Source organism: Eucyclogobius newberryi, unplaced genomic scaffold (genome assembly GCF_026437365.1).
Source record: "Eucyclogobius newberryi isolate DKJ021-1_F unplaced genomic scaffold, fEucNew1.0.hap1 SCAF_17, whole genome shotgun sequence".
NCBI classification, from domain to species: domain Eukaryota; kingdom Metazoa; phylum Chordata; class Actinopteri; order Gobiiformes; family Gobiidae; genus Eucyclogobius; species Eucyclogobius newberryi.
Window position 1 is genome coordinate 24,123,442 of NW_027315801.1, and position 127,605 is coordinate 24,251,046.

The following is a 127,605-nucleotide window of genomic DNA, read 5'->3' on the forward strand; positions in this document are numbered from 1 at the left end:
AAGGTCATCGTTGTTGTTGTTGTTGTTGTTGTTGTTGTTGTTGTTATTGTTGTTGTTGTTGTTTTTACTCTACAGCTGTTGTATTAGCCAGGAATCCTTTGTAGAAGCAGAATGAGTAACATCATTTCGTAAGCAACATAGTAATCTGATGGACATGTGGTCACTACTACATACTAATAATGGAACTGGGCACTTCTGTCATCATGTTTTACTCCAACTCTAACTACTATGAAGACTTTAAATGTTTAGGAAACATTTTCTTGGCAAGCTTACCAATAAAAATAATAAATATATTCACAAGCGAGAATGATCGGCCACCGCCACCGCTGGTCGAGAACAAAGACGAGACCTACAGCATCGACAACAAAGCTCTGATCTGCTTCTGCACCCTCAAACTCACCACACCCATCCCATGGTTTCTGCCACCATGAGCGGAGTCACCACCTGCCGCAGGTTCCCCAGGCAGCTCCTCGCTGACCTGCGGAAACTGGCAGTCAACATGGTGCACTTCCCCCTTCTTCACTTCTTTATGCCTGGCTTTCACTCCCCTCTTAAGCAAAGAGAGCCAGCAGAACATGTCCCTCACTGTCCCAGAACAGCAGATGTTGGCTGCATGATGGCTGCATGCGACCCTCTCCACAGCCGCTACCTCACCGTGGCTGCCATCTTACAGTTTTTTTGGATTGCTTACACACTCAAATTAAAAGTAGTACACTATTAGCAAGACCTTACACTCAAGAAGCAAAACATCAGCCCATGTTTGCAAAACTACAAGCACATTGTCAACCTCACACTTGCAAAACTCCACACACAGTGATTTGCAAAACACTAAATACACTTAACATACATTACACACAAAAATCTATCATGAAGTCACTTCCTTGCAATACCAAAGCACTGACTGTCAAATGAGCACACAGTCCAACTCATTGGTTCAAAACAGTCCTCAGGTGCAAACACTCCTTTGCTTCATTGTAGACACACCAATCAGGTTCAAGCACTATCAAAAGCAGCAGGTGAGTTCATCGGTCTTCAAGTACAATGGAAAGAGAAAGAGTAAGACGACGTGGAGGACGAGGAGAACGTGGAGGAGGAGGAGGTTGTGGAGGAGGGGGAGGAAGGGGAGGAAGAGGAATCAACAGAGGAAGAGGACGAGATGGAGGTGTTCAAAGAGGACCGAATCTGACAAATGAGATCCGCCCAACCGCCATGCCCGTATGGGCCCTTCAACACAACACAGCACTCATACTTACATTCTTGGACCAATTGCACAACATAACAGCAGCCAATCAAATCAATAATTTGCAATACATTGTTGTCTGGGACAATGTGTCTTTCCACCGCTCTGGTCCATACCTGGTTTCAGCAAAATCAAAATTTCACCGTCTTATATCTTCCACCATACTCTCCATTCCTCAACCCTATAGAAGAGTTTTTCTCGGCGGTGGAAAGTATTTGATCTCCATCTCCAGGCTGAGGTGCCCCTCATCCAATCCATGGAGGAGGCACGTGACCAGATGGAGGTTGCAGCAATCCAAGGATGGATTCGTCATTCAAGACGTTTCTTTCCGAGGTGTCTTGCGAATGACAACATTGCCTGCGATGTGGATGAAATTCTCTGGCCTGATCCAGCTAGGCCAAGAGACAATGTCTAGTTTTTAATTTTTAAAAAAAAAAAAATTAATTACAATACCTAAAGTGACGTTTTGTTTGAAATAAATTAGTTTCTTCAGTCTGCAACATTGGTCTTGTGTAGTGTTTGGTGAATTTACATTTTACAGTAATAGTACTTTGTTGATAGTAGCCTTCTCTAATCATAGGGAAATAGAACTGCTAAAAGTGTTTTAGGTTTATCACAGCAGAGTGTAACTCGTGCAAACAGAGTATAGTAATGTGAAACGTGTGTGTTTCATATGGTAACAGTGTGGTTTTTAAAAAGAAGTGTATAGTTTTTCCAAGAGTGTTTAATTTTGCAAGGGATCTGTAGTGTTTTGCTACTTGGGTGTGTGGTTGTGCTAATTGTGTGTAGTGTTTTGAAAACACGGGCCCTGTTTTGAACCGTGCTGAAGCAATCCAAAAAAACTGTAAGAGGCCGCATGTCCATGAAGGAATGGGACAAGCAGACACTTCGTGGAATGGATCCCTAACAACGTGAAGACCGCTGTGGGCAACATTCATGGGCTCCACCTTCATCTGCAACAGCACTGCCATCCAGGAGCTGTTCAAGCGCACCTCCGGCGGCGAGGGCATGGGTGAGATGGAGTTCACTGAGGCAGATATGAATGACCTGGTGTCCAGTGAGTGTGAGTACCAGCAATACCAGGACGCCATGGCCGAGGAGGAGGGAGAGTTCGAGGATGAGGGAGAGGAGGATATCATTTAATCACTTTGTGATTCTCACTTGACAGTGACAAAACGTCACTTTAGGTATTGTAAGTAAAAAAAAATTAAAAAAAATTAAAAACTAGACATTGTCTCTTGGCCTAGCTGGATCAGGCCAGAGAATTTCATCCACATCGCAGGCAATGTTGTCATTCGCAAGACACCTCGGAAAGAAACGTCTTGAATTCTCTTGACAGTGAGAATCACAGATCAAAGTTCTGCCGCACAGAAGAGACAGAGTACTTAAAGAAATAGTTTGATACCTTTTGATGCCCCCCTCTTCAAATTCGAGGTTAATCGGGCTGATGCCCAAGAAGGAGTTCATAAGTAAATAAGTAAATAATTTAAAAGAAAAAAAAAAAAATCTGAGATTTTGTGATTTTCCCATTAGAGTAACAATGGAGGTTTCTGCCATCGCTATGGCTACTCTGTAAGAAATATGGCATGAGTGTGATTCATTTTTTGATTGGGATGCCAAAATAGAATTTTGTGACACTCAAGGAGGTTTAGGGAAAGGGGTTTAACAGCTGAACTGTGTTCACCATTCTGACTTTGTAGGTACAAATGGTAGAAAATTGAAACGTTAGCTTTTTCGTCCAAACACCCAAGGAGGAGTTTGTAAAAGTACGAGATTTGAAAAAAGTAATGTCATGCTTTGCAAATTTGATCCAATATGGCTGACATTTGGTTGGGCGGACGGCAGTGCCATAATAATATTTTTTACTTCTTTTGTCACTATCTACCTCTGCGCCAAATTTCATGATTCTACAATCAGCAAATTTCCCTGACTTTTTGTCAGTGTTCCCTGGGTGAGAAATAGGTTGGTTGGTCGTGAAAAAAGGAAGAAGAATATTCCAATGCAAAAACAATATTTTCCATTTTTCAAGTATCTAAACCAGTGGTCCCCAAACTACGGCCCGCGGGCCACATCCGGCCCGTTGGGCCTTTCAATCTGGCCCGCCAAGCTTGTCCAAGTAATATTTTTTTAAAAATGTTTTAATTATTTTTTTTATTTTGCTGTAGGCTTTATTAGACAGTAGATGGAAAGAGAAAGAAAGGAAGGGGAATGATGAGAGAGAAAGGAGGACATGCAGCAAATGTCGGAGTCGGGATTCAAACTCACTCATACTGTGGCTGGCCGTTCATTTTACCTTTCGCCTGTAATGCCCACATTTCCCCAAGAGATGCCACTGTTCCCTCTAAACTGCGCGCCTGCGCAGCTACGCACTGCTCACACATAGTGCACTGCGCGCACAAGAAAATCTATGGCGCGCAGAAAATAAAATTCACCACAAACGGCCACCGGGCCCAATCAAGCAGGAAGCGCAAGTGTTTGACACACTGAAGAAGACTCTTGTGGACAGTAGAAGACAGTAGATAATTAATCATTATTTAATGCATTTGGAAAACAATTTGTACATTGTGCCTTGCATTTATTGCTTTGTTACAAGTTACAGGTCAAATCTTGCGTGGAATTTATAGTTGTTCATTAGTTCACACAAACACCATATCTTCCTGGCCCGGCCCCTCGGCCAAATTTTAGAACCCAATGTGGCCCTCGAGTCAAAAAGTTTGGGGACCACTGATTTAAACCATACATTTTTGCGCTTTCCTATGTCATGGTCTAGGTCCTAAGTGCCCATCAGTTATTTTTTGAGTGGGTTCCACCTACTGTGTCGTTGGCCCTCCATACAGTAATATTTTTTGCGGTACATTGGGAAACGCATTCATGAGCAACTTGGCCTTTAGGGATGTTTGTGTCCTCACAGCCTCACACAACTATCGGTGCTCAGTTCTAATAATAAGAATAATAATAATTATATCTTCTATTTAACTATGGTTGGAATCACTTTTGGACAATGGAATACAATTTTGAAGAAGTAATTATGGGCTTCCATGCAGCGCCTGTTCTAGAGTCGGCTGGATTGCTTGTTTGTATACAGTGATGATGAGGGCTGCAGGATTGACTTATGCACATAATCTGCTGACAGTAAACAGGCCTCTGGAGCTGGGGGCATTAAGGTCACTGGCCGGAACTATGTTAAGTGAAAGTAACTGGTGTAAGATTAAATTTAAAATGACTATTGTGTGCGTGTGTGTGCGTTTGTGTGAATATGGGGCGCATTGTGGACTGCAATCTGTGGGAATTTTGAGAGTGGCTGTGTGTGTGTGATATAAGGTTAAAGTACACTTTATCGTCCCTTTAGAAAAATGTGTTCTCTGCATTTGACCCATCAAGGCAGCTGGGGAAACCTGTCTGAGCTAATGCCCCCGCCACACTCTGGAGGACCATGAGTGTTAAAACTAGAGCTGGGGCTCCCTGGGCATTGCACTGCTACACACATGTTGCCCCTGCACACATTTTCCTACAGAGACAACAACGAATGCCTTAACTGTGCCCTCTAGTGTTACTTAAGGTATCAATGTTATGTCCCAAAGGCTTTGTAAAGCTGGGAAGCGTTGTTGTGAAATGGGGAAAGAGAGGTTATACTGTATACCATATGTGTACATTAATTCCATGAGAGAGGCATGAAGACACATGTGTTACACTCAGAACAACTTCACATGAATTCACACATCTGAGCAAGAAGTTCACTCACAGTAGACACACAAATCCCAGTGATGTGGTTGTACAGTGTGCACTGTTTCTCTAAAGCCACAAGGTGGCGGTCATGTATGATACAATAGTCAGCTCAAGTTTGCTGATTTTATGTCAAATGTATTAAGACTCGTCTGTAGCTCTGAGATCCAGTTGACAATGGACAGTATTCTAGTTTCGGAAGTTTAATCTTATTTTCTGTATCTTTAATTTATGACACAATTTGGATTGATCTTGCACAATTAGCTGAAACTGAAAAAAACCTAAAAAAAAAAAAGTATTTTTAAATATCTGATGTACACATTAAATGCAATTGTGTAAAAATCATACAATTGCACATCAATAAACTTATATTCTGTCCATATGATGACGGCAAAGTGGCTACCACTTACAGTTCAGTACCACATGAGCTCTTGGCCAGGCTCAGGACCTTAAGAGACCTGCAGGGATACTTTATGGTGGTATGGCTATGAAAAACGCTTAAATGACTCCACATCAGCAGTAATAGTTGAATGAATAGTGAAAGTCTCCGCTTTGCAAACTATAATCATTACTGCTTTCACGTAATCAATTAGAAGGAGATTCATATTTATCTATTTTATTCATCTTTATGAAGGACACCCGTGTGTACATACTTTGACCATTGAATATGAATACAGTGCTTCAAGTGCTCTGGAGGAGATGATCCTTTCCTCTTAGGAAGTGGGACCCCTTAGGACCCCCTCAAAAAAGAGATGGATCATCTCAAGGGGCTATCCTTGAATAAATACATAAATAAAAGTGGTAATCATGAGTGTGTTCTGTTCAAGTGCTCTCATAGTACGGGTAGCAGCAAATTAATAAATACACAAATCTATCATTCCCATTGCACATGAAGGAAGCATTATTTACAGGTAATGGTTGTAGTCGGCACATTTTCATCATCATCACAGCAACATTCCAACTGATCAGTATTGCAGCATTCTTTTGTAGTTTCATGCAAAATGTTAAACATTAGCAACATAATCTAGTAATTATTTGACCATAATACACAAAGTCAAAAATGAATGCAACATAAATTAAAGCAAATGTGGTGAACAGCGGTATGTTACTCCAGGTAACAATAAGTTCTGTTACTGCCAAACCGGCTGCTCGCCCATAAGCCTTTGTGATTGGTACTGCCACTGCCACATACAAGTACACGGAGAGCGACACCAGGAGCACAGCATCCTGCAAGGAACTGTATCTAAAGGAGACAGTTTTGTAACAGGCAATAACATAAAGGACAACGCCACACGAAACAGCATCAACAGAAATGATAGCGCTTTCAAACATGGCTTTGATGGTAATGAGAGAATGGACCCAAATAAAGCAATAAAGGCCATAAACAGGTGTTGCACATCCATTTTAGAGCCGAAATATTGGTATTTAATGATCTGATATTGATATTATATAAACAGTATTTTGACTTTGAAACCTCTGAAAAAACAGTTTACACTTTAACCTCACATTATTTAAGTGGGTCAAATTGTAGCCATTAAGGACACAACAACGACACCAGAAGAAACACGGCGTCATTGAGCAAATATTTGACTAAACTAACGTCTCTTTCATTTGATTCATCAGCACAGGCCACATGTTTTAGTGATAGCTGACGAGCATTCTTAGAGTCGATTCTTAACTCTGCTGCTTCATCTGCCTCTGCCAAACGATCATCAAACTTGGATGTACTGGGTGATAATAAAACGTCTGAATAATTTACTTTTCATGATCAAATTTGCATGTAAAAAATCAGATGAAGTCAAGGATTGAAACACTGTGTCTTACACTGTGTCTTACAACATAAGAGTGAAGTAGCGAATGGATTTAAACAGGTTTACAAACCAGTTAGTCACAGTTATTGTTTTTTTAAATCATGTGATGTTTCTCCCTCGTTATTCAATAGAGTAAAACCACCCCATCAGCATTCCATTATCTACTATGTCTCTGATGCATTAAGACAAGTTGGAGGCTATTCTGTGTTCTTAAAGGTTAAATTAATAGATTCTGGGGAAAATACAAAATAAAAAGTGATGGGAAAAAGTAATATGGAGATTTTTTCACAAATGTTCCATTTGTCACAAAGCAATTTGGGTCCACCAACACTTTTTAAACAGTGACTTGCAAAAGTATTTGCACCAATGCAACTTTTCCTCATTTTGTCACGTCACAACACCAAATTAAATAAATCGTATTGCTATTTTTTGTGAAAGAGCAACACAAAGAATTATACATGATTTCCAGATTTTTTAAAAAGACAAAGAAAGTGCAGCGTGAAAAATGTATTCAGTCAATACATTGCAGAAGCCCCTTTTTTTTTTTTTTTTTTTTTTTGTTATTGTTGTTATTGTTGCTGTTCCTGTTTATTGTCTTTGTTGTACATTATATGTCAAATAAAATAAAACAATTTCGCCTCCTCATGACTTCTGGCAAACTGCAAACAGAACTTCTTATGGCGGTTTTTAAACAATGGCGTCCTCTTTCCACTCTTCCATAAAGGCCAGATTTGGGTAGTTGTCCTGTGAACAGAGTCCCTGTCCACCAGAGCTGTGGACCTCTGCAGCTCCTCCAGAGGGACCATGGGACTCTTGGCTCATCTCTGATCAGAGCTCTCCTTGTTCGCCCTGTGAGTTTTGGTGGACGGCCATGTCTTTGTTGGTTTCTTGTTGTGCCATACTCTTTCCATTTCTGGCTGTTGGATTGAACAGTGCTCCATGAGATGTTCAAAGTTTGGGAAATCTATTAAAAACCTAACCCTGCTTTAAAGTTCTCCACAACTGTGTCCTCGACCTGTCACAGAACAGCTGCATTTATACTGAGATTAGAGCACACACAGGAGGACTCTGATGAATCATTAGGTCAACATTCAATCTTTCTGCATTCATCAAGCAACTTCTGTCAGCAATTTGCTCAATTTTCCTTCCACTTCACAATTTTGTGCCACTTTGTGTTGCTCTTTCCAAGAAGGCCAATATAATTCATTTAAGTTTGTGGTTGTGACATGACAAAACATGGAAAAGTTCCAGGGGTACGAACACTTTTGCAAGACACTGTATAATTTGGCTATTGTCTAATCTGTCAGCCATCTGCCGCCTCTCTGACCGCCACAGTCATGACCACATTCATACATAGGGAAGGTGGGTCAACAATGGTATGGCCTTCAATTTCATTTAACGCTCTACTTGTGAGTCAGTGCCATCCAACTTTATTTTAAAAACTCTTTAAAGTGATTCGCAACACTTTTTGTCTCAAGTCCCCTCAAACTCCGAGCACCCAACATCTCATGTAGTGATTGTTTATTATGTATAAATCTGTTCACCAGTCCAGTGCCTATAGAATGTTTCCATGTGCACATAACAACGGGGGCTGCATTGGCGTGGGTCAATTCTGTCTCAATGATCTGTGGCTTCAGGTCCAGTGGAAAGGAGAGCAACTGACCCAAACATAACTGATAAACCAATCAGAGAACGTCTGGTCCATTTGTGTCTAAACAAATATGACGGCATATGAGGAAAGTGGGAAACTGAGAGGGACAGAGTCAACGAGTGAAGCACTAAACTCTTTAAATATGAAGTAAATTAAGTTATATTTTGTTCTGAATGTTACAAGAATGTTTGAGAGGAGATGTTGTCCACGTTTGAGACACGTGGCTGTTATTGGACCATCCAAAGTTCTGTGGTGTTTTTTTTTAAAGCTAACTAACTGCACATTTACGTGGGTTAATGCAGTGATTCTCGTCATATGATTTCATATGGAGAAAGTTTTAAATGTATGCAATAGTCTTAAACCAGGTTTGACACCCTTCAATTACAGTGGTAAATGTAGATTATTGTTGGAGTGATGAATATTTGTGGCTTCTTTGAATTAATATTTTATGAATAAATTACATAAATGCACAAAATCAATGAAAGATGTGTTTATTTAATTTATAGCAGGCAAACTCTTTAAGTGTGATAGGAAAGTGTTGCACAAGCCAGAGGCAAGGAAGCACTTGCTGAAGAGGAGGATCTAAAAGGTTGTCAATGAGTGTGAAGTCTAATATAATCCATAACAATCATACTCAAGAAAAAAAGAAAATCCACTTTATTTACATTTTAAAAACAGAACTGTTTCCAAAGTGCAGCACAGATCCCCCCAAAAAAGGTTTACTTACTAGTTCTAACAGAAAAAAACAGTTAAATCAAAGCAGAGCAAAATCATAAAATAAGATAAATTAAAATAAATAAAGACAAAGACTAGGACCACACATCTCACGTAACAATAATTAAAAAAATCACTTTATTTTACGCATTCTGATTCTCATGAATGCGCGTATTACGATATAGATAAGAGAAAACACTGTTAACCAAAGACTACCACTGGAAGCCAAACATGCCCCAAAAGCGGCCCCCAGTGTTACCAGCAAACCCACTTTACCCCCATAAGTCATTGTTATGAGGAGCACTGCTATTGTAAAAATGAATACTAACAGTCCTAACATATTCAGAATGTCCGTAAAGGAATAAACTTTATGTACAAAGTTTACTGTGGCAGTAACATGTGCGCCACAAATCAAAGCATCTACAAAAACTAAAGCATGTTCAAGTAGAACTTTGATGGTCTTGACATAAGGAAGTGGGGCTTTTGAAAGAATGGCTCCGATAATGGCTCCAATAATAAATGCCATCAACACGTCTTGCACACACATCTTGAAATCAAATTTGACTTGAAAAGATAACTTATTGATTCAAATAACAGTCAGAAGGAAGATGTGGATGTTCTGGCAGATGATACCAGCAGCTTCCATCCAGAGTAACATGGAGGCCAAACATCTGAAAAGCACAAAGTGCATTTGTGGTTGAGATAAAGTGATCTGAATACATAGAATATACAGAAAGTAAGTCTATAGACATAAATAAACGATCAGTTTTGCAACAAATTATTCCACCCTCATATTCAGTTCAGTGAGTAAAGGTGTAGTCTGTGTGGCAGAGCAGATGACACTAATACTTACATGGTCCAACAACACCATCCGAGTTTACCCTGTGGAGATGAGCCTAAGGCATGCAGATGAGGCTCACTGAAAAGGCAGAAACTGTTCATGTATTTACAAAGCATTTATTATTTAAAAGTTTATTGTAAAACGTTTATTTGATCAATCTAAATTAAGATCAATAATTCTATTTGAACAATACTTTTAATAACACCTAAAAAGACCCTTGGGCCGAGGCTTAGCCTGTGGGGTAGAAACAAAGGGACCGTAACCTAATATATATAATTTACAGTGGTGTACCACAAACCAAAGCAGGAAACACCACCAGGAGAGACTCCACCACAAGGGGAGACTCCACCACCAGGAGAGAATCCACCACCAGGAGAGAATCCACCACCAGGAGAGAATCCACCACCAGGAGAGAATCCACCACCAGGAGAATCCACCACCAGGAGAATCCACCACCAGGAGAATCCACCACCAGGAGAATCCACCACCAGGAGAGACTCCACCACCAGGAGAATCCACCACCAGGAGAATCCACCACCAGGAGAGACTCCACCACCAGGAGAGAATCTACCACCAGGAGAGAATCCACCACCAGGAGAATCCACCACCAGGAGAGACTCCACCACCAGGAGAATCCACCACCAGGGGAGACTCCACCACCAGGAGAGAATCCACCACCAGGAGAGACTCCACCACCAGGAGAGAATCCACCACCAGGAGAGACTCCACCACCAGGAGAGACTCCACCACCAGGAGAATCCACCACCAGGAGAGACTCCACCACCAGGAGAGACTCCACCACCAGGAGAATCCACCACCAGGAGAATCCACCACCAGGAGAGAATTTACCACCAGGAGAGAATCTACCACCAGGAGAGAATCCACCACCAGGAGAGAATGAGAGACTCCACCACCAGGAGAATCCACCACCAGGAGAATCCACCACCAGGAGAGACAATCCACCACCAGGAGAATCCACCACCAGGAGAGAATCCACCACCAGGAGAGACTCCACCACCAGGAGAATCCACCACCAGGAGAGACTCCACCACCAGGAGAATCCACCACCAGGAGAGACTCCACCACCAGGAGAATCCAACACCAAGAGAGAATCCACCACCAGGATAATCCACCACCAGGAGAGAATCCACCACCAGGAGAATCCACCACCAGGAGAGAATGAGAGAATCCACCACCAGGAGAGAATCCACCACCAGGAGAGAATCCACCACCAGGAGAGAATCCACCACCAGGAGAGTATCCACCACCAGGAGAGACTCCACCACCAGGAGAATCCAACACCAAGAGAGAATCCACCACCAGGAGAATCCACCACCAGGAGAATCCACCACCAGGAGAGACTCCACCACCAGGATAATCCACCACCAGGAGAGAATCCACCACCAGGAGAATCCACCACCAGGAGAGAATGAGAGAATCCACCACCAGGAGAGAATCCACCACCAGGAGAATCCACCACCAGGAGAGAATCCACCACCAGGAGAGAATCCACCACCAGGAGAGTATCCACCACCAGGAGAGACTCCACCACCAGGAGAATCCAACACCAAGAGAGAATCCACCACCAGGAGAATCCACCACCAGGAGAATCCACCACCAGGAGAGACTCCACCACCAGGATAATCCACCACCAGGAGAGAATCCACCACCAGGAGAATCCACCACCAGGAGAGAATGAGAGAATCCACCACCAGGAGAGAATCCACCACCAGGAGAATCCACCACCAGGAGAGAATCCACCACCAGGAGAGAATCCACCACCAGGAGAGTATCCACCACCAGGAGAGACTCCACCACCAGGAGAATCCAACACCAAGAGAGAATCCACCACCAGGAGAATCCACCACCAGGAGAATCCACCACCAGGAGAGACTCCACCACCAGGATAATCCACCACCAGGAGAGAATCCACCACCAGGAGAATCCACCACCAGGAGAGAATGAGAGAATCCACCACCAGGAGAGAATCCACCACCAGGAGAATCCACCACCAGGAGAGAATCCACCACCAGGGTGTCAGACCAGGAAGTTCAGTCCAGGATATGTATTATAATACATAATTTGAGTTCAAAACAATTAAACAAATAATGTATGAAAGGGGCTTATTTGGATTATAACCCAAGTCCATTCAAAGTTCGAGTTATAATGAGCTCCTTTGAGTTCAGGGACACAAGGTAAAATGGTTAGCAGGTGGATGAGCAGCAAAAGAACCCCAAGCCCCAAGCAGCAGCAGAGTCTAGACTGGAGATGTTCAGAGGCAGCAAAACACAGACAGGGCAACAGACAGCTGGAGGCACACTAACGTCAGCCTGCGCTGGTATGGGCAAAACGGCAGCTTCTGCACAAAGAAAGCAGGAGGAATAAAAGAAGTTAGAATATTACGGCTCGTGCAGCACGGACATACTTACACTTCAGGGCGTGACTTGGAGCTCGATGAGGGAGAGGCCAGAGCGAGCAGCTGAAGCCGGAGCCTATAGAACACACAGAAGCCTGAGCACAAGGCGAATGATCGCGAATGTTCAAACACGGGCCACTTACCACTTCCAGCAACATGTGTTTCCCCAGAGACTGTCCGTGCTGACAGATATGTTGGAAACAGATATAGATGTGAGGCCAGGTGAGGCCTCTTACCTGCCGTGACGCGCCAGTGGGCGGGCACAAAGCGAGAGGCCAATGGGAAAGTGCCAGAGGCTAGTTTATGAACGGTGATTGGCCATGAGAAGCCGGGCTCTCATATGACAAGGACGGCCCACAATGCAACGTTGCCAAACCTGTAAGGACTCTAAAGGACTATACATATATATATATATATATATATATATATATATATATATATATATATATATATATACACATATATATATATATATATATATATATATATATATATATACACACATATATATATATATATAATATAATATATATATATAATATATATATATATACATATATACATATACATATATATATATATATATATATATATATATATACATATACATATACATATACATATATATATATATATAGTATAATAATATTTCTATAACTAATCAATAAATAAAGCTATTTTTAATTGGTTGGATAAAACAAAACGCTTTGTGTTTGTCATATTTTCTCTCAGTTTCAGATCCAAACTCAGATGATTTTGGAGTTTGATCATCTTTGGTCACATTCGGTTCTGAGCTCTGTGACTGCTTTGTGTCCATACATTGTATTTTTTCCTCCTGTTGTGTCTCTTCTTTTTAGGCGTTTGGGGCTCTGGTTCTGCTGTTGGTTCCTGGGTTTTAGCAAACGCCGGAAGAGGAAATATGTGAGTTTTTAAAACAGTTGCAGAGTAGTAATAGATTTGCCCTCAAAAGTCTTGAAGTGGGATCTTCTGCCTTAGTAGCAATGTGCTTTGATGTCCTTGTTTTGGGTCTCACTGAAGGTCCACTCACCTCCACTGGCTCAGAGATGGATTTTTTTCTCAGTTGCTGGAGATAATTGAACACAAGTCTTAAAATTGAACTGTCAACTTCTCCAAAAGTTATTTCAAATTCAGGTTTGTCACCCAGCAGCTCAAAACCAAAGTATTCTTGTGCATTTATACCCTTTCTTTTAGGTTTTCCTGTTTTTTGTGGCTCAGAAGTTGGTGTTGGTTGGCCCCTGATTTCCCTGCAGAGGACCACCCTGCTCTATGGTCCTGCCCAATGAGGAGGAATGGTTCAAAGGTCTGTGGATCAGGTCCTTACCTGGCCTTGTAGGATTACGCCTGGTTTGCTTCGTGTTGGATGGATTAACAAACTTGCCTTTGACCTTGGCTATTTCTGACTTACTGAAGTCGCTCTGTTTTTCTGACACCTTGTCAGATTTAAACTCCACGTTGGAGTTACGGCCTTCAACCTCCTTACGCCTATTTGTTTGAGAATTACATCTATTGCCAAGCTACATTTACATCCCTCTGGTCAGGTTTGTGGGGAGGCCGCCTGGTAGAGTGAGTTATTTCAGCCAGAATCTAATTTCTTTTCTCTACTTTCCACAGACATAATCCCATTTCAGGTAGAGAGCCACTTTAGGAGACTGAAAAGTAGCCACAGAAAAAAAGGGCACACGCTCTAATATTCCGTAGGACCGACCGCCTTTAACTTTGACCACAGCACACATTTGCAGTGGCATAGTTTCAGTGAACTCCTGCAATATTAAAATTTTCATTTCCGTCCAGTTTTGCATTATTTTTCACCAGTTGATCTTGTGTTGATGATGTGAGAGTGACCTCTGCACAAAGCCTTCTCCAGCTCAAACACTCTCACCGGGGTTCAGATCTGTAGTACATTAGTTTCTGCTTCTCCTTAGATGTTTTCTCTGCCAATGATTTGACCCTTCTCAAACACACTGACATCTTTTCCATGACCACGGGATTTGTCTTTCCACGTGGTTGTTTCAGAAATGAGAAGCCACTCACGGGAAATTTTGGTGTTGCAACGCAAGTAGATACAGAAGTAGGAGAACAGATAACTTATAGAAAGCTTTAAAAAAAAAAACACCCTATAAGGAATAGAAAAAAAATTAAAAATAAGATAACATAAGACAAATAATAATAATTAAAGCCGCAAGCGGCAATGATCGGCCCTCGCCACGCCGCCGCCACGCCGCAAGAGGAGGGGGCGCTAACGCGCCCCAATTGTCCTTTTATTACACCTACTGCTGAATCTGTGACACTGTCACATCTTCTCCCCTTTGTTTTACCATCAAAAAGCAATTTTATTTTGAATTCTTGGCAAAATGTACGGCTTTGCCGCACAGACACCGTGACTCTTTGAATAAAAATGTGGATAACTTTTGATGGTCCACCCCTGAAGATGAATCTCACCAAATTTCAGGTTAATAGGGCTGACGCCCTGGGAGGAGTTTGTGAAAGTATAAAGTGTAAACATGTTTTTCCAATGGCAATTTCCCCATTGGAATAACATGGGAGGTTTTGGTCATCGCTACGGCAACGCCATAACAATTATGACATGGGTCTCATTGACTTTTTTGATGGGGATGCTAAAATTGAGTTGTGTGTCAAATTTCATATAATTTCGCAAAACTAAACATTTAACCTCCATATAAAATCTGTAGGGGGCGCTGTGGCGCCAAATTAATTTATTTCACTTCAAGTAGGTTTAGGGCAAAGAGTTTAACATCTGATTCTAATTTGACGCAATTCGGACTTTATCTGCGCAAACGGCAGAAATGTTAAATTTGGGAGATTTCTGAAATTCTAGCTAAAGTTTACGGCTTCGCCGCTCAGAGACCGTGACAGGTATCAATGTAATTTGAATAAATTTTGATGTCCCACTCCTCAGTAGCATTTTCACCAAATTTCAGCTTTTTAGGGCCAACGCCCTGGGAGGAGTTCGTAAAAGTACGACGTTTGGAAAAACTCTCATTTGGTTGGGCGAACGGCGTTGCCGTAATAATATTTTTTACTTCTCTTGTCACCATCTACCTCTGCGCCAAATTTCATGATTCTACGATCAGATTTTTTTGGGGTCATTTCCTATCTCTCAATGCATTTTTGGTACATTTGGGGGCGCTGACGCGCCAATTTTTTATTTTAGAAAAGGGAAATAGCCAGAATGTAGAGAGGCACGATTTTTAGAGGTGTGCAAATTTTTGTGACTTTTCGTCAATGTTCACTGGGTGAAAAATAGGGGGGTTGGTCCCGAGAAGAAGAAGAAAGAAAGAATAATATTCCGATGCGAAAACAATGTTTCCCATTTTTCAAATACCATAAACTATACATTTTCGGAAAGCGCTCGCGCTTTCCTACCTCATGGTGTGGGTCACTGACGGGTACTTTCGTTAATTTTGAGTGGGCTCCGCCCACTTTGTGTTTTTGGCCCTCTATACAGTAATAATGTTCAATTTTTGCATTACATGCTTATATGCACGGAACATGCAAGAGATGGGGAACGTATTCGTGAGCTACTTAGCGCAAATGAGTGCTTTATGTGGGGATGACGACCACGGTCGTCATCCCAATGTAAAGTGCTCGTTTAGTGCGCACTTTTGCACGGGCTTCGCCCGTTTACAATGGTAATGTTCCATTTTCCTACTACTAATTAGTATGCACGGGGCGTGCATGAGTGGAGGAGTGTTTGGAAGTGGGCGAGCGCTTCGCGCTCGATTTCGTGCGCACTATGTGCGCACTTTTGCAGCCGTGCTTCGCACGGCCTTACGGGACTAATAGGCCTCTCGCCAGCTTGTGGCGCTCGGGCCTAATAATATAATCATATCAATAATGCCTTACACTTGAAATACATTTTACAAGTTTGTCAAGCCTCTCAAAGTGCCATACTGTAGTCATTATTCATTCACTTCACACTCGGTGGTGGTAAACTTCTATTGTAGCCACAGCTGCCCTGGAGCAGACTGATAGAAGCGAGGCTAACAATCTGTGCCACTGGCCCCTCCGATCACCACCATCACACACACAGACCTGAACACAACGTCCGAGGTCCATGGTCCGTTAAGTTTTGCATAGATGACTGATATTATCACATATTAGTTCATCATTCATTTTTTCTGATGATAATAAACAGAAAAATGTCAAAGTCACAACATTTAAAGCGTTTAAAGAAGACGAAGACAAAGATTGAAATATAGTTTACCATTTAAGACCAAGGTTTGAATGGCTTTAAACAGGTTTACAAACCGTTAGCCTCGGTCATTAGTCACATGTCTCCCTGTTTTTACCTTCACTTAAGTAAAGTTTTCTATAAATAAACCAATGGCCTTGTGCGTATACATATAAGTTAAAATACCAAGATTACACAGAATTACACAGATATATACTGTCTTTACTGTTGGAGGGTTTTGTTAAGTGATTCGCTTTTGGATGAAATTGCTGTTGAGGGTTGCAATTTGAACTCTTTATAATTATTTTTAAATATATCATTTCATACTTTTTTGCACTTGTATTTTGTGACTCGTACATATGAACAAAGTGTCAAAATGTTCTTTTGCAGCAATTGTGGCCTTTCATTTTCCACTTTCCATTTGGATTAAACCTCTGTTGACACAGCGCTCGGGATTGTGTCGTCAGACCTTTTCAGTCGGGCTAATGTTGAACCAATGGAGATTTTAAGACACTGAATACTAAATGTCGAATTCATATAAAAGTGTGATTTTATATAATGTTTTTGTATTTACCCAGCAACTTCGGGTTCCACGGCTCTTTTGTCAACTTTTTTGAACATTGTTGCTACACATGGTTCAATTTTGGTGTTATTATAAGCGCAACTATTAGCAAGATTACACGGATTCCTTGGTTCCTCCGTATACATGAATAAAACCACTTCTAAAGGTTCATTTTAAAACTCTGCATTATCTGGAGCGTGTTGACAGGTGAATAACGAATCTGGCTCAACCCCATGTTTTGCAGGATATCATAACTTAGTAATATGAGTTGCCATCTGTCAGTATTAGCATTTTGAAGTTACACGGAGAAGAGTGTGAGCCAGTGAGAGTGTGTGTACAGCAGCGCCACATGTGATAACATTCCCCCATTTCTCTTGCTGGAAATATTTACGCTACATCCTCATCTGAGCGTGCAGTTCAAACAGACAGGTTGCCGTGTTTCCAGACGCACTCCGGCTCCCAGGGGGCCTTCACCTATCAAACAAAGCATTGTATGTAGGCTTCACCCCTCCCTCTTATTCTACGTGTGTTTATACCTAGAGCTGATATCCACTTTCCAGCGTTCATGTGTTGCTCCCAGGTATTTATTTTTAGCCCTGAATAAAAGAGTTTGAGGAGTTTGGTGAGATGTAAATAGTTGTGATCAGGCGCAGGTGTCTGGGGCCCGCACAGCACCGCTCAGATGATGTTTAAATATAACATGGAATGGACTTGGACATGGTTTAAGGTCAGTTTAGAGCAGGAGAAAAGAGAGAGAGAGATTATAATTTAATGTAAAACAGACTGTGACTAAAACACGCCATTTTCAGAATAAATGCACAATAAAGTACTTTTCGAGCTGTATATTCTTGACAGAGATCCTGCTTCAGATCTGGTCCATTGAGACATTGACGGGTTGGTCACTCAATACATTTCTTCATGTGGACAGTAATAGTAATCCAATATGTCTTCTATTTATTAATTACACTGATTTAATATTTGGGAATGTATTCATTTTATTATTTATTATAAAATAGAAGTTGATATGACCATAACAATTACCAATATTGATGAAATGCACATATTCTCAATGTGGTATTTTTCTGTGGTGTGGTAATTTTAAATGGTAAAAAAAAAAAAAAAAATAGACAGTATAGACTTCACCAAGAGAATGTACTTTCTTTTAGCCTTACTGGCCATTTGCCTTCCACAATTTCTTGAAAATAGCTGATAATGGTGAGTGGGAAAGTCACGGGACCTGCCGGCAACAAGGCAGCAGGAACAGGGGGATGGGAACCACTCGTTTTGGGGAGAAATCTGGAACCCATAAACTTGGGCAGCGTTTCTGTCGAAGAACGTCACAGCGTCTCGCATCTGGTTGGCCCTTTGTCGCGCCTTTGTCTCCGCCTTCCTTCTTTGATGGGACCAATGGCTTCCAGTCCGCTCTTCCTGTTGACTTAAGCTCAGCTGTGCACAGAAGTCCTCCAAACCAATCATGGCAGCACATGGGCGGGTAGTGAGGAAGTTCCGTAGTTCCCCTCCCTTTTAAAAAGTCAGATTCTAGTTTGTTGTCTCACATGCAGCTGGGCGAGTGGGGCTGGAGCGCGGTCTGGTGTGCAGATGCTGAAACAGTTCCACGTGTGGTTGAAGAAAGCTGCCACAACGAGCCAGAATCCCCTTCGCATGGGATATGATTTATCGCTGACACTTGGACAACCTTAAAGAAGACAACGGTTACAAGAGAGCACAAGTTCTGCGAGGAAAGGAAGAGAAGGAGAAGGAAAAATTTAGCTGAAACTGACGGGTGCTGAGAAGGAACATTAAGCATGCGAGAAGAGGTCAAGTGCATCGACGACCACTCGGAAGGTCAGGTGGTCTCGAGGGCAGAGATCAAGCCGAGGCAACCTTCTAACACCTGTCCGGTCGTCGTGGCAACACCAGGACTCAACGAGCGCAAGCGGATCACGGGAAGCCAAGATCATGTGACAGCCATGGCGGTATCTGGTGAGTGCAAGCCAGGGCAAGACACTGTTCAGATTTACACCCCCGGCGGACCCAAACGGATCAAGCGAAGTCCTCAGCATCGCTCGCCCTCCTCTGGACCGTCGCTCTCTCCCGTCCCCGGTCCTAGCCCCGGAGGTTTGGGATCCCTGGAGGACTCCCACACTCAAAGGGTCATCGCCAACATCCGCGAACGGCAACGGACCCAATCGTTGAACGAAGCCTTCGCCTCCCTGCGCAAAATCATCCCCACGCTGCCGTCCGACAAACTGAGCAAGATCCAGACCCTGAAGCTGGCATCGCGCTACATTGACTTTTTGTATCAAGTTCTCCAAAATGACGAGATGGACAGCAAGTTGACAGGGTGCAACTACCTCGCGCACGAAAGACTTAGCTACGCCTTTTCGGTGTGGCGGATGGAAGGTGCTTGGTCGTCTATGTCAGCTGGGAACTAAAGGTGCCCAATTTTCCGAGCCATGCTGACCGAAAAATGTGATTTGGCAGGTCAACGTTTGTAACTATCAAAACTTTTAACGCAGAAGATGTATATGTAAAAGACAGTGAAATCTAACCTTTTCCATCCTAATAGAGAACGTCGTAACCATATATTTCGATGGTACATACTGACATTACTTGATCACCATATAAGAAATCCAGATATGCACATTTTCAAAACAGAAACTTGGAAGAACCAAGCAAGACCGATCCTCTGGCAATTCCCTCATTGTTCCAACTCTTTTTTTCCAAGACGCTTTATGGATCCCCGACCACCTCTGAACTCCAAAGACTGTGGAAAAAGCATCCGTGGGCAGCAAACTTCACTCTCTTCTCCCATTTTTTTTTTTCTCGAACTGAACCAAGCCCCTTTGTTTCTTGCAGAGCCAAAAAAACTCTCCTCTGCCGAATTCTTTCCTCTCGTTCTGGCCCGAATCTGCTTGCCTTGCACGAAACGGCGATACAGCTCTGTACTCCGGCGCGCTGACGAGGAGGCGTAATGAAAACAAACGGTTACGAAAAGCCATGAATCACCGGAGTCACCATCAAAGAGGAGGCCGACGTGGCTCCCTGCTGCGCTCCCATAAACCACTGGGAGTGATGGAGGAGGTGAGAGGCGATTTATACACACACGGAAGAGCATGTGAATATTGGTGTGGGCCGGGGACGTGTTCTCGTACGGCTCAAAACGTCCAGGATCCCGAGTGATTCTTGTGCTGCAGCGAAATTGGTCTGTTGCACAACTTGGGGAGTTTTTATTAGTTTGTTGCATTCTTGGTTGAACTTGAGGAATGAAGCTGCATTAGTGTTCCAAAACTCATGCTAAGTTCAAATGCAAGTAATGTTATTGATCCCCATGGCGAAACTCGGAGCACTACTAACATTCTCCAGGTAATTTCTGGTAATTTCCCGAAACCCGGGAATTCTACACCCAGGTTTATGTTTTGTGGTTGTTCTTGCACAGTGATAAACATAATTTAACCTTGTTACAGCCAAAGACTGAGAGGGGCCCAGGGAATTGGACCTGGGAGGCCCCTGATCCGAGTGAACTTGAGGCATATATCTAAAAAAAAAACATGCATATTCAAAGTATATTCATTTGTTCCCTCAACTTATGACTTATGAATGCTTTATGTTTTTTATGTAGAGAACGACGACAAAAATCAGGCCAAACTTTGCGTTTTCAAGGAAAAAACATGGCATCCTTATTTTGTCACGTTTATCTTCAAAACACATGCTTTAGGATTGTTTAAAAAACGAATGTCCTCGTGCCACTGACACATCCATACATGTTTAGCAAAATCGTATTCATGCTATGGATGAAGTGCTGCTGTAAAACACAAGTACTTACAAGATCCCACCTGTTCACATGGTGGAACATAGCACCATCTGTTTGGACTTTTTCTATCCTTTTCCTAAAACAATTAAAGCGCAGGCGGCACACTACTTTAAAAAGATAAAAAAAAAAGTTAAATCTATCACTGATATAGAAATTAAACATGTACAAAACCATTTTTAGTGAGAGCAAAATCCAAAAGTGTTGAATGTTTAAAAAACAATCAAATCCTTAAAAGCGTGTCTGACTTTGAATCAATCCTAATCATTTACTCAAGAAACAAAAACACATAAACGCAGAAAGTCATGATTCTCCAGTGCCGCAGGACGATTTACATATTATTGTTCAAAAATACAAGTGAACTTATGGCCATTTACTGGACGCACAGTAGATTGACAGTTACCACAATTCTGGTCAAATAAAAAGTGCAGGGAAAGTGTGCAGCACCTGCCAGGTTCAGCCTTGACTTTTTGAGGTCCAGAGCGGTGGCAGCTGGCACAGGATCTGCTTCAAATCCATGGCGACCACTTTCCCTCCGCTGAAACTGAGCAGGAAACACTACAACCTATCATTAGAGTCGTGAGGAGGCGCAGCATGTTTCCAGTGTGTATGAAAGCCATCCTCTACACGGCTTCAGTAAACACAATCTTCTGTATCGGAACACCAACCGCCGACAAGCACCACACATGACATTTAGAGACTTTTTATTTGGCTGGGAATAAAAGAGAACATGCCTTTAGAATGGAATACGCCAAGGGAAGGGCAAATTTAGCAGCAAGAAGGTGGAGAATAACAGATCTGGAATGTACAGTTTGAATGATGAATTTAAAGCTTTTTATTTATTTATATTTATTCTGATGTTTTAATCACACAAAATAACATATGTAAAATTGTATTAAATTGTATTGTATTCTTTTACATCTTCATAGCAGAACTGATAATATAACACTGATTTAAAAAAAAAAAAAAAATCTCCTTTCTCTTCATTTTGATTACCGTATTTTCCGGACTATAAGTGGCACCTTTTTTCATAGTTCTGGCCGGGGTGTGACTTATACTTATATTTATACTTGTATACTTATACTCTATTATGCATTTTTTGGCTGGTGCGACTTATCGTCCGGAAACCACGGTAATTTTATTTTGGAAACTGTCAGGCATTTACAGCTATATTGGTTGTGTTTTAACATTTTAAATTATTTTTTTTAATCATTTTTTGTCAGTCACGCAAGAGATTTACTTTATTTAAATACAGTGGGCGTAAAAAACTAAAAAAATAAGCAGGAACAGAACGCTTGTGGGACAAGTTTACAGTACATCAGATGCAAGTTATCTTTATTCTGAAATTGATGAGTGAAGAAATACATGAAACTAAAATGTGATCAATTGATTGCGCCCTAAAATAGAAACAGATTACATTTATTCTCGTAATTTTTTTCTGGCTTTTGACACTAGAACTTACACTCTTCTCTTACACTGAAGTTTTCTGAAGTGTTGAATAGTCAGATAAGTTTGATAACTCAACAGAACTGAGTTATGGTGCAGAATATGTCCAGTGCTGGCATTACACTCTGATTACCTGATTGTGTCTTCAAAGTACGGAAGCCTAATTTGACTAATTCAGAAATTGGCAAATTACTTGGGGCCTTTGTACTTTGGATGTCTGTTTGCAATTATCTGTGTTTTACGCTCCATAATGGTAACACTGGAAAATGTGAAATGTTCCTTGTCAAGTGTCCCAGGCATGACCTCGTGCATGTTGAGAGATACTGAACACGCTCCAAACACTCAGACATTACACTCGTGCGTGTCATCGCTGTGAGCCCAGTCTACGAACTTAGCACTCTCTAACGCTTTTCTTCTGCCTTTTGTCTTTCCAGATGCTGAAGTTACTGCGTCCTCACAAACAAACGTGCTTCGATTCTTCTGCTGTAATGGACCGCTGCAAATGGAACTATTTATGGACTTCAAAGACCTCTGACAAATAGTTGCCCGCATGTGGAAAGACGACATGTTTGGCCCAAAACACGGCCAAACCGACATCCTGCGAGAAAATACCACGTTTTGTGGAAGACTTTCATATAAAGTTTCTTTATCACCGACGCTGACACGTTGTGTGGACTGGACTGGCCATAACTGTGGCATTGCATTCATATCACATATCAAATAAATAAATAACCTATTTTATGTAACAGTATTTGAACGTTTTCCTTGTGCTGTGTATTCTGTTCTCTTAAGGCATAAGAAATATTATCAAATCTAAATGTCAATCATGAGTGGCATGAATGTATTTATAAATCACAGACATAAAAGTTGGATGTTGCAGGATGGAGTCTGCATGAGCCGCACCAAAAGATGTTTCTCGATATGTACAAAGTGAACATTAGAAAAAATATGTTTCTTCAAAACAAATACTTTAGAATTACCCACAGAAATTATAGGCAATTATAATTAAATAAAATACCAAATTATCTGTCAGCAATTACTCAGAGTTGCCCTTGAATGAGAGGTCTGTCTCAGTGGGGGCTTACATGGTTAGACAACGGTTAATAAATAATGCCACTCTTACAAAACAGATTATTATTGTTGTAGCTAAGCCGACAATACTTGATAAGTAAAATATCGGTCTTGAATATGATTGTTGTATATTTGTGATATTCTCGCTGCTACGCAACACGCTGTGACCAAGAGCTTTTGTGTTCAATTATCAAACTGTCCTGGAATTTTGATTGTGGATCAGGGGAAGATTCAAAGCAGCCACACCCTCTTGGTCTTGTCCAACTGACTTTGGCATTTGGAAAGAGAACATGTGTCCACATGGGAAATGATGACGTATCGTAGAACAACAGAACACTATGATGGATAAGTTTGTACATACAACAGTTACTTCAATACATGTGCTTTTATCTGGTGAAAAGTCCTCAAAATGTCACCTACAAAATGAAATAAAATCCAATGAATGAATGATTTTAATTAGGATGAATTTGTTGTCATTTCTTCCTCTTTACACTGAGAGATTCCTGCACCACAGGATCAACATTATAAACTCATCTCATCCAAACACGGGCCAGGAGAAGCTGATTGCTAATTTATTGTTTGGAAAGTTACTGTGTACATTTCAAAGGTAATTCTACCAAATATAATACAATAACACAGACATCGTAGTGAAAATTGTTTTTAATAAGAGGAGACCAACAGTAAAAAATAGACAATCTCTATACAAAGTAGGAAAAGTCAAGATTACATGTAAAGAACAGTATGAAACAAAGATTCCAACGTCATGTTTAGACAGAGTTAAGTCCAGTTAGTTGCCAATACACAGTACTGAATGCATCAAGGCACACATTGTGTATTTTGGTCTTTGAGTTTCTATTTACAGTGTATTACTAACAAGGAAATGACATCAGTAATAAAAAGGAATTAAGAGTTGAGGCTGTACTGGCCCCTAAGCGTTTTAAGACAAAAAAAAACTGCAACTATAAATATAATACAGGAGGTCATTAACCAAGAAAAGGCGAACACTTGCATGTTTGTTGTATACTGCGCTCACAGATGTACGTTTACTTCATTTAAGGCTTAACACTCATGACTGTATCTTAAATGATTTAGATTGAAGGCCTAATGTAAATGTAATGTAGATTTCACTGTGTTGAGACGTTCCTGTTGTTATGTAAGACTGTGCAGCATGTGTTTAGTTCAGAGCACTCTAATTAAGCTTAAGGTTAAGTGTTATTAAGGCATTTGGTGAGGGTGGTAAACAATTCTGGATACTGCTACGGCTAAAAGTATTTCATTGAAATAGCATTTTCCCGATTCCAGTTTCCAAACCGTGCTTTTGTTGTCGTGGTTAAGGATGCGTAAGACGACTACCATTTCTTATTTCATGCAACGACTTCAGAAATACAATGCCACTTTTAGCATTTACTGAACAGTCTAGATTAGGCCTACAGCGACTGAGGAAGTTAAACACTTTCAAGGAGCAAGACATTGACATAATATGTGATTAAAAATAAGTTGCCTTTAGTTTGGATAGCAAAAGAGTAAAAGAAAGAATTATCATACAGTAAATCCACAGGTTCTGACGCAGAAGGCAGGGTGCATGCTGGTCCCTCTGCTTACAGTCGTGTGCCGTTTTGCAGGCTGTTTCTAAGGCAATTGTCTTTAAGTAAGTGCATGTAATTATTGCAGCTACATTTCGATGGTCCTCGGACGTGGCCACAGTGGAATGAACGCTCCTTTAGTCTCAGAACAAACAGTAATATACTGTACACGGGCGTCAATACTAGTGGTAAAGAAGGTCATTGTGTAGGTACAGTATGTGCTTTTAAGACACTGGCAGCAGGTAAGCTCTGCTCCGCTGCTCGCAAATCTTGCCTACTTTTTCCAGAGTAGCTTTATGAGAAATACAAGTCAAGTATTTCGGTCAGCATGTGTCCTAAGAACCAGATATAAGGCATGATCAAAGGGAGAAAACAGCCATAGAAATCTTCAAGAAACCATTAAATATGCTATACAAAGAGGAGGTTCCCCCCGGAGCTTTGGGTCTGCTGATGGTTCACATTATGGACTGAACAGTGCAAACAACAAGGACCTGAGCCCTTCCTCCGTGTTTTCTGTCTTCATCTCTCCTCTCGTCTTCTCATAGTGGTTATGCTGCTTGTAATGTCATCGAATCGACAGAGCAATGTCCGCTCTGCTTCTTATTCACAAAGTCCATTCTTCATCAAAGTGTTGCGGGAAAAAAAAACATGGAATTATTGACAGTTCATAAAGTTCTTCTGGAACCGCATGTTGGTCCTATCGTTAAGGCGTGTTATGGTGATAAAAGTCTGTACCCACCCCCCCCCAAAAAAAAAGGTTGTGCCATACCACGGTCCAATGTCAGTAAGGACAGATGTGTATTGCTCTTTGGTGAGGTTTTGTAAGGTTTCCCAGCAGACGCCTCACTGCTGGTTCCAACTAAAGGTTTATTAGCATCGAGGTGCTACTCTACACATATGCCCGCAGTTAGCAGAAGGCATGTGTTCAAAAAAGGCAGGTGGTGGGGCTCAATATGGCGCCCCCTGTGGTCTTAACAGCGCAGAAAAAAACAAAACATGTTTCCTACATAGACTCGCTGTCATCTTCCATTGGCTCATCGGAAAGGCTGTGCAAAAAGAGAAACAAGGGTGAGCTAAAGAGGCAAAGAGAAGGTCGTTTTGGAGGTTTTGACATATACTTACGTCTTATTGGACAGCACCCCCACGGACAGGGAGGCTAAGGCGTTGACCGCGTCCGTCTCTTCGCAGTCTCTTCTCTGGGCGCACAGGTACGACAGAGACACCGACCCACTGGAGGCCTTCAAGCTCTGCCAGTACTGACCTAAAATCCAGATGAACAAACCATACATCAATGGAGTCATGATGGTCGTCAGTCCGAACACGGGAGTGAATTATGTGCTTGAATTGAGTATTTTCCGGGCTATAAATCTGGAAAATCCTGACTTTTTTCATAGTTTTGGCCGTGGTGCGACTTATACTCCAGAGCGACTTATATGTGGTATTATTCATTATTTTCACACTGGCAACCGCAAGAGGACGCTCTAGGCTCTAAGTGACACAGAAGAAGAATTGGCACTTCCTCTACCTCCGGAGTTGGCAGAGTTGTTTAGAAGTGACACCGAGGAAGAAGAATTCAATGGATTTAGTGATTTAGTGATACATTTCCCCCAAAATGTGACTTATATATGTTTTTTTCTTCTCTATTATGCATTTTTCTGCGACTTATAGTCCAGAAAATACAGTCTTTACTTCAAATAAAAAAACACAAGTATTTTCTCACTTGAAATTAACACACACAAAAAGCTGCACTTGAAATAAGAGGCCAGTGGTAAATCTTGTTTTAAGATAGTAAAAATACCGTGTTTTCCGCAATTTGTCAATGAATGGTCTATTTTCGATCATTTTTCATATATAAAGCGCACCAGGATATAAGGCGCATTAAGCGAAACTAAACAGTCAGATAAATCAGTCAGTTGAACTTTATTAATGCAGTATGAGTCTTCGTAATCTTTTGGCAGTTGCTGTGAGATATGAATTAATCCATATATAAAGCACACCGGATTATAAGGCGCCCGGTCATTTTGTGAGAAAATTAAAGGCTTTTAAGTGCGTCTTATAGTCCAGAAACTACGGTAAACTAAAAATTCAGATAAATATGACTTTATTAAAGCACTTATTCACACGTGATCGTTTTTCTAGCGTACAACATTGACATATGAATAGTTACTCACTTTGTATCTGTATGACGGTTTGTAGGGAATGCACTGCGTTGGCATTTGGTTTCTGCATCAGCACTTCTTCCGACAGAGGCTCCTGAGAGATACAGATGTTCAAGCATCATTTTGGGAGTCACGTTTTAGGCGTTCTAAAACATCTGCGCTCCCTTGTGCATTTCATACATTCGTTTTGCATTTTTTCACACATATTTGTTTCAGACCATCAAACAATTATGACTAGAGTACCACAGACACATAAATAAGATCTCTTTGTGGATTAAAAAAATAATATGTCTGTTTGCCGTAACCCGACCGACAGTGTGAAACTAGCCGACTGAAATTTTTTATCAACATTGAAAAAACATCAAATTCTTTTATTTTTCAATTATTTCGGCGACTCACCGACCGGACTTCGCTAAACTACCGTGTCGAATATTTTATTCACGCTTGTTATTCTATCTTTCATTCTTATAGCAAAGATAGCGCACTGCGCAACGCATGTGCGTCTGCATAGTCAGTCCCCCACATGTGTCTGTGACGAAATAGACTGCGAGTTAATGACGACAGATTGCCTTTAACAAGTTAAAGCGATGGGAGGAGTACTTTTACGGACTACGACAGAGTCTGAGGACTACGAAACGTCTGAGGAATAAAGTCTGGCGGTAATGCAACACTCGGATGCCAACCGCCATAAAACAACAACAACAACAACAACATAGTTTGCCTCTGTCGGCGCCACTCAAGTGTCCATAGGACATGCCAGGCTCTGTCAGGGTGTTTTACGCAATGCATTCTGGGATTGACACACGCCCAGCAGCGTCATCACAACAAACATGGCGGCGCCCGTGTCCCCCGCATGTTCCCCCCGCTCGCCTTCGCTACCAAAATAAAGGATAGCGGCGTACAAAAGGTCGATTGAAATGTCTTAAAATCGTGAGATTTAGTCTCCCGATCGGGTTGATCGAGACGTTTTCCGTCATTGACTGGTGGTCACTCCGACTCAAAAAATGGCAAAATTTGGATCTTTCTTTTTGCCTTCAAAGTAAAGAAAATAAGCATTTGCCTACCGACCGAGCCACTTGAAAAATGTTGACTCAGGTTACAGCAAACAGACAATTTATTTGGGGTAGCCTAATCATAACTAATTTGCTATTTCATAAGGGGGCGCTGGGGTCAGGGACAGCAATCATCTTTTTTACATTCCCCCTTAATAAATTCACAAACTAAATATTGACATTATTTTTTACTTATGAATATGTTCTTACATACTTTGAACTTATTTCATATTCAAGTGTTTGATTGTACATTTAGAAGATGTAATAGTATAAGTTAATAAAATGTCTGTGGAGGTCAACCAGGCTATTTAAATCCACAACGGTGCAGATAACTACGCTATGCACTACATGTTATGAATCATGCACATTGAATAAGACAAGAGGCTAACCACAGCCTGTCATGAATGCGTCTTATGTATTTCTATGCACTGGGGAGTTTCCAGGCCTCTTAACAACCATGGAGCCGCTCACATAAACCCTGAACAAGAGCATTTACCCCACAGAAATATTCCTCCAGCATTTGTCCTTTTTTACCTGGAGCCCCAGCAGCGCTCCCACGCAGGCCTCCGAAGCGTCGCAGATGGCGGTAAGGTCGTGACCTCCTTCCAGGGCAAGCACCAGCCGACCCCCGGCCAGCGTCATGAGCTGCCGGGTCAGGAATCCAAAGCCTGTCGCGGAGATAAGTGTCAGCCACAGAAAAGGAGACTGCTTACCGTAAATTACATCGTACTGACTTCCAATATTCTTTCAAAACAAATCTATATTTTTAACTCAGGGGGAACCTCCCACAGCACACTACCAACTACTCATTACCGTAATTATGGGCCGTGATGCAGCAACAACTGGGCTTTGAGCTGTAATAATCTATTAATATCTCTCTGGAGAACCGCAAAGAAGACTAGAGAAGAGGGAGCGTGCGGTGAGTGAGGAGCTTACATTTGGCGGAGACTTTGTAGCCTCCCAGTGGAGCGGGGTTGCCCTCGGCGGCATCAAACCCGGACGATACCAGCACCAAGTCGGGGGAGAACTCCTGAGCGATGGGCATCACCACAGTTCTGTAATTGGAGAAAGCAGAGACGTTGAGAAAAGAGTTCCTCACAACGCAAACTAAGCTACGCTCAGGGGTCTTGACCAACAACACAACAGCTGACAAAGAGACGCCAACATGAAACGTGAAGCCCATCTTTAATCTCCAATCCTCTTTGTAAATCAGCTGAGGACAGACAGTGCATGTTAAATGTGCCTTTCCAAAACTTTCACAATAGGATAAAGTTGCTGGGGAAACCTATAAAAACACATGCCAGCTTTAATAGGTGACTCATCAAAATGATTTCCTCACTGGCAAACGATTCATTGGTGTTTTTACTGTGGAAACCTCTGAAAAAGTCAGTCTATTCGAGAGCTTTGAAAGTCAGATACTACAACTGGTATTGAAACTAGATGATAATTTAAACAAGAATTGAACACCCCCCCAAAAAAGAAAGGAAAAGATTTGACCTTCACAGAACAGAACAGTAACAAGAACTGGTATAACACTTATATTAAATAAAAAGAAAAACAACAATGACAACTTTGGACTAAATGGGACAATTATGCTGGACTACATGTTTACGATTATTTATATAGTTTCAATGCCTCTGAATGTCTCTCTGTGTTTTGTTATGTGTTCATATTGTGTTGTTATTATGCTGGACTACATGTTTACGATTATTTATATAGTTTCAATGCCTCTGAATGTCTCTCTGTGTTTTGTTATGTGTTCATATTGTGTTGTTATTATGCTGGACTACATGTTTACGATTATTTATATAGTTTCAATGCCTCTGAATGTCTCTCTGTGTTTTGTTATGTGTTCATATTGTGTTGTTATTATGCTGGACTACATGTTTACGATTATTTATATAGTTTCAATGCCTCTGAATGTCTCTCTGTGTTTTGTTATGTGTTCATATTGTGTTGTTCTGTATATTTAAAGAAAAATAAAATTACAGTCTATTATGAAAAAATGTTTGCTTTTTTGTTATTGTGGTATTGAAATTGCTATCAAGCATTGAGCTTATTCCTTAGTATCTAAATTGAGTTTGAAACGTTTGTATTGTGACCACACTATATTATTTTTGTTTCATTTTGGGGTACACTAACACACTTTGAACTGCAAATAATCAAGCCTGGACAAAGATGTGAAGAGGTAGGAAGTAGTTTAGTAATAGAAGTTTTTAATCAAATTCTACCACTACTTTCTACTACATTTCACAGAGTCGTTTGGTTACTCTTGATTGTTCCTCAACTCTGTAACTGTACTTATACTTGAGTACATACTTTTTTGCTACTCAAATCAATATTGTGCTCTTTTGGATGCAAAATGTACTACTTCGAGTCTTATTGAACGTTACTGCATCGTACAGGTAAATCACAGCTTTTAAACTGCATCAAAGTAAAGAGCTGAGAGCTTGGAATAAAAAAGTACAGTCCAACCATTTGCATGACAAGCGGATGCAAAAAGTTCTGTTTGAAAATGCACTCGCTGCCGACAAAGCCCCATTGATGAGTCTGCGGAGCGTGAGTAACACAAAGTCATATTGTTTGGTCAGCTTTCTGTTGTTTGTTGGACTGTAAACAGAACCGAGCTTTTCCTAATGCTATTGTTGTGAAGGGAATAGAACGTTGCTGTCCCGGGGCAGGGTGGGGGGGGTGGGGGGGGGGGGGGGGGGTGTTCTGCGGCGGCCCGGTTCAAAGCTTGAGTGCGCCAGTCTGTTTCCCATTAGAGGCTTGTCACTCTCCTCACGTCATTGACAACACAGAGAGAAGAGGAAAAACAGTCCATCTGGGATCCATTTACCTTCATTATTCCGCCTGGGGACTTTGGAGACCCCCCCCCGCCCAGCCCCGCACCGCCCCGCACCGCCCCCCTCCCCTCTTCTTCTTCCCCGTCCGCACATATACATAAACTCGCACACGGACGCACATATCGGAATGTGTGATGCTGTCATGGCTGCGTGCAGATGGACGCCGTGAGCTCATTGATAGAGCACGAGATATAAACACATAAACACCTTTGTGCGAGTGGACACGTCGCGAGGGGAAATGCCAAACACTGATTATGTAAACATACACAACAACAAGGCCGTGCGCCGCTCCAAATCTTCATCACTTCCAGAACTGCATAAGCATTCCAAATGAACTTAAAAGGGGCCGTTTCAGCTGTAAACTAGAAACGTTCCGATGCAACTTTCGCTAGCGTACGGTAATGAACCATACAAATATTTCAGACAATGCGCTGATGTTCTTTCACAGACTGCTTTGAATGAGGGCAACGTCGGTATTGTCGTCTAATTTACAGTTTCCTTGTCTTTCCCTTTGAACCAAAATGTATAAATTGCCCTCATGGTTGGCTATAGAAACCAGAACGCACCCCGATTAATTCCTTTAGTGACGGTAAGCTTTGTGAAAAGTGCACTGATGAAAGGGAATCAACATATTTTTCAACGTTCACGTTATTTGACCAAAACAACAACAACACACAAAGAAACAGCAACTGATCGATTTTAAATATGGGTTTCCTTCAGTATAGTGCTCAGCTTTGGGATACTGCCAGCTATTGTCCATTCAACTTTTTACATTTAAACTTTGCGCAAGAATTGGCCAGCAGCCTCACTCACAGCTGTAATTTAAATATGAATTATATGTAAGGCGTCTTGACAAAGGACACAAAACTAGTGTGCACTAATCATCAATTACTGCTGGAGTCTGTTGACGTCCAGTACGGCAAAACGTCTACGCATAATTGGGGGTTGATAAAAATCAACTTTTCACCAATGATTTCTAATTGGTCAAGTTAAAACCAGCAACCCAAGCGTCGTCTTTCATCATCTTAGCTGTTCCGAGTAGGTATATCGCACCTTCATTCCGATACGGCGCCCCGCAGTCAAGACGCAAGGAATGCACACAATAACGTCTCGTACCCGTAGACGCTTTTACATCCAACCGCAAAAAAAAAAAAAACAGGGCCCACCTCCTGCGTAGAGCCATTAAAGCCGGCCCGCTCCCCCCGGACTGAGAGACTACAGACCAACTAATGGAAAAGATGGAGGAGGCGGGCGAAGCCGAGGGGAGCCTTATTAAAGATCAAACAAAGGAGGAGCGGAAAAGGGAGAGCGCACTGGGGACTGGGGGTGATGGAAAGAAAATGAAGGGGGTGTGAGTCAGGAATAAAATAAAAAAACCTAAAAAAAACTCACAAACTTTAAAACCATAAAAGTGGAGCTATTAAAGTCTTTAATAGTTTGGTTGCAGGTGAGGGGTGTGTGTGGTATGGGGGAATTTAATGAGAGAGAAACTATTGAGGTGGTTGGCAAACTGCACTATATCGCCTTTTAAAATGAGAGTACTAACCCGATATAGAACAATCCACATTAGCCTGGAAGCGTGCACAGTTTAATGTGTTGTCCTGCTTTACAGTGACATTGGTGTGCCATTTTTGATTTTTTGCAGTTGTAAGACCAAAGAGTTTATTGTTTCATTAAGTTCCCTTATTTACGATATGTTTGTGACAGTAAATATCACGTAGGTAGTATGTTCAGTATGTTCAGTAAGTTAGTCATCTATTTTACTTAAATATACCACTAAAATATATCTCCGTGGTGTGGCTTTCCTCAAGGGACAGTTTTAGGGCCAAATAATAATCCTATAATTTATCTGGTGAATTTTTTATCGACTCAGATCTTGTTTATTTTACAGTGTCTCTGCCAAGAAATTATGGTTAGATTATGTATCTTTTACATTTAGATGCTAAATTAATACTACTACTAAAAAGACAAACATGTTTTGTTTTGTAAGTTTAATTGCCAAAGAAATAAAGAAACTACTATTTAAACCGGCTGATTAAATGCAATCTATTTCCACATCTTTAATCATTGGTTTACTGGTATCTATCTGATTGCTACATATACAAAATAATATAGTCCCTTAATGTTTTTGGATACAACTAGTCCAATACTATTGCAATCACTTTTTTCTTGGCTTGCTGCTGGTGTAATTGTAATTGCGGCCAAAGGTAGACTCATAAAGTAAACTATACTTCTATTTCCCCTTTCCATCTATAATTTCACTAATTAGTCTTCCTTCCTCTATTGGCACATTTTCCAGTGTTGTTTACATGTGGTAAACTTAGTCCATCTGGTGTTGTAAACAAAGAATTTCTTAGAACTTTAAGTCCAAATCCACAACTCTGGCAATTTGTAATAAAAACAATACAAATTACATTTTATGAGAACACAGCCTTTCCAAGTATCAATTCTGGTTTGAAAAACAGGTTCAATTGTCTTTTAATTATCAATCTGAAATGTAATCAACAATCAATGTATCCTTTAATGGTAAAAAGCACTGTGGAGCCAATATCCTTCCTGCTCTGATTGGGAAAACAAACAAGGAGGGTCTAATCATAATCGTAATTATGAGCCATAGATCAGAAACATGTGTGCCGTAATCCAAGATTGAACTGAATCAACTAATACAAACTCCACTGTTCCATTAGTAAAATGAGTAATAAGGAAATGATTACAGAACATGGACAATTTGTGTTTCACTTAAAGACATGCCCTCTCCTGCTGTGTGGTGGGGTCAAAGGTCATCCAGGCCATTTATGCGCCACAGAACACGGCACAAAAAACACCACTGGAATACGTACAATTTAAAGATTTCTACAATGCCTTCTCTGCTATAGCTCCAACGGGTTGGTAAATACATCATTTGCACATCCTAAGTGTGCGAGTGAGGAGGGGGGTTCAAAGGTGTTGTTGATGCACTTTGTGAGCTGTGCTTTCAGGAGCAGTTCTAATTAAATGCATCTACAGTGCATTTTAATGAAAGTGTTGCAACAGAAAACCTTGCTTTCTGAAGACTCTGAAATAAGGTTACATAAAAATATACTGATAATTTTGTGCCCTTTTTGATGTTGTGGATGTCTATGTTTTTTATATAGTAATTTTAAACAATATAATTTGAGGTAAATTATCAAAATCGACCGTAACATTCATAATATATTGGTAAAGCAGATAGGCCGTTCTGATTGGAAAGGACAACAATCTTTGCAACAAGTTATAGAGAAAATAACAGCTCATATAACTCTGAATTTAAAGTTGGATAATTACGGTAAATACACACTTTAATAATCAGAATAATAGTAATCACTGAAGACTCATATTGAATTAACGTTACCGTAATTCATTGTTTGTTGGTTCACATGACCTACTAAACCTTAAAAGAGTTACGATTTTGATGTATCCAGAATAAACCCAACGACTTCCTCAAAGACACCTCAAATTAATTACCTCTCATCCACAGTGGTCTGTGTTTGTACATATCATGTGTGTGTGATTATTGAGGCCGTCGTCTTTGCAACGTTTGCCCCCTTTTCCGTAACGCTCCGGTGCCCACGGTTTCCCAAAGCTTTCGGCTCACCAGACAACCAAACAACCCACACTACTGAAACTTAACTGCCGCCAACCACCCACCATTGACAATTACCGAAGCCACCAGCAGGAAGTAGCCGTCTGCGCTCTGTCAAACACACAACCTGCACACAATTTACTGTAAGGCATCACAAGTTATTGGAAGGGAGGCCAGTGCCAGACACATGCTTCCCAAATGACAGGGATTATTAATTACGCAGGAGATACGTCAACGCCGGCGTGTTTGTTGTGGTTCGGAGAGGAAACTGGGGGGAACTGACAGATTACGGTCCAAGCAGAAATCATAATAGGGATCAATATTAAGACAATAAAGGAGACATAAAAGCTCAACTAAGCCCTATTTGGCAAATGCCGCAGAAGAGTGCCGTATGAAACATTGTGCTTTGATTTGCAGTTCGTGTCGAAGGGAATCTTGCACTATCGTGTCATCTGGCGCAGGTTATGAATCTGATTTAGATTGTAATCCGGAGGTCGCAATTGTTTTCACCTGAATGCGGCGATATACTCTGCATCTCCCATGGGCGGGTCGAGTCCTCCAGTGAAGGCCACGTTGACGTTGAAACCTTGCCCGGCCCCTGATCCGACCTGAGGGAAAACACAGATTTATGGTAGGATTATTTTTTTCTTTTTCAAATTGTTCCTTAACCTTTGAGGCTACTTTCATTCAAAGGTTGTCGCTGCAAACATGCAATCATTACCGGTGCAGAATTCGGTCATATACATATTTGACGTTTAATTTTGGCAAGATTAATGCTACATTTAGCATTAATCTTGCCAAAATTGAACGTCAAATATGTCTATGTATAGTAGTATCCATAGTATATCAAGTACTGCTAGCTTAATTAATGCTAAATGCCATAGTATATTCAAGAACTGCTGGCGTGGTTTTGTTAAACACACACACAATTCTCGTGTTTTGATTTAGACTAACTTTCTTGATCCACAATGGAATTTTACATGGGCATAGTAGCTCACATACTGCAATAAATAATCAGGAAAAACAATTAAGAGATTGTGAAAATTTAAACAATTAAAGTAGCAAAAATAGCAAGTCAAATAAAGGACAGTACATGAACAATATACGTAAATGCAATAGCTATCTAAATATGCAAAGTATGTACACCAGGAGGGATAAGGAGATACAGTGCAAAGATGAAATGTTACTTTGACATGACAAGGTGATCTCAGATGTCCTGTTGTGTCCTTAAGAGAATAAAACCTTCACAGAATTCAAAACGATGCCTCATGGGTGGCTATGCGTGCAGTTATTACTCACTTCTACAGGAGAGCCACTGCCAGGGAAGAAGTTGCCATCGTCATAACGGTGGAGGGATAAGTACAGGACGTTGGGGTCATTGTAGAACACTTCCTGGGTGCCGTTGCCGTGGTGGACGTCCTAATGAGGGGATCAGCACAAACAGGTTTTACTACAGAGAAACTACTTGATGTGTTGTACCTCTATATTTATCTTTACAGCCTCGTACCCAGTCAACGATGAGAATCTTGCTGACACTAAGTTTGTGCTGGAGCTGCTTGGCTGCAATGGCCACTGAATTGAAGTAACAGAAACCCCTGAAAACCAAAAACAAAACAAATTGTTAATGCATGGAAGTGGCGGTGTTTGCAGTGTCTCTTACTGTTCCCAATGTTGCACCAAAATCAATGTTAGTATGTTTGTATTTTGCATTAGACAATAATTTTCAGGTTATTTGTGATTTTAAATTCTGACTCAGATTCACTTATATTTTAACAGGATATGCCATTTTGTAGACTAGATCCTGCTTCGCATGTACAGTCAGTCCATCACAGGCTAAATATCTACCAGTCTATAGTTTTTAATGTAAGGGAAGACAGGAAGCCTACACCAGTCATAAAACAAAGCATTTGTTTCATGTTTTTTTTGACAACATCACATTTACTTCCATGCATTTCCGACACACATCCTGCGACCACGACATGCTTGGCTTACACCATAATGTCAACCTGTAAACCAACTTTACAGGCAGCATCTCGTCCCTTTAAGGCACTGTGGAAACTGATTTAGCTGCCTCGGGCCTAATAAATGCAGCCACACACAAACACACGTACATAGGGTTGGACGGGTCTGCGTGGTGCCCCGGTGGTCTGACCACAGCAAAGCCATTCTGTACGGAAGAAGAAGAAAACGTAATTAATGAGTGTTCCACAAGACAGGAGATTGTTTACTTGGGGAAATCTGCAGCAATCTATTATTAGAGATTTCATGTATCTCTAATTGCGGTCTAATTTGGACCCTTCTAAAGTTATGACTAATATTCAATAGAAAGGAGTAGAAAGTACAATGAAAGTAAAAAGTATACACTGAAAAATTAACTTGAAAAGCATGGGGGGAAAATACAAACGTGGTCAAATCAACGGAATAAAAAAGAAAAGAAAAAAGAAATCTTGATATCAATAATTTGGACTTAATAAGCATATTTATTTGCTTCATTACATTTCCAAGATAATGTAGGTAAAATAAGAAAACCAAATTGCTGAAGGGAAACGTGACAGTTTCTTAACACTATCGCTTATTTGGCTTGAAATGAGCATTCATCTTTTGAAACAATTCAGAGACATACGGTACTAAAACAAAGCTTTGGTGTTATATTACAAGTAGTGCAAGTGTCTGAAAGAACTGTCACCTTGAGTTCCCCTTTAGCCACTCTAACAGCCAGCTCCACGACGCTGCCCGCCGCCATCCGTGACGCTGTGGATGTGTGAGCCTCATTCCAGATGGTGTCATTGTCAACCTGCAAACACACACACACAGTAAGTGACCAAGTGTATTTGACTGCCACGTAGACCTAATGGTGGCCCACATGTGGTAAATAATGTCAATAATACATGTAAACAATTTCCATTTGGCACTCTTTTGTTCTCATTAATAGTTCCAACAAAACCAATAGATCAACTTCAAACACGAACACGTCTTTGTACAGCTAAACCTTCTGCTGGTCTATTTAACATCTATTTATTTGTTTCCATTTGTAGTAAAAGAATTATAGGACAAACAGACGCGTTTCTTGGCTCTTCTGTGAGTATTGTGTTTTAGCTGTTTATATTTAAACCCCCCGGAGGCTATAAAAGAATATTTAGATCTTCAATTTGAAAAGACGTCCCAACTTCCAGCTGCGATTGGATATCCACATCATTCTTTCCTCTCTCTTCTCCTCTGTTTGTTCATAAAGCGGCATTACTGTCCATCTGGCTGACTGACAATGAAATCCAAAGCATTTCTTTTATCCTCGATCGTGCACATGCGGTTCCCATTAGTTTGACTTGTCATGGTCAGACACGGACTGTCAGGCAAAAGTTAGCAAAGCGTACGGCCAACTCTCTTTTCCTCTTTAATATCCTGCCGTCTCTTCGTCTCTTTCTCCTAATTTTTGTCCCGCTCGCTGTTCTTTTGAAATAAAATTGCCTTTCATCAACACAGTGATTGTATTGAATAGCTTTCATTAAGGGCTTTGGGGCAAAACTGCAGAGGTTTCTTACCCCTACGCCGCCACACGGTAACATCACAAACATTCGCTGGGAGAGAATGCCTGTGGAAACACAACATTAAATTAGTTAAGCATACCATAGTAACAGAACATTACATTTGGTTCTGCCGTGTCTAATTAAATAACACTGCCGTTGGCAAATTATATGTTTGCAGCAATAATGCCATACGTCAATTAAAACCTTAACCATGTCCCAAAGATATAACTATTCTTCACTAACCAGCGAGCTTACGGTTGTCCAGTTTCAGTCTGTTGAGTGGGTTGGTGCCGTATAGCAGCACATGCTTCTCTGAGTGCACAGACTGTAACTCCTCCAGTGTAGCCTTACGCCCACGAATAGTCTATTGGGACAAAACATTTATTTAATGCGTGTTATCATTTGATAAAATCTGACACACAGTGGAAAAAAAGCAGATGACTAATTTTACTCCTTTTTTATAAGAATGTGAACTAAAGCTAAAACTGTTTGGCAGCTTTTCAAACAAAATGTCATGATTCAAATAAAATATTTTTCACAAATGGAAATTATTTATTTAAATAATAAATGAAACATTTGTGATACCTCACACTGGCCCTTGAGCCCCCTCTCCTGCAGGCGGGACCAGATGCTCTGGATTCTCCCAGCATGCTCTGGGTGATTGCTGTTGTCGCCACAGGAGCATTGGTGCTTCAGCATGGGAGTCTCATACACCAGACCTGGACAGACATAGATTAAGAAAACATACATTTAGTATTGTAATCTTGCGTATAACAGGTAAAGGAACCAAATGAGGCTTTGATTTACAAAACCCATGATACAGTTCATGCCACTCTGGATGTTATTTAACCCTTGCGCAACCCTCAAAGATAGTGCGGGTTGAGCATACAACAAAACACACAAACAAACACTAAACAAACAAACAAACAAACACTTTTTCCTGTTGTGGAGGGAGTGTTCTTCGACAGACGCCTGTGGTTCATCTAAACCCGAAGATATTATATTATTCATACAAAACACAGCCATCAGGACATTGTCTAGCCAGTGTTTACATTCATACTGCATAGATGAAATCCATGCATTCCTCTACATACTTACAGTGTGGACAGAGGAGCTCACCTGTAGTAAAGCGTGTTTTGCTGCTGACCTCCTGACCAGGCAGGCTCAGGGCTTTCTCAGGCAGGGTCAGTGATGTGGAGGCTGGGGAGGACTGTGTGCGAAACAGGGGCTGATGGACAACACTGCCTCCTGCTCTTAACACAGGCACAGCCAGAGTCTCCATCTGACGGTGGAGCTGCTGCAACTGCTTCTGCTGCTCCCACAGCAACGACTACACAACACAAGACCATAGGAATTTTATTGATTCAATGTAGTTGATTCAAGGTGCAATGCAGAGAGTGGGAATTTATCTCTATGCGGCACGTAAAGGTGTTAAAACCCCTTAGGGCATCCCACGCGTGGGGCGTTGGACTTTTTCTTTATTTATTCCATTTTGTCCACCATCTTATAAAATAGAACTCTCAAGCTGCTTGATATGCTGTACATAAAATAAAGCTATATCCCACTTATTTCTAGTCAAATCAATAATTCTGGTGAGAATCAAGGTCAGTTTGTCCTCAAAACCCATAAATAAAAAATTACACTAAAACAAAATGAAAAATGAATAAGACTTTTATATGGATTCCGCCTGGTCATTTTTAGTTTATTACACATCCCTAAAAGTCATTTTTAGTGATGAATCAACCTTCAGCTTTTAAAAGAGAATCGTCAAAACTCAATGAATGCTAAAACTAGTGTCAATCAGCCGATCCCTCCAGAAACCAGATGTACTCATTTATATAGTTAACAATTTTTAAGAAAATCCTGACAGGATTTAAAATCGGAATTCCTCTGGGCAGAACATGTTTGTACTTATGATTATAATAAAACAGACAGGAAGAACTTCAGTTTTAAATGGGGCTAATTTTTTCAGCCGTTTTGGAAAAAAAAGGCCCTGAGCTTAATGGGTTTTAAGACACAAACAGAACAGAACATTTGTGAAATAAAAGCCTGCCACCAACATGATAAACATTTTCATTCTGAAAGGATAATACTGAACCTGGTTGAGAATGAGGGCATGTTGCAGGTTCAGGTTCTGCTCTTCACAGTTCTTAGAAACAGGTTCCATCTCCCTCAGTGACTCCGCCCTTGCTCTGCTCTGATAGGTGGATTCTGTTGGCGAAGACCCGCCCCCATCCTCAGAGTCCATCTCCTCAGAGGGAATCTGGTGTAGTCGAGGTTTCTCACTGGACTTTGACATGAGCTGTGAACAAGATGAACCTTTCATTAGAAAAAATCTCTCGGTCTAAATTTGGGGGATTTGAAATTGAAGTAAACCAGGTCTGAAGCTTATTCTAATATCCCTTCAGACTTAGACAGTAGTTGTAATTGTTGTGGCTATGTGTGCTAAAATGCTTTAAACTCCCTATTCTTAACCATAGGGCTGGGGCCATGAGTAACTCTTTGAGGGTCGCACAATCAGTAACATACAATACAATACGTTTATTGGGTATTAAGATTACTTTGTACAGAAAAAGTACATTAAAAAATCCCTGCTTTAAACGTATTGTTCTATGAGGTCCTTGTACCTTTCCCAGGTGCGTCTGCTGCTTGAGCCGCTCCAGCAGCTGCGTGTTGTGCTGTTGTTGCAGCAGGTGACAGTGAAGCGCTCGAGGACTCGGAGGCAGCGGTTCAGAGCGGGTTCTGCTCAGGGGTTTGTGAGGAGGAGCGCCCCCTGGAGACAGGTGGTCTAACTGAGAGGAGTACTGCAGCGGGACTGTGTCGAGCCCTGGAACTGGTAAAAACAGTTTGAGTGTGAGAAGAACAGTAATGTGTTTAAAAATTATGTCTATTTTATGATAAAGATGAAGTCTGAGGTAAGTGGGTATGCAGAGGAATAAATATTTCAGCTAGCCATAATTTATTCATAGAACCACCACTAGATGGAGCTCTAACACATCAAACTCGTCATTAGCAGAGCAGCGAACTAAAAGATAATATTATGGATCTGTCACAACACACGATCTTGATCATGATCTTGCCCACTACCATGAGCCATGACCAAACTTGAATGTGTTGGGAAAGAAATACTACAAAAACATCATACAAGGGTTAAAAAAAGAAAAAAAAAAGATCCTAAAACTAAAAATGAACATGGTGACATTTTTAACAGTTCATTTTTTCTTTTTTTTTTAAACAATTATACAATTCTAATTACCAAGCAGTTTTGTGTAATGTTGATATGCTGTTGATATGCTGAATCTTACTTGTGAGCAGTGGGGAGTGCACCAGACCAGACGACTCCAGGATGATGACAGGCAGAGGGTGAGAGTTCAACTGGCCGCTCGGGTCCTCTCTGGTCATAGGGAGGAAGACCGGAGAGCCCCCTGCAGTGAGCAGAGGCACCCTGCTCACCTTCAGAGAGGAGAATTCCCCGTCCGCCTGCTCACACACACACACAGCATTAGAACTGGTCTGCGTCCGCATATATTATGAGTATAGGAGAGGCCTGTGTTACCCGTGCGTTGGCCGGCAGTCCCAGTGTGATGGTGGGCTGAGAAGACGGGCTGTGAACCGTGAAGTTGGCCAAAGTGCCGTCTCTGAGCAGGAGCCTCTGAGCCTGCACGCAACATTTACAAATACTCAAGTGAAACTATTTTTTAACATAGGGGGAAAAAATATATCATCGAGATCAACCAATATGGGTTTTTTCATGGCAGATGCTGATATTTTAGAACCCAAAGCTGTCGAAGGCTTATAAACCAATATATAGGACTGATTTAGATCATTTTCCTCAAAGTATGTACCGGTAATTTTCCATTTCTACTGTCTATACCTTTCTCTAGTCAGCATAATAAAAGTATAAAAACTAAAAATAATAGTAATAATAATAGTTGCCCTGTTTTGCAACTAACCCATAAAGGAGCAGATGTGTCTAGTGCACTCTTTGCATTAAGTGTTAATATAAAGCTTTATGTCTTTCCTTTAAGCAGTTATAGCGGATTTAAAATATCGGTCTCTGCTGGAGATTTAAGGCCGGCACACTAAAAAGTGCAAATATTGGCCAGATATATCGGCCAACGGATATATTCAGCTAACTCTAAAGTACAACTCATCATAGCCCATAGTTACAAATGCAATGTCCTTATAATGTGTGACAACTTGACACTAGATACAGCTGGTTAAAACACATAAAACACTAATTTACAGGATTATTTCGTAGAACTATCAGGTAACATTTTGCTCCTTTTTCACAAAATTTTGCTTAATTTCAGATATTGCCTGCAGCCATTGCGTGCAGAGCCACAGCAGGTGTTGACTAGGGTTGCTGTGTTCTGACTTTTTGTGATTAAATGAATGATGCAGAAACATCTGATAGACTGTGTGCTGCTGTTGATTTAAACATGTCATTATGTCAGGCACTGCTCCGCTCATGTCCATGGAAATCTCTATGTGCCTGACGGGTAAACTGTTGATGGACAAATACACTACGTCTGGAGTAGAAGAAAACCCTTCATAATAATGGCTGTATAGATGTTAAGTTTATATGAACGTACTAAACAGACACACACCTCATGCGAGAGGCCAGCAGAGGGCAGCAGTCCATTCTCATTGGGCTGACTATCATTGGGAGAACTGCAGCCAGAGACGGGAGTACTGCTGCTGCTGGGAGAAGAATCTGAGGACAAATGATTACATATATTTTAGGTTTTGTTTGAGACATGACCATGTACCAAGAATAGCGAGTCTTACCCAGCGCGTCGGGGACTCTGTGTTTGACAGTTGGAGGTGCGCTCTCTTTTCGTGTCAGAGGGCTCTTGCGGGTGTTCAAGTGTTTCTTCAACTTGTGTCTCACCTTCAGATTGGGCTCAGAGGCTGAAATCACACGGGCGTTTTAGCTGGTTTGTTATACGTGAAGTGTAAGCCGTTGAGAAGACGGTTAGGTTCATTGCTGTAAATAGATCAAGAGGGTGAATGTAAAGCAAGTGCACACCTGCTCTGCGCAGCGGCGTTCCCTCTGAGGCCTCAGACACAGACTGAGTCGGAGACAAGGCCAAAGGAGAGGAGATACTGGGGTCCGGGGCCAGATTTCTGTAGCACAAGAACATACAACATGAAGTAGTTGAGCATACAAACACATTGAGATTATCCATTCCAGGTAAAAACCTCCCACCTCTGCCGTTAGACTCATGAACACTTCCTAAACACTGTCACTTTAACTACAATTTAATCAATTACTCACGGCACTATTAACTTTCTGCACCACATCTGTCAATTAAACTGTACATTTTGTCTACATAGTAAGCCTATTTTTGTTTTTATCCAATTGTTTTTCTTTAATGGATGCCCTTTTTGATTTTATATATGTTGTTTTATTATTGCTCATGTTGCACCAAATCACTGAATCACTAAATCCTATGTTTGTGAATTCTGTTCATTGACAATGGAAATAAAACTTTTCTGATTCTGATTCTGAACAGACTGACCTGTACGTAACAGGTGGAGTGGACAGAGGGTTGGTGTTGGACCTCTCCTGTGCCTGCTTCTGCTTCTTCAGAATTACCTCTTGTAGTTTCTGTTTGACCAGAGAGCTGGCCACTGCACCTACAAGAAAACCACAAACAGTTTACAAGTTACACAAGGAAAACTCCTGCCATTCATGTACAAGTTCTGTGCCCAAACAAACCTGGGAAAAATATATATTCAAAACCGCCTTTCATAACATAACATTATCTTCATTGTTTGTTTATGTTTGTCTATGTAAAGAATATTTGGGTAAAAAGTGCTATACAGGTGTTTTGTATTATTAGGCCCGAGCGCCACAAGCTGGCGAGAGGCCTATTAATCTCGTAAGGCCGTGCAAAGCACGGCTGCAAAAGTGCGCACGTAGTGCTCGAAATCGAGCGCGAAGCGCTCGCCCACTTCCAAACACTCACTAACGCACTCCTTCACTCATGCACGCCCCGTGCATATTAATTAGTAGTAGGAAAATGGAACGTTACCGTTGTAAACGGGCGAAGCCCGTGCAAAAGTGCGCACTAAACGAGCACTTTACATTGGGATGACGACCGAAGCGGTCGCCCCTGGCAAGTACAGTGAACTAGCCCATGCCGAAGGCATGGATCATGCATACTTACTCCTGCTATGACAGAAATAGTCAACAATTTGTGAATGGGCGTAGCCCATTCACAAATTGTTGACAACAGCAGCGCGAAGCGCTGCATTCCTCCAAAAACCCTCCTGGCATCGTCCTGTACGCGAGAATCCATGCCGCAGGCATGGGCCATGCTTGTATCTGCTCAAATCAATGGAAGTCTATGGGGAGTGGGCGGGGCATCCCGACGGAATGGGGAGTGACGAGCGCGTAAGCGCTCGTAATGATGATTCCACCCCATGGCGGCATGGGGAAGGCTTAGAGCTTTCAAACGATGTATAATTTGTTGTTATAGTGGAAACGGCTATATTGTTTTTGCTAAAAATATTATTATTTTTATTTTTCTTGTTCTTCTGCTTTTTGATCTCTAATTTGACCCCCTGAACATGCTCAAAAACTCACCAAACTTTGCCCAAAATTCAGAATCGGCGAAAAATTTGATTTTTTCTGGGCCATTTTTTTTTTCGTTAAAAAATGGCGCGACAGCGCCACCGACAAAAGTCAAAATACATTGCGCCTATGGGAGACGCCCCGAGGTCAACTTTGGCGTAAAGCTACGAAATTCGGGACACGCATTCCTCTCGTGAGGACGAACAAAAAAAATCATTGTGGCCACGCCCCCAGACTTACCCTATGGCTGCCATCTTCCTTTGAAAATGAAAATACGCTGTGTTAGTCATTTTGTTCACGTCAAACTTTGACGAACTCCTCCTAGGGCGTTTTGCCCACCAACTTCAAAATCGGCGTACGTCCTCTGGACAAGTGGGGCATCTAAAGTTATTCAATTTTTTGAGATACCTTTTACGGTCTGTGTGAGGCGCAGCCGCAAAGTTGGACAACTTATTTTGGAATATTGCAGATCTAAAAATTGCTCCCATTTGATCAAAACCAGTCCGATTAGGACCAAATTTGAATCAGTTGTTAAACTTTCTAGTTTGGACCAGTTTAGGCTGACAAAATTGAAATGGCCGCGATAGCGCCCCCTACAGAGTGACCTTTAAAATAACATTGAAGGTCAAAAATTAGTTTTACCAAAATTGTCTAAACTTTACCCAAAATTCTATTTTGCCGTCCCGATCACAAAAGCCAATCACAAAAATGCCTAAATTTTTACGGCGTAGTCGTAGCGATGACAGAAACCTCCCATGTTATCCCTATGGGAAAACCGCAAAATCTCTCAAATTACCACATTTTTATGTTTTACACTTCAACGAACTCCTCCTAGTGCGTTTTGCCCACCAACCTCAAAATCGGTGTACGTCCTCTAGACAAGTGGGGCATCTAAAGTTATCCAAATTTTAAGGATAACTTTTACGGTCTCTGTGCGACGGAGCCGCAAACGTTTCCCAGAATTCTGACTATTTGGCCTTCAGAGTGGCCTATAAACAATAGAGTTTTTCCAAATGACATGACATTTTGCACTAAATTCTAATTTGCCATCCTGATCATACAAGTATGAGAGCCAAAGTCATATTTTGTACGGCGTAACCGTAGCGTTGACAGAAACATCCCATGTTATCCTTATGGGAAAATCGTAGAATCGCTCAAATCACCACATTTTTACACTTCACACTTTAACAAACTCCTCCTAGGGCGATTGTCCGATCAAGCTCATATTTGGGGAAAATCATCTACACAAGCGGGGCATCAAAAGTTATCCATATTTTGATTCTAAGTGCTACGGTCTCTGTGTGGCGGACCCGCAAATATATGTCAGAAATGGGAAAACAGCGAAATCTCTAAAATGACCACATTTTCACGCTTCACACTTTCACCAACTCCTCCTAGGCCGATTGCCCGATCAAGCTCATATTTGGGGAAATCATCTACACAAATGGGGCATCAAAAGTTATCCATATTTTGATTTTAAGTGCTACGGTCTCTGTGCCGTGGAGCTGCAAATATACTGTCACAAATGGGAAAAACGCCAAATCCTTGAAATGTTCACATTTATGCTTCACACTTTAATGAACTCCTCTGTGGGCAATAGCTCGATCAAGCTCATATTTGGGAAAAATAATTTACACAAGCGGAGCATCAAAAGTTATCCATATTTTTATTCCAAGTGTCACGGTCTCTGTGCGCTGGAGCTGCACATTTGACCGACATTTGTGTTCATTTGCACTGGTTAAGCACAGCATTGTACATGTCCAATGTGTCGCTGTCTTAGTTCTTAGACAATTGCGTTAGCGCCATCTCTGTAAAATGCAGAGAGCAGAGTCGGAAGGCTGGCGGCCCGCGAGGGCCGTTGGATGCCGCTTGCGGCTTTAATTTCTTCTTCTTCTTTCTTTCTTTCTTCTTGGGACCAACCCCCCTATTTTTCACCCAGTGAATATTGACGAAAAGTCACAAAAATTTGCACACCTCTAAAAATCGTGCCTCTCTACATTCTGGCTATTTCCCTTTTCTAAAACAAAAAAATTTGGCGCATCAGCGCCCCCAAATGTACCAAAAATGCATTGAGAGATAGGAAATGACCCAAAAAAAATCTGATCGTAGAATCATGAAATTTGGCGCAGAGGTAGATGGTGACAAGAGAAGTAAAAAATATTATTACGCCAACGCCGTCCACCCAACCAAATGTCGGCCATATTGGTTCAAAAATGGCTAAGCACGTCGTACTTTTACGAACTCCTCCCAGGGCGTTGGCTCTAAAAAGCTGAAATTTGGTGAAAATGCTACTGAGGAGTGGGACATCAAAAGTTATTCAAATTACATTGATACCTGTCACGGTCTCTGAGCGGCGAAGCCGCAAACTTTAGCTAGAATTTCAGAAATCTCCCAAATTTAACATTTCTGCCGTTTGCGCAGATAAAGTCCGAATTGCGTCAAATTAGAATCAGTTGTTAAACTCTTTGCCCTAAACCGACTTGAAGTGAAATTAATTAATTTGGCGCCACAGCGCCCCCTACAGATTTTATATGGAGGTTAAATGTTCAGTTTTGCAAAATTATCAGAAATTTGACACAAAACTCGATTTTGGAATACCCATCAAAAAAGTAAATGAGACACATGTCATAATTGTTACGGCTTCGCCGTAGTGATGACCGAAACCTCCCATGTTATTCGAATGGGGAAATCACCAGAACATGTTTACACTTTATACTTTCACCAACTCCTCCCAGGGCGTTAGCCCTATTAACCTGAAATTTGGTGAGAGTCATCTTCAGGGGTGGACCATCAAAAGTTATCCACATTTTTTTCAAAGAGTCACGGTGTCGGTGCGGCAAAGCCGCACATTTTGCCAAGAATTCAAAATAAAATTGCTTTTTGATGGTAAAACAAAGGGGAGAAGATTTGACAGTGTCACAGATTCAGCAGTAGGCGTAATAAAAGGACAATTGGGGCGCCTCAGCGCCCCCTCCTCTTGCGGCGTGGCGGCGGCGTGGTGAGGGCCGATCATTGCCGCTTGCGGCTATATTTTGTATTATTATTATTATTTAGAATTGTAACCTGAGCTAAATACTTGTGTATGAAACATTTTAGTACACAGGGTTAACTTTTTGACAAATGACTGGATTTGTTTGTGGCAAATCAGCAGGAAGATTAAGTCACTATGAACTATATTTTGAATCTCATTTGTTCTATAGAAACAAAACAAAACAACAAATATACTATTCATACTATTAACATTATGTTTTTTTAAAAATAAATACAGCACATACATACATAACAGAATGACGTTTTAAGGACCCTTTAAGTGCTGCCATTTATCACTGAATACAAATGCAATTGATGACCGGTATTTCCAAAAAAACATGAGTGGAATTACCATAGTGTAGTGTGTTTCTTTGAATAGCTCTGTGTGTTGTGGTAAAGTGTAACACACACACGCACTCACGCGCACACACACACACACGCACACGCACACAGGTGACAGGAGGGGCAAGGAGCGCTAATATTGACCCACTGACTTTTATGTGCCCAGAGCAAGAGCTATATTTAACTCTACTGTTGTAACTGCTCTGGCCCAGGTATATATTTAGCCTCCACTTTAACGACATCGAGATAAGGTTGTGGTGATTTGACATTAAGTTTGTCAGAAAATGTAAGAACACTTCAGAGGGGATTTCTGCTTTGATCATGGTGAAGGTCAGCTAAATGAGACGAGTAAATTGACATTTGTAGTGACCCGTCCAGCGTCTGTAAAAGGGTAAAAGAGTGTGCGGAGGCTCACTTTGTTGACTCTTGTCCTTGTGCTTGAGCTGCTGTAACTCCTGCTGCTTCTCGTGCTGCTCCTGATCCCGCCTCCTTTGCTCCATGTTAAACTGCACATTCAAAGTAGTGTTTAAGCAGACAGGTGAGTGGTTACATGAAAAAGATGCCATTGTTTCATGAAATATCTTAAGGCCTCCCATCTGAGAGTCATTTTCCATCTGCAAATCAAGACTGGGAACTCAGATATTTATCTTCCTCTGAGTAGGTCCGCTCTCCTTATAAAGGGTGTTTTTGGTTTCACCAGAAAATCTTTGTTTGCTATCAGCCTCCTATTGTAAGGTGGCTTTCGCTCCCTCCTCACTGAGTACCTGATAAGCATCAGAATGCCCTGGGTGTCTACCTCTCCAAGGATTCAAAACAATCATATAAACGACTGGAAGGTTGAATCATAAACCACGGTTTCTATTTAAGGACGGATTTTCTGGACCCGCTTTATTTTTACTCATGATATCTTATGATGGTAATGCACACATCTGCTGGCGACCATTCTGCCCAGCACAATGTATTTATCTATTTGAGAAACATGTGTTGTTACATTTTGTTGCAAGAATGTATTTGTGCTCAAAAATAGTAGGACATTCAAACTCCAACCCCTTTTTTATATTTTGCTCCTTTTCAATTGACATGGTTTGACAATGCAGTATTATAATTAATGAGACAAAAATACTATTTAATAATATTTGGCTTCTCCATTCCCATTCCACACTGTGTGATATGTCTTTTCTGGCTTGCCTACCCGAATGTGATGGTGCAGTTGTTGCTGGGAGAAGGAGGCGCGGGGCTGAGCGGTGTACGGGCTCAGGAGCAGAGGCGGGTGCAGCGGTGTGAGGAGCGCCGTGTCCGAGCCAGAGCGCATCCCCCGCTCCCCCACCAGCCTGAGGTCCATGGGAAACGAGGCCGCGCACGACACTGGCACCGCCACTGTGGAATCTGGGAAGAGGAAGGGGAGCTCGGTCACAACTTTCATCACCGCTGTTTACACGCAACAATGGTTCAAACAAGGCAGGTAAATCACTGTTTGGAGAGAGGCGGAATAATATACACGTCGGGTTCGTTTCAACACATGGAGGAAAACCACAAGCCGGAGTGCAAAAATAGAAGCAGTTTCCAAAGCTGTGGGAAAAGTGAGTACATACATTTATATACAAGCAGGCAAGAAAAACACAGCTAAAAATAAAGCACTTGTGGTCAAATTGTCCTAAAAAATCTGAAATATGCACCAATGGTCGAAAATCCCAACATCCGATACGAGAGAGCTCATGGTCAGTAAATAGAAATGCAAACATGCTTTGTAACGCGTACACACCGCAGCAGAGGCTTTATCACAACAAAGTAAACCATGTGGCCAGAGTTGAAGCAGGGACACAAATTCAGGGGAAATTACTTTATTAAATACTCTATCTAGTCTATCAACAAGAAACAAAATATACATCTTACTATTTCTTTAAGTTACTGACCTTAGAGTATAAACAAATTAAACTGCCTGTCCAAAAAAAAGGAAGCAAATAAGCTTCTGCAATATTAAAAAAATTATTTCCATTATGTTCCACCAGTTGATCTTGTATTGATGATGTGAGAGAGTGACCACTCCACAAAGCCTTCTCCAGCTCGTCCCAAACACTCTCATTGGGGTTTAGCAGCAGAATGCAGAACCATTGACTTGTATTGCATTTCAACTTAAAGGTGGTATGGACGATTCTTTTCAGCAAATTTTTTATAATATTTCCTCATGGCGTGGATAAATCATTTGTCCTGCCACGTATCAATCATAAAACGCACCTACCGCTCACGTCCCCACGTTTCCGCGTACCTAAGCGCATGGATCTATCATAATATAGTTCCCTCAGTGTACGGGGCAAAATGAAGACGGAAAAAGACAGTTCGAGCTGACGCAGAAGTGGACAGAAATCTACGGGAGACGAGCGATGCGATGTGCTCCGTTGCGCTAATAAACAAACGCACGTGTGTGTTGTATCGGTCCGCACGGGGGAGTGCGCATGCGCACTTCTGCCTGCGTTCTCAAATCGCCGAAAAATCGTCCATACCGTCTTTAATGTTTATCGTTAACTTGCATCTACTTTTTATACAAAGGCAATGCAAATTTCTTGAAATGTTATTCAACGGCAATAGCTCCAAAATGAGTAAAGTTTGCATTTTATCATTGTTTCATTACCATCTTCCACCACCAAATCAACGTTTGATGCAATGTAAATTTTTCTTTGAGCTGGTGTAAATGACTAATGGCCGCTTTGTACATACACACAGACATAACGCACATACAGATTTCCGTGCTTTTTGCATTCAGTTGGATCTATTTGCATTGCATGGCTGACTCAATGGGAAAGATTGCCTCATTCAGTGCTAAAAACAGGATCCAGGAAAGGAACAGCTTGGGAAAAGGCTGGCGGTGGTTTCTGTCTAAGTGACATGAACACACACGCACACACACACACACACAGACACACACACGCGCACACACACACACACACACACACACACACACACACAGAGACAGACACAAAGACACACACACATACACACACGCACGCACGCACAGACAGACACACAGACACACACGCACACACACAGACACACACGCACACCATAGACATACTGGATCAATGGCATCATGCATATCTAAGGGAGACACACAATCAACTGCAGGTGGATGTGTTGGTACTAGCCACACACAAACCAATATAAAACACATTTAAAGAAACACAACACAATTTTGCAGTTTCACAACACGCAAACATAGCATCAGCGGGCATCTTTCCTGCGTTTATATACAATAACACCATGTCGATATAAATGTGTATTTCAAGATGTTGTTTAGTTGTGCTAATTACTTATCCATGTTGTCTATAAGAAACCATTGTCCAAACGAGCTGCTTGAACCATAATTAGGTACAATAGTCCAACAAACATTGTCGCTGGATTAAGGAGGCGTCTGCAATACCGAAAGGTGCCCACAGGACTATAAACTGGGACGAGGGGGCCTTTTACTCTCCCACACTTGGGATATTGATGATGTCAGACTGCCTCTAACGGTAGGAAGACAACGTTTGAGTAAACCAGCTGACAGGACACGTCCCAGCAACATCATGGGACAACTCTTCAGAAGAAGTTGTCAGGTAGGTCTATAAAAAAAAAGCTAATCCGTAGACTTGACATGCATGTTTTTATTCTATTTAAAGCATCAGGAACACATGGCTTGTTTTGCTTTTGAGAAACCATTACACTCCATTAGATACTGTCCCAGCAATGGAAAAGTTCTAGTTTTTCTTGAATAGCCAATCTCTATCTTCACAGTTACGAAGATAAGAGAGCCACTAAACCAGATCTTTTGTTCCTTGAAACCTCTCAACTAGAGTCGGTATGACTGAATTCTTTCAATGGCCCAAAGCTCACCTTGCTGAATAGTGCATGATAACGTTGACCACTCCTTCATGTCCCGCGGTCTCAAACTGAATAAAAAGCAGCACTTTTCCTTTAAGAAACATTAGCCTACTTTGGCCACGCACACCTGCTCACCATGCGCTCGCTCTAACTTGCGTGTTGCTGCAACCCAAACCTCACGCCGCTCGCTCTCCAAACAGACACATGCACAGTGCACACAAACGTTTCGCATGGGTTCTGTTTGCGAGATGGTGGCGCAGAGTGTGAGGCAAGTGTCACACATGCAAAACATTGGCCGCCCTCCAGCAGATACTTAGAAGTGGTTGAAAACAACACGCACACGTCCACACAAGGCATGGAGATTGCTTCCGCCAGAGAAGGCACACACAGGGATATGCTGTCCTTCACAATGGGCCCGCTTTGTATGTTCTCATTAATATGTTTGGGTTGGTACCACAACAGTGCGTGTCCGTATTTGGGGTCACTCGATGGGCTGTGTGAATAGCGGCTATAGCATGCGCACACACGGCCTCAGTCATGACAAGCGAGAAATAATAAGTCTATTCTTTGCGTGGAATCGGACGGAGGGAACGCGCTTGTACGAGGAGACAAAGGGCCCTACAGTTCGCACACATCCACGTCCAGCGCAGTGTCTCGCTCGCTCCTGGCCTCCCAGGGGTTATAAATAGAAAAACACACAGCTCCAGAGTTTACCTACACAGGCTCTTTTGTTTCCGCGGGAACACACGCACATTTGTATAGGAACGCGCTGAGGTCAGTTTCCAGTTTGGGACCGATGGCAGAAGTGGACACCTGGACAGATGTTAGACTTTACCTTCTGTCAAGCCACGGTTATGCATTTGGAACAATTGTATAGGGTAAAGATTAGCGTTGTCACAATATTCTCTATTTTCTAAGTTTGGATGGAAAAGGCTCAATACTCGATGTCAATTTTAATACCTGAATCATTACTTTTGTTTCCTTTTTTTGGACAAAATAACGAGTGATCTTGTAGTTCTGATAAATAGTAAATACCATTCTAAAACTACAGAGAAATCACTTATTAGGCCCGAGCGCCACAAGCTGGCGAGAGACCTATTAATCTCGTAAGGCCGTGCAAAGCACGGCTGCGAAAGTGTGCACGTAGTGCGCACGAAATCGAGCGCGAAGCGCTCGCCCACTTCCAAACACTCACTAACGTACTCCTTCACTCACGCACGCCCCGTGCATACTAATTAGTAGTAGGAAAATGGAACATTACCGTTGTAAACGGGCGAAGCCCGTGCAAAAGTGCGCACTAAACGAGCACTTTACATTGGGATGACGACCGCTTCGCGGTCGCCATCCCCTTATAAAGCACTCATTTGCGCTAAGTAACTCACGAATACGTTCCCCATCTCTTGCATGTTCCGTGCATATAAGCATGTAATGTCATAATTGTTACGGCTTTGCTGTAGCGATGACCGAAACCTCCCATGTTATTCCAATGGGGAAATCACCAGAACATGTTTACACTTTATACTTTCAACAACTCCTCCCAGGGCGTTAGCCCTATCAATGTGAAATTTGGTGAGACTCATCTTCAGGTGTGGACCATCAAAAGTTATCCACATTTTTATTCAAAGAGTCACGGTGTCTGTGCGGCAAAGCCGCACATTTTGCCAAGAATTCAAAATAAAATTGCTTTTTGATGGTAAAACAAAGGGGAGAAGATGTGACAGTGTCACAGATTCAGCAGTAGGCGTAATAAAAGGACAATTGGGGCGCCTCAGCGCCCCCTCCTCTTGCGGCGTGGCGGCGGTGTGGCGGCGGCGTGGCGAGGGCCGATCATTGCCGCTTGCGGCTATATTTTCAGTATTATTTTTCAGCATTGATACCCGATACTAGTATTTCAATATTAGTTTTAGTATCAAATAGCATCCAAGTGTTTTTTTTTTAGCAAATCTAGTAAAGATTAAATGCATTGTGTCCAATGCATTTCTCCAATGTTTGGACATTTGCTTAAAATAGACACCAACCATTACCCAAGCCACTGAAATGGACCCAAATACGTGTGTTCTTATAAAAAATTATGCTAATATAACTTGTGCTTACTAGAAACGTTTAAAGGAATGTAGCTACATGTCTCTATTATTTGACTAAGCTGAGTCATTTCCCAGAGTTCTAACAAGTTGAACATACTGACCCAGGAAAAATTAAAAGTCTCACAAAACAGTTACTTTTTACTGATTAACAATTGCATGAATTTGTTCTACACCTTCACCTGATGTTTTTGGCGTTGCATGGAGACTGAGCTCTGCCGTTACCTGCTGATATCTTGAGAGCTATAAAAAGACACAAATACTGTTTTGGAACACATAAGTAGCCTTGGCAAGAACAATGATGTCCCGTCCTCCCAGTTTTTATTGAATGAATACATGTTCCACTGAATATGTGATATTAACAGACGTATCAAGTCTCTGAAAGAACTGTCTGAAAACAATGTAGTGGTTTAGTTCTCCTTAGACCTCTGTGACCGCAGCTAATCCGCACTGTTTTTCCATTTTGGCTATTTCCAGCTAATGCATGGCTTAAATGTTTTTAGATCTCCTCAAGAATGCTATTATGTTTCAGGCAGGGAGAACAAGAAAGGCAAATACTTGACCCTAAGGTGGGATTGTGATTCAAACAGCGAAGCAAAAAAGCAAAAATAGCTATAGCGCAAAGACATTTGTGCATATTAGTATAAAATATTTGGATGCTGCCAAGAAACGAAACTTACAAATAACAATTATTATGAAGGGATACAATTATAACTTGTAATGTTTGTTTCTGTCTACTTGTTTTTTTTCCACGTGATTGAGCCTATTCCAAATATCTTAATAGAAGGAACAATGCATACTTAGGTTATGTAAGCACTGTATACTTATACTTACCTAACATCCACAACAAAGGGACACAAGTCGAAACTATCTCAGAGTCCCTCCTAACAAACAAACCTACAAACTGGACCAATGCAGCAATGCAGGAAGCCAAAGGCATCGAATGTTTTGCTATGTTTGTATTTCTCTTTTATTTATGAAGCAAAGGATGTGGAGACAAACTAGATGCTTTTCATTTAGACAGATTCAGAGTGTTTCTTCCTCCAGACAGAGCCCTGAACCAGGAATAGAATGGAAAACAGGAATGGAGAATAACCCATTACTAAACCAGATTAATTTTTAAAAGCAAAAATAAGCAACAATCTTCAAACTGAAGACTCCTCCTGAGTATAAAACACACACATAGCTCTGATCTATGCAGAATACTTTCGACAATTCCCTTCAGAACGAGATAGGATCATACATAAGAACAAGCTATAGAGCTTTACGGTCGTGCCGCCTGCTGACACGATAACCATAATGTGTATGTATTCATTTGGATAGGACTACTTTCTGGGCAGAAATGTGTATTTAGTTTTGAAGATATGCAACATTTGAATATTGAGTATGTTGTGTATAATACAATTGCAGCCAAAAGAGCAGATTAAAAAAACACAAACCAAACACATGCCCTTTTGTAAACTGTGTGGGTAATTTAACACTTGTCTGATACTTAAAGGCGGTATGGACGATTTTTCGGCGATTGGAGAACGCAGGCAGAAGTGCGCATGCGCACTCCCCCGTGCGGACCGATACAACACACACGTGCGTTTGTTTATCAGCGCAATGGAGCGCATCGCATCGCTCGTCTCCCGTAGATTTCTGTCCACTTCTGCGTCAGCTCGAACTGTCTTTCTCCGTCTTCATTTTGCCCCGTACACTGAGGGAACTATATTATGATAGATCCATGCGCTTAGGCACGCGGAAACGTGGGGACGAGCCTGACGCGGCTGCAGGTGAGCGATAGGTGCGTTTTATGATTGATACGTGGCAGGACAAATGATTTATCCACGCCACGAGGAAATATGATAAAAAATTTGCTGGAAAAAATCGTCCATACCACCTTTAAACTACAGCTAATACATCAAAGACATGATAGATATATATCACTGTAATCAGGATACTGCTACACATATTCATAAACATATTCGTCATTCATACTTGTCTTGCGTAGAACCAACAACTCAACATTTGGGTAATCCCTAAGCTCCTCCCTCTGAATTCAGTCTCCGCCTTCTAAGCTTGGACTGGTTCCACAGATAAGGCTGAGACACACAGCTTTTTTTTTGTTCTTAGTCTGGCAACCAGTCCTTGTTATAATACAGAACAATCAGACAAAAGAAAAGTCATCAAAGACACTGTTTAACACCACATGCACTGCGGGCTTAGTGTGAAGTGAAATGACAGACAGACTACGCCGCCAAATAAAGCTGCTGCACCACTCGCTTTGAAAATTACCGGTACATTCATTTAAAAAAAAAACTCTTTCTTAGTTAGTTAGCTGAAAAACAGATAAATATGCAGTTACAATGAGTGTGCCTTCAGTGAGTGGATAGAAAACATTAGCAACATTAGTATTCTAATGGCAACTAAATAATGTCAGTTGATTTGGTAGAAATACATTTCCAGATAGGGTCCATAGTAAAAAAACAAGGAATTATGCCAACTGGACAAAGGTTTTAAGAGTGAAGACGTTTCTCCACGCATCCAAGTAGCTTCTTCAGTTCCTCTGACAAAGAGCTAGCGAGCCAAAAGCAGTTTAAATAGAAATAATTTACAATTATGCTAAAAAATAAATTACTCAGTTGACAGTTCACATACCTTAGAGCAGTTTGATACTTTTTTTTGTTCTTCTTTTTAAATTGTAGAGACAATCTCCTTTTTTTAGGCAATAACATTATTTGTTTTTGCTGATTGAGAGTAAAAGAAACATTTGAATTGCAACAATGTTCTGTTCTTGAGTAGAACATACAGTCTTTAAAGCTTTATGCAGCCGCTTGTGTTCCCTTTCCTTTGACATTATCACAGTTTGGGCAACATTTTCCTCATGAAAATAGTTATCTACCAACATAAAACTTTCCAAATGAGTCAAAGCTATTGCTCCATATAATTGTAAAAGAGTTATTTTGTGTGCATGTTTTTAATGTCACAACTGGTTCAAGTATGATTTATGTTGCACAATCAGGACCAGCAAATTGTGTGAACTCAAAATACACTGGGAAATTTTGAGGGCAAGATGTTGATTTGACAAACACGAGACGGGCTTTTCCGTTATTAAATTCTTGTCGACAGAGTGACAAATTAAACATTTGACGGAGGCAATTTCCGCTTTTCAATTATTACTATTTGAAAGCAATAAAACAAGTGTTAATGTGACATTAAATAATCTGATAACTGGATTCATTATGGAACATTGGCAGCACAAATAAGTACTCAAAATAAGTAAAAGTACTGTTACTTCTTTGGGCACCTGTACTTTTTTTTTACAATTTATACCAGAAGAATATTATACATGTTAAGACGCTCAGTTTATTACCACACATGATAAAAATAGATGCTATAACACTTTGTAATGACTACACTATTAATAGACTTAATAAAGCATGAATAAAGACTTAAATAATGAATATATGATAATAAGAATTATTCTGGCTTTTTAACTTAATAATACACCAACCCTAACTCCTTAATTCAGTAGTTACTAAGTCTGAACCATTGTCAATAAACTAGTCCATTGTTCATTGTAAATCAAGTCTGCTCATGCTTTATGAAGGCAAATTTTAAATATTTAAAAGTTTTGAATCTGAAATTTCTTTAGAAAAAATAAACAAACATCTGAAAAATTGATTCAGATAAGAAACAAATGACTAAAATCAGGAACAGCGTTGTTATTTGAAACTGTAAAACGTGGTCAACAGTTAAACCTGGCTTAAATTTGAATCAATATCTTTATCCAATACCGATGCACAATACATAAACTACACACACATACTCCTAATCTGACTATTTCTAGAGTGAATAGGCAAAACCAAAGCTCGTGTGTGAGAGGAAGGCGGCTGATGTATAATGCAGAGGGGCTCTGGTTCCCTGCCTCCTCTGAGTTTCCATAAACATCCACAACTTCTCCCCGTCTGTCTGTCCGTCTGTCTGTCCGTCTGTCTGTCTGTGCATCTGTCTGTGCATCTGTCCGTGCATCTGTCTGTGCATCTGTCCGTGCGTCTGTCTGTGCATCTGTCTGTGCATCTGTCCGTGCGTCTGTCTGTGCATCTGTCTGTGCGTCTGTCCGTGCATCTGTCTGTGCATCTGTCTGTGCATCTGTCCGTGCGTCTGTCCGTGAATCTGTCTGTGCGTCTGTCTGTGCGTCTGTCCGTGCATCTGTCTGTGCGTCTGTCTGTGCGTCTGTCCGTGCATCTGTCTGTGCGTTTATCCATCCGGGCGTCTGTCTGTGTGTCTGTCTGTCTGTCTGTCTGTCTGTCCGTCTGTCTGTCTGTCTGTGCGTCTGTCTGCCTGTCCGTCCGTGCGTCTGTCTGTCTGTCCGTGCGTCTGTCTGTCCGTGTGTCTGTCGGTGCGTCTGTCTGTCTGTCCGTGTGTCTGTCTGTGTGTGTGTCTGTCCATGTGTCTGTCCGTGCGTCTGTCCGTGCGTCTGTCTGTCTGTCTGTCCGTGCGTCTGTCTGTCCGTCCGTGCGTCTGTCTGAGCGTCTGTCTGACTGTCTGTGCGTCTGTCCGTGCGTCTGTCTGTCCGTCCGTGCATCTGTCCGTGCGTCTGTCTGTGCATCTGTCTGTGCGTCTGTCTGTGCGTCTGTCTGTGCATCTGTCTGTGCATCTGTCCGTGCGTCTGTCCGTGCGTCTGTCTGTGCATCTGTCCGTGAATCTGTCCGTGCGTCTGTCTGTGCGTCTGTCCGTGCATCTGTCTGTGCGTCTGTCTGTGCGTCTGTCCGTGCATCTGTCTGTGCGTTTGTCCGTCCGGGCGTCTGTCTGTCTGTCTGTCTGTGTGTCTGTCTGTCTGTCCGTCCGTGCATCTGTCCGTGCGTCTGTCTGTGCGTCTGTCTGTCCGTCCGTCTGTCTGTCTGTGCGTCTGTCTGCCTGTCCGTCTGTCTGCCTGTCCGTCCGTGCGTCTGTCTGTCTGTCCGTGCGTCTGTCTGTCTGTCCGTGTGTCTGTCCGTGCGTCTGTCTGTGCGTCTGTCCGTGCGTCTGTCTGTCCGTCCGTGCGTCTGTCTGAGCGTCTGTCTGTGCGTCTGTCTGTCTGTCTATGCGTCTGTCCGTGCGTCTGTCTGTCTGTCTGTGCGTCTGTCCGTGCGTCTGTCTGTCTGTCTGTGCGTCTGTCCGTGCGTCTGTCTGAGCGTCTGTCTGTCTGTCTGTGCGTCTGTCTGTGCATCTGTCCGTCAGGCCTCCTTGAACCCTGACCCGGACAGACCACAAACACATCGGAGTACGTGGGGTATCCAGTTACCGCTGTTCAAACATGTGTACTAGTGTTAACAGCTCCGGCACTGACACAACCTGCAGTTCCACGGGCCACCAGCAGAGCTTTCCAGAGCCACAACCCACAGAGGGATTTAAACAATACAGCACTCCGGATTAAATAATACAATCACAATCAAAAGTATTGAACCAAACCAGAGGCAAAGCGATAAAAAGCAGTTTGAACTTTATGAAAAAGATTTGATCAAACATCTAAGAATGAAAAGAGGCGTTTTACTGTGCTCAAACCTCTGGCCAACACCAATATTGTAATCTTAATTTATTGGATCCAATCCCAGTAATTATGGGTGTGAGGCCGTTACACCCTAGACAATTAATACTTAATCACAAAGTTAATATAGACGGACAGACAACTACTTCTTACAAAGATATGCTTTTAAGGGTTGCATGACTACGTAGAAAAGTGATACTGATCTTTGGAAATACTTTAAAGTTCTTCAGAAAACTATTCAAACTTTAAATTAATTCCTTAGAAATTCCTACACAAATCAAAATGGAATACAGTTAAGTCTTATTGGCCTTTTTTAACCAGGAAAGTCCCACTCAGACGTAGCCCACAGAACTTTCTTTTTAATGTATGATTTTCTGAAACTCTGAAATAATTGTGTCAAAATGTGTAAATACGGCAATAATCAATGAGGATGTTATCCTCCGGAATGAATCCACAAATCTCCCAAAATCTTTTCTTTAAATGCAAAAAGCTTTGTCATTATTGTAACACAAACACAGAGCGTTGTTTGTCTTGGGGACATCTGCCTGTTTAAAACACAGTGCGCTCACAGCAGGATCTATAATTAGACGCGCTGCACTCTTGTCGTCTTTTATGGCAGCCACATCCTCTTTTTTTTTTTTACCTTCTCTCTCTTCTCCTCCTTTCTTCCTTTATTTCCACACTCAACTCTCCTCACGCCTCAGACATGCACCTTTGCCAAAAAAGGCCAACGTCAAAGTAACAGAACACATTCATAAAAAATCTTTCATAAAAAATCTGCAATCTCGTTCTATTGTTACCATTGTTGAGTCTAGAGTTTACCATCCCATGATCAACTGAAGCGGTAACCATAGCGACGGGGCAGTCAGGCTAACAGGAAGCTCGCTCTAAAAACACAACAATGAAAGAACCAGAGCAGCTTCCTCTTTCAGAGCTGACTTTAGGCTCCCGTATCCTGTGCCTGTGCTTTTTGACACTCGCCTTCCTGCCGTGGTGCCCTTGAGCAAAGAGCTAGCGGCGCGCTGGACATGTTCCCATTTAGACGTTCACAGCCACTTGTGTGCAGCGCTCCGACACCCATTAACAGTCTGGTTTAATGACTAACAGTGGCCCTGAAGGCAACGCGCTAATGTACAATCACCTATTTGGAAGTGCGGAAAAAACAATCATTCATTTCAGGACAAACTTTGCGTGTCCGTAGGTCACTCTTGAGCATCAGAAATGTCTAATCATTTAGTAAAACGGCTCCTTTTTATGAACAGGGTGATGAAAGTTTAAGTGCAAAAAAAAAAAAAAAAAAGTTACGAGTTGCTAAATCAGCCTTGTGCAACACAGGATTTCTATGAATAGCCTCTGTTACTGACCGTTATAATCAGGCAATTTAAGAAGTGACAAGAGAGGAAGAACTATAAGACGTTATATTGCTGTTGTAAAATATACGATCACAAGATCCAGCAGTAGTTTCTATACAACAGCAGTGGGTTGATTACAAACATTAATAACTTAACAGTTCTCAAAAAATAAATTAGGAATAGATTAAGAAAACAAGATTTCTATTCAAGTAGAGCAGTTGGTCTTGTGTTATACCAGTTGCACTGCACTCCAAGATTGACACTTGGCTTTGGTAAAACCTAATGCACCACCTGGAAAAAGGAGACTCAATGTGTATACATAAAAAAAAAAACATTTTTTTTTATTCATTCGATTGTTGTGTCCTTGGGTAAAAAATCTTCACCCACACACTTTGTAATACCTAGCACAAAACATGTTGGGGGCTATGACAAAGGGAGTAATAATAAACCATTGTTTTCGCCTCGTATTGATTGGTCAACAGATGTTTACTGTCTTAAAACATGTAAAACAGAACAGTTTGCAGCAGTCTAAACCTAAAGCCTTCCGAGCATCTAAATTATTCAGCCCAATGAGTTTGTAAGCACTTAACACAAACATTAGCATGCTAACAGCTCACTTATAAAGCTCTGAGGTCTCATTTTGACTCAAATAGATGATTTTACAATACATCTGTACTGGGGGAAAAGAGATTTGACTTTAATACATGAGCCGCTTTAATAAGAACCAATATAAATGGCATCCGGAAATAACTTCTTGACCAGAGATAAGATTGAATTAAATTGGAGCTCAATTAATATTTGCTTAATTGCGCAGCCTTATCACACTAGACATTTTACAGCGTCCGACCTCTACCACAAAGACCAGAGGAAATCAAGTGCACTAAATTACGAGTAAATGTTTGGCCGGTCCAGCTGTTGGAGCGCTCGTAGCGTGGTATCTCCCGCTCCCTCTGCTCGCTCTCTATCTCCTCTGTCCCTCCTTCACCCTGAGGAATCCACAGCTGTCGCTCCCATTCAGAGCTCCTCTTCTTCTGCAGCAGCTGTCCAGACTGTGGTTTGCGAGTGCACGGAGGCTGCCGGGCTACAACTGTCGCCAAACTATTTCTATATTTATGGCGCTGCTGCTCTGTTGGTGCATACTTGGTGTTCGAGTGTAAATGCGAGCGTGTTTGGCTGTCATCGCGCCTAACCTCCTGCTCTCGCCGTCACCGAGCTCGCGAGCCTGATACAGACCTTGTTGTGTACCGTATATAGATCACGATCGCCACAATTACGCAATGCGACCTGATCAACTGAATTTACACAATCGGTCAAAACATCCATGCTAAAGCTTGCAGAGATGACTGTCTATTTCCCGGTACTCCCTGTACAGTTACACACCGTTTACAGGAAATTTGCATGACTAAACTAAGAAAAGTAGTTGTAGTAGTGTATTCATGTGGTCCTACATGACATTGGCACCATTTTATTTGATATTCACACCACTTTAGATCGTCCCTTGTACGGTTCTCATGCGTGTCTGTTATCTGCATTTCCATTTCGCTCTGCCGTATGCCGCCTGACTTATACGAAAAGCGTATTTCCAAGAGCAAAGTCATAAAACTACATACACCATCTGTTAACGATAATATGCACCTGTTTTATCTTCAACAATAACTTCCGCTTGTGTAAATATTACCACAAGCCTTATTACAGCTGCCGCGGAGTAAAATCAATAAATTAGAGCGCTATAGGGTAACTCCCCATTTCAATTACAGGCTTCTAAATTTAGCCTTTAATTTATGGCTCTCGTGCAGACATATTTCCTTACCATCCCCTTTTTTTTTCTCTTCCTTGCACAGGTGCTTTGGCTTCAACAGAACATACCGATATCATTTGCATAACTCGCAGAAGAGGCACACTCCCCACAGCTACAATCGGCGAACATTCCTGATGGGCCGGTCATGTTTTCTGACTCGACTCGATGTTGCAACCGGCCCCGGAGCTTAAAACTTCACAGTCATTCATTAGACGCACGCTGGCTGCCATGTGAGGTGTGACTGTGGGGGGACTCCAGGTGTGCAGAGGGGCTGAGTGACAGGGACGCCTAGAGAAAACTAGACATGAACAAACTGTGTGTCAGCTAAAGACTTGCCCTGTTCATCCATTAGCAAAGTGACAAAGTGTTAAAAGCAACAAAGGGGCAATGTCACTTAATTGCAGAATTTAAAAAAGCAATACCTTGATATGAATCGATGCAAAAACCATTTGAAAAAGGAGATAATCATTTGAAAAAGTATCAATACTGACTAGGGTTGTCAAAGTATCGAACATTAGATTCTAATTTATACAAAAACTAGTACCGTATTTTCCGGACTATAAGTCGCACCGGAGTATAAGTTGCACCAGCCAAAAAATGCATAATAGAGAAGAAAAAAACATAAAAAAAACATATATAAGTTGCACTGGAGTATGAAATAAGGTGTGAAAATAACAAATAATATCACATATAAGTCGCTCTGGAGAATAAGTATATAAGTATAAATATAAGTATAAGTCGCACCCTATGAAAAAAGACTTAAAATACGGTATTGAAACTAGACGATCATATTATGAGCGATACAAAAAAATAAAAAATATTGAGCAATATACCGGTACGAGTATATAAATGTTTTCTTTATTTCATACATATAAAAGCCTCATTGTCATCCCGTTATGTGCATTGCGTCTAAATGTGGTGCTTTGTAAACGTTTGTAAGGTAACAACCTAAACAGTCATTAAAGTTTAGATGAGTATCTGTGTGGCCTCTCTTCTATCACTAACCTATGAAGTAGGTGATAAGCCAGATTCGGGCTAGAAAGGATTTACTGTGTGAGATTTGAATGTTTAAAATAGCTCAAAGAGAAGTGGTCCGACTGGATTGCCGAGCTTGTTCCATGTGACAGGTTGAAAACATTAGAAACTTTATGTTGCTCCTGGGCAAATTCAGACTTTGGGAACAAGCTGGTCGAAGGCCATGAGTGGTTGCAGACAGACATCTAAGTGCACGTTATGCAAAAGAAAAGGGGAAAATTATGTTTATTTTGGGAATTTTTATATATATTTTTAAACAGAATTATTTTTTTAGTTACGGTGTGTTTAAGTGTTTAAGTTTTAGGTGCTATTTTGTTCTAATCAATGACAATAAAAGCATGTCATGGAGCACATTTTGGACATTAAAGATAGTAATTTTTGTTTTTATGTTGGCATTGGAGTGGACAGCATTCATTTGTTATTCAAGCTGAGGTTTCTTTAAAGGTGTCTTTTGTTTGTGTTTATTAAAAGACTCATTGTTTGTTTTTTGAAGCTGAATTGAAATAGTATTTAAAGACGGTCACTCCATCCTAAATTGAGGATGTTGCAGAAAATTGTGCATCTGAATTGGAATACCTGCTGAAATTCTGTCACTGTGAGAAGAGGTAATACAAACGATCTATACTGGGTAAGCCCGTCCTTGAGAAACAGGTTTACCTCTAAATCAGCTGTCCTTTAGAAAACAAAAACTAGCCCTCGTTCTAGTTCTGGTTTCCCACTGTTAGCAGATTCCATGATAACCGTGCACAAATCTTGCTCCAGACAGGAAATCCAGCGAATGGATGCTCTGTCCTTTGTCCAGGCCCTGCTCTTTCATCACCGCTGCCCTTCATCAACTTCAAACACATTCTCCACATTTCCCCGGGCAGATAAAGCCACTCCACAAAAGCAGTACCACTCGAAGAATCTCCTACCATCTTAGACAAGACTTTATTGATAATGCTACTCATCTAAATTTGGAATCTGAAACAACAAACAAATGACTCAGGCAAAAGAGTCAAAGTTAAGTCATGGTTGTGCTGACTATTGATGAAGAGAACAGTGTGGAGTTGTAGACAGGTGAAAGAGGCTGGAGAAGCCCACAGCTCAGATCAAAAGTGCACAAAAATATACAGAGGATACAACAGGCTTATAGAGATGAGCCTCGGTGGACTGAAACTGATAGCGCTAAATGCTGAACAATGCAGCCTGGTAAGAATACGGACTCTTGTTATTACAACTCTTTTGTGGAGTCATCAAAGCTCAAGCAACAATGATGTCGTGAGATTGAGGCGGATACCTTTTCTGAGTCACAGTTTCTCCTTCGGCCGGCTGCACACTGCAGGATTTTTAGCCCGACTTTTAAGTCGACTTTTAAGTTCCTCGTGTCTGTGGAGCCCGTGCAATTCTCTTACGGTGATCCGCGCCAAAACCATGTTAGAATTGTTTCGTATATCATCACTGCTACAATGACTCTATTATACCTTTCCTTCAGTGAATATACCGCTCCTGTGGGCCTTTACAAGCAGGATTTATGAATGTGAATAAGGGTGCATGTAAAAACAGCTCACACCACTCGTATCATATCCTTGTACATTTGTTTTTATTAGATATCAGGCAAAATCACATGACACTTCTGTAATCCTTCGCCAGTGGCTGCTGTCCATCATGTCCAAGTGTGAAATATATAAATGCTGCAAAATGTTCTGTATGTCCGTATGTCTGCACGCTTCAAACATGAAAGATTTCAAAACCCTGTAGAGTTCTGCTGGTTTTACTTGAAAATGATGTATTCAGCTGCAAATAAGCGCGATTAGAAGATGTTTAGCCTCATGCTTCACTCATTTAACTAACAATCTTTATTTAAAAAATCCCCTCAAACTCTATAGTTGAACATACTGTTTTTATCACAAACATACACTTAAAAAACAACTACCAAACTAAGATCTAGTCAATCTCTTCCCTAACAGAACCCTGGGTTAAAAAATGTCTGGGTTTACACTTTCCGCATCAGGTGATAACTCATATGTTCCATGAATATTGTTGTATTTTCCATTCCATTTGCTGGTTAAATGATAACATGTTCAGAGAAGAGGAGCTTCATGAATATGCGCAGTCACACTCTGCTGTCTACACAACACAAAAGACAAGGAATTAAGATTCTTGCTCAGCGCTGGTCTGGCATCTGCATCCACCGCACTCTGAGGGCCTCAAACAGCCACCGACACAGAAGAGATAAAGATTTAGATCACACATCACGGCTTACACCAGGAAGCAGTGCCAAACTCATCTGCAATTTCAGAAATACCAATGGCTCAGAGAGGAGCTGGAGAAGGTGGTGCCCGTAGTGATCGGAGCACTTGAGGCAGTGACCCCCAAACTGGAGGACTGGCTTGAGCAGATCCCAGGAAAAACATCAAACATCTCAGTCCAGAAAAGTCTAGATCCTGAATCAGTCATTGACGCTTTTCTATTAACTTAATTATAAAGTCTTTTACACAATAGGTCAACTGAAGTGTAGTATTTCAGTAATTCTTCACTCTAGTACCAAGTAAACCAAAGACATACTCAGTACTCCTCCTGAATGTTTGAATACAATCTTTAAAAGGCTATTTTCCAGAAACAACAATGAACCGTGTACCGTGTTCCCACACCCACGCACATAAGTTAAATAAACAGTCATTGCGCTGCTCTCATCCTCCATTGGACACTGGCCTCTTATATGGCCCCCAGCTCAGTCAGATGTGCAGTCGAGAGTGTGTCCACATGAATGAAGGGGATCTGCTTACATCAGAGAGCTATCTGATCCCAGGTCAGTGTCACTCATCCCTCTGGAGTCAATGTGATCTGTCCGTTAACGCTGCGTCTGAGGTCAGACTGTATCGGAATACAAAAGGAGTCTATTCTGATAAGGGCCAGACAGAGGCGATCCAATGTCAAATATGTCTGTATTCACCTGGAGATGGGGAAATACTTACATCACAAAATATATGTATAGAACATATTACTAGTAAAAGATTTGAGCTGTAGAGAGTCAAATAAGTTACTTCAATGATTTATAAAATAGTTTACTGGGATTGTCCTGCTTTAAGGTTATTGTGTCAGTGGCATGATGTAGTTCCAATATTATCATTTATTGTGATATTTTCTACAGCAATAATGTTCTTCAAAATGTGTTACTGTAACAGGCGGCCTGCAAATGAACTTTTTTCTTATGAAATATAATGCATGGCTATGGAAATGTATATGAAAAAAGGGCCAGGGCTTAATTCTTGCACCATCTGTCAGTGTCATGTCCTCACTGGGAACATGTTTCTATTGATTTGCTGTGCACTCAGCGGCTATTTGGTTGTTCTCTCCTGCATCAAGGAGATTATTTTGTCCAACATTTGTGGGTAGATTTGGATGCAGTCTCAACTATTTTGTTGCTGTGCTTAGGGTAATATTTTCACTTTCATTTATTATTTAAAATGTCGCTGCTCTATACATCAACAGACACCTGCGGGGAAAAAAAGCGTCTACTCTCAGTTCAGTTTAATAAATCTTTGATCATAATTTATCTAATTTTCCGTGTAAAGCCACAAACCATGGGTCTAGCAGGTAAGTGAACTGACCGCAGCCGCGAGCCCTCAGACCAGAAGTAAATACAACTGCAATTGATTTGACTCGGCAATAAAACGCTAAGGTCCAACACTGCTCCCTCAGGATCCGGTACAATTTGTAAGTATAACGCAAATAAGACGCACATAGACGGCGTGTATCAAGTATAACTGAGCACTCAGAAAAAGCACAGCGCCGTGGAGCCCATGGGGGGTATTATGTAACATTAGCCCCTGACATATCAAGTGATTTCACGCACCTACAGCCTGGACAATTGGGCCATTTGTTCAGCCGGTCAAAAATAGCTGCTTGGTTCATTGGCGTCTACTATTACCAGCACACTAGAACAGACGGAGTAGACTTGAGACTAGGAAAATAGTCAAAGAGATGAGACACCATTAATAATGCGCTTTCATTAGGGCAAATGCCTTTTTATACAGCCTCAGAAACTACTATTCTATTTAATGCACAATGATTAAGTTATGTTATGTTACAGTAAAGTGAACCTTAAGAATACAAACCTGTTAAGATTTGCTGATGGCTTTGAGTGGGAGTTAAACGCCTCCAACAAACCTGCATTTAATATTGTAATGCTGTATCTATGAGGACTATATTATGCATAGAAGACACTATAGCTACATTTACAGCTGGAACACAACGTTTTTCAATTCTTTCTGTAAATGTACAATCCTTTGCATTTGTCATGGAGTGTTCGTCTCCATAAACAAAAAATAAGAGTGTAACATGACTAAGCACTTCTTATACAGCTGAGTGAGTCATGTGGTGGGAATAGTAAAGACACAACTAGTCAAATATTAGCAAATGGATAAAGAATGCACTGAAAAACCTCTACAGGTTTAGATGAATATTTATTTTTTTAAACTGCAAGTGTCTTTGAATAAAGGATGTCCTGATGCAATCCTTTTATCGATAATGGCCACCAGGTATTGGCTGGGATCAGAATACGGTAGTTTGGCCGTTAAAGGTTTGGAGACACTAAAGAAACTAAACAGTGTATTGTTTCACTAATAACAGACTGTTTTTGTTTTACCTCTATGAAAGCTGCACAGAGCATTAGGAGTGAAATCAACACTTTGTCTGGAGCAAGCTGAAAGCGTAATTGTAAATGAAGTAGTTATGTGCTCTGGGCTAGACCGATGGGCTTTGTACATAAAAAATATAGAGACAAAAACACTGTCTTTAGAAATAGAAGGATAAAACATCAGTTACTGTCTCCGTCACAGAGTGTAATGTGCTGAAGCTATTGTACTCTGTGTGGAGGGGTTTAAAATAATATTTTGCAATATTGAAACAAATATGTTTTAAGTTTTATTTTTAAGTCTGCTTTTGTTATACTGGTATTATTTAAGGCTTTTGGTCAGTTTTCTCTCTCTCTCACCTGGAAACAACAGAACCATTCAATAAACACTGTGATGATTGCATCTGATTATGTTTGTTATATCTGTCCCTATTAAAGTAACAATAACTAAATTGACAATCGATAAAACAAACACCAATGTCCTCAGACAATGTCCTCAGACGATGTTCATGCGTGCTCCTAAAACCTCCTCAACTCTCAAAGGTCTCGAGCAGCAGGTGGAAGACAGAAGAACACTGTGGAATGCTGGGGGATTAGCACGTTATCCAAGTTACACCTGCAAATCACTGATTTAGCACAAATAAATCTGCAACTGTGTATGTACATTATTAATTCAATCCTCCACCTGTCGTCCAATATAACACATTTGTAAAGTGGCACTAATTGTGTTTTTCTTTACTTATTCAAAAAAGTTGGCATCAACAAGATCATTGGAAATCAAAGTAGTTCCACCTGAAATGTCTCCTTTCTCTTGGTTCAATCTTACATAACTGTTACTTAGAATCCGTCATTATAGTGGGGGGTCGGAGCTAAAGAGAGTGTGAATGGGATTAAGGCTTTCTTGGCAGTCTAGAGTAGTGCAAATGACTGCTGGAGATGGAGCTTTTATAACAGCGGTTTCACAAGTGGCAAACATCTGTTTCTGCCCTCTACCACCTTTTGCCAGCCTGCCTTTTTTCGACCCATGTGGCCCTGGGTCCGGCCGCACTAGATGAAAATATTCCGCTTGTGTGTGGGTGAGAGCAGAGCGAGAGAGAGAAAAACCCGAGAGCAGAGCCGGTGTCAGTTGGCCCGTGCGGACACATGTAACCAGATGCTGCCTTCATGGCCCTGACCTCCGCCAGTTTTTTCCACCGCCGCACACTCGCATAGTGGGCACATAGTGGGTCCGTGGAGAGCGCACAGTGAGCCCGGCCTGGTACCGTTCACACACTCGGGCATTGTAATCCTACACAGGGTGATCAAGTGCTGGAGAATGCAGCTGGTCTAATCTGAGACACAAAGACGGGGGCGGGTGTCTTCGGGAGGGTTGGAGTCATTATAATGAGTCAATTGGTCAGGTAGGATGAAAAATTACACACAATCCCATAAAAATGCAATTAGAGGTGGGTGATACATCGAAAAATAGATAATATCACAATTATGGTTTAGAATATCGAGTATATTGCCTATAATTAAAACTGTTAAAAAGGACAAAAAGTGATATTTCTGCACTTTATGGTCATGTTTAGTGCAATAATTAATCAAAACCAAGAAATTCATACATTTTAGCACATTCCTGATGCATTGGTAAAATATTGTGCAATTATTGTCACATAGATAATCAATAAAAAAGATAGTCAGTAAAAACAAAAATCAATATTTTCATTTTGTTATTATCGCCCATCACTAAATGACACACTCTTTAACAAACAAACTTGTAGGATGAGCATTACTGCAGGTCGGATTATGCAATCATTGCTTTACTGAGCCTGATTCAACAACAGGCACCGACAGACAACGTTAAGCGGAGTGACTGTTGACATGTTTCAAAGGGGAAAACAAAAGTGGAATCGAGTCTGGAAGTTTGTGTTGCAAAGAGAGCTTAAGGTAAGATGTCAGCAAACATTTACACACAGTCACTATTTATGCTCGTGACAGACTCTCTGAGAAAGCTGCTTGAGACGTTTGTTTAGGTTCAGAGGCTTGAGAAACGTATACTTTTACTCCTAATTGAATATCTTAAGTTTATTATGGACTTATTATATGCTCAATCCTTTTGCAATCACATGTGGATGGAGGCTAGGGCTGGATCGCAATAGCACCGATGGCAACCACATCATTTCATCAGCAAACAGCAAACTATCCTGTCTTATTATGTAAAAAAACCTGCTAACCCTGCAGTTTAAACCTCTACAAACATCTTCGGAAATGCGTGGGATTCTTGTGTTAGTGCAGCAGTTCAGATTTCAGCCTTCTTTCAAAAGTCCTGGCTTAAAATGTGAACCGAGAACAGAATCCTACGATCGAAACGTAAACCTCTAATCGAATCACAATCGTGCAATTACTCCGAAGTAATGACACATATAGTTAAAAACATGACACAGAATACGCTGGGCAATCAGACCGCCTTTAGCTTCTCACTATCGTCTCCGTCGCGTAAATAACCGCGAGCCGCAGCGGGACACACATCTTTCCAAAGAGGCCCAACACCTGCTCTGCACTTTACTGCGCCTTTTTTGGAGAATCAAAGCACTTACATCACTCACTGGAAAAATGTTGTCAACCCAACAGAGAGCAGAGCCTGTGTGTCATATGTGTACGCGCTGTAAAGGGTCGTTAAAAAAAAAAGGACAAGATGAAGCCTCGCACACTGCAGAGGACTGGCAACATTTTTCCACATCAACCTTTTCTGACAGTCGCGTAACGAGTGAGACTTTTACAGCGGCTCATTAGAACACAGTGCATAAAAGACACACGTACCTTTTAATGTGCGGAAGATGATGTTCTCCTGGTGTATCTTTTATGAAGCTGTTGACAGCGGGGAGTCCATCTGTGGAACAAAACAATGCCGTTTGTGTGTGTCATTAAGAACGTGTTTTGGTGGCCGACCTGTTTGTTTCTGCTTCGATCCAAAGTGTTGATCCGAGCCATAAACGTTTGCGCACTGACTTGAGCCCGCTGCTGTTGTACATCGCATGTTTACATCGCGTTGGGTTATGGTGCTTTCCTTTGGACTCGCATGAACTTACCATAACCGCAGTCCTATCACTTGTAGTATTAAAACAAATATCTTACGGTCGAAAACGTTTGCAGATGCGTATCGTGCTGGAAAATTATTTTTAACGCGCCAGAGATCGTGACCAGCGATTGACCGCCGAAATGCGTACAGGAAATGGATAAAAAGATAAAAACTTGAATTAAAAAAGAAAAAAAACGTACCGATATATGGAAAGTCCACCTTTATAATGCATTAAAAGTAGTTAAGAATGATACTGCTAGTAACTACTTCATTGAGGGTTAGGAGTTAGTTTTAGGGTATTAAATAAGTAGTTAAGCCTGAATCGTTGAAAAACAATGTGTTGACTATGAATTAAGTCTTTGCTCATGCTTTATTAAGGCTTATAAAAGTGTAGTTATTACAACGTGTTACTGGGACGTTTTCAGTGCTATAAGAATATGGAAAAATAAAAGGCTTGAATCACTTATTAATAGCCTCTGATTATAATAACCAAATAATAATAATAATAGCCTGAATTGTTCATAATAAACAATTCATTAACTATGAATTAAGTCTTTGTTCACGCTTTATTAAGGCTTATAAAATAGTTTAAAGTGCTATACGAATAAGGAAAAATAATATTAATAGCGTCTAATTATAATAACCAAATAATAATAATAATTAATAATAATAACCTGAGGCCCGTGGACAAAAATAAATTCAAACATTATTTTCTGACCTAAAAGACAACAAACTGAGCTGTCATTCTGTTCGTTTGAGTCCACAACATCTCCATTATCACTTACAAACAAAAACGGTTGCACTTTGCGAGTTGGCCACGAACTTTCTAATTGAATTCGTCAAAAGTATAAAGTTGTTATCATCACAGCGTAAGCACGTCGACGCCACTACAAAGGACAAAACACCGCGCGACGCTACGCCTCGCCGCTATTGGTCAGCCGCCCCACGAGCGCACACAAAGCAATTAACAGCGCAAAGAATAAAACAACGCGGACACCTGTGCAGGAAGTCGGCGCGCGCGACTTCACGATCTTTGTGCAAAAGCGCGACGTCAACTCAAAAAACACACAAACAATCCCCGCAGTTTTCAAAGTAGTGCAACTCACGCATCCAGCTGCCGTCTGTCACCGCCGCTTTTACCCCCGTACCTTGTGATTCTTGTGAAGACGGCAGCCTCCGGTGGGGGGGGTGGAACTTTCACGCTTTCACTCCGGCGTAAACGTTAACATAGTCCGGGGGGGTGAACGCGAGTCCCGAGTGAGCATCCGCGCGCCGAAGCCCAGGCGTCTTATCACTATCACTCGCGCGCGGAGGAGACCGTGGCGGAACAGAACATGAGGAGGGGAAAGAAAAGGCTTTTGCGCTCGAGTCAAGTTCCACGGCGAGGAGGAGAAACAAAAAAACAAAAAAAAAGGAGAAGTCCGTCCCCTCCCGAGTCCCTGCCCCTGCTCTCTCTTCAACCTCCCGCTGACAGAAATAGCAAGCGAGGCGGGACCCACCCAAAAATAGCCTTGACTTCTTCTTCTTCTTCTTCTTCTTCTTCTTCTTCTTCTTCTTCTTCTTCTTCTTCTTCGTCTCCGCGGCGCAGACCTTTCGCGACTATTGTTGCGCCGGCGCTGACGGACGCTTATTGCGCACATGCCGCAGCCAATCAAGTGCGCGATAAACTTGCGCCACTCGCTTGACTCGTCGCGTTGCGTTAAAACGAATGGGGCAGATCGCGGTGGCGCCCTCTGCCGGTGTGACACGGACACTGGCGGGAAGGGGCAGATGAAAGCGCGAGTCTGTGGAGGTTTACGTCTTGACACGCAAATGATGCTACTCTAATACAAGACTTGTAAAGAGAAACGCAAAGATTTCATGCTTTAAAATGCTCTGGAGCTACTTTTAAACATCTTTATTGTTGCTTATAATTCAGCTTATGTTTTGCTTTAACCATATAGGGTAGTCGAATGTAACATGGCCTAAATTATTTATCTATAACGCTTATTTGTTGCCTATTGGAATAAAATACAGACAGAATTGTTCAGCAGGGCTACAGTCAACGTTTTTGAGAAGTTACTTGGAATCTTTCGGTGTTAAATGTCAATAGTGTGAAAAGCATTCATTTTTTCTTAGGGCTGAGGTTTATTTGGAATGTCTGTTTTGTCTCTGTTCACACTATTAAAATCATTTTTATACAATCAAGGTCATAGTCTTTTTTAAGCCAAAGAATAGACTAAAATAAAAGCATGTTTTTGTTTTTCATTTTTCATTATTTTTTTCTATTGCACTGGAAAAATCTTGGAAAAACTCAGTCTTTCCTGTAAGTGGGCTTGCATCTCCACAAACCTGACCCGTAAATGTTGTCCCTTTGGCTGTAATATTCCACATGGCATAAAACCTGCAGATAACATGCTCCAGAAAGTGAAATAATTAACTATAAGACAACAGTTGAATTGAAAACCATATGAAATATAAAGAAATTAAAATGATCATACATTTTACACACTATATCAATTTGGTATTTTATTTACATTTTTTTGACTTTATTGGTCATCAAATTGGCAACAAGTCCATCTAAGATAAGATAAGATAAGCCTTTATTTGTCCACACAATGGGGAAATTTAGATGCTGCAACGCAAGTAGATACAGGAGTAAAGGAACAGAGTTATAGGAAGCTTTAAAAAAAAAAAAAAAAACATTGAAAAACTCTTATAAACAAAACTCTTAAAGACAAAACCTCTCATATTCTTAATAAGGAATAGAAAGAAAAAATAAAAATAACTAAGACAAAAATAATAATAAAAGTGGCAAAAGTAAACGCTCTTATTTACAGCAGTTATATGCACATGAATATGACATAACATTATCGCGTATGAAAACATTATTACGTATCTACTGTATGTTCTATAAGCCATTGCCTGGGACTAACAATTACCCATGTGTCTTTAGACATAAATCCCTGCACTGTCGCACTGAACAGGTCACTCCAACATCAGAGTCAGTCAAGCAAACAGAACATACCTGAGATTCTTGTCATATCAGGCTTCAACTTGCTCATAAAAGGACAAAAATATCCTGCAGAAAGTTCCTTTTCAGCGCCTTTGTCAAACACGAGGACACGTCATGTTTACATCTAAAAAAAACACATCCGTATTCCTTTTAACCGCATGACATGTTATTATCACACCGTTCAAGAGCCGTTTCTGCCGTTAAAGCCTTGCACAGGGAATTCCAGCCCAGTTTATAGGAGGAAGTCAGGCATCCTGTGTGAGTAAATCACGCTCAATTACACCGCAGATAATAGAGTGCGAGCGCGGGTGACGTACGGCGGCGGTCCTGTCACTTTGCTTTTCTGATCATCCACATATTTCCTTTGGAGCAACAGGCTGTTTACTGTTTATGAGCTCCGACACACGGGGTCATGGACATTCCTCAGGCGGCGCATGACGACCAGCGTGACTTCAGACAACACTTTCTATCCAAAAAACAGACACGTCTTACGTTACATGGCAGGAGGAAAAGCCAATGTCACAAATGACTAAAAAAAAGTCATTTGTGACACACCTCAGAGTGGTATAAAGGTCTAAAGACAAAGTTCAGAGTGGTATAAAGCTCTAAAGACACACCTCAGAGTGGTATAAAGCTCTAAAGACACAGCTCAGAGTGGTATAAAGCTCTAAAGACACAGCTCAGAGTGGTATAAAGCTCTAAAGACACAGCTCAGAGTGGTATAAAGCTCTAAAGACACAGCTCAGAGTGGTATAAAGCTCTAAAGACACAGCTCAGAGTGGTATAAAGCTCTAAAGACACAGCTCAGAGTGGTATAAAGCTCTAAAGACACAGCTCAGAGTGGTATAAAGCTCTAAAGACGCAGCTCAGAGTGGTATAAAGCTCTAAAGACGCAGCTCAGAGTGGTATAAAGCTCTAAAGACGCAGCTCAGAGTGGTATAAAGGTCTAAAGACACAGCTCAGAGTGGTATAAAGCTCTAAAGACACACCTCAGAGTGGTATAAAGCTCTAAAGACACAGCTCAGAGTGGTATAAAGCTCTAAAGACACAGCTCAGAGTGGTATAAAGCTCTAAAGACACAGCTCAGAGTGGTATAAAGCTCTAAAGACACAGCTCAGGGTGGTATAAAGCTCTAAAGACACAGCTCAGAGTGGTATAAAGCTCTAAAGACGCAGCTCAGAGTGGTATAAAGCTCTAAAGACGCAGCTCAGAGTGGTATAAAGCTCTAAAGACGCAGCTCAGAGTGGTATAAAGCTCTAAAGACGCAGCTCAGAGTGGTATAAAGCTCTAAAGACGCAGCTCAGAGTGGTATAAAGCTCTAAAGACGCAGCTCAGAGTGGTATAAAAACAAAAGTCAATGATTTGGAGCGAGCAAATGAAATGCAAAATAATAATAGAGAAATTAATGATGAATGTGAATACAAATGCACTGAAAGAATGTAATGTTGGATTATCTATCTGTTTAGACAGTTATGTATCTGTCTTTACAGTAGTTGGCACCGGCCCCACACAAACAAGCGGAATGACGCATGTGGATTCGAAATAAAACACTAATTGGTTTCCACTAATTGCAATGTGGGGGGAAAACTCGAACAAACACAATGTAGATGTTGACTAATGCCAAAATGATTTTAGCAATACAGTAATTAGTGTAGGACGTAGTTTAGAAAGAAGAAAAAAAAGAGAAGAAAGTCTAATAGCTATTGATTAAGACTGCGCACAGGAAAAAGAAAAAAACTGAAAAAAACATCTTACATTTTCTCACAGAACAGAAAAGGTTTATTTCCCCCCCACTTAAAGTCTGCGACCGTTTTTTTCTCACTCGTTGCTTGTGCGCTTGCTCTTTTCCGATCTCAGTTTTGGGTCATGTTTGATAGCAATACCGAAACCTCAAAGTGTGCGTCTGTGCGCTTCAACTGGATCCTCTTGTCACCCTCAGGTGCCTCAGTCGACAGGGGGAACCCGGCACATTTCCCAAACAGCCGTGTTGCAGGTGCGTGGGCGCGCGGGTCGACACGGGCACGCATGTATGTGAACGGGAGAGTGTTTATTATACGCGCTGAGTCCATTCAATTACACAATCTCTAGAGCATCGTCTGAATCACATCCGGTTTTGAGCTGAAAATAACCAAACCGCAGGGTGAGAAAAGCAGCGCAGCAGAAAACACCCTCAGGTACAGGCCGAGGCGCACACTCAGCCTCGCACTGGTCACTTAAACAACACTGACCCAATTCCACTGCCTTTCCAGGATTTATTTTAGTATATGTATATATCAATGTGTCAGAGCTCAAGGCATAACTCATGTTCTACAAAACTCGATTGTGCAATGTCTGTGGTCGATAATGCAATATAGGTAGAATCATATGGGAAGTTGCGTTTGATTCTATAATAATCTTGAGTTAAGTTGGTTTTTAACTGCTGGTACTCAGTGTCATGCATATTTTGAAGATTATGAAAATGAATGCTATAGAACTTGTTAGAAATGGTGAGCCTACATCATGAAGCAGCTGTTGCATATTTACCACCAAACTGCAAAGAACTGAGATTTTCCTGTTCAAATGCTTGTTGTACAATTCATTTGATGCATCCCTTTTACAGCAAAGAAGACGTGTTATATATTTAGTATAAAACTATAACATATGTGGATCAGTATTTAAATTTAAGATCTTTGGGTGTCATCAAAGGCGATGTATACATCCATTTTTAATAATCATATAAAAAAGCTTAATAATAGAAAAGGGTCCATTGACTTTGTCAATGGACACTTTGAAAATGTAAAATGTAAACTTAATGTAAACTTACTTAAAAGTAAGCGCATAGAAGCGGGCGGAGCTAGGGGGTGGGTGAAAACAGAACTTTCCTGAGCAATCAAGCCTCAAATGCAGAACAATACAGGATAACTCAAACATGCAGAATCAATCAAAAAAATATAAATAAACTAAATTAAACTAATGATGAGGGAATACCATTGTAACACAAGCTAAAAAAAAGCATATTTCTTCTTCTTCTTCTTCTTTGGTGTTTTATGGCGTTTGGTATCCAAGTGTTACATTACCGCCACCCACTGTAGTTGCACGTATTAAACTTTATTCTTTAGACTTGATTTACCATATCCGTTTCATGTGAATTCCCATTCCCCTCGACATCCGTGCATCGTGGCAGGTGATCTCTCTGTGCCCTCATGTTATCATCCACACTTTCAAACAGGTCATGCACCGTTTGTGTACATCTCAAGACACGTAGACACGCTCTAATCTCTGATGGCTCTTGAGCGGCTTCGGGGCATTTCAAAAACATCCTAAAATGCTAAACTAAAGTGCATTTCAAACAGCAAAGATTCAGCCAGCCCTTCGCCACACAACACACAAAACAAACTCGACCTCAACTACCATCCGTTAAACTTAAAAGGGTTCACTACATGCGAGTGGGTGGAGAACATTAACAAACCTCTAATTATTTTTACATGCGGCGACGCGCTGAATAAACACAACCCACACCATGTATTTTGACCCTGTATTCAACTTATCAGATATTTTCAAATACAACAATGTATTTTCTGCATTCATGGTTTTCCGTTAGAGCAGGAATCGTAATCCCGCTCGAAATAGCAGTAACTGTAATTGTTGACAATCGCGATTTCTGCAGAAGCGCCGAGTGAAAATAGCAGCGTGACGTGCGGTGTTCTCGGTGACAGAGGATGTGGTCAACGGCGCTCACTACAGACTCTCACCTGCAGAAGAGAGACGCTGTGCACGAGTCACCGCGCAGACACGGCCAAAACCTGCAGCAAACCTAAACATTTCAACGCTTTTCTTTTGTCCGGGTCCGTTCACACATGAATCACAGACCATCCCAGACAAATTGGAGAGCATTATATTGAGTGATGACGCAGATTATGTCACTGGCGGTAAAAGGGAGTGCACGGACAGGCAACACCCAATGTGCTTTGAACAAAAGGTGAATATTTTTGTTGCTGTCATTGTTGCTGCGTTAATGTAATCATAAGTTATGCAAGGCATTTGGGCATAGGACATTGTTGCTAGGTGGCCAGATAATAACATTACAATTCACAGAGTTGTTGCAGGTATTAGCTGTAAAACATTGCTTTTAATTCAAGATACGTAGAATACAATGTACCGTATTTTCCGGACTATAAGTCGCACCAGCCAAAAAAGGCATAATAGAGTTGCACTGGAGTATGAAATGCGTTTGCAAGTGTGAAAATAACAAATAATATCACATATAAGTCGCTCCAGAGTATAAGTATAAGTATATAAGTATAAATATAAGTCGCACTGTTGAGCATACTTGCAGATGGAGCAAAGCCATGTGTTACCTGCGTGATCAGTGAATGTGTTGTTGTGTTGTAATGAGCATGCGCAATAAATGGTCAGTAGTGTTGCTTTTTCCCTCAGACCAAAGAGACGACGGTTGTCTGTATTTTTTCCCCCGAACCACATTGGTGACTACAAAACGATAGACTGCTGCAGAATGTCTAACGTAACAGGTTATGGGCCCAGTTATATCATGGAAGAGCAGAAAACAGCAAACGGTAGCATTATCCACATGCGAAGCTGAGTATATGGCGCTAGCAGCCACTACTCAAGAAAGTATGTATCTTGTACAACTACTTGGAGGAATAGATAGTTGTAACCAGCATACACCAGTCAAGATATTTGAGGACAACCAGGGGGCGATAGCTTTATCAAAGAACCCAGTTTGCAGACAGAGAAGCAAACATATAGACATAAAGTACCATTTTGTACGGTCTGCACACGCAGAAGGTAAAATATGTATAGAATATTGCCCTACTGCAAACATGGTAGCTGATGTCCTTACCAAGCCTTTGACAAAAGCTAAGTTTGAAAGTTTTAAGGGATATTTGTTTGGGAAGTAATGTTGAACATTGCTAATATACCAAATGTTTTATTTTAAAGTTGTTTTGAAATGTTTAGAACTTTGCCAGTATGCCAAGTGTTTTATTTTGGGGTTATATATTTTTGTTTACTATATGAGAACTATACACATGTCTTTGAGTGGGAGTGTTGAGCATACTTGCAGATGGAGCAAAGCCATGTGTTACCTGCGTGATCAGTGAATGTGTTGTTGTGTTGTAATGAGCATGCGCAATAAATGGTCAGTAGTGTTGCTTTTTCCCTCAGACCAAAGAGACGACGGTTGTCTGTATTTTTTCCCCCGAACCACATTGGTGACTACAAAACGATAGACTGCTGCAGAATGTCTAACGTAACACGCACCCAAAACTATGAAAAAAGGTGCAACTTATAGTCCGGAAAATACGGTATACGTTTTAGGTGCACTCAGGTGAAAGTTGAGCGCCTGCTTGTCGCTATGGAGTTGCTATTGCTTTGCCTGGAATCTCTCACAGTATGTTATTAAACTTATCCCTCACTTCACAGGTCAGATCTGGGGAAAAGCGACCCCTAACTCACTTGAAGTATGCATGTTTTCCAAGGTATTTTTTAGCAATATAAATACATGTCATTGAAATGCATTATAGATTAGTTTAATGCCACACAACGGAACATTCAGGCAAAACAGTAACATTATGCAATTGGGGATTCTCCAGCTGCAATTAAATTCAATGTGTCATCTCAAATCTTTTTTCAGACACAAACGTGGTTAATACAAAAACAGAATGCACTATTAAAGTTGTACTACCCAATTGTTTTACTCCTAAATTAGTCCATTCTGTTTTCTCCCCAGAAAGTGTGTGGTGAAATCACACTGCTACACGCTGTCCTCATCTAATTAGGACACATTTTGGAACTTGTAAAAAGCCTTGATATTGGGATGAAAGCTGATTGGCTGTGCAGTGGTGGTCCACCCCGCTTCAGTTTTTTTCCATCCGCAAAAGCTGTTCTAAAGCTGCGCGAGTAGATACAAAAACCTGAATACAAGAGATGGAACAAAGAGTTTGTGAATGTTGGAACAAGTACATTTAAGAAAATGTTCAGAAAATGTTCATATAGCAGTTATGTAGTTCTAATGGGGAACAAAACACGAATCACTAATGTTTCGCCTCGGCATGTAGAACTCAATACCAATGAGAAGATCACTAGTATTCTGGATTGTTAGATAAGAACACAGTCATTCACCTGTGCCATACTGACGGAGGGGAAATGCCTGAAGGTAATGCATCGTGGCGAGTGCAAATTCCATTCAAAAACTCAAATCTCTTGTATCCGACACAATGCAAACAATGGAACTGAGGCCGCAGTCGTTGAGGGGAAATGTAGGGGGGGAACTCTTTGGATTAAACTGACCAGGCTGAGGACAAAAGAAGATGGCAGAGAGGCGAGGAGAAATACTGAGTGCACTGGAATAATGTTTGGCCGCGGTCTGCCAGCGGGGTCCTTCCCTTTAAGAAGCACTGGGGAATGTGCGGAATGCAGAGAGGAGATGAAAAGGACGGAGGTAAGGAAAGGAGAGAGGAGAGAGAAGAGGAGGGCCGAGGCTGGGAACAGAGCAGAGAAATGTGAGCTGCAAGACACACGGAACACGAGACGAGCAGAAGAAAGGGAAATATTTAAGAGAATATGAGACGGGGTTTGTGCTTTGGATCATGGAGTGGTTATACAAGTGATGAAGGTCAAGGATAAAAGAGATAATACTACAGTAGAATGAATCGACAACATAAACAATGCTTGATTTTAAGGTGTTTTTCACATTTTTTCAAGAAATCTTAACGTTATAATAAAGAATATCAAAAGTTACTCTGTCCTATTTTGTGGGAATATCAGGATTTAGTGAAATAAAACATTTACCACCTCAAAAAATTATTGATTCCATGGAAATAAAAAATATATAGTTTCTTGACATACTGTTGAATATTATAGCAACAGTAACAACATCTCCAAGTTGCTTCAGAGCAATACAATTATTTTTTAAAAGTCCAAATTTTTATTATGATCTGTTTTTGGGCTATAAAGTTACGTTTTGGGGCTTTAATCAATTAAAATGTATTGAGTGCATGGTTAGATACATATAGAATTTGTTTAAATAAAGTGAAATATCTACATTAAATAAAACTGAAAGAAGAATTTCAGTCACATTTTCTCTAGTCAAAGTGAATCAAATCTTTCACAAATCAAATCTTGAAAAACATGAAAAACACAGAAAACGAGAACAGTCAAATGTAACATGTAGGAGTGATCAGTTCTCAATCTGCTATTTATCTGACGCAAACACTCTTTTTCCATCCCATTCATTTTAGTAAAACAATGCTCACTGAATGGAAAAAGACCTGTGCATAAAATCCCCACACAATGTCATTAAGGATGGAGATGTTTCCACAGAGTCCAGCGAGTCTCAACACATCTCCACATCGAGCTGCTGCTGACTGACAAGTTCCATGATGAATATTCAGATGTTTAGAATCACGGAAAAGCAACATGCAACTTTTAACTCAATGGATCAATATTAGTCTTACTTTATTGGAGCTATTAAACACAACTAAACATGTAAACAAGTCAAATATAGTGCTGCTCCGTGGTCGACACTTTGCTGAATGTCCTCCCTGCTCTTCTCCCACATTTCACACTATACTGTAATATCAAATAAAGCATAAAAAATAAACATAAAATAAAGAACTAAGAAAAATAATTTATTATTGTTTGGATATATATCTGAAAGTAAAATTTCGGCAACACTTTAGAGTCAAGTGTCATAGATATTAATAAAAATTAGTTACATGTTAATATAGGCATTTACAAGTCATTAATAACGTTTGTAGACAGCCTTTGCCTTATAACTTTCAATAAGCCATTAAAAAATAATACTTAATTGTTTTTAATGCCTTCTTTCGGGTAATGTTAAGATTATTAATTCAATCAGTAATTGTGATTATTCAAGTCACAATATAATAGTAAGAATGAAAACATTTTACTTGTGAGAATTTTAAAAGCAAAAATACATATTTTTTATTCAATCTATTGTCCAAACAATACATCTATATATAGTTGTGGATACTAAAAATACTTTAAATGCAAACAGTGTGCAGTGGTCTAATTTTTGTTAAAACTTCCTGCTTTTACAAGACACCATTTGGCGAAAAACACTAAATTGGCAATTATAAAAAAAGGTACTCCAGCTTTAAGGACAATGTGTTTTTTTCTTTCCTGTCTTAAAAAACACTTTTTATCTGTTTGATTTGTCACATACCTACTTTATTTTATCTCTCTTATATATTAGATTTTTTTAAAACTGAGTAATAGTAATGTGTTACTATTGAAAATTACCAGTTCTCTGTTGTTTGGTCATGATCTCAGTAATCGTGAATAATCGTTAAATGATGATGCTTTTTTTCCACAATATTTACTGTAGTTCACTGACGGCACTGATTTGAACTAAACCGACACACAAATATCTGACATTTCTCAAGGGTCAAAGGTCCCAAAAGAGATAAATATGGGCACAGTTTGCTTACCACTCATCCTAAATCATTAGTTTAAAAATGTTGCAAAATCCCACTGGAAAAGAAGGAGTATCCCTCAAACCCGGAGGATGTTTGAAGTAAGTCTGAGTTGTTTTCAACCCAAACAACAGAGCCCCGGCAACCACAGAAAACCCCCTCTGCATTTCACGCACATGTACATGCTTAAGTGCGTATATATTCAGCCACTAATCAAATCAAAATGTACCAAAAGACGCCCACCATTTTCTACAGCAACAAGAGGAGCTGCGTGAGCGTCGGAAACAGCAGCAGCGCGCAGACAAAAATAGGTCCAAACGCAGCAGAATGTCTCTCGGTTTCAGCCTTTCTACTCTCAGATGTGCACGTCTTTGCTTCAGAGCTGTAGGTCACCAGCTGGAAACATGGACCAGAAATGGAAAGAAGAGTTGAAACGGATTGATGGAAGAAAATCTCACAAAACTATAAATAGGTAAAAAAAAATACAGTTTGAGTGTTGACGAATTTGAGAAAAAAATCATCTTAATTTGAAGGTGCACTTTGTCACTGCCACTTTCTTGTCCCCATGGAGACGTTATTGCTTTGCTTGAAATGTTCCTCATATGTCATTAATAGAGACAAAGCAGGAAACGCCGCCAGGCCACGTTTACAGATCAGCTCTGTGAAGGGGCAGCCTCGTTGTAGAGGTCTTTTTGAGCAGTAAAAACACTTGTAATTTTATAATGCCAATATGTTTAATGCCATATAGTGGAACATTTCATACAAAGCAATTACATCGCCAAGGAAATAAACCGGTAGAAAGAAAAAAGAGCATGTTTATTTTGTTGTAAATCATGTGATGAAAGAGTCAACCAGTTTACAAAACTGTCCTGACAAACATTTTACTATTGAATTGATTTTTCAAAAATGTTAACGTAAAAAAAATCTTAAAAAAACAACTGAAAAAACAATTACTCAACTGCTTTTAAACAAATGGATGGATAAGCTCACTAATACATTTTATTTGAATAGCTGCATTCTCTTCCAACTAAGGTCATTGTTTTTGTCTTCCAATTAATAAAACTACTTTTTCCACTGCCTGAAAGTACTTCGTGCAGCTTTAGAAGCCACACATTTTAGGCAAGACTCGACTCGTAAACAAAAGTCATCTGACCAGAGCAGTAGCATGTTTACGGCACACTTTTAGAAACCTGTCGTTTTAAAGGTTACGCAGGAGTAATTGCTGTCTTAGTAAAGTAAGCATAGCGTGGGCCAGTTTACCCGTTCCTGTAAACTCCAGCTAAATTTAAGCTCTAGACTCATTCAGTACAATGGACACTGTTTTACACCAGAAAACATGTTTATTTTAAACATTAAACATGTGGATAAAAAAAAATGTAATTTTTAATAATATAATAATATATATTTATAAATATAATAATAATGTTCTTGTAATTGAGTACTGACCAGTATTAATCCCAGTGCATTTCATCTGCTCCTTAATATACATACAAATACACATATAATGGCAATGCACTGCTTGCTTTGATTGTCCAGAGAAAATGCAGTTTAAAACAATATATTTCAGCTTTAAACTGTTTAATTAATCAAGATTTGTTCAAAAAAAAAAAAAGGCTTCTAAATACCTATTAAAAGTAACTAGCGCTTTAAAAATAGTATTTTTCATTCAACGTTTTAACTTTTGCTGCAGTAAATCTTTGACAGCAGTACTTGTTCTTGTAATAGAGTACATTTTTAGCCAACTGTACTTTTACTTATAAGTATAAAGCTTCAGCGCTGTTTCCATCAGTGGAAACGAATAAGCAGCTCATTCCGTGGGTTTCATTAAGACTGAAATCAGAAAATACACTAGAAAAAACTAAATATCACCCAAAAGGAAAGTTTAGATCAATATCAGACGGTTTAGTCAAAGATAAACACTACTTGGCTGAGTGGGATGGATAGAGAATTATTATGGCTATGCTGTTCCTATTTACGTACTTTAAATTGATGTTGAAGTTAATCTAAAGTCTCTCCCAAACTGAGGCAAATTCATATTATTTTCGTGTCAGGGAAAGGCATTTTAATATGTTTATTGGTTATGTTTATCAAAAATTAAAAAGCGTTTACGATATTTTGATACCATTTAATTTCATTTATCATTGTGATCCACACACACAGCTCTATTATTGCTTATATCGCCTTTAAGTGGTAACTGTTTCTCTTGAGAGTTTACACTTCCCTATCATTGGTTAAATCCAGAGTGAGTGACAGAGGCTGACCAATAGTGGCAGTGGGCGGGGAAAAGAAGGCAGCACGTGTCTGTTTTGAGCACAGAGCTGCATTAAAAGTACTGAATCATATTTTAACAACCTTTCCAAATTGGCAGTCTTAGTTAGCGTCATCGCAGCTTGATTTGATGTTGTTATATCGCCAATAAGCAGACGAATCCGCTGCTTGGGGCCCCGAAGCCACCAGAGGGCCCCCAAAAGCACCTACATTTTCTATTACAAACGATAGAAATGTTGCATTGCATTTCAAATTAAAACATTCATCACCTTGGTATTTCTATGCGACAATACAAACATAGTCAATCGATGATGGTTACAGATGTGCTAAGAGCTAAACCTGAGCGACAGTAACGTGGCGAGGGCCCCCTGAATGCTTGGACCGGCCCTGCATAGCACCCATTCCTTTTACCACTACAATTACATCAGGACAACCCTAAAACAGCCATAAATATCAAATTGACAGCTAAACAAATGCCACATTACGGTACATAACATCGCTAAGAAATGCTGTCATCGTTTGACCTCATGACCAATCACTACAGGCAAAACTCTTTTGAAGAATCTTCCAGTTTGATTGACACGTCAGATAGCACAGATAGTGGCCCTTCAGCTGAGCTCAACCGCCATTTGTCCGTGTCATGGTGATGGATGGGGCGTAGTTTTGGGTGAGGAACCGTTGTTTTCTTTTTTGTTTTCACTGAAAGTCAAGACACTTCGGACTTGTGGGAATCTCGCAGAGCGGGGAGCGAGACAGATGGGTTTTGCTGGCAGGATATCCTGTTCTAAGCTGTGCCCGCCGTGACCTCCGACCCCTCTTGACCTCTGAACCGATCATACTTTAAGATCACATAGTCTAATCGCAGTCAAAGTCACCGTCTTTTTACCCAAGCTCTCTCCCACGTCCGCGGCGCTCTCACAGGTGTCACGTTGTTTGGAGTCGGCCACTAGAAGCTCTTGAGATACTGACATGATGGATGCACTTTTGAATTGCATGTGTGATACATTTGAGAACAGTGGATCTCATTACTGCATTTTTAAATTGAGGAAAACATCAAATCCATATTCATTACAAGAAATGAATCTCATGGAATATGTAAAAGGCAGAAACTACATAAAAAGAAAGCAAGTTACTCGAAACTTTCATCTGGAGTCATCTGGACAATGTGTTCAAAATCAAGATGTTTCGACTTCCATCTGAATGTCATTTTCAATCTAAGGAGTTGATCTGAGAAGGTGGACTTGATTTTGCTCTGAGCTGAATTGTCTTAAATCTAGCTTCTCAGACCAACTCCTTCAGATTGAAAATGACTTTTGGATGTAAGTCGAATCGTCTTGACTTTTAAGACATTGTCCATGTAATTATCTATGAAAATTTTGAAAAACACAAATGAGAGATTACATCGACTCGGATGGAGGTCCACAAGATAAAAGTGATGGATTTCTTATCAATTTGAAAATGTAAACTTTTCTCTCAGTCCAAATAAGTAACTTTACCATTCCTTTATTTTGTAACACCTAGAATTTGGCTAAATAAAAAGGATCTGGAATACAAATCACTTTTGGAATTTGCATGTAATTGGTGAAGGTTAATAACATTGGCATGGCAACACTAAGAGAAAACTCCTCTTGGTGAACCCTCACTTGCCCTGCGCTGGAAGCCATTAGCTGATGACGGCTTATTTGTGTTTTGATAAGCTCCACAGCGCCACTGCAGCCTGTGTGGCCGGAGGTGATGCTAACACAACATTGGCTGTGATTAGAGGAATAATTAGCCAATCATACACTGCCCTCAGAGCCAACCCCGAGGTCAGAGGGTTAGAGGCACAAAGGGCATGACTTCCCAGGTGGTTTCCCACGGCGACCAGTCTGTCATTAAAAACCAAAAGGGATGCATTATGAAGCTAATGCCTGTGGTTATTTGATCTTTGCATCAAAACAAACTCAAAGTCCCTTTTGGAACACACACACACACACACACACACACACACGATGAGTCCTTGTAGCGCATATAACTATCAACTAATTAGAAAAATATAGACTTCTGAAATTCAACATAAGCCAATGAGTGTGTTTACATCCAAATAACCTGGTTATGAGCAGTATTATGACTATGGCGTTAGCATGTGCTCAGAGAAACCCTGTTTACATGTGGACTGCGAGTATTCTGGATATTTATCGTGGTAATTATTGCAACTGTGGCACAGATAAGGCCAGGAGATAAACATTTTAGCAATATTGCACACTTATGACTTTTTAGTATGTTTCAAAAGGACAATATACAATCAAACAGGAACATGAGACTAAAGAGCACAGTCACAACTTCAGTAAAAGGCGTTTTAACAGTGGAAAAATATACTTTCAATTGAATCCGAGAGCAACACAGACAGTCACATAACTTACTTTACTGTTAAAAGTTGGCTATATTGTACAGTGGATGATTGATTTGTGTTATGATGATCGAAAAAGACAAATGAACCCTGCGTAAATTCAGCCTGGAAGACCTAACTCCATCCATCTACATCAAGGCCACCATGGAAGGACCCCTCTCCCCAGCGCCATCATCGCACTCAAGCGGGCGCCCGCCTGTCCGTCTGTGAGAGTCAGATCCCTCACTTCACCATGGACTCTTACAGGTTTCTGCGCTTATCCCAAAGAGGTTATGCAGTTTTTCCTGGCCAAAGAAGGAGGGTGAAAGGTCAGGGGGCGTCTGCGTCATGGCCCTCGCACCTGCTCCTCATCCCCAATCAACGCTCTGCAGTGACTCCTCCCCGCTCCAATCGGCAGAAGGCGGCCACATTTAAGCCCTCAGGCAGATGGCTCGGCCGCTCAAACCGTACTGCGACTGATATTATGTCAGAGTTCATATCAGATGACCCTCCATGTTCCTCTCACGGGGGCCCCGGGCCCTCCCGCGGTCCTCCGGCTTCGGAAGAGCGCACCCACCTGACCCGGAAGAGCTGAGCCGGCTCGCCGCGTCCTCTCATTACGAGAACTCCTCACTTTCGCTCGAAACGCTTCCCATCCACCAGCCGCGCGCCCCGCAGCACGAACCAGGAATCATCAGCCGCTCCGCGCACGCTGCTGTGCCGCGGCGCCTCTCCTCCGCATCGAGCGTCGGGACGTCTCCTTCACGTGGCTCCTCCCGCGCCACAGCGTCTCTCCACCGGATCACGCTGACACCGGGTCCAGCTTCATCGCTCAGCAGCTCCAGAACACGCTCTTCTCCACGTCAGGCTCCAACACGCGTCAGCGCTCTCTGTCCTCGACTCCAGGGGGCCTGTCCCAGGCCCGCCGCTGGCCATACGGGGCCCCTAGGCCGAACGCCCAGCGATGTCCCCAGTCGAAATTAAGTATTTTTACATTGTCTTCATCTCGCGAATATTGCTTGAATCACATCTTTAGCAAGATTTCAAGGTTCTCAACTACGGTGTCTCCAACAATCTAACTTACCTTTCATTTTTCCATTCCTAACGTCCTTGCCCCGCCCTCCCACCTCACGCACGCTGCTCCCTGTGGAGCAGATCGAGGCAGCTCCATGCATTGTACATATTGTGCCATTCATTCCTTTTAGGGCTCTTATTCAGCTCTGTCCAATCTCATTCATTGGAAAAGGTATCTGCTCCTCAGCTTTCCCAAACACTCTATGGGTTTATTAATAAATAGATAATATAAATAATCAATAAAATTAAATAAAATTCACAGCACGTCTCACTCATATTCACGAGAAATGGGTCCATGTTTCCAGTCCGCGGGCACACCACAATCCCCCGGTCCAAAAGACAACCGTTACGTCGCATCATGTACTATATATATTCCCACGTTATATATCCACGTTATATATCAAAATATCCCACGTTACACCGTGGGCGCATGACGGTGCGGCCATCTATGTACAATCTTCCCAAGTTTTCAGGGCAGCTTCCATTCTGGAGCACCCTTCTATAGCCCGAAAGTACGGTAATTCTAGTCATGCTACACTCACTGTTATATTGCTAAGCGACCAGCGCAAGCGCCGCACAAAAAAATAAAAAAATAAAAGCGCCACGCGATTCAATTCAAACTGCCTGTCAAGCCGGCTTACTCGCGCATGCGCGTATCAGGAGTTGCAGCACCGGTCCAGTCTGTCCAGCCCCACAGACTGTTCCTTAACTGTCCCTCTCCCTGGAATCTGCCCGCTCCGGGCCCCTCTGGTTGTTTTCATGGGCCAAATCTGTTCCTCCAAGGCCATCTTGCTTCAGAGTTCATTCCACACTGCGTGACCTGGCTAGCTTCGCCCCCTCCCCTCTCGACTCATCTGTTTGGTGACTGCGTCGGTCCCACCTCCCTTCCGGTTCCGCCTCCTCCACGAGTGGAATGGTATTTAATTTTTCCATGACAAATCATTCCGTCTCCGACTCCCGGCGCTTTTACACGGACGCTCCGCCTCCTCTGGTTGGGGGGGTATTAAAACTCCTTTATAATCTAAGGCCTGCCGGCACCTGCCGTCTACCGGCACTCTCAGCCCACGTTCTGCCGTCTACCGGCACTCTCAGCCCACGTTCTGCCGTCTACCGGCTCTCTCAGCCCACGTTCTGCCGTCTACGGGCTCTCTCAGCCCACGTTCTGCCGGCGCTTCTAGTTCTACGCGCTGCCGCCTGCTGGCGCTCTCCTGTCCACGCTCTGCCGCCTGCCGGCGCGCTCCTGTCCACGTTCTGCCGCCTACCGGCGCGCTCCTGTCCATGCTCTGCCGCCTACCGGCGCGCTCCTGTCCACGCTCTGCCGCCTGCCGGCGCGCTCCTGTCCACGCTCTGCCGCCTGCCGGCGCACTCCTGTCCACGCTCTGCCGCCTGCCGGCGCGCTCCTGTCCACGCTCTGCCGCCTGCCGACGCTTCCAGGTCTACGCACTGCCGCCTGCCGACGCTTCCAGGTCTACGCTCTGCCGCCTGCCAGCGCTTCCAGGTCTACGCTCTGCCGCCTGCCGGCGCTTCCAGGTCTACGCTCTGCCGCCTGCCGGTGCTTCCAGGTCTACGCTCTGCCGGTGCTTCCAGGTCTACGCTCTGCCGGCGCTTCCAGGTCTACGCTCTGCCGCCTGCCGGTGCTTCCAGGTCTACGCTCTGCCGGTGCTTCCAGGTCTACGCTCTGCCGGCGCTCTCTCGTCCACGCTCTGCCGCCTGCCGACGCTCTCTCGTCCACGCTCTGCCGCCTGCCGGCGCTCTCCTGTCCACTCCGCCGTCTGCCCCGGCGCACTGCCTGCACGCTCCGCCGTCTGCCCCGGCGCACTGCGTGCACGCTCCGCCGTCTGCCCCGGCGCACTGCGTGCACGCTCCGCCATCTGCCCCGGCGCACTGCGTGCACGCTCCGCCGTCTGCCCCGGCGCACTGCGCGCGCGCGCAACTGTGTGCACGCTCCGCCGTCTTCCCCGGCGCACTGCGCGCGCAACTGTGTGCACGCTCCGCCGTCTTCCCCGGCACGCGCGTGCGCGTGCAACTGCGTGCACGCTCCGCCGTCTGCCCCGGCGCACTGCGTGCATCCTCTGCCGTTCGGCGGCGCTTCCAGGTCTACGTTCTGCTGTCCTGCCGGCGTTTCCAGGTTCCACGTTTTGCCGGCGCTTTCAGGTCTACGTTCTGCCGGCGTTTCCAGGTTTACGTTCTGCCGGCGCTTCCAGGTTTACGTTCTGCCGGCGTTTCCAGGTTTACGGTCTGCCGGCACTATCCTGTCCACGCTCCGCCGTCTGCCGGCGCTATCCTGTCCACGCTCCGCCGTCTGCCAACACCTCCACTTCCCGTCGTCTGCCGCCTCCTTTGTTTTTGGGGGGTATTAGAAGTCTATCATGTAACTTTCAAATCCCTAAAGGCAAAACCCCTGCATCTCTTAGCCGCACACGTGGCTCATTCTGCCTCTTAGAGCTTCGGCTAAACTCGCAATCGGGTCAAACTACGGCGGACCTCATCCCCGGTGCTCCTGACTCCAGGAGGCCAGCCCATGACTGCAGCACCCTGGTTTCGGAAATATCCGAGGGTAACATTGATCCCATGCAATCTGCCCTCTCGTCTTCACACCCGGCACTGGTTTAGAATAGGAGCCGCTACATCCGCGGCCACTCAGGGCATATCCTCCACAGCCCTCTAACAACTCGGGCCCTTCTGCTCGTGTGTTCGTTCCTACCTGCCTCTGATCTTGGTGGCTCAACGCCCCTCGCATCTCTAGTAAGTCTGGTCTCGCAACAAATACTGGTGGTGGTTCATATCCCTCATTACCTGTCCCCTAGCAGCATCCTCTTGCTCTCCCCGTGTCTACGTCATTTCTTATCTACTCCCAGGTGCTTCATATTCCTGTCCCCGGTCCTTCACCACATGTCCGTAAATAGAGGCCTCCATTTCAGACGCTTCGAGTTTTCAGGGCATCGCCCCCTACTCTCCCCGTCACTACGCATCCGCCCCTCTCGGACGTGATCAATGGCGGCCTCGTGGCCTGACCAGTCTACTCTATATTAAGTATTCGCTGTCATGTTCTTTCTGAGTATCAGTAATAACCTTGGCACACAGCTGCTCAGACCCCGGGTTTTTGGGGGGAGACATCTAATACAAATAGATCATGGAGTGCCCATGATTGCAACGTCTTCCGCCGGGGTCTGAGCGCCAAATAACTCGCAAATAAAGCTTGCTCAACAGTCCATTCTCGTGGTCTCTTTGTCTCTCCAGGGTGAAATGAAGCCTGCGTAAATTCAGCCTGGAAGACCTAACTCCACCCATCTACATCAAGGCCACCATGGAAGGACCCCTCTCCCCAGCGCCATCATCGCACTCAAGCGGGCGCCCGCCTGTCCGTCTGTGAGAGTCAGATCCCTCACTTCACCATGGACTCTCCCAGGTTTCTGCGCTTATCCCAAAGAGGTTATGCAGTTTTTCCTGGCCAAAGAAGTAGGGTGAAAGGTCAGGGGGTGTCTGTACCATGGCCCTCGCACCTGCTCCTCATCCCCAATCAACGCTCTGCAGTGACTCCTCCCCGCTCCAATCGGCACAAGGCGGCCACATTTAAGCCCTCAGGCTGATGGCTCGGCCGCTCAAACCGTACTGCGACCCACCACCTCCCCAGCTCCTCCTCTACATTCCCCTCATCCTCTACCTTTTCTCCACATCTACCACCACCAGTCTCCAGGCTCCGGGGGGAGACATCTAATACAAATAGATCATGGAGTGCCCATGATTGCAACGTCTTCCGCTGAGCGCCAAATAACTCGCAAATAAAGCTTGCTCAACAGTCCATTCTCGTGGTCTCTTTGTCTCTCCAGGGTGAAATAAACAGCCCAAGAAGTATGAGTCTGAAATGAGTTGCTCCTGCCAAATGTTTCTTTAGTTTGTACATGCTCAGTACAGCGCTCATGTTGAGAAATCTGCATACTAGGTTTACATGCCACAGTTTTCTGGATACTATCAGAATATCCCAGTGAGACTATCCTGGTCGCTCATAACCAGGATAATGAAATCAGGGCACTGTGTTTACATGGACACACACAAAACATTGATACTTAAAAAATCATAACCAGTTTATTCATGCGCATGTAAACACACCCAATTTCTCTAAAATCTCCATAGTTGCCGCAGTCTTTTGGATCCACTTCTCAGGACGTATTCACTCTTTAGGATGTTCCTGTTTGGTTTAGTCCAAAATCAAGGGGTGACTGTTCCCGTGGACCATGGTCCGGACCAAGTTCTGGTCTTATGCAGTGGGAACGAGAAAGTTCAAACTTTTGGACCAAATCCAGGAAGTAACAGGCGTTCAACCACTCGCAGATGAGCAAATGTAGGAAGACTGAAAACAAGAGAGCCATGGAAAAAGGAGATAAACAAACTGGTCACTACTGGTACATTTATCACTAGTGTCAGAACATCAATCTCTCCATTGGACAAACTGAACATTCTATGAAGTGTGGTCACATTCTTTACTTTTTTATATTGTTTTGGCTAAACCACCGTCGTCCATAGTTTTTCCTGCTTCCTGTATTTGAAGGAAGTGCTACTGTCGCTGTCCCTTATCGCGGGACACACAGGCTGAGCTGCGAGAAGAAGACAGGGAGACACGGAAGGGACAGGCAGATATGAAAGGATTTGTGGTTTATAGTTTTTAAGTAGAAAGTTGTTAGAAAGTAAAATGGGCATTACATTAAGGCATTAATGTACAGCGAGTGCAAAGAAATCCATCCAAAGAAAGTGAGCATAATTTCAATATATTTTTATAGCATGTTGATTTTGCCCAGGAACACCTACTCTCTCCCTCTCTGCATGAGTTGTAGGTAATGTGCACATCCAGTGTCTATTTATTGGTATACATCTTATCAATGAGGTACGGTACCAAAGCGGTTCTTTAATGTTGGTTCATAGTGTGAGTTTATTTCAAATTGACAAGATGGTCCTGATTGTTCGTACATGACCAGATGTCAACTGCCCAAAGAGGCATTCTAAAACATCTCAAATAGTTCTGTCTTCATTTATATTAAGCAGACATGAACATTTCTGTTGTTTAGAACTGTATTAGATGGAGTCCGTCTTAGACCTAGTTTCCATCCAGTTGTGGTTTATTCCTGTTTTAAAAGCTTGAATACCATTGATTGAGCTGTCAGGATGACACTGAGCACTGTTAAGCTTGTAGTGAAAAACAGAAATAGTTAAGCCTTGTCAATTAGGTTTTGAGCACACCAAAACTTGCTTGAGTTCTAATAATCATAAAATGACATTGCTACAGTCCAAGAACACTTTGTTCACGTATTATCTATTCTTGCTCCTTCCTTAAAATGTACTTTGGCAGACAAAAAGGGGAAACAATATTTCTCAGTTTGCATTGTGAGCATTTATATAGGTTTCCTCATGTGCTAAGTTTAGGCTGTAAAAAAAAACTAAAACTTGTGCAACTAACAGGCTATTGCATTGTTGAGATTACGGAAGGGTAGGGAATATGGAAGTAACAGAAAAAAGAAATAGCAAGGACTGAATCGTCAACGTTGTGAATGTATTTTGGAATTTGGAGAGAAAAGATTGGAGGAAAAAGAGTTGTTTGGGATGAGGGTGGGGAGGGTTTCAGCACTTGGACGGTCCCAGATGGACACAAGACGCGCCCTCTCTTTATAAACAGCTTCTCTGCTCTGTTTTTGGGGGGAGAAAATGTGACTTTACAGGCTGCAAATATGAACGCATGGACATCGTGTGCAGTTTCCTCTTCCCTCTGTCACTGCCAACACCTCCCCAAATCCAAGCCATTCCCAAAGTCAACACACTTGGAATACCAGGCTGACTCACTTCCACGGTGGGTGGCTCTGCTTCCAATTTTCTCACCGCGCACCAAAGAATAGAATATACTTGTACACAATTTGACAAAAATGCCCACAACACCTTGGAGAAAAGACTGGCATGAACAAAAGATTACATGACAAAAAGGTTTATTCATCGGACCTGTGCAAATGTGTCCTTGAGCAAGACACTTCCCCCCCTTTGCCTCCAGTCACAGGCTGCAAAACGAAAGGCGGCTGGTGGGACAGTTTGGATATTGAAACAGGAGTTGCACCATACACTTGACGACAGCAACATAATGTGATATTATTTCCCATCATGTGATTCATCTGTTGCAAAACCGTCACAGAACTATCCAGGCACTATGGCGTGTGAGTTAAAGGGACAGATGTGCTGAGGAAACTTGGGCTATACACTTCTTTTGAACCTCTCATATCGAGCTTTTCCTTCCTCTCCTTCTGTCCGGGAGAGCGTGGGAGCGCCCTCAGAACGCCGTGCTCCAACCACGGGGATCACAACAACAGGAGGAAGCCGGTAACCTGAGTACCTTAAGCCAGGCTGGACTAACCACAGCACTCACTGTGTGGAGAGAGCATTTCCCAGGACATTATCAGGGAGGATCAGTGTGTGTTGCTGTGGCCAACTGCAAATGCACCACTAACTTCTGTGTAACTCTGAGATATGCATAATGCATTTGCACTCCATTTATCACATATTGAATAATTAGACTCAAAATGAGCAGGCTTAAGCCACAAGTTCCTTCCTGGATGAAGTTTCCAGTCAGATAATATGTAGTTTAATATCACCACAGGAAAGCTCTGACTATTTCAAAACAATAACTATAGCTGATAATTGGGATACAAATGGTTGTGGTGTAAAACATTAGCTGACATAGTCTACGCTATTTTGCCTTCTGACAAACATAAAAAACGCAAACATTGGCTTGTTTTAGTTTTTTCGTGCATTTATATTGATTATAACTGGCACATTTCATTTTAAACACACACACACACACACACACATAATTCCATTAATTATGATTGCGTTGTATGAACACTATAATAATTACAAAATCATCAAAATGATAAATCTCAATGTTATAAATCTCAAAGTCATACAGTTAAGCTTATTGTGTACATTATTCTTTCAATGTCAATAACATAACTCACATACACTGTAGCCCCAACACCATGCACAGTTGATAACCAAATGTCTCATATATAAAAACCAAATCACTGCAAATCTACTCACCAAGCTGTCACTTGCAGTCCAGCATCAGACAGTCCTGTCACTCTTATCCTCGGTACGCTCCAATCTGAAAGATCCACAGGGCGCAGAAAAACTTACAGCCAACACGCACAGTATTGCTTCCTCCTGAGTGCTGCGAAAGTCAGGGGCCCGCAACAAAAGGCAGCGGAGGGAGGGTGGGAAGGAGGAAAGGAGACAAGGAAAGATTAACCCCATGCGAGTGGACTCTACATGTACCCTCCCCTTACCCACTCCGACACAGCTGGCCCGCCGTATCACTGACTCCTGGTGTTTTCACTCAAGAGAGAGGAGGGACACCCAAAAGTGTACATGTGTTAGCTATGGCGAGGGGAGGAGTGTGAGGGGTCTGGCAGGGGTCCAGAGGCAGCCAGCCCGGTGGTGGAGAGAGACAATAGAAGGAAACGCTATATCAGGAGTAGCCCAGAAATATTGAAGAGACAATGCAAAACAATGTCATGGCAAGTGGAAAGCGCAGCCTGCAGCCGCTGCTAAACAATGATAGGAGACTGTTTTTTCCCCTGGTCCAGGACAGGATACAGAGCACAGATCTGCAGCCCACATCAAGTGATATTTGTGTGTGTTTTAAAGGCAAAAATTAAACCGTTGACATATTTAGTTGGTGCTTAAAATAGAAATATGTGAAGACAAAATGGACAAAGTATGCTGGTGACATTTTTTTTATTGTAAATTTGCCAGTGAACTTTCTGAAATTGAATGTTATTTGACCCATTATTGCCCTCTGTTGCCCTCTGCTGTTACAGTTTACCAAAGTGTTTAAGGTCCTATTCAACATGAATGTAAAACTGCAGATGGGATTGGAAATGCTTTTGACGGTAAAGTTAACTTTCTCCCTCTGACCAGTGCATACTGCTGTAGTGTCATGGGGCAAGACCAGCCACGCTTCCCTCAGTCAGCCCCTGGGCAGCTGTGACTTCAGACCTATGGCTGTGATGCAACATAACATGATGCAAATAGTAGTTCCAAACAGTACTAAAATATGAAAAGCTTGCAAATAAACATTACTACATAAACGTAAACTCTGTATCTTACGCTACTGTTTTTTTCTTACATATATTAAAGTGTCACTTGGTAAGTCATATGATTTCAGTTTTTGTGTGTGTGTGTGTGTGTGTGTGTTACTAAAACCTCAATGTCTATAATTTGTATACACAGTGTACTCTAACTCCATGTTTCCTATGGAGCCGTGCCTCCCAGCAGCTGATGCACCCGGACATGCACATTCCCTCTGTAATCATATCTGGTGATAAGGGCTCTTCCCCCGCGGTCACTGCTTCACAATGGCCCAGTCTTCAGGGGCATGCTCTGATTACACTCACAAGAAGCCTCACTTCTTCTCTCACACGGGATAATTTCATTTCCTCCACTCTTCTGGGTCAGCCCGGACCAGCCTGAGAGTGTGAGAGCATACAGCGAAACTAGTCAACTCAGAGACACAATCTGCCTAAAGGAGTTACAATGTGAAATGGTAATCAATATATGCTATGAAATGTATGGTTTTACAGCATGCAGCACGAGGCCTGCTATCCTAGATCTCGATACAGTGAAGCAGCTCTACTTTGAATTCCCATTTCGATATTAAAGGCACGTTTCCATTGGTTCACTTTGGAGCAGATTGCGATGGTCCGAAAGTGTCTGTCGTAACTGAACATTAGCAGCCTGTCTAAGGTGTCCGAAGGGGGCGTGAGTGTGGTAGCTTCCAGGGCGTGCTCCCAGAAAGTTTTAGCGCGACATGATTGGACAAGAAAGAACGCAGATATAAATAAAGTGCTGACTTGATCTTGTGTTAAACCACCATATTTCCAGTGATATTTCCAGTGCTGATAACTTTATTTGTTGAGGTACGATTTAGATTTAAATAAACATTTGCTCTGTTTGTGTGATGTCAACAGCTCAGCAGACCCCTGAAAGCCAGGACACGTGCATGCTGACCACCATTCACAGAGACATAGAAAAAGAAACACCCAGCCAACCGATAGAGAAACTTATTTTCAATATTTGTTAGGTTTGGGTTTGAAAAAAAATTGCAAAAATAATAAAAACCCACTTCAGGATCTTTTATCACATGCAGCGATTGTTTAGTTTGATCAACTTGTGCATAATGTTACCTTGCCCTTGAGTGAGACACTTCACCCACGTTGCCCAAATACGTGTGTGTGTAATTTGTGGCGGTTGTAGAGGGCGCTGCCGCAGATTGGCAGCCATGTTTGTGTAGGTAAACCCCAGGGCAGATGCGGCACGCTGTAGCCACAGAGTCTGTGGAGGGAATGAATCATGTAATGTGACTGTGAGAATCAAATAAGCATTATTCAAGACCATTCAATGCATGTACAACCCAAAAGATGTGGAAATGCAAGATTTTAACATTTCTTGAAGTGATGAAAGTGCTAGTGTGGTGCAGAATGATTACCAGGTTCCCTTGAGGGCCTCACAGCTGTAGCTCACCAATTACCAAAGTATTTTACGTGTTTATAAACCTCCAATCACTATTATGATTTCTTCCTTTGAGTTGGACTTGTTAAACAAGAAGTGCAAAAGTCAAGGTTAGCCAAACAATGTTTTACTTTAGAAATAACATGTGTACGATTGTTACACCGATAGCATCATTTGGAGAAACATAGTACACTTGATATTTTTGTTTTCCCAGGGGTCAGTGCGGCCCACAGCAGCCTGCAGCTGTTTACTCTGACGGAGAGCCAGCGTGAGGCCTGTTGGCGGAATGACTGCATCAATATTAGAGGAGCTCTGATATCAGTGCATCTGTCAGGAGCTGGCACAGGCTCAGTAAACACTGGAAAAACTGACTTTTACCGATAGAATATTAGAATATGAATAATGTAAAATGTTGATCAATGTCCACCTGTGTGTGAGGGAACTGTCCAGTGTGAGGAAATAAGCCGCTTTTACATCTCAAAGCCAATGGGATTTTTCCATTTCACAATCAGTAATTGCAGGATGCTAAGTGGACACACACACACACACAAACTTGGCGTGACTAAAAATGTTTGATACAGTATAATAAGACGAGATTTGGACAAGACAATGTTGCATAAAGTTTTGCATTTCCTTCAGGCTAGTTTGCTGAAATGCCTTGTTTCTGGCGTCAGAACAGTAACATCATTCATCTGGTTTCAACTTTGAACAAAATCACATAACCTTTTCTCAAAACGTCTGCCAAGAACTGTCTTTCCCACAGACTGACAGTGGACCTACAGTGAGGGTCTGAGGGGGGAGGGGCAGGGTGGTGCGGGGTCACTAACGCAGACTGGTAAGGAGGCCGCCGCTAACTCTAAGGTGCCATCCATTGTTTCAGTAAATTTATTTCATGACTTTTCATTCAAGTCCATGAAACCCATAACAAAAGTCATTACGTCTAGAAACCAAAAAGTAATTTACAACTAAACCTATAACTTAACATAGGTCAACATTTCCCTTCCACCACAAAGGAAGAGCATGTGTTAAGATCCTGCACCAGCTGAGATTACCACACGGCGCCAGGTAACAGGCCACGGCACGAAGCGGAACAACCGTGTTAGGACCATAGCAACATTATTGAACATACGTGACCGAGGAACACAAAGAATCTTGGCTGAGGATGCGGAGAAGCAACAGAGGGACACAGGAATAGGTCAGACGACGAGTGACACAAAGGAAGACCGCCAAACCCCACACTGCCACATTATTGTTTTATTCTTACTGTGGGTGGGCTTCTCTAAAATGAACCACGTAGCTTAAAGCCTTTTTTTGGTTAAATATGGTCAAGATTGCTAAGTTATGGTGTGGACTTTTACTATATACTATTCGAAAGATCTAGTGATTGGGATTGTGTTATTGTCTCTTAACTATCATCATTCACATGAAGAGAATATAAGATACAGCTGGAGTACCGTATTTACCGCATTATAAGGTGCACTGGATTATAAAGCGCACTGTCAATGAATGGTCTATTTTCAATAATTTTTCATATATAAAGTGCATATATATAAGGCGCATTAAGCGAAACAAAACAGTCAGATAAGTCAGTCAGTTGAACTTTATCGATGCATTATGCGCAGAAAGTGGCCAGCTTTTCTTCGTAATCTTTTGGCAGTGGCTGAGAGATATTAATTAATCCATGTATAAGGCGCACTGTTGTTTTTTGAGAACATTAAAGGCTTTTAAGTGCGCCTGATAGTCCGGAAAATACGGTACGGCTAGTGTTACCTCGATTAAGTTGCTATGTACTTAAAACAAAGATGGTGGTTCGTTTTATGACATTCTATCTTGATCTCTGCAGACTATTTATCCGCTAATTACATGCAGACTATATCGTATTGTTATTGAAATGAGCAAAAGGGAAAAAAAGAAAGTTAGCCACTACCTACTCTTTAACTGACATTTTCTCATTAGATTGATAGCATTCATATGTCAGCGCTAAACCGAGCTAGCGTGCGGTTTGGCAACAGCTGCTGCCACAACTGCTTCCAATGTATAAAAATATTAATAATAACTGCTGTTGCTCAATGGCTTGTTCAGGCCAGAGATGTCTATTTCCATATTCAGACAAGCTCCAATTGAAGAGCGTCAGGAGTGTTGAGAGAACTGTTTGCTTTTGGCTCTTGGTACAGAATTGAGGTCACGTGTGGGAAAGTAAAGCAGCAGTATTTTTTAATTAGCTCAACTTATAAATTACGACTTGCTTTAAAAGCGTAATTAAGGCTGAAGTGTGCTTTCTTCTGGTGTTTTTTCTCTTAACGACTCCAATGATAATAAACCTGATGACTACATGACTTAAATAAGAGTGCAGTGTAGAACTGGTGACTTTTATTGTGATGGAAAATATATATTTTTTTAAGAACGTGTTTGTATATGAAAAATGAATGGTTGTTGGTCTTTGCAGAGCCACTCCACTGTTATGTGTTCAAATACTTACCCGGACAACATAAGATTTGATTGGATTTTTACATGTGCAACTGTGTGCCACCTGATCGCCATTTGTATTGCTAAAATACATTATGTTTTATGATAAAAAATTTAACTATTTATTGGAGGAGAAAGGTCAAGGAAGGAAGAGTCTTCAATCTGGAGCATTGATTTATTGTATATTACGCTTTATTCAAGTTTGCAAACATTCAAGTATGGACCCCACTGAGAGTTTGAGTCTAGTGAAGGTCGACATACTTTGAAGTGTGCTGTAGGTGCTGCATTAGGGTTTAGGTCACAGTTGTGGATTGGTTGGCCATTGTAAGCCAGCTCTGATAGTTTGACATATCTCTCTCCCCTTGTCTTGCTTAATAAAGGTTCTGGTTGATTGCTCTTGTAACAATGGATTTTGCTTTGGTCCAAACATTTTTAGGGCAAATTGTTTTAAAGTAGTGCTGGATCTGGGCTGTGGTGGTTATGGATGTATTGGAGGGGCACCGCCCATTCTAATCGGCCTTCGCTTGGATTAGTGGCCAGTTCTGCAGCAAAACATGCATCAATATTTCCAGATCATAAACTTCTCAATTCAAAGTCTTTCAGTTTTCTTTTCAATTCTTGTGCAAGTCTACAGACACCAAACGTCTGTCGCTGCTAAAGGATAACAGGACAATGGGACCGGGGCTGGGAGGTGATGCAAACGTTCATATCAGAGGACCACTGCCTAAATGCATCGTGTTGCATGCATGCAGTCATTTTGTGTGGAACTGTCCATTTGGAAACAAGGCCCATCTGCTCTTTCATTGGAGTCCAGTGCAGCAGCTGGCTCCTGCAGGTTGTTTACCGGGCCCTGCACAGCTGAGTCTGATTCTGACTAAATCCAGCATTTCTGTGCGTCACTGTCAGGGGCATAGAGCAGTGGAGTGAGGGGAAAATATGAAGGGAAAGTGCATGAGAATATGTTTGTCATTACGATGATTGCACAGAAGGGCGAGGTCTCTGGAAGGAGCCTGTATACAGCGCTCTGCCAGTGACACTCGAGGTTGTTGAGTTTAGGGACGTCATGAATGGGAATCCAGCTCAGAGCAAAAACATCTGCAGACTGAAAAATGGTAACGATTTTTAGATACATATTTTGCTTTGGTCTATATTATTACATTTTTGGGATAAAAAGATCAAAATTGAATAAAACTAAGATATGGCGAGAGAAGAGCGGTATAGGAACTCTGTCAAGGTTCGAATTTAGAACGCATTAGTGGTGGTCTTCGAGGGGACGAATGTAAAGATTGGCAGCCACACAGCTCTGGCTATGGAACTATACAGAGACAATCACGTTACTTTACCTTAAGTTCACTCCCGAAGGAGTGATAGACTCTCAGCAGCGTTGGACTCATGGTCAGCTGTCTGGAAATGTGGGCGTGATGCTAGAGCTCCATGATGTATATGTGTGTTTTGTGGCTCTCTGGTCTGTTTTGGTTACGGCCCTCGTCTGTGAAGCCTCACCGAACGGAGCCCACTGTCAGGAGCAAAAACTCCACAGAGAGACACATACAGTGGATGGTAGTTCACTGCGCACCACTATAATATAACGTGACTTAAAACTATTGTGTAAGCCAAAATGATCAGTCTTTTAGTCATTTAGCCTTTTGAGAGAATGACTAAATACAGGTCAATTAACAAAGTGCAAATTTCTTACTACATCTTCCAAAAAAGAAACGTCAGCCTCTCATCTAATAATTTTCCCCATCATTAGGCCCGAGCGCCACATGCTGGTGAGAGGCCTATTAGTTCCGTAATGCAAAGCACGGCTGCAAAAGTGTGCACGAAATGCGCACAAAATCGAGTGCAAAGCGCACACTCGCTTCCACACACTCACTGACGCACTCTTCCACTCATGCACGTCCCCTTCCATACTACTTAGTAGTAGTCTTTATTTCCACTTGCCAGGGTCTAATCACTCCATCATTCCAGATTCACTCTCCTCTCACTCGTCTGTGTCAAATGCTCTCAATTCCAAGTCATAAAAAATGTATACACCTTTTTTCACCCAGTGAACATTGAAAAGTGACAAAAAATGTGTACACCTCTGAAAATTATGCCTCTCTAAATTCTGTCTTTCTCCTTTTTCTGAATAAAAAAAAAAATTGGCGCTTCAGGGCCCTCAAATGTAGAAAAAATGCATTGAGAGATCAGAAATGGCCAAAAAAATCTGATCGTAGATTAAATCTAAATTTTGCACAGATGTAGGTAGTGAAAAGGTAACCAAAAAGAAAAAGAATTACGGCAACGCTGTCCGCCCAACCAAATGATCGCCATATTGGATCTAAATTTGATAAGCATTATAAATACAATCAGACTCAAGTCATAAGTCACGGCGTAGCTGCAACCGTTTCCCAAAATATTGACATTTTCAGTACAAAATAATGCCCCTATTTGTAAAGCAAAGGGGAGAAGGCACATTAGCACCCCTACTCTTGCATTGTGGGGCGACGGCAGGGTGATGGCAGGGTGATGGCAGGGCGACGGCGGTGCGACGGCAGGGCGACGGCAGGGCGACGGCAGGGCAATGGCAGGGCGACGGCAGGGTGATGGCAGGGCGACGGCGGTGCGACAGCGGAGCGGTGGGGGAGCGAGGACCAATCATTTCCGCTTGCGGCTATATTTGCCTTTATTTCCTGTGTCAAATACTTTCAATTCAAGTCAACAAAAAGCTAGACATTTTTCAATCTTTCCACACTCACAGAAGTAGTCTCTCTACTCTCTCATATTTATCCAGAGTAACCTTTACCCGGCCTCCTCGTCGCTCGCAGGTATTTGTGGAGAAAGCGTTTGTGCCCGCACAGCAGCACACATGGGAACACTTAGGGCTGGATAGGGAAGTGAGCGCCTCATTTAGCCGTTAAAGAGTTGAGACAGGCAGAGTGCCGCATGGACCTACATGATTACTCAGGATGATCAAGAGTCAGTGACAGACAACAAGACCTTTTCATTCTTTCTTATGAAATTATTCTTATAGTGGTTAAATCATTCAACCCAATACCGTAAGTTTATTAACATATTCCATAGATAAATATTTTATTTGACTTCTTGAGTGGCCCTTTTTCAGGACTTTACACAAACTTTTAACCGGCTAAGACTTTCATCAAACACACAAAAACGTCATCCATAATATTTCATGCGGCACTATAATCATACACAAGGAACGTTTCAGATACAGTACAGCCATATTTCTGTTGTTAGAAGATGTCTTAAGTCCACTATGTTTGACCTGTATGCTAATCACCAATGCTAATCATTTACTAACATTTTCTACATAAGTCGCTATGGTTGTACATTTGTACGATGTAATTTGTTGTTGTATAAACATCTGAGACGTCAGAGAGTAAAGATTAAGACGGTTCAGATATTTCAGCAGTTTATGCCGATTTTCTTTGGTGTTTACAATTGTTTACATTAGCAACGTGTCCGGCAGGAACCGATAATTGGACTCCATCAACGCATTGGTAACATTTTATGATGTAATTTGCCTTAGTAAAGCATGAACGAAGACTTAATTCATAGTGAACAAATAGTTTATTAGGAATGATTCAGGCTTAGTGATCACTTAACTAATACTAATTCCTAACACTAACCCTAACACTAACCTTAGTTAAGTAGTTATTAAACCTGATCATGCCTCATAAAGTATTTGTTCATTATGAATTAAGCCCTTGTTAAGGCAAATTAAGGTGTAGGTATTATAAAGTGGTACCAACGCATTCACGTCCACTCAAATCATTTAAATTGGTCGACCATCTAGTTCAGTCTAGTTACAGTTTAATGCTATTGACTGCATAGAGCGGTTTGTTCTAACTAATATTTTATACCAGTTCACTGGCAGCACTCATATGTTGTTAGATAGTGGAAGATTTTTTAGAAACTGCAGGTGTAGTTTAATTTGAGACAAACTAGTTTGTTTAGCCCACTTCACAATCACAGTAACACTTGACAGTAACTTGACAGAGACTAGACCCGCACACGCTTCATAAATGCACCAAAGTGAGGGTTTCTGGTGTGCCCTCCTGATCCAGGCTGCAGCTGCTGTTGTTTTGTAGGTCACCATTACATCAGAAGGTGCAGGAGGGGCTGGGAACCACTGCTCTGACCCAGTAAAAGAATGTTAGTGTTAGCAGACATGTTATACTCCCAGACTTCCCTGAGCTGTGCTAACTCACTTCCTCCTCAGAGTCAGACCTCTCCGACACAGAGTGGGCACCTCCACAATTCAGGTTTAGTAGAAGGAGTGCATAGTTTGTGAAGCTTGGGAGTACTAAATCAGAACTGGACTTTTTTTTTTAATTAGGTAAAGGTTTTGGTTACTCTTTTGTGATTGCAATAAACCACATAGGAAACAATGAATTTATTTCTGCAGCTTCCACTCCACCTTCTGTGGCCTTGACTACTTTTGCCTTGAACTACTTTTGCAACAACTAATACCATTCTAACACATTATTTTTGCTTCAATTGTTACTTCTACTGCCGTTGGAGGATATGCAACTACTATATTTTTTGTCAATTAACCCCAGGGCAGCTACAGAAGATTCCTGCACTGAGTTTGGAGAATGAAAGGATGAGGCCTAAACTGTAGTACTCCCACACGTATAATATTGCGACTACTAAAGCTGTACTACTGATCATGCAACAACTCCTATTACTATTTCAACTTTATTGCCATGTCACTTCTGTAACACAAGTCCACAATCCACTTTACCACTTAAATTAATTTATTTTCCTCTAAAATAAATGATTGTTTGAACCCGGCCATGCTTCCTTTCCTTAGGTATATCATAGTGTCACATCACTCCAGAATGTAAAGGACCGTTCATCTCACGACTAATTTCACATACCAGCTGTCGTGGTGTGATTTATGGCATGGACGTCTTATAAAATGTGCCAAACTAGTGAGAGGAACCCTGCTGAAAGAATGAGATGTATGGAGCGAGAATTTACAGCGCAGTGTGGATTTACAGTGGACGTATGTGGGAGAGCTTTGTGTTGAATGCAAGCGCCGAGGTTTGGAGTGGCAGGCACGAGTAATGCCGGGGTTAAGTGGTGTGGAGGCGGCCTCTCAGGCAGAGGGACCTCCGGCACGGGTCAGAGGAGTTTCACTTGTGTCAGGGCAGAACAAACAAACATGCCTTTAGATTCACAAGAATGTGTTGTTTAAACTGGAACTATTTATGTAACAAGACAAAAGTATATTGAAAGATCTTGCAAAAACAAGGCAAACGTGAAATGTGGGGACTCTTCAAACATAGATGGAACACTTGGTTTTAGTCGGTTATGAGTGGGAAGTTGGGGCAAATCCCAGTATTTTTACCAACATCCATAAAAACCCAAAGTGGTCAGAATGTGTGAGGTTATATCAAGTCATATCTCCTGAGGTTACATGAGTATGAGTTAATTAGCAGTCACACAGATGGATATGAAGCAGCCCTGACGACAGCACAACCACTGTTTTAAACAATGTGTTGTCAGGGTCCAAAGTGTCTGGTTGTAAATACAGAATGTCTATGTAAACAGCAGTGTGTACAAGACTCTGACAAGGTTTTCCGGTACAAAAGATCTTGAATCTCCATCAAGCAATTGATGAAAGTCCCCTCTCCTGGAAGAGCCTATTGCACATGTAGGAAACCTACGCAGACACAGGGAGAACAAGCAAACTCCACACAGAAAGGCCCTTCTGGCCGCGCTGCACAGAAATGGTTCAGACACTGTACATTTTGAAATATATCATTTAGCATGATTGAGATTGCCGTTTGGATCATACAAGTTTCTATTGCATTTGGAATCAATGTTTCTTTTTAAAGAATAAAGAAAGATTTTCTTAAATATCCAAATTTGTCTCTTTTGCAAATTAAATCCTATACATTTCAGATTATTCTTGTAGAGGTTTTACTAAGGAAAGCAGCTTTTATACAGAGTATTGGTAATGGAAATGGTCACGGGAATTTTTTTTTTTTTTGAAGGGGGGAATTTACATAATTGTAAGCTTTGCAAGTTGCGAAACTTAAATGGAGAGCATTTATCATTGACATCTGGAAAAGACAAGATTTGGTCTATTAAATAACAACAAATTTAATGGAAGCTGTTTCAACACATGTGTTTCTTATGTTGGGGACAGATGTGAACATGGGAGTCGTTTCTCCAGCGGGGGAGGTTTTTTATCTGAAATTGGCCAATTGATATTTTGGTGAAGATAAAAACAGACATATGATTGCGGTGGCCAAAAAAGAAGGAATCTAAATTATATCACTGGGGTCGTATTTAAAAACCCACACAATCTGGAATTAACATAGTCTTGATATTTATTGTACACGGTGTTTCCAATGGTCTTCTGGTCATCAAAAAATCTGAAAATCTGGTTTGAATAGTTCCAAAATGATATATAATGAACGACTGAAGGATAATCCAGCAATTCCCAGACTGTATGTCCTTTCAGTTAAACCTCAAGTTTGATTCTACAAGATAGTGGCTCAGATCTGAAGCACGTCCTGGATCGTGTGCTGCAATCAGATTGTCCTTCTTGCGAGATTAAAGCTAAGCTAAGACTTCCAGATCATTTTACACGGTCACAGCTTTTTAAATTCCATTAGTCTTTGCAAAACATCAATGGGCAACTGTGCCAAAAAATGTACTTCCTGTCTCGCTTACTTAATTTAGGATTTAAAAGAAGCATTTGGCCCCGCTCATTTACAACACAATAAACATATCCAGACTACAGGCCCTTTGGAAACACTAGCTGCCTGTGATATATTTAGCCCGTATTTGCAGAGGGGCCACCAGTCACGCCGGGCCAGATGTGGCTGATAGATTTGTGATCCGAACGCCAAGCTCATATTTACCGAGGATGTGGAGATGGATGGACGCAGGAAGAGCTGGACGTGCAACACAATGGTCTGGGAGAAAAACGGAAAACAGCGTCGCTCTCCGGGGAAACACTAAAGGGGATTTTCTGCTCCTCACATTCACGACAGCCCCTTGGTTTCTTGTAACCTTTGTGGCCTTTGAATCTCAATATAGTGATCAAAGTCGTCACAAATTGAATGAGATACTTTCTTGAAAACATCAATATTTATAGGAAATTGCACAGATGTTGGAACAGATGCTCTAATATGGAAAATAAATGGGCGTTTGCCGACGCCCTGAGGAACACTAAATATGCATAAAATGTGTTATAGGAAAAGCACAAATCCCTGAATTTCAGTGCATGGGAATCGCATACGGGTAAATAAAATGCATGTAGAACAATTAAATGCTGTCAATCAACTCAAACAAATCCTAGCATGATCAACAATTACCAACCTGGGGTCCACAAAAGTATAAATCTACGGCGAGGTTACTTTATTGGTATATTTAGACGTGCTCTGTGGTAGAAGTTCAGAAAATACTATTATTCACAAATATAAATCTGCAGTGTCAATTAGACTTTTCCTGTTATTTGTCCCTTCTGCAGATGAGTTTTTTTTTGTGTGGAGGAGTGTGACAAAGAGCAACAGCTGCAAGGATTAAGATGTAGTGGGAGGGACGGGGGAGAGAGGGTTGGTGTCTGGGGAGAGGGGGAGTCGCTGTTTTTTATGTGTGGGCGCCACTATTTGAGTGTTTGTGTCAGTGTAGGTGAAGAAAGGTGTTTATGTTTATGAAAAAGACGCCAAACGGATGAGCCAAGAGTGAGAAATGCATATCAAGTGACTTTTGAATGCGTCCAGACCAAGCCAAGTCCAGTCATTGGTGTTTTTTATAACATTTTTATGCTTGTGAGCTGCAATTATTGTTACAGATCAGTCTGACTTGTCCTGTGAAATGCAAGCAAGAAGGATAGAAGACACAAAAAAGACTATAAAAGACTTACATTAAAAAAGTTAAACTGTTACTCTGGCTCGTGTTTTATCTTGTTAATCTAGATCCGAATAGTTGCCCTAACGTTGAACCCATGCTTGAAATTTCTAATAAGGAGGCTTTTCTATGACCCATTGGAAAAATACACTTCCACAGAACTCGTCATATCAACCCGAAGTTAACCTGCTACAACCGCAAAGCCAACGCAACAAAAGCTAGCCCACCTTGTAAAAGACGTAAAACAAATACAATTATGAGCACAGCTGTGGTGACATCAGCCATCGAAGGCCAGGTATTAATAACCACAACATTATTAAAGCTATTAAAACAAGTGTGTGACAGAGTAACCCCGGAGTCTTGTTGGTCTAACTCCTTAACCATAGCCACAGTACAAGTGTCGGCTGAAAATGAAAATATTTTCTGAACAAACAGCCGCGCTAATGCTTTGACTTGAGACAAAACAACAGTTACTCAGCAGACATCTTAGTCCCACAATCTTATTAACAAAGCAATCACTCAATAAGTTTCACTCGTAACGTTGTTTTAGGGGTGAATTCATAAATTTAATAAAATAAAATTAACAGGATGAGATGTGCCTAATAATTGCGATGTAATTTACCCCAATGTAAAAATATTAAATGAAAATTGTGTGAAAATTAAATTGAAGGTTCTAAACGCCGCAGTATATCTTTCTAAAATATCAAAAAAACGCTAGGAAATAAGCTTGAACGTGCTGAAGCTGTATTCAAGCCATCATAGTGATTCTGCTCGTCTAAAACCTTTTCTCTCCAATGACCTCGAGATGCCCTGGGGAACTTCTATCTATAGACTAAACCTGTAAAGTCATCAATCAACCTTTGTGTGCTGCAGACAATGTGACTCAAACAGGGGCATGGATGTAGGTTAGCATGAAAATCCCATTGGACACAAAAGTTGCATGCCACGATTGCTTTGTAAATCATTTATATAACTTATATATCCTCTCTGTGAAGATTGTGACAGAGGTTGCAGGGGGTCCCCAGAACTTTGTCTGGTCAGAGGATCAGGTCATCAAGAGTATATTTTCTGCAAATGAAAAAAAAAGTGAGAATATCTCGACGATCAATGTTAATTTGCTGTTAAGTTATGGTTAAGATATACTTTATTGGTCACATAGGAAAACATGTGCTTGGCATTTGACGTGGCCTTTCAATGTCCCTGGAGAAACCTGTCAGGGACCCATCTCTGTCTGGAGCTATAGGCTTGGTCAGGATGACCTTAGCTGGAGGATTTTAATCATTGTGCATGTTTTGGGTTGACGGGGGAAACCGGAGTGCTCAAGTGGCTTGGGAGTCGAACCTTTCCTTATGAACTTCTAACTTTCATCTGAAATTAATGCCTTTTTGAAATACTTTAGTACGTTAAGGTACACTTTGTTGTCCCCACAGGAAAATGTGTGCTTGCATTTGACACATCCATCTGTGCCACAGGGGCCACCTGTCAGGAGCAGAGGGCTCCACAGTGCAGCACCCAGGGACCCATCTCCAGATCTTGAGCCTGACTTGGTCAGGATTTACATAGCTGGAGGTGTTCACCTATGGTGCAAGTATTTCTGGGGTCACAATGTAGGACAGATACAAGCACCTACAAGCTAAAGGAAGCCTCAAGGAAAACAGGATGGTAACTAATATTTTACCATGAAAAGAATATTATTGCAGAGACCTTAAGGAACAAGTATACGTTTTAATGTAATTACAACAGAATTATAACAAAAACCGTAAACAGAAAAGAGCAAGAAAAAATAGACACACAGCAACAACCATAGTTAGTTCAGACCATTTGATAAAAGTATGCTTTGTTAAAATCAAGTGGAATCAAATATGTCTGCATCTGATGATAAAGTATCTCATGTCTCCTCAACCCGGAAGTAAGAGCCAAAAGCAGCTCTCTGATTGGTTGCCACTCCAGTTTAATTTTGCCATCTGAAAAAAAAGTCAGTTTTAAAGCTCTGCACGCAAAATTCATGCATGTGAAAAACAACCATGTGGTTTTGATGTATGAAAATCAGTTATCCCAGTTTTAACCAACTCTAATTAGTGTGAACTGATAAATGCAGAAAGTAAACACTAGAGTCAGACAAACAGAGATAGGCCAGGTTCTTTCTCTGTGTCAAACTGTCATTACGCTCTGCTCCGAGACTATTTAACGCTGCAGCGAGGGAGTTGCCAAAACAGGAAGTGTTTTATGTAGCTGAAAGATTCCATTTTTAACTCGCACACAGGCTTGCTAAAATAAATAGGACTGAGAGCAGCGACCTGGGAGGTGACAGTCTGGAGTGTGTGCACATTTAAAGGCCCTGTGCACTGTAAAAAATGTGTCTTTACCAAGTATTTGTGGATTTGATAGTCACAGAATAAAGATAAATACAAATTCTCTTACTAATGGGTACTAAAACGAATTGTTGCATTGTAATGTTTTATTTTTTTGTGTTTTCCTTTCCTTTTCTTTTCTTGTCAATACATTTCTCGTACAGTTGGTATATTCTCATTGTTTGTTGTTTATTACTGTGCAGTGTCCCTTAAACTCAAATACAGAATTACCAAACCAATGTGAACTGTCTGCGCTTCTGCATCCTAAACTCAAAATCCAAGCAAATTCGTTTTTGCAGTGTAGGTCTGGCTTTCATTGTGTGTAAAACGTCTTCAAACTAGCATTGCTCTATAAGCTCTCAGCGGTTTCATGGTTGCGCGTACATACCAGAGGCCCCCACAGGCTCCAGGGCCCCTCGGGATCATGAAGTCATTTCCTCCTCTGACACTGGACCTTGACTTCTGCGGCAGGACACGCTCTGAATTATAAAGCCCCAGGGGGTGGCTCCTTTCAGACCGACCACCACTGTCCTGCGCGCGACGGTCACCACATCGTCTTCTCCACTGCTGGTCGTCCTCTGCTGATCTGACCATTCTCTCCAGAGAGTGTTGCTGCGTCCTCAAGCCCTGTTCTGGTCACGATTAATTGTTTGTGTCGAGTGTTTTTGCTCTTGTCATTCACTATATCCTTGCTTTTCAACCAGTGTGCCAGGGAAGGCTTGTGTGGCTTTAGGTAATGCCAGATGTGCCTTGACAAAATGTTAAAGGATACACATGGGGCTGTTTTTTCAGGTACCGTATTTTCCACACTATAAGGCGCACTTTGAAGCCTTTAATCTTCTCAAAAACTACAGTGCGGATTATAATCCAGTGTGCCTTCTATATGGATTCATTCTGGTTGTTCTTACTGACCAAGAAGTGTTTTTGTGTTGCACCTTATATTATGAAAAAATATTGACAACAGACAGTGCGCCTTATAATCCAGTGTGCCTTATAGTGCGGAAAAAACGATACAACATAAAGAGATTATCTTTTCAGATCAAACTGCAATATCGGTCTAAAACTTCTCTGTAATAGAAACAGGTCCATTAACTTCCTGTTCAAAACTGCAGAACTGATAAACTCTTCAGAGTGGCATTTCACTATTTTTGAAAAGTGGCTACGTGACAAAACCCTACATGTATCACTCGGCATCTTCATTTTTGTATAAATAATTGCAGCTAGGTACAGGGTTGTGTGGATAGGGAGTCGGGGAAAAGTAGATTGTTCTGAGCACTCGAGCCTCAGTTTCAGGAGGACAATACAGCATTACACGAACAGGCAGGAATCAATCAAACTGCAGTTTAAAAGCTCATTAAGTGAGTTTTGCATAATGTCTTGCCTTTAACAGATTCACACATGGATTTAATGTCCTGAGCAGTGTTCAGCACCAAAAAAGCAAAACAGTCTCTATGGCTAAATTTAGAGAACCAGACCTTACTCATTACACAACGCATTTATTTTTAACCAAAAGGTATAATTTGATAATGTTTTGTGGTGTGCCATGGGCAATCCAAAAAGTAAAAAAAAAAACTCTGCCCTTTATATAATTTATCCTCTTTTGCATGACCTTAAAGAAGAGAAAAACTAATGCATATCCAGCATATCCAGGTGACTGACAGCTCTATACAGGGCAATAATCCAAAAAGTATCTCAAATATACTAATAATCTATACCTTACATGATGAATCCAGTTCATTTTGTCAGTTGAAATCAGTTTAAAGGTGAAAAAGACACAGAGTTTGTGACCATCCATAAAAATAACATAATCACTCATCAAACACACAGGATCATTTACAACAACTTGTGAAATGTAATAGTATCCGCACTTCTTTATTTAGTGCAGACATAGTTTTTTCTTGAGGACACCCTCAGTCCGTGGCCAGGTCAGAGGTCGTGACAGCGGCAGTGACAGGGCGCAGTTAAAAACGGAGAGGAACTTCAGGAATGCCCTCAGCGTCTGGACTCTACAAATGGTACAGTTCATCCCAGGAGGACAAGGAAAGTGCTCCAGGAAAGTGTAAAGACGTTAATCGCATTTAGACTCGCTAATATGTTGCAAAATATTTAAACTCCTGCTCAACACTGTGTATATCTGCAGTATTTGTAAGTTCTCTCGTGCTTCTCGTTACCCACAGTGACAGAAGCCATAGGGCCATATCGCTCTTGCCCACGTTTCCACTTTTCCCATGATGACAACTGTGGTCTGCGCTTACGTAAACAAGACCAAACCGACACATTCCAGCTAATAGTTAGTTTCATTTTATTACATTTAAGATTCCGTGTGTCGTGATGTGCTGATGCCACGAGACGGTGACCACACAGACACATCCCCTTTGTGTTTTCCACTGAAACGTATGATCCTCACTTATGGGAAGTATAACGTCTCATGACAGTGAGGAAATAGGCACATCTGTCTTTTAAAATCCATACCGCAGTGTTTAATAATGAGAGTTTGATATTTGTAATTCAACGTTCATGGTCTCAAGGACTTTTTTTGAGGCAGCGTGCATGTCATTGGCCCTAATAGTCTGACTTTCTGGTTAGAGAGGTTAGAGACCATGTATTATTTGTGCTTTACAAGGTTGTCCAAGTCATTTAAACCACTGCACGTGTCATTAAAGCTTGATCATTCAGTTCAGTAAAAGATGGCGTGGGGTGGAAAATAACAACTTATTTCATCCCACTCTTTTTGAGCTAAAATTATTTTCTTTTTATCTGATTTAAAAAAAAAAAATCCATATATTTGATGAATTCTTGACCATTGTTGATCATTATAAATATATGTAGTGTTGGCTATGCTTGAAATAAACTTAAACAAAATTAAGTTTTTAATTTAAACACTTTTTACACTATTAACACTTTTAACACTATTTCGTTATTTATTTATTTATTTATTTATGTATGTATTTATTTATTCATTTATTTATGTACGTGTGGGTTCTATGTGGGTTTTGGCACCGGAATTTAGTATCTAAGTATCTATCAATCTAAAAATATTCTTTCACTCCACACTACTGTAGGCACAGCTGCCCTGGGGCCGACCGACAGAAGTGAGGCTGCCAATCTGCCAAATTCTGATTCCAGAAATAGTTGATGGTCACAATTCTATAGCGTTTTTATACCTTCAACTCAAAACACTTTACAATAAGGAACCACTACCCAACACCCACTCACACACACATTCACACCCGTGCACACAGACACTGGGGTTTATGTGACAGTATTCATCTGTGGAAGCTGAGATACACGCACCAACCTGTGGATCAGTGGATGTTTTATAAGTTAGGGTTATTCAAACACCAACCTTCGGATCAGGAACAAGCACTAGCACTAGCACTAGGAACTGAGCTACTGCTGCAGAAGTAGCTCCCCACGTCTGGAGAGCGAATGAATTATACAATGTAAACAACTTGGAGTATAAGTGCTATTTATCGAAGCATTTCAATTTTAAATGGTCTGGAAATCCCAAGGCTGAGGTGTGCATTATATAGACCCTATAGACAACTCTGAATTTTCTGTTGGCAAAGACACTCTTCACTTGAATGATTGTTGAATGAGTCCAAGCCTGGTCTTTTTTAAAGGGATAGACCGTCAACGAATCTGGAACGAACCACTGGACACTCGCCAATATCCACAAATGGAGACATCATGAAGACATATGCAGTAATACCCAATAGAATCAAACCATCTCCCCACCCGCAACTCTGCACTGCAATCTGAGTCCTCGCCCACCCGCAGTAGAAGCAATAGTAGTATGAGCAGTAGTAATAGCGGCAGTAGTAATGATGGCGGTAGCAGATCTGCTGTTAAGCACAGGTCAAACCGTACAATAAGAGCGGAGGAGGTTTTTTCCTATACTGAATTTTTGTAAACCCACGCACACGTCCCAATGACAGGCCTCGGGTTCAGCCAGAGAAGGAACAGAGAGAGATGTCAGATCTGAGCTTTGAGTGGATGTTTTAGATATATAGAAAAAAGGATTATAGATTTGTCTCACAAAAAGGCTTGACTTATACAAATCAAAGATGAAATACTGCCTGTTTCTGTGTGGTCCTGACCTTTGAATGGTACAAACTCATAATAACAAAGTCAACAACCAGGATCCACTGTATTTAATCAATACATTCGACCATAACTTAATCTGGCTGCTTACAGTTCACACTCAATTCAGCAAAAGAAACAGCAATTCGAAACTTAACTTAATATTCTTTGTGAGATTTATGACACACTCTGTCATTGTCAGCTCATTATGCTGTGCACAATTGTTAATTCAAATATGGCGAAATAAAAAAAGCAAACAAAGGCAGCGGCGGGCTTTCATTGTACCCAAAACAAGATCAGTTTCCACATTCTCCCGGAATAAAAGCGACTAAATAAAACAAGTGCGAGTATGTGCGTCTAACAGCGGCACCCTGGGGACCCACGCACCGATCTGTAACTCTGCTTCCCAAACAGAATTCCCTATTTTTACCCTTCTCCCTGGAGGGAATGCACCCGCTCCGGGCCGTTAGCTTCTCCACAGATATGCACTCCCAGAAGAACAGCCAAAATAAACAGGCGCAAAACCACATGGATAAATCTGGCTGCTCGTGCGGAAAAGCTCGGAGTCTCTGTGATTGCTCCCTCAAAAAACACAACAAAAAAGAGAGAGAGCGAGAGCAAATACACACGGAAAGGAAATGCATACAGTATAGAATAAATAATTACCGGTACTTGAAAGTGCCATATTTTCTATGGTAAAGGTCGTGGTGTGAAGGTAGAATTTGTGCTAGCCTTAAGACCTAACTGAAGTCAACAAACAACAGCATTATAATGACATTCAGTTTTCTAAGTTTAAATGTATTTATTTTTTCATTGCCATTGGCCCCCAATAATTCAGCTTTATATTAAAGGCGCTGCACCTGAACTGAGTACAGTTTAAACTCTTTGTAGCGGTCTACATATATTGCTCACTTATATACCTTCCTTACATCCTAATTATTCACAGCAATAAAATTTATAAGTGCTTTTCACAGCTCTCAGAAGCCAGTGTGAGTTTTGTTGTCACTGTAAAGCTAACAAACATTAGCATGCTAACACTGCACTTGCTGCTTCGCGGAGAATAAAACGTTGTATAATTAGATGCAAACAGCTCTATAATTTATTTTTTACCCCAGAAATATATCTGTACTGGGGCAAAACAGATTTTATGTTGTTACATGAGAAAAAACTCTTTAGGTGCAATCTTTCTTTGAGTACTTTGACTGTTCTCAAAGGTTTCACACCAAGAACTAGGGCATATACTAAATTATACTTATCTTTAGCCTTCCGAGTTCCACCAGATCTAAACCATCTATAACTAGAAGATAGTTTGTCTAAACTAAGGCAAATCCAGGTCTAAAATCTAACTTTGCACCCTTCAAAACAAGGACTCATAAGGACAAAAGAGGATAAAAATGTGGATAAAGCTGATTCTAAATAACTAATAATACTTCTAGAACACCCAATGTTTTAGACACAACCACAGTTTTAGAACCACTGATCTAAAGGTTCACTTTGCTGTCAGATAAATGTGTCCTCTGCATTTGTCCCGTCCTTCAGGGCCACTGGGGCCCCCTGTCAGGAGCAGTGGTCCCTGGCAGTGCAGCCATCAGCTATTTTAGGGTTGCCCGTGTTTTATGCTCTTGAGGCTTTTGGGGAACACCACTGTGACTTCAGGTATTGTTCTCTGTCCTTTGAAAAAAAATGTCAGATTTGAGATGACAAATGCAAGAGTTTTTCTACAAGACTGTTTTTTTTTATAAGTTATCTGTTTTTTTATTTGTATACTTCTGTATCTACTCTGTGTTGCAACCCTAGAATTTCCCCATTGTGGGACAAATGAAGGCTTATCTTATCTTGACTTCATGCATGGATTTAACATAATCATTTACCATTTGTGAGTCTGCACCAAAAAAGAAAGCAAAACAATTCAAAAGAAACCAGACGGCGGCACAACATTATTTGCCACATTAAATACCGCAGGCTTTTTTTTACTGAAACGTCGGATTTGGTCATGTTTCAGCAAGTGAAGAAGAATTTCTACAAAGAAGAATTGTGCTCAAAAATAAATCCCCTGGTCCTCTACATAATAAGGCAGTTGTAACTCTCTTATAGTTGATCATCAGGGTAAGTCCTGTGAAAGAGGCACGAGAGAACCTCTGTGGAGAAGGAAGTCTCAAAGTGTGATATATCACATTTAGCTGGTGTGCGCTTCTTTCCCTTTAAGGCAAACGACAATCGCAAATACAGTAGCATTTTAAAATCACATCCGTAGTCAGTCCACTTCTGCGTGTTAGATGAAAAGCTAAAAATACTGGAGTGATTAAAGAGAACAGAGGTGGCCTGTGCTGGGCTGTTTATGGACCAGCAGATAAATGTAAGAGACATGACATTAGACTAAAATTAACCCAGAGATGAGTGCGCCTCGCTTCCTGTTTACTGACCTCAGATCTGTGTACATCTGCAGGAAATCTACCCCTCTGCAGAGACGCTCGACTGGGGAGGAAGTGGAGGAGACAGCGTCGCTCACAAACTCTTCTGAGACCAACCCAAATAACATGAAGTTGGCAACAGGTCTAAGTGTTTTAGGAAAGTATTACTCAAGTACGAGAAAAAGTCTAGCTTCTGTGACATTAGATCTGATTTATAATATGAAGTTAATGTGACAAAAAGGACAAAATATACAAAAATGCACTAGTAGAGACCTCACTAATGAAAAGGACTAAATCAAATCAAACTTGTTTACCTGCTAGACATTTGTATTGTTCTATTGTTCTCTGCCAGCCTCCTCCTCCTGATTAGCATTTGATTGGATTTGACACTGTTGTAAATAGAAGGTAAATTAAGATAAGATAAGATATGATAAGATAAGATAATCCTTTAATATCCACACAAGGGGAAATTTCGTTGTTACAACGCAGTAGAACAGGAGGAAAGGACAGATTATAGGAAGTTTAAAAAAACACACTCTTAATAGAACTCTTATGAACAAAAACAAAAAAAACTCTTATTAACAGAACTCTCCTATCTTAATAGGGAATGGAGGGGGGGAAATAAAATACAATAAATAGATAAATAAAAAATAAAGATAAAAATCAGATAATAATAATAAAAATATAGCCGCAAGCGGCAATGATCGGCCCTCGCTACGCCGCCGCCACGCCGCAAGAGGAGGGGGCGCTAACGCGCCCCAATTGTCCTTTTATTACGCCTACTGCTGAATCTGTGACGCTGTCACATCTTCTCCCCTTTGTTTTACCATCAAAAAGCTATTTTATTTTGAATTCTTGGCAAAATGTGCGGCTTTGCCGCACAGACACCGTGACTCTTTGAATAAAAATGTGGATAACTTTTGATGGTCCACCCCTGAAGATGAGTCTCACCAAATTTCAGGTTAATATGTCTAACGCCCTAAGAGGAGTTTGTGAAAGTCTAAAGTGTAAACATGTTCTGGCGATTTCCCCATTGGAATAACATGGAAGGTTTCGGTCATCGTTACGGCAAAGCCATAACAATTATGACATGGGTCTCATTGACTTTTTTGATGGGGATGCTAAAATTGAGTTGTGTGTCAAATTTCATATAATTTCGCAAAACTAAATATTTAACCTCCATATAAAATCTGTAGGGGGCGCTGTGGCTCCAAATTAATTTATTTCACTTCAAGTAGGTTTAGGGCAAAGAGTTTAACAACTGATTCTAATTTGACGCAATTCGGACTTTATCTGCGCAAACGGCAGAAATGTTAAATTTGGGAGATTTCTGAAATTCTTGCTACAGTTTGCGGCTTCGCCGCACAGAGACCGTGACAGGTATCAATGTAATTTGGATAACTTTTGATGTCCCACTCCTCAGTAGCATTTTCACCAAATTTCAGCTTTTTAGGGCCAACGCCCTGGGAGGAGTTCGTAAAAGTACGACGTTTGGAAAAACTCCGAAGTCATGTTTAGCCATTTTTGAAGCAATATGGCCGACATTTGGTTGGGCGGACGGCGTTGCCGTAATAATATTTTTTACTTCTCTTGTCACCATCTACCTCTGCGCCAAATTTCATGATTCTACGATCAGATTTTTTTTGGGTCATTTCCCATCTCTCAATGCATTTTTGGTACATTTGGGAGCGCTGACGCGCCAATTTTTTTAATTTTAGAAAAAGGAAATAGCCAGAATGCAGAGAGGCACGATTTTTAGAGGTGTGCTAATTTTTGTGACTTTTCGTCAATGTTCACTGGGTGAAAAATAGGGGGGTTGGTCCCGAGAAGAAGAAGAAGAAAGAAAGAAAGAAAGAAAGAATAATATTCCGATGCGAAAACAATGTTTCCCAGTTTTCAAATATCATAAACTATACATTTTCGGAAAGCGCTCGCGCTTTCCTACCTCATGGTGTGGGTCCCTGGTCACTGACGGGTACTTTCGATAATTTTGAGTGGGCTCCGCCCACTTTGTGTTTTTGGCCCTCTATACAGTAATAATGTTAAATTTTTGCATTACATGCTTATATGCACGGAACATGCAAGAGATGGGGAACGTATTCGTGAGCTACTTAGCGCAAATGAGTGCTTTATATGGGGATGACGACCGCTTCGCGGTCGTCATCCCAATGTAAAGTGCTCGTTTAGTGCGAACTTTTGCACGGGCTTCGCCCGTTTACAACGGTAATGTTCCATTTTCCTACAACTAATTAGTATGCACGGGGCGTGCATGAGTGGAGGAGTGCGTTAGTGAGTGTTTGGAAGTGGGCGAGCGCTTCGTGCTCGATTTCGTGCGCACTACGTGCGCACTTTCGCAGCCGTGCTTCGCACGGCCTTACGAGATTAATAGGCCTCTCGCCAGCTTGTGGCGCTCGGGCCTAATAATGATAAAAGAATAAAATTAAAATAAAATAAAGTAAAAAATAGCTAGCACAAGACTAGGTTATACTATTAGCAGGTAAGTAAACCATATAAAAAACAAAATAGAACACTCTTATTTACAGGTATTGCACATGGTTTATTCAGTATTGCACATGAATATGATGGTATTGCACATGGTTACATCAGTATTGCACATGTTCAGGGCTAGCAGTGATCCTAATCCACCACCATTTATATTTAAAGGGACTGGTTCCAATGTTTTCATGTAATAAAGTTAAAATCTGTTTTACCCCAGTACTGATTGTAGAAGCATCTGTTTGGGTGAAAATGTGTCTAGTATTGTGAGCTCGCTGCATCTAATTATAGAACATTTGAATCCATGCAAAGCAGGAAGTGTGCTGTTGGCATGCTAATTGTTCTTAACTTTACCGTGACTGCAAATCATGCTCCAGGTTCAGAGTTATTATTAAAAGCACATAAAAACTCATTGTGGTGAACAATTAGGATGCTATGAATGCATAAGGAAGTGAGCAATACAATGAACCAGTATGTTTTCACTTTTTAAGACAAAATCAGGTACAGTGCCTTTAAAGAAGGTCTTTCTTTCTTTCTTTCTTTGTGTTTTTTTGGCTTTTGGCTCATTGCATGAGGAATGAGGACCCAAATTCTGCTGTGTTTATACAGTCTTTTGTCATGTGGTAGTTTATTTTCCCTCATGCAATGCTCCTCACATCTTTGCAAGGATTCAAGTCCTCTGTCCTTCAGCTCCTCAGACCAAAGCCTTCAGATTGAAAATGACTTCTGGAAGGCAAGGAAAAAGCTTTTTACAAACATTGTCTATGCAGTTTCCCTTTGAAACGTTTTCTACCTTAATGTATCAATGTAAAAACGTAAAGCTTTTGTCATTTGTGGACTTGAATCACAATGAGAAGAGTAACCAAAATGTAAAAGTAAAACACCTTCATATTTTTTACACAAACTAACCCTTTTTACTAACATTTTCTACATCAAAAGTACGAGTGTCCAATGGGTGTTTCAACATTACAAGACAATAATTCTGCTCATATGTTTACTGTGCGCTCCACCCAGAACTTGACCCTGTCTTCTCTGAGAACAAGCAGAAAGTCGACCAGTGCCAAACCAGAGCTTCACTGCAGCTGCGGAGCCATATACAACTACAAGAACTGCACATTGTAAAGAGGCCACAATTTCTGTCATATTGTGTAATGTCTTAGCTATGCACAGGTGTGGAAGTGGTGAGTTGCAACTGTCCATTGACAAAAAGGGTGAGATTTTGTGTCGTCGTGAGCGATGGGGCAAAAAAGAAACTCGTAGAAGGGAGTGTTGAAACTAATGACAAATAAGTTTGATTTCCATGTGGATTTCTGTGAATTTAAACTAATTACTCTGACGATGCTATGCTATGCTATCTCTACGTTCTACATTATGGTTTTAAAGTGCCTTATTTTCATAATTTTCATCATTTATTCAATTGCATGTGTTTTATTGCATATAAATGAATAAATAAAACATTGAAAAACATGCATTGTCACGGTCTAACCTGTAACTCGGCCCGGTAGTGTTACCTGCTTGTCTGTAATGTGTTAAATGCTGCGTTAAAATGCTGTGGAACGTTCCAGGCGAAGCAATAACATCTCCCTGGTGACGGACTCTCCCCCAGAATGTGCCTTTAAATACAGTACAGTAAATGGATTTCTATCTTGAGTCACATGTTTTCATATCCTGCGCTTCCTGGTTGGACTTTGAGCGTGCTGAAAGATGGAACAGTTCTGGTATGTACTCTCTCTTGAGCGTGTGGTGTGCGCTGGCCGGTCAGAGCGTGGGAATGTGGTGCAGGATCGCTGTGGTATTTTGAATGTTTGTTATTAAATATTATACCGCCAGGGACCGCGACCGAACCCTCTCACTCCTCCTCCTCTTCGTCTTCAGAAAACAGTATCACATGATGAAGATTGGGCAAGTACCAGAAGAAAAGGTAAAAATAACAGAGGAGTGAGAGGAACAGCTGATAGGGAACTTTGGAGGATTAAGCCAGAAGTGGAATGAGCAAAATGTTCAAACTCTTGGCAGTGAGAACAGGTTGGACGAGTGCCATGAGAATGAACCACAAATAAAATAAATAAAATAACAAATGATTATTGTAGAGTGTACTCCATGCATAATCTGATTGAAGTATTTTTCTGGCCTGAAGGCTTTCTTTGTCAGGACAACTGTTGCGTGAGATGGAGGGAGAGAGGGTAGAGACATTCGCCATACGGCCAAGGCCGCGAGCAAATCCCATGACGCAGAGGTAGTAACAAACACATATGTTCAACGTCTTAAATCACTACACCAACTGCAGGCGCAATTTTATGCCTCTGTAAGTAGAATTCAGTAACTTTTTTTATCCAAAAAATAAACTAAAAGCACTAATGCTTTTACTGCAAAAAAGCACCTTGAAACATGCGTCCTTATTCTTAGATTTGTACTAAATAAGAACATAATTTATTTTAAGCGGGTTGCATGCCGTTACACCAACTACGGTGTTTGACGGACACAGCGAAGGTTCATGTGGGTTCACATGACCCAAAAGATTGTCATAAAATTGTTCTATCTTCATGAAGAATGTTCCAAAAGTCTTTGTTTCAGCCTTCTAGCTTCCATCCATCTTCATACACTTATCCAGGGCCTTGTCCCGGAGGCAGCAGCGTAAGCAGGGACTCCCAGACTTCCCCCACCCCAGACACCTCCACAGATATTCCCTTCAGCATGTCCTGGCTCTTCCCCTGGGCTTCCTCCTAGTGAGCCACCTCAGCTGGCTCTTCTCGACATAGCGGAGCAGTGGGTCTACTCTGAGCTCCTCCCGAGTGACTGAGCTACTCACCCTATCTCTAATGGAGCGTCCAGCCACCCTCTGGAGGAAACTCATTTTGACCGCTTGTATCTGTGATCTTGTCCTTTCAGTAATAACCCAAATCTCATGATCATAGGTGAGGGTAGGAATGTAGATTGACCGGTAAATCGAGAAATTTGCCATTCCTAAATTCAGATATATTTTTGTAGAAAGGTAAATAAAATGCATTGCATTTTTCTTATATAATAGCTGAACAAGACAGTTGCAAGTATGACCAACCGTCAAGTCTTGCTGAAAGGTTCTTCATCTGCCTCGAAGAACTGGTTCTCCTCTTAATGGGTCCAGCTTCACTGTCCATAAGCAAATTGAAGCGTGTGAGTCGAATGTCTCTTTCACTGTGGAACTCCTCAACGTTTCTACTAACCCCAAAGAGGTTTTGTAGTTTTCCTTGCCAAGGACGGTCTAACATTGTTAAATTCCTAGGAACATTGTTTATTCTGTTTTCCTCGTCGCCCTCTGAAGCCACTACTGTTGTGATTTTGGCATTACAAAAATAGATATAATTGAATTGCCGTCTCACAAGATGATTGCTTACACTAAGCAAAGGCTTTATTTAATAGGACAAGATTAAAGTAGATCTGAGTAACAAGTCAGTGTAAACCCTCATTTGTCCAGGAGTTCCATCGGATCCGAGTAATTATAATAATTTATTTCCAAATGTAAAGCAGCATGTGCAGTAGACAATGTGAGCAAAGAGTCTTGCCAATGACTGATGATTATATGCACATTGGTGAGATTCAAGCCGCTAACACAGCAGATGGTTGAATTCTTTCCTCACTTTGGCCCAAAACTGTAATACATTTTGATTCTGAGTGCAAGACAAGGATTCACTGCAGTCGACCTGCACCTTCAGCTATTTGCACTTTTCATTTCCCCACCTCTATCCATGTCACATGACCACACCAGCAGCATTTTCCAAACGGCCTCTAAGCATTCTGGGGTCTCCTTCTCCGAGTGGTTTCCCTGTCTATGATTATCACCTATTAGGCCACTGTTATTAGGGTTATGATTGCTCGCGGCTCAGTGCATGTGAATGGAAGTGTGCGCGTCGGTCTTGTCGCCAGTGGCTTTCTGACCTTGTCTCGTGGTTTGGCCCTCGCTCTTAAGATTCCTCTCCATGTTTGTGGATGTTTCCCTCCTGAAGGAATGGCTCTCATGTGCGTCAGCAGAGTAACCGCAGCCTCTCATCCTCAGTGTGTGCCGCAAACCCCTCTCCCCCCGGTCAGAGAAGGACCCCACCCTCAACCATCTCCCAGCAGATCTTCTCTCTCACTAAAGCAGTCAAACTGTTTTTATTATACGCCTTTTGTTTGCAGTCCATGTGTGTTCATTCTTCTAACTTTGCTTAAAAACAGTGAAATTACCGTTGACATGGCCCGACACGGTTTGATAATATTCTCATGTACATACAATGCTCGTTGTTGGTTACCATACAAAATAATATAAAAGATTTGAAGCTTTGATGAATGATTTTTGTGATATCAAAGTCTAATGATGGCTTGAACAAAGTAATTATGATGATTGACGCGAATAGAAAACTAATCTAAACAACCTGAACACAAAAAGTGTGTTGGTAATTTGGGTAGAGCTCAGAGTAGAGATGCTGCTCCTTCTCATTTGAATCAACCAACTTATGTGAGAGGTGAATCTGTTTGGCTACACTAAGATCTTCCAGACCTGTCCTACAGCAACAAAGATGTTGATGATAGATCTAGAGGGGAAGTGATTGGGGAGAGGAGGTCTGGGTCACTAATTTGTTGTAAATATTTTTCTATTGACTCTTCGCTCTTCGTACAGCGTTGAAGATTTATATTTAGGTGTTAGAATGTTCCACGCTATGGCATCAAACATATATGGAGACCCACAGGTGGCCATCAGGTGAAGTTACGGGTCAGGTCTGTAGAGGAGACTCCGATCTTAGTGAGAATACATGTTTTTCACGTATTTTTGAGCAATAAAAACATCTGCAATGAAATAACTGCTAGACAGAAAAGTTATGCAGTGCACCTTTAAGCCACAAGTAAAACAACATTTAAACCTTAAGCTATTCATCTATTTAAGTATTTAAATAAAAAATCATTACAGCCTTTTCCAACACAACTTTGAGCATTTGGGTTGGGATTTCCTAAGAATGCTGCTCTAATATGTATGAAGGATGGCGACACATGCGCTCCCTCTGGCCCTGTGTCCATGCTCAGATTTATGTCCAAATAATAAGTGTGGGACATAAATATTACACTTAATATTGGACACTCATCTTTTCCTCCATTTGTCGGAGCAGCTGTGTGTCGGCGTTTGGCTGCTGGAATGAGGAATGGCTTATAGAAAAGAAGAAGAAGAAAAAGCAAACCAAAAGTACGCAGTTCACTCCCAGTATTATTACTTCGAACAATGTTAATCCAAGATGATAAATATTCAACGACATAATGACTGAAGTTACAAAGTATAAAATCCAATGGCGAAAATTCACTTCATCTATGCAAATCTACCACAACTACTGCTTCAACCACTGCTCTATTACCAGTATTATGAGCAGTCATTTTGGAATCCCCAGTTTTTGCTTCCTTCCAGTTTTCTTTACATAAAAAGCACCAGCAAAAACATTGTGGCCACACTTTGGAACTCAAAGAATCATCTGAGCTGTCCTGATCATTACATCATATGCTTCCAGTAAAATGATGAGTAAGAGGTGACTAAAGATAAAAAATGTGCTGCTATAGTGTCTGTCTGTGCTTGTTTTCCATCCAAGGATTCTAGAACACACTCGATTCGGGACCTGAATGAGCAGAAACCTGGTTGCAAACAAAAACACCTCAGAATGGCTACCGTCTTGACATTGACTGATTAGAGGTACAGTTTGTGTGTACACTGTGTCACTGAACATCTGCGACCTGGGGAACACCACAGAGCTACACAGGTGGGCTACAGTAACGTGTGGTTCTCAGTGGTTCTGTCCTGGCCTACATTTACACACATCATGTTACCTATAGCTACCTATATACAGTCTATAATGTATCTGTGGCACAAGTCAACACCCCAACCCCCAGTGACCCAATTGTGTGTTCACCCTCCAGTCCAGGACCACAGTTAACTTAAAGAACTTTGTGAAAAAACATGCTGTCTTATTCTAATTATCATTCATTTATTTTCTACCGCTTGTTCCCGTAAAGGGGCACGGGTGCCTGGAGCCTATCCCAGTGACTTTGGGCCTTAGGCGGGGCACACCCTGGACAGGGATTAGCTCGTCACAGATAATAATTCTAATGATTAAACATTTTAGATTTTCAAACTTGTAAGAAAGAGCCGTGTGAGGCGCTACATGACGCCTTGGACACTTTGGGATGAGAGCTGATTGGCTGTTAAAGGGGCTGTACCTGATTTTTTTACTGTTTTGAAACTAGTTCATTTTGCTCTCTCTTTGCAGCAGTCCATATGTATCGCTCACTTACCTAATGCATTCCCAGCATATTCACCGCAAAGAGTTTATAAGCACTTTTCAAGAGTCTCTGAACCCAGAGCGAGTACAAACATGAGCACTTCCTGCTTCTCGGAGAATTAAATGCGTTATATTTAGATACAGAGACAGCGCTGTGGTCTCATTTTCAACTGAACAGATGCTTCGACAATACATCTGTACCAGGCAAAACAGATTTGACTTTATATTGCATGCAAAAAAAAAAATTGTTTTATATTTCAAAACAGAGAAAATCAGGTACAGCCCCTTTAAGGATATCACCCTGCAGTTCAAAAGGCTGTTCTAAAGCTGACGTGCCAAAGGATTTGTGAGAAGGATCAGTTTTAAAGTTTTAAATGCCTACTTTCTTATTTCACTGTTAAAATTAGGCACACCAGCTAAATAAAAAAAGTTATTGTTGATATTGTTTAAGTAGAATGGTGAAGTTTTGAGATTATTATCATTATTATGTATCCATCCATCCATCAACCAGGAAGTACCAGGCATCAGTTTAAAGGCACTGTATCACTTAAAACGTGCAAAAGAAATCTAGTAAAGTGAAAGTACAGCAGTCCAAGCGTATTCTTCATCTTCTTAGCGTATTCCTACAATTTCAGTTTGTAGCTTGAGTTTATTTGTGCGTCTCACATCTTTCAGAGACCAGAGCGGAGTTGTGCAGCTAGCATGCTAACAGCGCACCAACGAATGCCACAGTTTTGCCTATAAAAGCTGTTAGTGAATGTAAAAAGTAATATAGACTTGATTTTCCTGGTTGCTTGAGTGAACGCAGTGACACTGACACGTTACAGATTGCGTTGCTCAAAAGTCCTCTTAAAAGTTTGCAAATTAGAATCTCAAATATTACATCTGGCTGAACTAAGGCTTTTCCATTGATTTTCCCAAAGTGTCCCAGGTCAAAACATTTCACCTATTTATCTAGTCTACCCTTACAGACACGGCATACATGTCTCACGAAGGTCACATGAATTAGATTGGGCTAATGCAGGTCCAATGACTCCAATCACAGCACAGTCCACCTCTTTAGTCACGGACGTCCTCCAGCATCTTTCACTTGAGTAACAAAGGCAACAAATCTGTCCCGGGTGATCCCTCTTCCAGACTTCTAAACCCTCCAGTCTGAGCAGAGTAAGTGAAGGTTAAGCCTCGCCACTTGGTCCGACAGCTGTGGTCTTATCTGTGGAGGAGGACGAGAAACGGGGCATCAGGGGTAAAGTGAGTGGGACAGGTCAGACAAACAAGGACTATCTCATGGCACAGGACACAAGGCTGGTAGACAAAGTTATTAGAAGTGCATTCTGTTGTGGACGAGTTGTAACCACTTAATGAGGCGCCACTTGCTTACAGTCACATGCTTATACCAAAATGTAAAAAAAAAACACTTAGTATTGTGTATCG

General features: G+C 41.5%; 2 protein-coding genes and 1 pseudogene across 2 annotated transcripts; 2 read left to right on the forward strand and 1 right to left on the reverse strand.

Moving 5' to 3' along the window:
* Positions 1-179: 179 nt before the first annotated feature.
* Positions 180-2,383, forward strand: LOC140362532 (tubulin beta-1 chain-like; annotated as a pseudogene).
* Positions 2,384-18,551: 16,168 nt separating this feature from the next.
* LOC140363168 (uncharacterized) lies at positions 18,552-23,603 on the forward strand. Its single transcript, XM_072449543.1, has 2 exons — positions 18,552-20,255; positions 22,863-23,603. The coding sequence occupies exon 1, from the start codon at positions 18,977-18,979 to the stop codon at positions 19,604-19,606; it is 630 nt and encodes a 209-aa protein (XP_072305644.1). The 5' UTR covers positions 18,552-18,976; the 3' UTR covers positions 19,607-20,255; positions 22,863-23,603.
* Positions 23,604-24,144: 541 nt separating this feature from the next.
* hdac7a (histone deacetylase 7a) lies at positions 24,145-96,001 on the reverse strand. The gene is made up of 26 exons (XM_072449544.1): positions 95,746-96,001; positions 71,273-71,342; positions 49,412-49,605; positions 48,635-48,725; positions 43,790-43,907; positions 43,297-43,394; positions 43,056-43,178; positions 42,875-42,981; positions 41,821-41,922; positions 41,570-41,744; positions 40,892-41,097; positions 40,363-40,566; positions 39,384-39,594; positions 38,850-38,983; positions 38,508-38,628; positions 38,280-38,329; positions 37,427-37,534; positions 36,852-36,907; positions 36,248-36,335; positions 36,040-36,159; positions 35,251-35,348; positions 29,230-29,348; positions 28,828-28,961; positions 27,254-27,335; positions 26,205-26,343; positions 24,145-26,128 (listed from the first exon to the last, which is right to left on the reverse strand). Exons 3-26 carry the CDS (start codon positions 49,559-49,561, stop codon positions 26,086-26,088), a joined length of 2,877 nt encoding a protein of 958 aa, XP_072305645.1. The 5' UTR covers positions 49,562-49,605; positions 71,273-71,342; positions 95,746-96,001; the 3' UTR covers positions 24,145-26,085.
* Between the last annotated feature and the right edge of the window lie 31,604 nt (positions 96,002-127,605).

Excerpts from the sequence above, each read along its gene's own strand:
- LOC140363168 (XM_072449543.1), top strand. The coding sequence starts at position 18,977 with ATGCGAGAAGAGGTCAAGTGCATCGACGACCACTCGGAAGGTCAGGTG.
- hdac7a (XM_072449544.1), bottom strand. The coding sequence starts at position 49,561 with ATGGACCTCAGGCTGGTGGGGGAGCGGGGGATGCGCTCTGGCTCGGAC. Across the intron at positions 39,595-40,362 it reads ATGCCCTCATTCTCAACCAG|TCGTTGCTGTGGGAGCAGCA; the intron begins GTTCAGTATTAT and ends TGTGTTGTGTAG. Across the intron at positions 28,962-29,229 it reads CTACAAAGTCTCCGCCAAAT|GCTTTGGATTCCTGACCCGG; the intron begins GTAAGCTCCTCA and ends TCTCCGCGACAG.